General features: G+C 41.7%; 2 protein-coding genes across 4 annotated transcripts; one reads left to right on the forward strand and one right to left on the reverse strand.

The window, feature by feature from the left end:
- Positions 1–9622: 9622 nt before the first annotated feature.
- On the forward strand, positions 9623–54568 carry DZIP1 (DAZ interacting zinc finger protein 1). 2 transcript variants are annotated; one of them, XM_071549395.1, is made up of 20 exons: positions 9623–9965; positions 15114–15184; positions 15266–15760; positions 20072–20156; positions 21308–21435; positions 26043–26204; positions 26873–27010; positions 28638–28700; positions 29872–30009; positions 32412–32460; positions 33714–33773; positions 40760–40819; positions 43783–43928; positions 44252–44447; positions 47395–47524; positions 47711–47761; positions 48636–48838; positions 49181–49311; positions 52491–52662; positions 53440–54568. In XM_071549395.1, the coding sequence occupies exons 2-20, from the start codon at positions 15182–15184 to the stop codon at positions 53520–53522; spliced, it is 2493 nt and encodes an 830-aa protein (XP_071405496.1). In that variant the 5' UTR covers positions 9623–9965; positions 15114–15181; the 3' UTR covers positions 53523–54568. The 2 variants fall into 2 exon arrangements, with proteins under 2 accessions (XP_071405496.1, XP_071405505.1); XM_071549404.1 differs by lacking the exon at positions 40760–40819 and having other exon boundaries at positions 9624–9965.
- A 1214-nt stretch (positions 54569–55782) lies between these two features.
- CLDN10 (claudin 10) lies at positions 55783–115405 on the reverse strand. Of its 2 annotated transcripts, none has more exons than XM_071549426.1 (5): positions 115145–115405; positions 64147–64308; positions 63901–63982; positions 56817–56924; positions 55783–56145 (listed from the first exon to the last, which is right to left on the reverse strand). In XM_071549426.1, the coding sequence occupies exons 1-5, from the start codon at positions 115356–115358 to the stop codon at positions 56031–56033; spliced, it is 681 nt and encodes a 226-aa protein (XP_071405527.1). In that variant the 5' UTR covers positions 115359–115405; the 3' UTR covers positions 55783–56030. The 2 variants fall into 2 exon arrangements, with proteins under 2 accessions (XP_071405527.1, XP_071405518.1); XM_071549417.1 differs by lacking the exon at positions 115145–115405 and adding an exon at positions 71069–71356.
- Between the last annotated feature and the right edge of the window lie 3313 nt (positions 115406–118718).

Raw genomic sequence — 118718 nt, forward strand, 5'->3', positions numbered from 1 at the left:
ACACAAAAGATAAGAAAGATTGAGCATGCAGACTAATTAGCATGAGAACTGAGGGAATCATTTAACCAATAGAAGGTAGAAAATTAATAGGAGAACTAGGTAACTTGAGGCCAATGAACTGTAAATTTTCTGTGTGCTAAAATGTATATATAGTGTAAAATTTTGAAAATTGGTGTGCTTGATTTGTGGAAAACTTCCACCTTGCACCCTGCACAGAATAAACAATGTCTCCTTTCTGAACCAAGCCCTGTGTCTATGTTTAGACATTCCCTAAACTGGCAACACTACCTCAGCCAGGCTTCTCCAGCTGAGGAGTCCTTTGTTCCACATCCATCAGAGGGTGCTCTGCAGATGCTGGCAGGCCTGGAGGACATGGGCTACTTGCCCCTGGAGCAGGTTAGTGGAGTGAGTTTAACACTCTCAGTATCAATATCCATCTTTTGGGGTGTTATAATTGCTCTTACTCTTCATTCTTCAAAGACGGTATGTCTGGACTACTTGAATTATAGAAAAATTGGACAGTAAGCCACAAGTAAATGCCTCCTGGTTCTTCCTTGCTGTGACTGACGCAGCCATACTGCCATACAGCAGAGGAAGCCAAGCGTGACCTCAGTCTGGACTTGAATGCCCCTGGGATACAGTCCCATTTTCCACTGACAGCAAAGACAAGATAGTCAGCATGGCCTTAACTGTACACTGACCTCCAGGCATGCCAAAAAAGCATTAAGGAATTTACCAGACTCCAGAAAAATTGGTGTTCGGACTTAACAGAGCATGATATTTTCATGCTGAAAGTTTTTGTTGGAATTTGGGTTATTCAGGCTGGAAAAGAGGCAGCTTTGGGGTTCCTAATTGCAGCTTTCCACTACCTGAAGGGAGCCTACAAGAAAGATGGAGAGGGACAAGGGCATGCAAGTGAGAGAACAAGGGGGAGTGGCTCTAAACTGAAATGTAATAGGTTTAGATTAGATATTAAGAAGAAATACTTTACTGTGAGGGTGGTGAGACACTGGATCAGGTTTCCTAGAGAAGTTGTGGATGCCTCATCGCTGGAGCTGTTCAAGGTCAGTTGGCTGGGGCTTTGAGCAACCTGGTCTAATGGGAGATGTCCCTGCCCACAGCAGGGGAATTGGAACCAGGTGGTGCTTAAGGTCACTTCACAGATTTCACAGACTATTCTGAGTTGGAAGGAACCCACAAGGATCATGGAGTCCAACTCTTAACTCAGGGGCCCACACAGGGGATTGAACCCATGACCTTGGCATTATTACAACCAAGTTTTAACCAACTGAGCTAATCTCAGGGTCACTCCAACACTAATTTTTCTCTGACTCTGTGATTCTGTAAACTGAAAGCAAAGCCTATGTAAGACAGCATGCAATCTAATGCATATTTCTGGGGATCTCTCTTCTTTTTTTTTTATAAATAAGGAAAATACAGTATTCTTAGCTACCACAGAAAATCCAATCCTAAATGTTTATTATCCTAGCTTTTTATTGTTTATTGTTTGAAATTATATCAAATGGTTTCATTTTTTTGGATAAACAATTCATATTAGGGACATATTCTACATTATACCCCACAAATGTAAAAAAAACCCAAACCAACAAACATGTTCTTATGAAAAATCTGCCAAGAAAATAAAAAACTCGAGGCTTGAATTCTGATTTGGCAACCACAGAAATTTCTTCTTTTGTTCTATGGGTATGGTCACATTACCTTTCTCACCCTGGCTGATATAATTTACAAGCTTTCCTGAAAGATCAGACTAAAAGAAAAGTAGGTTATCCCTCTTGAGCATTTCATCAGGAACATAATTCTTCAAAGATATCACCAACAAATTTTACCTGCAGAAGACATTCAGAAATTGAAATAATATAAGAAATTATAGATGTGAGATTAATAATTAATGACGGTCTAGAGAGGTCATCATGAGGAAGACCATGACAGCTCTATAGCACTATGGATAAGACCAAATACAAAAGCCTAAAACTGAACTGAGCAGACAATCACTGTTACACTAAATTAATGCCTTTGATTTACCTGAAGAAAAAGGTATTAGACCAAAGACAGATAAAATAAGTATGAGAATTTACACCGTCAACCCCATAAAATAGCTGAAAATAATACCAAGGATGACAATAAACTTAACAGATCTTTAAAAACATGATTAGGATAAACAAGCTTAAGAAAACTCAGTATTTCATACTGAAATACCAAGCATGATGATTCAAGTATAAAATTTCATAATTAAGATGACAGTAGTATAATTAAAGCATCAAGTATCATTTTTATTAGATGCTTGACAAGCTCCTGGCCCTTGACCTTGGCCCTGAAATACTAAGCCAAGATCTGTATTTCAGGCTGACACAGGAATGTAAAGAACAGTGTTTAATGCCAATGCTACAAAATTATGTGCTCAAAGAGAAAGCATTTATCATTGTCACTCTCTCCTGGAACCAGGTGCACAGAGTAACACAGTAATTCTTAAAAGAGACCACAAACCATGAAAGATATTATTTAGATATTATGTAGAAACATGGGAGAAAAAGTTCTTTAATATATCATCCCTCATGCAATTTCAGAGACAGAAAAGGAGAAGGACTAGGAGGAACAAATACCAACATGCTGACAAGTGACAGGACCAGAGGGAATGGCATGTTGTGTCAGGGAGATTTAAACTGGATATTAGAAAAAGATTCCGCACCCAGGGGCTGGTTGGGCACTGGAACAGGCTCCCCAGGGAAGTGGTCACAGCACCAAACCTGACAGAGTTCAAAAATCATTTGGACAATGGTCTCAGGCACATGGTGTGACTCTTGGAGGGGTTGTCCTGTGCAGGGCCAGGAGCTGGACATCAATGATTCTTGTTAGTCCCTTCCAACTCAGGATATTTTGTGATTCTATGATTCTGTATTTTGGAATTCAAAAACTAGCAAAGCAATATGGCTGTAATGCAAAAAGTCTTTTAAAGGGTTTCATAAAAATGACATTGGTTTTAGAAAGAAGTTTCTTCATCAGTCTTGAGTTTTGGAGTGAAAGGGTAGATGACAAAGACTACACCAACGTTCAAAGTGCTCAAAAGACAAGAACCCAAGGAATTTCCTCTGAGTTGTTGCTGGTAATACATAACAACATCAGAGGGCAGTAATTAGCAAGGAATGACTCTTGAAGCTACTCATTGCTTCCAATGAGAGATGGCAAACTGAATAAGGTGACTTATGGTGGAGATGGTTATGTGTGTAGTTTCTATTTATTATCTGAGAAACATCCGATATAATACAATAAGGCATCTGGATTAGGTGTGACAACACACAGGGGCCCAGAAAGACCTTGGTATGCTTGGTAATACAATTTCATTAATAATCTCAATTCTAAAATCACCCAAACAAATGACAGTTTGCTGATACATGAAAAGAAGCAATGTAGCAGACCATTGTGTTGCATGTACAACCTCGCGTGAAAATAAAGGAGGAGACGAGAGAGGATGATGACACAGAGATACTATTTTCTGGACTTCTTGTAAGAGGTCGTTCGGCCCTTACACCTTGTTTTCATTCTTACTTATGGACATCCCTGTCAGAAACTTGGCTGCAATGGAGCTAAATGAAATAGTAGCATACATCTGGTTAACATGGGATTCTTGTTTTTGTAGCCACATCTTTTGTGAATTTCATTTTTGGATTGATGTCCACAGGAGAGGACTTAGGAGAAATTCCTTTTCCTGGGTTCCTTTGCAGTAAATGGAAGGAGAAAGGCTCGTACAACCCAGAGTTCAGCACAAGAACTTAATTCACATGCTCTAAACTTGCACTTGCAAAAGTTGATCTTTGTCCATGGACTTGAAAGGGAGTGTGCAGGTCCAGTCTTGCCTAAGGCAATGGAGCAAAATATTTAATTTATTATGAAAACATGTCCTTTTTAAAACATATGTTTTATTTTTTTTAAGGTATAGAACATTTTTCAATTAAAATGCTACTCTGAAAGTCAAAAAACTGCTTCAAATATTAGGTTACTGCTATTTTTTGGAAACAAAGCATTTTGTTTTGAAAAGATATGAAAAATGTTAACATTAATGAACTCTCCTCATTTCTTGATTGAGACAATTTCTGAAATTCAGCCTAGTTTCACAACTAGTTTTGATTTCCCTGAAACTGGTTTTGGCTTACCCATCATTAATTACATCTATTTTTCTCAATTCCACTCTGAGTTTGAAACCTACATGATAACTGCAAGCTGTTTATTTCTCTTGAACATCTCTTTGATTTTAAAAACTGAAAAACATCATTGTCAAAGTACTGTGCCATCACTGAAGGTGTTCACTCCTATTTCATGTCTGCCAAAACACCAACTCAGCAAAGCTCAGACGTGAGAATTTAGACTAGAATTCAGAGTGTGTGTGTGTGCAGCTGTACCTCTGCCTGCTCCAGCAGACACCTCTACACTTTTCCCTCCTATAAGTGGACGTTTCCTGCATCTCTCAAGCCACTATTCACACAAGCCACTGGCAACAGAACACCCCTCACGCACAGTTTCACAAGCATGTAAGCCATTGGCATGTGATGCCATCTCACATCCTCTTTTACACATTGAACACAGGATCACAAGACTTCACCTACCCTTGAACTGCTAACAGTTCAAAAGGCAACAGAGTTAACCTTGCTGGTGCAGCAATGATGGCCCAAGAAAATGAGGCATCTTGAATCTCTCTTATGACCAGATATCCAGAGACCAAGCAGAGATCATCTACATCTGTACATTGCCTCTGCTCAAACTCACAGGTTTGCTCGAGCTAATCCTTCTCACCACTCAGCACAGCAACCTGCAAACAAGTACAACCTAAAGAAAACAACAAAGAGCTTGTGTACATCCTGCAGAGTGGCTGCTATGTTGATTACCTCTTCATTTCCAGTTTTCAGAAATTAGAGTTCTGCTGAATCCAGGACTCTGAAAAGTCTTGAGGGGACACAAAGTTTCAAGGCACATGCTGAAATTTTGAGTATTGGAATTGACAACATTTGAGAGGGAAAAAAAAGAAAGAGAAAACACTGTTCTTGTATGCTTTGTGACTGAGGTTCTGAGAGGTAGTGTTTTGTTTTCCTTTCTCGTGTGGTTTATTTCTTGCCCACAAAAATTATAGCCAAGACAGTGAAAAAATGCAATGTAGTTGTTAGAAGAACAAATATCTAATGTATGCCATGAAAAATTAACATAGAAATAGTAAGTGTTAAAAGACAGTCCTTGGTTCTGTGACCTTTCTATTGCTCCAACTGTATCAATTATTTCAGTGTCTTTGCAGACATTTCTTCATAGTTCAGTTGAATTCCCTCCATGTTGGGAAGAAAAGAAGATAAATGAATGGCACGGCCATCTCAGTAAAATCCAGTTAGACTTGTTATGTGAAGACAAACCTTTAAAAGAAAATGTTTCCTTTGAAGAAAAGGAAATTTAATTGGAAAAGAGTCTAAGGTACCCAAACTTGAAAATAAAGTTTTTTAAACTGCATGAAGCAGCATCTCTTTAAACTGCTTAATCACAGCTGGTGGCATTCTTTGGAATGAAGGAGAAACAAAGGGGACAGGAGACTGGCTCATTCTACCTTTTGAATGTTTTGTTTTCCCATGATAAAAATACATAAATTATTTCCTCAGGTAAAATAAGTGATGAAAATATTGAACAAATGGAAGTCTTATAGGCATTTGTCCTGGTTTAACCCCAGCCAGTAACTAAGCCCCACACAGCTGCTCTCTAGAAAATTGAAAAATGTGCCTTGGCAGGAGCTGGCAGGAAGGAAAAGATTAAATAAACTAAGAATCTGGCTAGACATTATTATACCTGCAGCACTGACTAGTTGAAGTCAACTTTCCACCAGAGTTAATGATTACTTGTATGCATTACTCCCAGAGTGCTGTAGGAGAGAGATTATTGAAGAGTCTGTTTCTCAGTTCCCAAGACAGTTTTCCCACTCAAATTAAAAAACCTTGTAGAATATGTATGGCATCTTCTTCCATACCACAAAACACGCAGATAATTTTTTCACTTAACAGGTCGCATCAGTGCCCAAAGGGCACTGCCAGGCCTGGCTGCCCTGCCCAGCCTCCCCCTGCCTGCCCAGGGCCCAGGAACCACGTCAGCCCCCCAGGGCTGTCAGCCCCTGCCCCCACAACACTGCAGAAGGACCACTCTCCAGCTCCCCACTGCGCTGCCCTGCCCAGCCATGGGCCTCACCAAGCCTCAGCCCATCCCTGTCCACAGGGAGATGCCGAATGCCTGGAGGTGGGGCTTGCCCCAGTGCTCCCCCCACAGCTGCCCTGCTCCTGGCTGAATGGTGGGATGGGCCCTGGCTCCTTGGTCCTGCCCCAACTCTCCACTGTGCAGCCAGCCCACAGTGACACCCCTGTTGCCCGGGAGATTTCCCAAATAGCCGTGGCCAACATGTCATCACATTTCACTCCACAATCAGAATTCTCTCTTATTTTTGTGTTCTCCAGTTGCAAGTATCCTCTATAAGCTTTACAAATACCTTGCAAATGCTCTTGGTCCTCTCCTAGTAAATCCATGCATGTTTTAGGAGAGCACTATTGTCACCAAGCTATGTAAGGGAAGAACTCAGCACTAATGTGGGTTAAAGAATACCCACCCTTGCCAAATGAGGCTGTACCAGTTACAGCTAGTAATTAAAGATTAATCGAGCTCTGGAACAAAGTAAGAGTGAAAGAATGACAGGGTGATGGCCCTCTCCTTACACCATAGTAATGTTGGTTATAGCTCTCATTCCTACTTGTGTATTTATATTAAACATAGACTAAAGAAAGCAACTAAGATCCACATGTTTCTGCGCTTCATACACCCCGGTCCTCATCAGCTGAAGAGAAGCTCCAACACTTTCTCACCCAGTTAGCATTTACTTTGCTATAAAAACCACCTTCACAGCAAGAGATCCTGTCACGACGCCTGAACTCCACAGACACAGTTCTCAACTGAGCCTTTTTAAGGCTTTAAGAGGCTCCTACCTCTATTTTTAAATAAATCACTTGACTGCATCTAGTTTTATGGGGTTTTCTGGCAGTTTATTTCTCGGTCCTCATTGTCATGAGTTACATTAACTAGGTAGTCGTGGAAAGAAGGGAGGAAGAAGAACTTAATTATGTTTACATTAACAGTTTTTAACCATTCCTGTGCAAGAATATACAAGTTACAGAAGGGACTACATGTAGAACTAGTTTTTCACACAGTTACACTCAATCTTAAAACCTATACACACACCATGCAAGCTATCTAACATCACAGCTATAGCTAATTATTAAGTAATATATTTCACAAAAATTGCTGGGTCTAAGCAGTCTTTATGCAACTTATTTTAACTTTCTAAAAGAGTTCTTTTGATGTTATTTGGAGTTTCTGCAGACTTTGTTTCCAGCTCCTGTGTGGGCCCAAGGTCTCCAATAAGATTCCATTCTTATCTCAGAAACTGGCACCTGCAAATTCGTCCTTGGTTCGCTAGCTTGAAAAAGCATATGTTCCCCAACAGAATCCCAGAAGGTATGCTGGACAGACTATGATGTTGCCATCAGGGCATTTTAAGAAGGGCATGAGGTATAAAACTAACTGAGTGCAGAATGGACTGCACTTGTGCATCTTGCTCTCTAAGTGAGTGCTCCAGCTATTCACATAATGTGCTCATCAACTCATACTGCATATTTGCCTCTAGACCTGACCCATGGAGGCTGTGACTATCACACCAGTTTTCAAAGTCCTCTGGCAGTTAAGGGCTACCACACTAAAACTTTGATAAAGCATCTTCCTCTAGCAATGCCTTCTTTAGTAGCCCAACAGCAGCAGATCTGCAGAAGCGAAAGTCACTAGCAGTGAGGACCTGATGTCCACATTTCACACATATTGAGGTTTCCCTTCAGACTAGCTCTAGCCTGTTTTCTGGATTGAATGCCCATTGGTGACTGGAGTATGCTGAGGTACCCTTAGGACATAAAAAGCTGAAGCACCCAAGTGATTACTTCTTTTCTTAAAGCTGGTGTTCATAGCATACGTGCCCACATCAACGCTGTCACAATGGAATTTCATGGTTCAGGAAGGAAAGGTGATGTCTCAGTAAATCTGTCTACTTTGGACAACACAATGGTGTCTCCATGGCCAAAGGGATCTCCTCAAGGAAGATTAAGTGTTGTAAATCTGTAGTGCTTACCTCCTCTGCTGAATTTGCCAGCATAATTTATATTAAATACAAACTATTTGAAATTTTCCCTGTGGCCACAAAGGCTGCACACCATTTATCCTGGAAAAACACAATTCAAAACCTTTACAGGGAAGAGGAATAAAAGTAGGAGGATCTGATGTAATCTGTAGCTGTTGGAATGACTCTACCTGCATGATCCCCATTTTCAGTGCAAATGTGAACTTCACCTGACATTACTTTGGTTAAGATACCTGCAGGAAAGCATATTCCCAGGCTTACCCTTGCACTGGAACATGATGTCCTCCTGAATAGTCAGGAAAACACTCATGAAAGATCCACACCTTCTGCCGCTGGAGTTAGCACTATTCTCTCAATCCCTCAGGACCCTGTCAAGCTCAGAAGGCAGGAGGGATCCCACAGCCCCCCAAATCCCACTGAGTTTGGAGGGCAGGTGGGATCTCACAGCCCCCCCAAACCCCACTGAGCTCAGGGGGCTGGTGGGATGCCGCAGTCCCCCAGGTCCCAGTGAGCTCAGAGGGCAGGCGGGATGCTGCAGACCCCACTGAGCTTGGAGGGCAGGTGGGATGCCGCAGTCCCCCAGGCCCCAGTGAGCTCAGAGGGCAGGCGGGATGCTGCAGACCCCACTGAGCTTGGAGGGCAGGTGGGATGCCGCAGTCCCCCTGACCCCAGTGAGCTCGAAGGGCAGGTGGGATGCTGCCCCCCAAACCCCACTGAGCTCGGAGGGCAAGGGGGATCTCTCAGCCCCCCAAACCTCACTGAGCTCGGAGGGCAAGGGGGATCTCTCAGCCCCCCAAACCTCACTGAGCTTGGAGGGCAGGCGGGATGATGCAGGCCCCCAGGAGGGCAGGCTGGATGCTGCCCTACAAACCCCACTGATCTCGGAGGGCAGGCGGGATGCTGCAGAGCCCACTGAGCTCGGAGGGCAGGCGGGATGGTGCAGACACCACTGAGCTCGGAGGGCAGGCGGGATGCTGTCCTCCAGACCCCACTGAGCTTGGAGGGCAGGCGGGATGCTGCCCCCCCAAACCCCACCGAGCTCGGGAGGTCGGCGGGATGCCGCAGTCCCCCAAACCCCATGAGATCGGGGGGCAGGCGGGATGCTGCCCCTCAGATCTCACTGAGCTCGGAGGGTAGGCAGGATGCTGCAGACCCCACTGAGCTCGAAGGGCAGGTGGGATGCTGCAGTCCCCACTGAGCTCGGAGGGCAGGCAGGATGTTGCTCCCCCCAAACCCCACTGAGCTCAGAGGGCAGGCGAGATGCTGCAGACCCAACTGAGCTCAGAGGGCAGGCGGGATGCTGCAGACCCCACTGAGTTTGGAGGGCAGGCGAGATGCCCCCCGCCCCCTCGTTGTCCTGCCGCGCAGCGGCGGAGACTTATCCCGGTGAGGAGTTCGCTGCTCCACAGGTTTAAACGTGCCGTCCTCGGTGACTGCCTACCAAAACGTGCCTTTAATTTCCAAAGGCAGCCTTTCCAAAGCTTGTTGTAGCTTCCCTTAGATTTTACAAAAAGGGAGAGGAAAGGGTGCTTCTTGGTCGGAGAGGCTCGGGACGGGACCAAGACAAAGAACATCCCGCCTGGGCATCACCACGGGCCGGGCAGTTCCAAGGAGCGAGAGCCGGCGAGCAGCGGGGGCAGCGGGAGCGGCGCGGGCCGGGCCGGTCCAGCCGCGGCACCGCCGGTAACGGCCGGGGCGGAGCGGCCGCAGCCCCGGCGGCCTCCGAGCCCCCGCCGCGGAGCAGCAGCCCGAGGTGAGCGGAGGGCCCGCGGGCGCAGCAGGGTGGCTGGGGGGCAGTGCCCGGCCGGGCCTCTGCCGGGGCAGGCGGGAGGGAACGGGAGGCGGCCGAGCTCCGGAGCGGAGGCGGAGGGTTTAGCGGAGAGATGGAGCCCGACTCGGGGCCTCCCGCAGGCCCGGCCCTGCTCCGCCACCTCCCAAAGCGCGGGGCCCGGCGCTTTGGGAGGCGGCGGAGCAGGGCCGGACCCCCGGGGAAGCGCCGCTGCAGCCCAGTGCGCCCGGCCCGGCCCGGCTCGGGCAGCGGTGCCACCTCTAACCGAGGGGACCCACCGGTGGGGGATAGCCCTAACTTCGGCATGGACACAGCTCCAAAGGTGGAGCGAATCTGGCAGAAAGAAAGGGGGCAAAAAGAAAGGGGGCTGTATCAGTCTGTGGTGTAATGGAGAGCACTCTGGACTCTGAATCCCAAGGTCCTGAGTTCGAGTCTCAGTGGGGACCATCCCCTGGCAGTTCAATGCCTCCCTGCCATCCCATCCCGTCACATCTCGGATGCTCAGCAGGGTCAGCCGCGGTCAGTACCGGGTGCTGTGACAGTCCCGAGGACTTCACTGTCACTGTCCAAGCTCGCTCGGCCGTGGCAGATGGACTTTGGGACTTAAATGGTGGGGCCAGTTCTGTGCACGCTGTGCCTCACCTAAAAAATCCACTGCGCAGGCTGGAAGGGCCCAAATCTTCATTCGTGATCTCTGGCCATACAATACAGTACAATACTCTTTCTACCTCCATCAAGATATCTGGGTGGCATGTGCCTCTCCTCAGATGGGTGCTGCACCACTGCCAGGTCGCATTCAATTAAAGCAGGTTTAGTTGGAGAAGCATGGACCTCTGTGTGGATATTCCTTACTATAAATAACATTGGCTGAGGAAAGCAAGTGTATCCACATGCTTGGTTTACTTTGCTTTTTTAATGTTTTGAGTACTTTTTTTCATTAAACCCATGGATCTGTCAATTTGCATCTGCCCTTAATTGTACGTGTGCTTATTCAGGCTCCTTTTGCTTCACACACAAATTGATAGTTTGCAAAATTCACACTTCGTGTGTGAAGGAATTTCTCCCGTGTCAAATAGGTGAAGTGTGTATTAGGGTCAGATCTTTGGGAGTTAGATTTCACTATGTGCAACTTAACAGTTCCTTTGACTAGACAAAAATATTCAGATACATGTTTTCAAGGTGTTTTAAAGAATTTGAGGCATGAACATTTTGGACAGTAGCCAGTATTAGAGCATTTTAAAGAATGTAGCTTCTTAGAAACAGAAATGTGTTTTTGCACTAAACAGAAGTGGTATATTGGGAATAACTCTAAAGAAGATTAGCAGTATATTTTCTTACTGCTAAGAGCAGTGCTAAGTTCAGATTCTTATTTGATATATATCAAAAATGTTAAATAGATTTCTTTGAAGGTTAGAAATTTTCTGGAGATCCTGTACATGGAAGAGGAGATGGCAAAAATATCATCCTTGTAGCAGAAGACTTCAATGTTGCAAACACCATACATTATCTTTCTAAATTTAAAACAAAAATGATGAAAGAATCTGAATCTGAATGGAACTGAACCTTAGGTATTGCAGTAAAGTGTGGCCAGTAGGCATAAGGTTAAAGGTCCAAAGAACAGGTTAGTGCCTGGTAGTTTGAAACGTTGCCTTCCAGGGTGGCTTGAGCCACAAGCAGGAGGCTTGGTGTCCTGAGTTCATGTTATTAACTTCTCTGTTCATATTTCCAATACATTGAAATTAATTTTTGTAAATTAATAAAACCTTGTGCTGGGCCAAGATGTATTATTGGAAAGGTTGATTTCAAGCTTTCTATAAAACTAAGAAAAACAGGAGGGTATAACTGGTCAGTACCCAGACAAAGAAAGAGAGAAGTCCTTATGGTTCTCTGTGGATATGGAAAGAAAGGAATCACCTCCATATTTCCTTTCATATGGAAATGGATGTGGGTATGAAGAATGGGAGAGGCTGGAAAGAGTGGGACCTTGGGTTGCTGAAGTGAGTGTCTGACCCTCCTTAATCTGATCTGAGTCTTCTGGTACCGGCTGGGGCAGGGTGTTGGTAGCTGAGCACTGGAGGAAGTGCTTGGGTCAGTGGTGTGAATCAGAGGTGTGTCCTGTGGCTGTGGTTTTGGGGGTGCACACTGAGTGTGCTGACTGCAAGGAAGACACTTCTGTCGCATGTGCTCAATACCAGAGCCTCATTTCTCCCTATCAGAGGTCACTTTTTCTGAAGTGTGAGTCTGCTTATGTGCCAGTTTCCTTCAGGAGGAATAGGTATGCACAGCCTGCACACCTCCTGACACTGAGCCGGAATGTAGCCTGTGTGCATATGTAGAGAGAGCAGAGCTCACAGGAGCACCACAGTCCAAGGGGTTGCCCTGACCATGGGTTGGCTGTATGTACTGGTGTGCGTAAACCACAGCATAACCACCCAGTCAAAAGAGGTGATTGTCCTGGTATTTTTAGCATTGGTGCAGCCTCACCTGGAGTGCAGGGTGCAGTGCTGGGCCCCACCGTTTAAGAAGGATGCGAAGTCCTTGAATATGTCCAGAGCAGGGCAGCAAAGGCAGTTAAAGGGCTGGAAGCCAGTCCTGTGAGGAGTGGCTGAGGACTCTGGACTTGTCCAGTTTGGAGAAAAGGAGGCTGAAGGGTGACCTCATGGCTCTGTACAGCTTCCTTTGAAAGGGAAGTGTAGAGGGATGTGCTGATCAATTCTCCTTGGAATCCAGTGATAGGATGTGTGGGAATGGTTCCTAGTTGCACTGGGGGAGGTTCAGACTGGGCACTAGGAGGCCTTTTTTTACCAAGAGGGTGCTTAAACTCCGGAACAGGCTTCCTAGAGAGGTGGCCGATGCCCCAAGCCTGTCAGTGTGTAAGAGGCATTTGGATAATGCCCTTAATGATTTATCTTTTGTACTGTCCCGAAGTGTGAGGCAGTTGGACTAGGTGATCATCATAGGTCCTTTCCAACTGAAATAACTTTCCCTTTTTATTGTCCTAGTCCTTTCCTTGTGCTGTTGTTTGTCTGCTAAGATGGGGGAATTAAATGAGGCCCATGTATTTTGTTGAATCAATTCATATATGTGGGAAAAGCAAACAAGTTTTTTGGCACAAAAAACAACAGAAAAACCTACATAAAACTAAGAGCTTGTAATTTGTAAGGGTTCTTGTATTATTATTTATAACAGCATTGTTGATATTTGCATGGAAATAGATCTGTGCTGTGATTAATGGTAGACACATGCCTGTTTATATTGGAAAGGGCAACGTTAAAGGTGCAGATGAGAGGTGAGGTTCATTACAAGTTCCCAGGAGGTGCATGGAGGAAAATATTAAGGGGGAGTCTGAAGTATGTGGAGAAGACAGAGGAAGCTTAACAAGATGGTTGGGGTCTACAGCACATGATCTATGAGAAAACATTAAAGGTGAAGTTAAACGTTAGTGTGGTGAAGCGAAGGCAAAGGGGCACTCTAATAGTGGCCTATGGTTGCTTGAAGAATTGTTGCAAAAATATTCAAACCATTTTTTATCTTGGGAGTAGCATATACCCAGTGAGATATTAGGAAAAATGTTTTCATCAGGGGGAGAGTACAGCCATGCAACAGGTTGGCTGGAGAGGCTGGCTGTTCATCTTAAATGCCACAGGTGTTGTGAACTGGTGTCAGGCAGAAGTTTGGACTGGATGATGATCACCAGAGGTCCCTTGAGAACATCTCTGTGAGTCTATGATGCATAATGTACAGGAACCTATGGAATGATGGTGTGATCTGATACATATTGTGTGAGTGCTCTTGAAGAGGTCTGTATCCAGGAATGACCAGGAGGCTGAGAAACTGCAGTGTATGTGGAAGGGACTGAAAAGTCAGGGAACTATGAACGTGGAACATGGTGGTAAGGCAGAGGTAGCACGGGGGACTGAAATATTAACAAATGGTAACAGGAAGAGCAGGCTTTTGGAGAGGAGTGGTGGGAATGAGTGAGAGGATAGGGTAATTTTGTATAATGGAAAAGGATGCTCCCACTTGAGAACACTGTAGCAACTGAGCAGGAGCAATGGGAACCCTGAACTGGAGAGTACTGGGAATTCTGGTGGGGCAGGGATATAAGCAATGTTTCCTTGAAAAAATGTGTTTGGACATGAATGGCAAAGTAGGTGACGTATGCAAGCCATGACGTGCTTCATGGGGCTGAAGTGTTTGGGACTGGTAGTGAGGCAGGAATGGCAGGCAGATGTGGTGAGGTTGTAGGTTTATGTGGTTGCAAGGAGGTGGTCTGGTACGTGGTGACACCAGACAGAGAGGTGTGTTGCTGTCATGAGTGAAGAGAGCATGTGGAAATGGCATGCAAAGGGGCAAAGGGCGTTTGACTGTGTTAAGGTGAGGAAGGTGTTTGAAAGCACCTGGCAGGAGGTTGGTGTGTGGACATTGGGAGGGGTATGGGGTTGCACTGGAGAGATTGCATGGAGCTACCAGCTGAGGCATGTGAGGGTGCAGCAGCATGAAGCAGATGCACAGAAAAATGGCATACCTATGTGTGCTGAGGGGGATGGGTGTCATCACGTCTGGGAGACAGATGAGTGGGCAAGGCTGGAGAAGGGCACAGGACAGCGCAGAGATGGGGGACAGTAACGTCATTGTGGAGAGAGAAAGGTGTATGAGTCAGGAGCAGCACAGAGGAGGCACAGGGGGTTGGGTGGGGAGGCACTCTGATGCAGTGAAATACTTCTATAGGATGATGGGTACAGTCTGCCCAGAAGTGAAGGGAATGCGAGGGGAGAAAACATAGGCTGTGTAGCTGTGGTCAGGGTGCGTATGAGTAACAGCGTAGCCGAGGATGTTTGTTGATGCGAGTAATATGTGGAGATGTTAAAGGACGCGCTGGTTGCGAGCGTACGGTGCTGGGGCAGGAGGAGCACTGGGACACGCGGAAGGGGGCTGCCTAGAGTGGTGCTGCCGGGAGGTTATGGAGCCACCGGGGGACGAAGCTGCCGGGAGCGGAAAAGGACGGGATTTGTGTGGAGCGTGGAGCCGAAGGGCCGTGGGGCGGGGAGCGGCGGGCGGGCGGGCGGGAGGAGCACAGCCCGGGCGTCACTGCCGCCTCCCCTCGCGCAGGCCGGGGCTGCCATAGCGACGCGGAGGACGCCGGCGCCGAGCGGAGCCCGAGGAACGGAGCCCTGGCTATGGTGAGCGCCGGGGCGGGCGAGGGGCGGGAGGCGGCGTGCCGGGCTGATCCGTGCTGATCCATGCTGTCCCTGTCCCCGCAGCCCTTCTCCCAGCGCGCGTACCACCCGCGCCCCGCGGCGCCCGGCGCGGCGCCTGCGGCGTTTCCCGCGTTCCAGTTCCGTGCGCGCCACGAGGCCCCGGACTGGCGGCGGCTGAGCGCCGTGGACGTGGAGCGCGTGTCGCGGGAGGGGGACGTGGCGGCCCTGCAGATGCATCTGGAGCACGTCACCTTCTGCAGCGCCGAGCGGGAGCGCTGCCCGCACTGCCAGGGCCCCGCAGACCCGCTGCTGCTGAAGCTGCTGCGCCTGGCGCAGCTCTGCACCGAGTACCTGCTGCACTCCCAGGAATATCTGAGCGCCCAGATCGGCAGCCTGGAGGAGGCCCTGCGAGAGGCACAGGCCCAGCGCGACCAGCTGGGCAAGGAGGTGGCCCAGCGCTCGCAGGAGATCGAGGGGCTCAAGGAGGAATGCCGGCGGAGGAAGAAGATGATCAGCACCCAGCAGATGATGCTGGAGGCCCGAGCCAACTATCACCAGGTGAGAGGAGAGGGCTTGGTGGCCCAGTCCCCCACACCTTGGCAGCTCTGAGCCTGCAGAGACGAGTGACCTTACAAATGGAAGTGCACAGGTTGCACTTCTTTCCCATCAGTGTTTCACAGATGTCTGGCTGGTATCACAGAAATTCTGGAGCATGTTACATTATCTTTAACAAATCCTCTTTTTACTAGCAAGTGCTCTTTATTCATGGATTCCCATTTGATGCATTTCAAGCATCAGGTACACACACATACAAAACCTGTGATAAACATGTTAGTACTTTCAGGTGATGTTTTTCCTGCATGGTCAGTAAACACACAGGGCAAGTACATGAGAGCTGATGCTAATCAGTAACATAGTTTCTGTGAGTAGTCACTTTTCTGCACTGGTGCTCCAGGTACAAAGTTTCTGCTTGTGTGTGACTCACAGGTGACTCAAGCATGATGGTAAAGAGCCCCAGTGAGGTAGCTCGTCCCTGATTTCACAACAATCTGTTCCTTAAGTGCCTTAGTGCATTGCTGTTCTGTCAGTGCCAGGGCACTTTTTTTTTGAGAGAGTGGTTTTTGTCTTACGTGTGTCATAGTTCAATTTAAATATTTTTCAGCTTTGGCATTTTCCAGCAGGTTTCAAGAAAGCAAATTGCAGCTTCAGATGTAGTCTGAAGTCTAAAGAGTACACTGGACACAACTTGACATGATTTCATGCTAGCTCTTTGTGTTTATATGTTTAAAGTTACAGGCAAAGTTCAATTTTGTCTCAAATGTTTCTGGGGGAAAAGATACCTTATGCCCCAAGAGTAGAACTATACATATGGCAAGGTTCTTGGGAACCTTGTCTCCATGCATTTGAGTCGTAGCCTTCAGAAAAAGCTGCTGATGTATTATTTTAAAAAAATCTTTATGCAAATTACAGAGGTGTTTGACCTCTGTTGCAAAAGAAAACTCATTGCATTCATCATTTTAGATATAAACTTAAATAATTCTCATACTGTGATTGCCAAATGTCAAGTTTTCCTGAAATGCTTGTAGTATATCTCTGTGGAAGCTGAAAAACATGGTAGTGAACTTGTCTCACTACTAATCTTCTGTTCAGTGACATTTATGGTAAACCAGAGATGGAAACCTATTTCCCATTTATAATTTAATTTCATATTCAGTAAAATTCTTCCCTCTCCCCCCACTTTCTTTCCTCTCTGCCCTGCTCTTCTTGTCTCTAGAAGTTATTTATGTTCACTTAGGAAAAGTGAGTTCAGAGTGTGATGTTGAATACCTGAAGTTTTTTCAGTGTTTTCAGGATTCTGAGTGTGAATGCCAGAACTAAATTAAACTCTTCCTAGTGTTTGTAAATGCAGGGTAGCAGTGTGATTAGTAAACAATAGTTGTGTCATATTTATCTGTGCCATGATCTTGGCTGATCTACAGTGCCAGGTAATAGGGGGTTTACTGGTGTTCTTGAGAGGGTAGTTCAGATTCCACCTCCTCAAAGTCTGGGATGTTTTGCAAATAAGCCTGTAAATAGCTACTTGCCCTTTTTAGTGGACATGCACTTTATAGCTAATGTAACCATACTTTGGAATTCAGGTGTAATGCCTTTAATCCACCAGCAATATAAGTTTAACCTTGAAATGCTACTATAAAATGGTACTGATACCTGCAAGTCATTAATTTAAGACTCTTTGATCAATACCTCCATCAGTGTAATACAATTTTAATTTTAAGTAACATTTTTCACTTTCTTGATACTTTGTTAAGAAATCTTATATTCTCATGTACAATGTAGGCATAAAGTGTGGCTAACACTGTAAAAGTAGTGGCAAGGAAAGTGTTGCATAATTCAAAAACTAAATATTCCCTGGGTTAGTCCTGACTCCTGCAGTGAAAGTGTTCTTTCACTACCAGCAAGTCAAACTGACATGAAGTTTGTGCTTGAATGGATAACATTATTTCACAGCCAATTTCATTCCATAAATCATGTGCAATCTGTTACACTGTAAGCTCCCTCCTGGGTGGCAGTAATTCATGGCTGTCATACTGTGTCACTATATTTTGGTTTTACATTAGGACTTATTTGCATTTGTCCAACGAAGTTTGTCTTAATTATTCATGGCTTTAGTGTTTGCTGAAGGGTATTTTATAGGATACCTGACTACAAGTAGCAGCATTTTAATTGTTTTATGAAATCTGGAAATTTCACAGTATCATTTGATTTGTAAAAGACCTCTGAGATCAAGTCCAACCTTTGACTCATCAACACCTTGTCAACTAGACCATAGCACAAAGTGCAATGTCCATTCATTTCTTGAACACCTCCAGGGATAGTGACTCCATCACCTTGCTGGGCAGCTCATTCTAATATTTAATAACCCTTTTCATGAAGAAATTCCTCCTGATATCCATCCTGAACCTCCTCTGGCACAGCCTGAGTCTAAATCCTCTCTCTTGTCCTGTCGCTGGTTGCCTGGGAGAAGAGGCCAATTCCTATCTGGCTACAACCTCCTTTCAGGTAGTTGTAGAGAGTGATAAGGTCTCCTGAAGCCTCCTTTTCTCCAGGCTAAATAACAGCAGCTCCCTCAGCTGCTCCTCATAGGACTTACCCCTCAGACCCTTCATTGGCTCTGTTGCCCTTCTCTGGACATGCTCCAGCACTTCAATGTCTTTCTTGCATTGAGGGGCCCAAAACTGAACACAGGATTCAAGTGTTGCCTCACCAGTGCCAAGTACAGGGGATGAATCACTACCCTGGTCCTGCTGGCCATGCTATTTCTGATACAAGCCAGGGTGCCATTGGCTTCTTGGCCACCTGGGTGCACTGCTGGCTCATGTTCAGCAGCTGTCACCCAACACCCCCAGGTCCTTTTCTGCTGATCAGCTTTCCAGCCACTGTGCCCCCAGCCTCAGTGCTGCATGGGGTTGTTGTGACCCAAGTGCAGGACCCAGCACTTGGTATTGTTGAACCTCATGCAGTTGGTCTCAGCCCATTGATCCATCCTATCCAGATCCCTCTACAGGGATCCTACCCTCCATCAGATCAACATTCCCACCCAACTTGGTGTTGTCCATGAATTTACTGGGGCCGCACCCAATCCCCTCATCCAAATCAACAGTAAAGATAGTAAACAGGACTGACCTCAATACTGAGCCCTGGGGAACACCATTAGTGACTGGATGCCATCCTGGTCATAAAAGGAGATCAGATTGGTCTGCCTGATCTCTTGGTCATTTGTGGCGTGTGATCACATTCAAGATCATCTGTGCTATAACCTTGCCAGGCACTGAGGTCAGACTAACAGGCTTCTGGATCCTTCTTCCATAACTGATTATGGTGACAAGATCTTGAATCTGTTAAGTTGGTCTCTATAGTCATACCACACTGATAAGGAAAAGGACTCACCTGACTATTTCTTAAAATGTATTTATTTGAAAAAATATGTGAGGTAGAGCTAATGAACAACACTACCTAATGCAATGAGGGGCCTTTCTTCAATCTTACAAGTATGTTACAAAGTTTGTGCACATATCTTCTGTCCTTAAACTATCCATCTATTTTTAATATTCTGAACATTATTAGAGAGCCTTTTGAAGGTGAACATAAAAGATGTTTTAAGAAGGATAGGATCGAAATTTGACTTGAAATTTAAAGAAAAACCAGTAAGTAAATTATAGAAACAGCAAGTGAAACAGCTTTGTGCTTCAGAAGGATTCTCTGTAGCATACTAAGGTAGCTATGTACCTTTTCCTGCAAAATTATGAACTGCTGCCTTCCCTGGGTTGAAATGTCTGAGATTTTTACATATCTATGATCCTTTGAGTATTGTCATCCTACAAATCGTTTCTGTATACTTAAACCCTTCTTTACTGTTTTTTTTCCAGCTATGTGGTGGTCTACTTGGTTGTGTTACAGGAATCTTAAGAACATCTGAGTTGCTCCTTGGATGGTGTCTGTGTATTTTGCTGAATAGTGTTGTCTTACTTTTTCCCTAGAGTCCTCTGCCTACATATATGAATCCTGGTCTGTGGTTTGTATCTGAATTTGAACTTGCTTGGCCAGAGTAATTTTTGTTCAGTTTTTGCAGTGACTAGCACAATGACATTCTTGCTCATGACATCACTGTAAGCCTTTAGATAGCAGTAATATACTAATAACTTTACAGAAACTGAGCACCATGACAATTTTAGTCCTTATTCTTATGAGATGGAATTTACTGAAGTTACTTTCTTTTGACATATGGACAAAATGTAATAACCTATTAAAAACCTTAACAACTATAGTTTACCATGTTACTTATATGTTTTTAACTCTTTTTGTTTGTAGTGTCAGTTTTGTGAAAAGGCTTTTATGACCTATTCCTTTTTACAAAGTCACATTCAGAGGCGTCATCCAGGAGAGTCTGAGATTGGTATGTACTTTAATGTTGCCAAAAAAATCAAGAGAAGTAGTTCAGAAAAGTATAAATACAGTGAGGATTGAGTCGATGATTTTGTGTAACTTGGAAGAATAATTTCCACCTTTCATTTTTAGGTGGCAGATAGCAGTTTGTGTGAATGCAAGCGAGACTGACTGACAAATTGTACTGGGCAACACGTTTCAGTCTCCGGAAAATAATTTAATTGGAAAAACAATGCTCTCAAAGTTTCATTCATCTCTAAATTCTCTCCTTCCTGTTAGACTGCATGCTTCTGATTTATTGCTAAGGACTCACAATGGCAGTGATTAGAAATGAGCTAGAGGAAAGGGCATTTGGGAAGAGAAAATGTGTGAAGAACCTGGAGAAGTCTGATCTGTAGCTTGTCAGGCAAATAAAACAGCAGCAACAGTGAGAGGGGTCCGAGTAGGCGCCTGAGGAAGTGTGAATATTTTGGAAGAAGAAAGAAGCTCTTGTGCACCTTACACTTGATAAAAACAATAGTGGGAGATGCTGCAGAAACAGTTGAAGTAATTGTCATATAAAAGGATTAGCCTTGAAGTAGCTCTGTGGGGGAAATATCCGATGCAGGTATTTCTGAAATAATCTTCTGCACCGGGCTCAGGTTCTCAGATGATAAGCTAGTAAATCCTTGATAAGATGTTTCAAGATTGAAAGTTGTTGTGATTCTTGCATATTTTAACTTTTTTTTTGCTACAATAATATTCCCCCAACTCTTTCCACATAAATAATTAATATTTCAAGTGGGCTCCTTACAAAAGTTATTAAATCTAAATTAAACCTAGCAGAATTGGGTAATTGAGGTTCACTTTGTCCTTCATACATCCTTTTTATGACTCTGTGTTGCTTAGATTCCTTAGAAATTAGATTATAGAATACTTCTTCATGTAAATATTTCATAAACTATTTCACATATCAGTAGTTCAAATATTTGAGGATAAGTTAGCAGTCCAGAGAATGTAAGTATGAGCATCTTTGGAGAATCATGTTAGTGGGAGGGAAAATAGTCCAAGAAAGTTACACTTCATGAAGATGTTACTGAAACACTAGAGATATATTTGCAGTAAGTATCACAGTTCCAGAAATCGCAGAAAACTTTTAAAAAAATCTGTGTTTCTTTTAAGCAGAACAGAAGAGGAAAGCAAACACAGAAAAATTGCAGAATGAGATTGAAAAACTGAAGGAGCAGTTGCAGCTCACCAAGTCCCAGTTAGAATCTGAACAGCAAGCTAATATTGTCAGATTGTCTAAGGTATGTGAATGTCTCAAAAGAATTAGTACTTTGGACTGTGTTCACTCGTTTTGTAACTGGAACAGAACAAAAATGTATCTTGTCTGTCAAGCAGTGATGGTGTTTGGGCATTGAAACATAGCCCTCCCCTGCCTTCCATAATTTTGACCATCCACTTTCTCCTTACTCTTATTTTAGACACATTTTAAAGAAATACTTTAGACAGCACTTGCCAGTTCATAAGATGTGGCCTGTTATTGAAGCAGATAAAATTGCCTTGCTATGGTGAAATACAAGCTGGTTTTGATGTGATGATATTTTGTGATGATTAAGTGTTTCTTAGAAATTACTGTGATTTTACATGTGACTTTATAAACTGAGTAGGATTTAATCTTTGCTGTGAAGAACTTTACTGTCCAACAGAGATGTAAAACATCTCAAGGAAGAGACTCGGGAAAAACAAAGCAATCTAGAACTTGCATGTTGGTCTTCAAATCCTTAGGATTTGGCTGATCAGAGAGCAAAAGCAGAAAGTAGTCTTAGCTACTGCTGTGTGGATGAAACAGAATTATTTGAAAGCAGTAGTTATCCATTTGTTATCACATACAACACTTTATTTAGGATGATACTGAATCTTGTGAGTGTGCTTAGTGGCTCATAAAGAGAAAAGAATAAACAGGCAACTGAAGATTCTTTTAAATGCTCGATAATTTCAAATCATCTCATGGTTTTCGTTTCTGTTTAAGTAAATAAAATCAGATAATTTGCTGTAAAAATAGCAGTGGAATTTTTTTTAATGGGAAAGGGACTTTGTGCTCTAGTTTGAGAAGCAAATTCTTGGCATCAGAGACAAGATATATCTCATGATTGAATTAAATGCTCATCTTTGCATTGCAGCTTGCCCTGTATTGTGTTCAAAAGCAGTGTTTTATGCTTGTTAGCATAACTTGTGAGAACCTTGGAACTTCAGAATGGCTTTTCTAATGGAGTTTGATGATCTTCAAACAGAAAACCAACCATTACATTTTGAAAGAAACAGTCAAGAGGTCTGGAGCACCTCTTATATGAAAGGAGGCTGGGAGTTGGGGTTGTTCATCCTGAAAAGAGAACTGGAGACCTTAGAGCAGCCTCCCAGTACCTAAATGGGGCCTTCAGGAAAGCTGGGGAGGGATTTTCCTAAGGATCTGTAGTGATAGAACAAGGCACAATGTCTTTAAACTGAGAGTAGGTTTAGATTAGATATCAGGAAGAATTTTTTTACTATTAGAGTGGTGAGACTGAAACAGGCTGCCTAGAGAAGCTGTAGATGCCCCATCCCTGGAAATATTACACGGCCAGGTTGGATGGGACTTTGAGCAACCTGGGCTTGTGAAGGAGTCTCTGCCCAGTGGGAGTTGGAACTAGATGATCCTTAGGGTCCCTTTCAACCCAAACCATTTTATTATTCTATGATTTTGAATTAAAAGGGAATGAACAAAATGTGGCTATCATTACATTATGAAGCCTCTGTTCAGTTTTTGGTCCCCGCTATACAAAAAAAGATGTGGACAGACAGGTGCAGAGCATAGCTCCAAAGGTGATCAGAGTACTGGGAAGCCTGTTATGTGGGGAAAGACTGAAAGAACTGAATGTGTTTAGCCTTTAGAAAGGAAGGTTTAGGCGAAACCTTTTCACCACATTTCAGTATTTGGATGACGGCTACAAAGGAAGATGGAGACACCTGTTACAAGGAGTCACATGCAGTGATGAGTGGTAATGGGTACAAGTTTCTCCTGTGGACATTCTGACTGGACATAAGAAGACAATTTTTTCCCAGGGAGAACAATCAGCCGTTGGAATAATCTGCCCAGAGAAATGCTGGGTTTCCCTTTCAAAATTTGGCTGGACAGGGTGCTGGGCCATCTTGTCTAATCTGTGTTATTGCCAAAAAAGGCTGGATCAGATTATCCTTGAGGCCCCTTCCAACTTGGTATTCTATGACTGATGATTGTTTTCTTCCTTGTGTTCATAGGAAAATCTTCTGTAAAACATGTAGTGTTTCTTTCCTTGAACAGAGCTTGAGACTCTTCTTTCTTTAGTCTTCTTGTTCCCTCTTGGAACTGTTCAGCTTCCTGTTTTGAGGGGGTTTTGTGCCGTTTTTAAAAGTGCTGAATGACCAAATCAAAAGGATAATGGGCCTTGGCCCTATATGGACATGTGCAAGGTATTTTACTCATTCTTTCTGTGCCTAACTTTTGAGATGTACATCTATAACATATTTCTACTGCCCCTGAAGCATTGTTTTGTTTATGAGAGAGAGCTCACAGCATTCATAACAGTGCAATGTAGATTTTTTGGTGCCTTAGGGACCTGTTTTGAAGTCTCTTGTCTTAGCCAAGACTCCTAACTGCAAGAGGACTAGCTGAAATGTCCTGAAGCTACAGTCTGCAGTGTTACACAACCAGAAGCTTTCAAAACTTCTCTGTTTTTCTGGGATGTCAGGGAAGATAGAAATGTGAAGTGTGACTGGTTAGAGTTTGTCTGCCATGACTGACATCCACTGTCAATTCAGGTGTCATCATGTTACTGTCTTTTGATTGAAAGAACAGAAGATCTTTCTCATGTGTTTTTTTTTAGGACAACTAGTACGGGAGGGGAATTTCTATAAAAGCTGCCGTGCTTCCTATCCTTGATTCCTTGTACTCCTTTGAGGTGAAAGGGCACAGAAGATCCCATTCTTCCTAGGTGTACAGTGATTGTGTGTTATAGTTGGAGTACAAATTCAGAGTGAATCTTGTGATGAAGAGATGTAGGTGTTTCCAAAAAAATTATAGAGTCATAGAATTGACTTGGTTGGAAAAGACCTCCGAGATCATCAAGTCCAACCCTTGGTCCAACTCCAGTCCATTTACCAGATCATGGCACTCAGTGCCACATCCAATCTCAGTTTAAAAACCTCCAGGGATGGTGAATCCACCCCCTCTCTGGGCAGGCCATTCCAATGCCTGATTACTCTCTATGTAAAGAATTTTTTTCTGATATCCAACTTAAATTTCCTCTGGCAGAGTTAAGCCTGTGCCCCCTTGTCCTATTGCTGAGTGCCTGGGAGAAGACACCAGCCCCCACCTGGCTAGAACTTCCCTTCAGGTAGTTATAGACAGTGATGAGGTCACCTCTGAGCCTCCTCTTCTCCAGGCTAAACAACCCCAGCTCCCTCAGCCTCTCCCCATAGGGCTTGTGCTCCAGTCCCTTCACCAGCCTTGTTGCTCTTCTCTGGCCCCGCTCCAGCACCTCAATATCTTTCCTGAACTGAGGGGCCCAGAACTGAACACAGTACTCAAGGTGTGGCCTCACCAACGCAGAGTCCAGGGGAAGGATCACTGCCCTGGTCCTGCTGGCCATGCTATTTTTGATACAGGACAGGATCCCATTGGCCTTCTTAGCCACCTGGGCACACTGTTGGCTTATGTTGAGCTTCCTGTCAATTAGTACCCCCAGATCCCTTTCTGCCTGTCTGCTCTGCAGGGCAGTGAAATGCGAGACTTTAAACCAGTTGAGAACTATGTAAAAATGCATCATTAGACAATGGAATGTTGAAGCAATTTAATAGATAAAGTGGGGTAAGTGTGCATGGGAAAAAATAATTCCAAGTTCATCTACAAAATGATGGGATCTCAGCTGAATGCTATTACTGAGGGGCAAGATATTAAGGTTATGATACACAGTCCTACAGGAATGTTAGCCCAGTATAGGTAACAGCAGCCAGCAAAGAAAATTAAATATTACAAACTGTTCTGGAAATTCACTGTGCAAGCCACAGTCTAAATACAGTGTGTGACTCTGGTCCCTTCGTCTCAAAAAGGGATAGGATAGAACTGTAACATTACTGAGATGGGCTACAAAGATGATCGTTCAGTAATTGGAATGATGAGCATGCGGAGAGGTGTCAATCTGAAAAAGGGGCAGCAACTTGGTGAGGATGAGATACTGATATGTGTAAGTCATGAGTTACAGAGAGTGAATAATAGTCATTCACTCTGGTTTAGCAGGACCTGATCAAATGAACTTTAGCAGGAGCCAGATTCAAACAACAACAAAAGTACTTGGCTCTTCATGCAGCTTGTGGCGCTCACAAGCAAAAGATGTTACAGTTGGTAAAATCTGATGCAGCCACGAGGGAGAACTGCTAAAGTGTACGAAAAGCAATGTGTTCAAAGTTACTAAGTTATTGGAGTTTGCAAAACTGTATCAGGCTGAGTAAGTCCTCTGAGCTGGAAACAGTTGGCAGCGTGGAGACCATGAAGGAGGATGTGAATGTTTGCTTGCCCCAGTATTAGCCTTTTCCAGCTGTACACCTAAGGCCTCTGTAAGAAACAGGATGCTGAACTAGGTGGATCTTTGATATGATCACGTAAGGTCGTTTGTGTGTTAGTCAGTAGAAAATAACAAACTATCAAAACTTTCTTGAAGCATACTTGTTTTGCTAGCAAAATGCATAGTTTTCCAGGCTAGAATTCTTCAGAAACTTGTGGGTTTTTACATCACAATATTGCCCATCAAAAGTGACTACTTCTCACACATAGTTTGGGTGCTTGGATTCATGTTGCATGTGAGAAAAAGTAACAAATAATGTTTTAAAAAAATTTCAGGAATGTGAACAGCAAAAATCAAAAGAAGAAGAAATTCTACAATCATTTCATAAATGGAAAGAGGAGGAAAGAGGGAGATTGGCTGATGAAATAGAAAAAATGAAAGAGATGTTTATGAAAGAGCTTAAGGAGTTATATTCAAGAAATTCAACCTTAGAAAATGTAAGCAATTTAAATTTTCTAACCCTTTAAGGCATGAATCACTTACAGTAGATGGCAATGAACTTCACATATTTGAAATGTGATGTAGTCATTGTAAAGTTCTTCTACAAAATTCTCAAATAATGGTTGAATGATAGCCATTGTTCTATCTTTGTATACTGGTACTTTATTAACATAATTTCAGTTTTTTGGGTTTTTGTATTAGCTTTGTTTTGACAAATGAATGATGCCTTCAGCAACTATGTCAGTTTTAACTTACTCCTCAACCTTTGAATGCCTGTTTATAGATTGGTAGATAGTGTTATGACTGCTATCTGTTAGTAATCCTTCTGCTGATGTTCTTGTAACTGGCATAAACTCTGCATTATAGTCCTGAGAGTAGGATTCATGTATTTTCAATACATACTTTGGAAATGCTCACTAAAAAGAGTCATAAAAGTATGGGTGGATCAGAAAACAAATACTCACAGCACTACCAGAGCAGCTTGTATTTTGTAGCTGCTGGGTCCAGTGTACTTTTACAAGTTATATTTATTTTAGATGTAGTTATTAATAATTACATGAAATTTGATAGAAGCTGAACTCATGAAAAATGGGAGAAGTATCTGACGCACTGTCTGCATTATTGTGTTTGAAGAAAATTTTGTATTCTTCTTTCCTCGTTTTAGCAACTGTTAGAATTACAGAAGTCCAACATGCAACAAAAATCCAATTTAGGAACGCTGAAAGACAGCGATGACTTTACAGAGGAGAAGCCTCAGACTCCCCAGGATTATCACAATGTGCTTAAACTTCTGGACAAACAGGTAACTTAATGTATTGCTTTTGACAGACTATTTGTGTTCTTTTTTGTACATCTCTGAGTAGGATCTGAAATCTGTAAGTAAAATTTTCATACTTTCCAATGCCCAAAATAGCTGTTTTTAGAGATTTAATGCGGTAAGGTCAATCCAGCATTTATTTTCTTTGTCCTTTATAAATAAAGTATTTGTTATTTATTTATATTATCTTATTCTTTTATGACTGACTATATCTAGCTTTGTCAGGTATGGTTGCAGTTCAATTCCAGAAGGCTCTAATAAAGCATTTATGTCTGCTGATCTGTGAGGCCACTTACTGAAAAATAGGTGTTATAGGTTTAGCCAAGTAGGCCAAGAAGTTAAGCTTTAAAGTTCAGATTAAGCCTGAAAATTGTCAGATGACTTGAGCTAGGCTGAGCTAGCTAACAGCTGACTTCTTCCAGCCAATAATATTGTATTCCATACCATACTACATCATCTCAAAGAGTGTAAAATCCGGTGTGTGGGAGTGGCTTAGTTAGTTCTGCCATGGCTGAAGTACAAGCCAGATGTGACCCAGCTTTTGTCTTGAAGCAGGCCTTGCTCTGCCCCTGCTGCCTCTGCTTGCATTTTGTTTGCATTCAGGGAAGTAGAAACATTTTTGTTGTTCTGTTTCTTACTATGTGTCTCTTAGAGTACTTCCAGATCTAGTGTAATAGACTTTGCTTTGTATTAATTGGGGAGTGGGAAGTTATGCCTTGTTATATATATGTAACTTGTGTAAGTGTATGTTATATTGTAGTATCCTCTTAATTTTCTCTTCTCTGTATAAATACATGTAGTTAATTTCAGCATAAACCGAGTTTTGAAAGTTTTTCTTTCCTCTCCCTCTTCTTTTCCTCTTAGCTGGTTGGGGGGAGGAGGAACCCTTTTAACTCTGTCCCGGACAGCTGGCGTTTTGCCAGCTCAACCCAAGACAATAGGAATACTCCCATTTCCCAAAATGAAAAAAAAAGTTCAGAAACTTCCTTACAGGATTTGTTGACCTGTGGCTTTTTTTTTTTGGACACATGCATTATGTATTTTGTGGCTCTTGGGACGTGAAGGTCTTTGCATACTGAACATAAGTTCAATCACTTCTGCTCAAAGATACAGAAAACTTGGTTTCACTTTATGTTTCTTTTTTATTTCATCAAAGAAGATGTGCTTCACTCTAAAACCCATATGTTAATATTGGTTTTTTGTAAGTGTTATGCAAAATAGATTGTTAATGAGTACTTGGAAGGATATTATTTGGGGAGGAAAACCCCCTGCTCTTACAATGCTTATTGTTAATACACAGAGATGTATCAAAATACTTGTGTATTTCTCATTCACAGTGACTGTATATACAAATCAGTGAGAAAATGCATAGTTTCTAGAGTGAAAACCACTCTCAGATATATAAAATATGCTGATCGTTCTAGGCCTTAAAACTGGATTACTCAAATTTCTTATAATCGGTAATAATTTTGGTATTTATGCTTTATTTAGAAAAAAGTTGCATATATTGAACTAAATGATAATGTGTTATTAACAAGAAATAAAGCTGCATATATCAAACAACATGTAAATGTGTTATTAACAGGAATTAATATTGATTTCCTCTCTGCAGGAAAGAAAATGGACATTTAAAATGCAAGCCCTTCATCATGACCATGAGACAGAAAAGTCCCTGGTAAGTGGCACAGCAAACCATTTAGACTAAAAGGAGATGTTTTTCTTACTTTCTTACCCTTTCAGTAGTTCTTGATATATTATAGTACATCTGTTAGATATCAAAAGTTCATAAGAGTACATTTATAATCTCTATTTCTGTTATGGTGGGATCTTGGTGTTTCAGTTGGTGCAGAGTTGAAATGGAATTTATTGGTTCAGAATCTGACAGAAACCTGAAACTATCTCTCTTTTGAGGAGCTTACAGCTGAGCACTGTATTACACAGTATTTTCAGTGTTATATGAATAGGCTGGATAGTTGCCAACATGTAGCTTTCATCCACCCTGTGCCTGCTGCTACCATGGATCTATGGCATATATCTCAGTCTTTTTTTCTCTTTTCTGTCACTTCTCTACTGCTTTTTCTGTTGTAGCTCGCTAACTCAGACTCTGTTCAACTTTTCCAGGAAAAAACACCATGGCATTTTATTTTGCATTGTTTTATATATTTTACTATACAAAGCTTTACTCCTCGGATTTTTTTTATGTCTGCATTTCTTTTTAATCTCTTTCCTGCTTTCTCTTGCTTCTTCTCCTTTCATTTTCCTTTCATCTGTGTGACCATGTAAGAACTGAGCAGATCATAGTGGTCTGACCAATGCTTCTCCTCCTCTGGCAAGAAAACAATGAGGAGGAACCATGCAACATTCCCCAAAAAGGATGTAGTTAATGATACACCCACATACAATGCAAGAATAGAATAAGGGAGGAGTAATGTAAGTATTACTTTTGTGATGGTGCACCTAAATATTGTTTCCTTTCTTCCACATTCAGAGTTAACGTATTAGGTTTGTTTTCCAAATTCACCTCATCTCCTTAAACTATCACTGTTTGACACTATTTACAATTAAAACATTTTTATAAAATTGTATGCTTTTTCCTGCAATCTTATTTTGAGGTAATCTCAGCAATGAGTTTGTGTGTTCCTTTCTTTGTATTGTGATTTAGCCAGTCTCCATTTTGTAAATAAAAAGTGATCCAGACAAGTGTTCTGTAATATGTGCAAGTCACAGGAGACACGAAGTTGTTGCTGAAAAATAAAAGCATGACAGTTGCTTCTTTAAACTCTATAGCATTAAAATATTTTCTGTAATATTAAGGTGAAGTTGCTTTTCTTCTGATTGTTTTCTAGCTACTGACACAGATTGAGGCCCTTAAATCATCAGCAAAAGACCTGGATAAAAATAACACCTTTTACAAGAGGAGGATAGAAGAATTGGAGCAGAGGCTTCAGCAGCAGAATGATCTGGTTATTACTCAGAAGAAACAGGTCTGTTTTGTGAAGCACTCTATGCATCAGAGAGCACAGGACACAAAGAAACATTTTACTAGCATTTGATCTTTGATGTAATAGTATTGCTGTAGTGTTTTGGTTAAGCTTTGGAAATCATGTTGATAAATAAGACTAGATCTGGAAAAGAGACACAGGAATGTAAACCATGAATTAAAACACCTTTGAGAAAGAAAGGCATAGTAAACCAAATATTTTCAGTAAGTTTGACATGAAGTTAAGAGATTACTAGGTTGCAGTTACCAAAGACCTCTACAGACAAAAAATTTCTGATAGTGAACAGGATTTAATCTTCCACAAAACAAGCATAATGAGATCTAGTGTTTGAAATCTGAAAACACATCACATCTCACACAAAAAATAAGTATTATATTTATCACTGTAAGAATAATTATTTAAATTATTACTCTATGACATTTAACAAGAGCTAATGACAGATTCTTCACCTGAGACAGGGTAAGCCTGGTCATACGTACAAACCTGGGAGACAAGAGGCTGGAGAGAAGCCCTGCAGAAAGAGATCTGAGTATTTGGATTGACAGCAAGTTGTATATGAGTCAGCAGTGCCCTGGCAGCCAGGAGGGCCAGCCATGTCCTGGGGGGCATCAGGCACAGCATCGCCAAGAGAGGGGATTGTCTCGCTCTGCTCTGCAGTGGGGGGTGGCCTCACCTTGAGTCCTGTGTGCAGTTTTGAGCAGCACAATATAAAAAAGATATAAAGCTATTACAGAGGGTCCAGAGGAGAGCAAACAAGATGGGGAAAGATTTTGAGGGCAAGACTTAGGAGGAGCGGCTGATGTTGGCTTGTTCAGCTTGGAGAAGAGAAAGCTGAGGGGTGACCTCATCGCAGTACAGTTTCCTCAAGGAGGGCAGTGGAGAAAGGGGTGCTGATCTATCTGGTGACCAGTGATAGGATATGAGGAAATGGAATGACGCTGTGTCAGAGAAAGTTGAGACTGGACATTACAAAAACATTCTTCACCAATAGGGTCAGTGGTCACTGGAACAGGCTCCTGAGGGAAGTGATCACAGCACTAAGCCTATCAGAGTTCAAGGAGCATCTGGGCAATGCTACTAGTCATATGGTCTAAGTTTTAGGTAGTCCTGCAAGGAGCAGGGAATTGAACGTGACCCTTATGGGTCCCATCCAGCCTGAGATAGTAGTCTATGATTCTATGTTTTTAAATGAATTATTTTTTTTCTTAAAATAAGCTTCTGTTGAAACATAACTAGATTTTTTGAGGTGATTGGTGGGTGAAGATCTGGATGGTCTGGAGTTTAGACTTTGGCATGATTATGTGGCCCTAACAACCTGTTCCTCTATTAGATGCTGCATTTTTGACAAATCAACATCTGATTTTCCACTTTTTTCTTGAGATAAATGTTAAACCTATATTTAAGTGCTTAAAGGATGGAAAGACAAATAACGGCTTTTACATTTCCACTTTAACAAATTTGATAGCTGGAGCAGTGGAGGACTTAATCCTAGATGACTTTCTTGAAGACAAGTGACCTTTTAAAAGATAACAGTATGAATATGAATGTATAATAGGATCAGAGGGGTCCAAGTTCAGTGTTTGTGAAATACAGCTGTGAAGACCTACATTTTCAATTCCTGGAAACTGGAGGGGCTAGAGAAATTGCTAACACTTTTGTAGAATCCAAAGTAAATGGACGATGAATTGTGGCTCTACTGGCTGTAACTAAACTGATAAATAAAAGAGGACTGGAGTCCAATATCTTGTTCCAGCTCCAGCTGACATTGACTGTTTGTCTGTATGGTTTGGATTTTGCTTCTCTTTGGGGAATTGGAGTGCAGAACATTGTTTTAATGATACAGGATTCACAAGTTTCCTATTTTCTATAGATCAAATTACAGCCAGTGTGTTTCCCCTGCTCCCTCAGTTCAGTGCTTGTCTTAGGGTGTCAAATAGACAAAACTGGAACAGAAAGGAGAACTGTTCATGCATTTAAAATCAATGTGTAATTAAACACTGCACTGTTTCCCTGGAGTGGAGCTAGACTTGCAAAATGGAACATGACTTGCTGAAGAAGAAAGTATTGAAACTCTTCCGTGCTGAAGTGGCCCATAAGTCCACTCTTATGTCACTTTGTAACTTGTAATAACAGATGTACAAAGCAGGAGTTCACATTAAAACAACAAACAGAAAGAAATCTTCAAGCATTCATTAAGCACGAATGAAATACATATTGGGCAGTAGAACAGAGTTCCACAGAAGTAGTATTTTATTTTCTGAGTCATAAGCAATAATTTTTGTTATGGAATGGTACTGAAACTAGGTATTTTATGCTATGTGTTCATTCTAAATATTGATCCTTTACATTTGTAACTATTCAGATATCTCTGTTTTCTCATTTAGATAAAAGAATTGTCCACAAGGCCAGCTCCAAGTGTTAAAACATATGATGGTAAGTACAAACTGATTTCTGCAGCTTGGCTAAAACAAATGTCACAATTCATTAAAAAATGTAGACATCAACTGTGTTTTACAGGGTCCCTATCTGTTTCCATGCTATGATTTACAAAGGTCTTATTTTGTAGCTGTAAGGACTTCTAATGTGCTAAGTTGTTTGCTTGAGTAGTGGAAAGATGTAAAATAGAGCAACTTTGTTTTTTATTATATAAAAAACTTTTGGCTTTGCTTTATGAAGTGTAATTTTAGTTGGGGTTTTTTTATGCTTGACCGTCCTTAGGCTGCAGAACTCAGAAAAGGGAAAATAATGAAAGAATAGACTAAACTGATTAACTTGTCAGTTAAGACACAGATGTTCAAAGAATGATAAGAACTCTGATATTTTTGTCTGTGGAATGCTTTAACATCTGAAGTACATTATAAATCTAAATGTGATAATAGTGTTTTAGGATGTTGTCCTCCACCACAAACATCCATATAGTTGATACTGCAGTAGCAGTGACCTGAAGTAAGTTTATTGCAATAGGTGATGACAGCTGAATTAGTTCTAATCCCAGTTTGGAAACCATCTTGCCACATTAGCAAGGCATTGGCTTCAACTGGGCCAAACAGCAGGGAGTAGGTTTAATTTGAGAAGAGCATAGTAATGTATGGCCGTGTGGCTTTTCGTCTGGAGCTGGTCGTATTCAGCCACAATGAAGCACAGACAAGTATATATATATATCCATGGCACACAAGGGAATTTGCTCTTAGGCCCCAGGCTGATTTGAGGAATGTAGGATTGAAGTGATAATTCACTACAAGGCTACACTCCATGCATAATACAAGTAGGGTTTGCACTAATTGATGTGAAGTGTGAATGCTGCAGATCCTCTTTGGGGAATACAAGCATCAGTCAGGCTGGTCTTGACTAGGTAGCTTTGGGCCAAGACTTCTCTGTGGCACAAAGACAGCATATGGATGTGACCAAAGACATGATCACATTCTAGTTCAGTGATGATTAAATTACCAGTTTATTTTCCTGATTCTAGAAGTATTAAAAATGTTAAGCATATATACAGATGTACTTTTATATTGTGAAGAACCAGTTTTCACTTTGTAAATGATATGCTTATTTTTCCCCATTAAAACAAAAAATTATCTAATTTATAAATATGATTGAATATTGCTACATTTAAGAATCTGTCTTTGTCTGTTACTGTTTACTATAATACAAATCCATTATTTTTTACTGTTATGCTATTTTAGTGAACACAACCATAGAGCGCCCTGAAGAACCTAAACCAAGTCTACCAGTTACTGTGCAAGGTAAGTTTTTTGATAGGTCCTGATCCAGTACTTTCAAATCTAACACTCTTTCTTCTCAGATGTGTTGCTTGTCAAATCATACCTCTAAGAACAGTTATACTGAAAGAGCCTAATTTGAATTGCTTTGCAGTATATCAGCTTTGAGAATTCCTATGAAGTAATTATAAGGATGCACTATTGAATAAATGAAAAAGAAATGAAAATAATTTGAGAGTATTTCCTAGCACATGTATAGTATTAAGTGACATTAAGGTACATGAAACTTATTGAGGAAAATAAAATATGTTTTCTTTTGGAAAATATGCTTATCTGTTACATTCATATACTGGAATTTGTATAGGGAAATATATGGAGATGTTTGTTTAGAAGTCTTAAAATACTGTATTTTCCATGTGAATTCAATGGAAAGGAGTAAAATACTGAAGAAATAATCAAAACAGTCAGTTATCCTGTCCTAGTTCTTCCAGAGCATGTCTGTGGTTACATGTAGATCATTATTTAGGTATTTTGTCATACTTGTGGCATTGTTGTATCATTTAGAAGGGAGGGAAGGCATTTACATTTCCATTGTTTTGTACTTTGTGAGATAGTTTTCTTTTTTTAATCAGTGTGCACAGTAATGGAGAGTATTGTTACCATACTGATATTCCGTGATCACCTAACCCTTTATTTTCTTTTTAAGTAGAAAAGGAATTAAGAATTTTGAGCAAGTAAAATGTTGAAAAGCAGTTGATTAATATGAATTATAAGTAAATAATGGGTTTTTCTTAATATTTCTCTTAGTTTTAAAATCTCTCAAAGGGAGACTAAATTGAATTTATCTCTGAAAAATGTAGAGAATTCTTCTTTTTCAACAAGTAAAAAAAGTTCTGAAAAGGCATATTGGGAGAAGGGGCAGAATACATCAAGCTCTCAATAACTTGAGGAATGAAAAACTGATGTAATGTTGATTTCAAAATATTTTTTGTGACAATAATTACTAAATGAAGGAAAATAGATTATATTATTGCTAATTATTATATGGTAACATCATTTGGATAATACAGAAATTCCTTTCTAAGCTATGCAAGCTTAGTAGTTCATTGCTTGAAGCTTTTTAAGTTAAACTATATGGATGAAATATTGTATGGAGAAAAGTAATAATATATTAAGTATAGAGAATTAGTAATAGCATTTTAAGCAATCTAATTCTTTTTTGTTCAGACCAGCACCAACACAGTAGTGCTGGTTCTGGCTAAGAGATCTCACAGCAGGCAGCTTAGCTATTGCCCTGAATTTAAGAAACAAGTTTTATGAATCAGATGATTACTGCTAAGAACTTACCCACCAAGCTTATCAAGCATTGCTTGCTTAGTGCATTTACTTTCGTTTGTACTGAGGATGAAAAAAAGTCCTGTGAGCATTAATACTTTCTGTACTCTGACTATTTAAATCAGGTCATTCAGATCTTTCATGATTCCTTGCTGCTCCAAGTACAAAGTTTGTGACATCTTGTGAAACTTCTCAAGATAGAAAAGGCAGTTCCTGCCATTGACATGCAAAAGATTCACCATCAGTTTATTATGAAACCTCAATTAAGGTGTTCCTTTCAGATTCCTTTGCTGATTATTATTTTATTTATCTCTGCAGGTCTCTCTCTCTGTCCCTTTTCTCTCCTTCTGGATTTTTTAAAAACTTGCCTTACCTAATTTCTGGATATAAAGGTTAGCAGAAGTTACAGTGTCTTTCCCCAAGTTTTCAGGGCACCTCAAGGGATTGAGATTGACTTACAGACTGAATTAAGACATCATGGCTACATCTCATGCCATTATGAAAATAAAAGCATTTCCTGACTTCTATAGACAAATTTCTTTAGCAGAGATCATCTTGAAAATCACAAGAGCTATACTTTTCATACAGAATAATTGCCTGCATATGGAATATCTTCCTTCCTTTTTTTTCTGTTTGAAAGAAAATTAATTCTGGAAAAGCCTCGGTAATGTGAACTTCAGTACACTTTTCAAAGCTGCTCTAAAGCTTTTTGCATCCTAATATTTGTTCTGCACATCTTAAATCTGTGTCATGAAAAGATACCCAAACTACAAATGTGAGGTATCTTAGGTGTAAAGTAGAATAACTGTGCTAGCCTGGTGGTTTTGTGTTGACCTTCCTGATTTCTTATGAGAGCTAGTAGAGTGCCTTGAATGCCATCCTGGCAGACCATTCTTCTGTCCATTTCTGAGCTAGCTGTACATTTTGTGCAGATATAACTTAGGTCTTATTTTCAAAGATTACTCTCTCAAAAAGGCAAGAAATTAATTATGATTTTTTAATATTACTTTTAGATTAGGCTTTGGCTCTTACATGACTTTTGAAATGTTGATATGTGTTCAAAATTTCATCTTTGTTGGGTCAATAATATTAGGTGGAATTAAAGTTAAAAAGCAAAGCTACTAATTAGATTGTCCATTGAAAACTATGTCTCAGTCTTGAAACGTGGTGTGGACCGAGGCCCAGCTGTCACTAGGGACATAGCTGAAGCATCTGAGGAAAATCCAGTCAAAGTACTTACTCTTCCTAGACAGTAAACAGAGAAAAGGAGCACCTTCAGAGTTTGATTCAGCTGAACTAGTATCTGAATTGCTCTTTGAAGTTGCCTGTGTCTCTTCGATGTCTGTAGAAGGAGTCTGAAATGACTAGGCTCCTAACTTAGAGACCTGAGGTAAGTGTCAAAAATTTATCATATTTAAGAATATTGGTTTAAAATTAATATTTGTGCTGCTTTTGTGCAGCATATGGTTTCCCATTGATTAGGAGAAAAATACGTGAAGTGCCTTCCTTCAAAAGTGATGGTCCAAATTACAGGTATCTCAGATTAAGTCTGGCAGCTCTTTGGATGTGAAATTTGATTATAAATTAAAGGAATATGTAATGAGTATAGCCATGACTTACATTCCTTACATCTGTAAGAAGAGCAGTATTTTATAAGAAATAAATGTTACATTTTATCCTGAGTTTCCAGACTGCAAGTGCAAAGTGCTTACTGTAGGTGACACTACACCATAGATATTATCACACTTCTGTTCAGGCTAAAAGTTCTTTAGCATTTCACATTTCAGCATAAATAGATGGGATTTTTCCTTTAAATGTTGGCCAGAAGACTGATTTTTCAGAATAGTGGAGCTTGGGTTTTTTTAAACTAGTAGGTAAGAACAAATAACATGATATGCATGAAATCTACGCAGCCTGAATCCTTCATTGTTAAATGTATTTTTCTATTCCACATGCCTAGCAATTGTTTTCAAATGTTCTTTGAAACAGTTACCTAATTAATTGTCAAGGTATGTTGAGTACATAACTTTTCAGTAGTATAATTATCCACTGAAGAAATTAAGGCATCCAATTCTTCAGATACATCTCATCTGTCTCCACACATATTAGCTGGCAGTAGAGATAGTCTGGGAGATGTGTGTGGCGGTCTTCTTGGGGCTGCTGACCTTAATGATGGCTAGTGTTAATATGGCTGGATTCAGGCCATTGAGATGAGCATGGCCAGCTGGCACTAAGACTGGTGTTGGAAGCTGCCTTTTAGTTAGGTTCAAGCCTGCCGCTGACAGGAATTGTTCTTCTGAAGATAAAGGTTGGTTTGGGACAGTGGCTGATGACATACAGGGAGGATGCATTTAGTGTTTGCCACTGAGCTGGGTGTAGGGTTTAGCAATAACTGTGTTTGTTTAGGGTCAAGTGTGAGAGTATTGGAGAGGACCAAATAAATTAGGTTTAGGGTTAAGGTGGTTCATGCCAGCAGAATGTTTATTTATGGCAGGGTCTGCAAAGGGCTTTTATCAGCTGGAGATACCTGGTTATTACTGAACCAAGGTTTTGCCACAGAGCTTGGGCTAGGGCTAGCATTGGGCTTGGACAGACATGACCAAGTTAAGAAGGATCAATTAAGCCAGGCAGCAGTGGCAGTGCCTGACTGAATAGGTTTAAGTATGAAATTTGGTTTTATTTTATAGCCAAGAAAGGCCATAAAGTAAGAGATGAGAGACAGGGTTCAAATTGTGTCAATGAACAAAGTATAACTGAGTTGCATTTGAAGTGCAAGACTGATGTAATTTTCAGTTCTACCAGTACCCTTGTAGTCCAAAGCAGGTGACCTGCTGGAGCATAACATGCCTCCTGCCTTGGACAGTTTGGGTGTTCTGCTGAAGTGGAGAATTGAGAAGTGACTAGGAGCAAGTAGTTTATCTCTAGGTGGGAGTCCAAAAAGAAAGGTAAGCAGTCTGTCTGTGTCCAAAACTCAGGCTTGAATGAAAGCTAGGATTAGATCCTGGCCAGTGAGGTCTGATGTTAAAGTTGTTGATATAGAGTAAATGGTGGGGTCAGCTGAACTAGGTTTGGGCCTGATAATTGACAGGAAGGCAACTGGCTCTACTTAAATCAGAAGTTGTAGTGATTACTTGTTTAAGACTAACACTGAATTGGGGCTTGGTGAGATGAACTAGAGGAGGTTACAATAATTCAGCGTATTTAGGACTATAGTCTACATCAGCAGTATTTCAATTTGAAGTTTGCAAAAAGAGCTTTGACAGATTTGAGGTCTAGTTTGTAGTCAGATTTCAGTGATTCCTAACAATAAACTTGGTAATATTTAGATTCGAGGATGTGCACTAAGAACTGACAGGCCTGATCAGATGGCTGGAAGAAGCACATCTCTGGTAAAATAAGGAGAGGGCTCCTTAAGGGGGCGTCATCTCCATGCCTGTCTATAAACCAGAGCAATGGTGAACCAGGCTGCTTTTTCTTACATTTGATTCCAACACGGTGTTTAATAAATATCTCTTAGTGTCCATGTACAGCAAAGAGAAAGAAAGGGCCTGCTTAGATCAGAGACGTTGGTGTTTTCAGATGTTGCACTCCCTTGTGTCTTAACATTTGATCTCTTTTGTTAACACGCAATGAACAGCAGTATTACACATAACAGTAGTGCATTTAGGTTTGCTCTTGCAATTGTTCTTTTACTGATTTTTAATTTCTTTTGTTTCTGGTACACTGAGAAAGAGAAGCAGGTACCTTATGCTAGATCAGCAGACCCTTTTCAGATCTGAGTTCTAGGAACTGGCCTTTTCCTGTTACATTAAGTTACTTGGCAAGGGCTTGTGCAGAGATAAGTCAGCCCTTCAAGCAGATTGCATTTGAGTAAAGGTAAAACAAGTACAGATTAAAGCGAATTACACAGCAACTGCCTTACTGACTGGTAGGTAGGTCCAGCCAAGAAACCCAGAACATTGTGTGTGTGCTTCAGGTTCTGTCCTCCAACACAGGTGCACTTCAGGCTTTTGGGAATGGTCCCAAACTGTCTGAACATTGTTTTGGAGAATCTCGGTGCAGGGCAGCAGTGTGCCAGGAGCAGTAGTGTGGAGGATCATGTGCCAGTGCCCGGGAATGCTCTGGCCACTGCTAATTTTTACTGCCTTTGAGTCTGAAAGACCAGAAGCCCATTTGTCACTCAGAGTTGTGCTTTTAAGTATTTCCCTAAGATATATTGATATTTGTATCTTGTTAACATCTTGTGATGGTATAAGAAGCAGTTTTTAAAACTTCTTATTTAGTGCAAATTCCATGGGAGCAAATCTTAAGTCTGGTAACCAGCTTGGAAAAGCAGATGAGAGACTGAATATCACCACGGGTAGAGAAAGCATGGAGAGAGCAGCTACCATATCCAAGAATTTGTACCACCAGTTTTAGTCCCCTTTCCATGGTGAACATTGGAGCTGTGGCAATAAGTGTCACTTAGCTCCAAGTGCTCATTTTGTTGTGATTACCTATCACAGTGCATCCCTGTTTGTACCTGATTGTACAAGAAGTGCTAAAGAGCACCATCACTGTAGCATCACTTCCTCCCCTTCTACCCATACAGCATAACAACCATCTGTAGTGCAAGAGGTTTCTTGTGAAGGATGGGGCAAATGCATGTTGGCCCAAAATATTGACCAATAAACTGTTTTCTCCTATAATGTCTGTAGTTGAAAGTACAGTTTGCATATCTGTTTTTATTGTAAACCCTGGTAGACAGTCAAGTTCTAGTTTCCGTTGTTATAATCTGTAGAAAGTGAATATTAACATTTAAAAAGCCTGAATATTTCTTCATCTACATATAATAATTTCCAAGCATGTCTTATATCTGAACTTTACAAAGTTGTAAATAAATTGTAATAAATTTTTTTTGTAAAGCAAATTGTACCTGACAACCTACAGAATGATAATTTCAGTGTGTTTAGGACTGTTTTCATCAGAGGACCTTTCAAGATTTCTTTAAAAATGCATGATAATACTGAATTTTACTAAATTGGAGTGATTGAAGGTATTTGAAATTGGTTTTACTGGAAATTGTCACCTATAGAAAAAATATCTCTGTTTTGCGTGTATAGACTCAGTACTTTATAATTCTCTGGAATAATGAGTTAATTTATTTTTCCATATATTTCTGAGAATTTCTATGTCCATTTCACTTGTCTTTTTAAACTTTAATATCGAATTAAACATAATATTTTAAAATAATTTTTAATTGCTTCTTATGAGAAATGAACAACAATATTGATTTATGTAATCCTGTGTGACCTTATTATTGTAGATGTCTAAAAATACCCTCCCTGGCCTCTGGGAGCCATTCTAGACGAGTGTGGGGTTTTCTGTGGTTGTGTGACATACCAGTCGCTGCACTGATGACTTAAAGCTCTGATGCATCTGAGATGACACAATTCACCTGTGTTTGGACAACTGAATCGCTCCTGAAGTACTATTGTATTAGGGTCTCCTCTGCAAAAATGTGCCCCCGAGGCAGCAAAGAGTCATGTTGCATTGGGTTTGTGATTGTTAAGCAGGTTGTCAGCAATCAAGAAAGTTGACATCAGTGTGGGTTTTTTCTGCCTGACTTTCCCACTCTGGACCTTGACCTTCTTCTGTCCTTTTTGTTTGGTGTTCCTGTTCTTCCTCATTATTAGAGCAGGCACCCTTGTTGCATATGTTGGAGCCCATAGAGGAGCTTTCAGAAGAGGAAAAAGGTAATGATTGATTCCGCTTAAAATATACTGGCATGTGTTTCTTGAAAATAAAAAATACTATTTGATACCTGCAGTATTTTTCAATGTATTTCAGTATATTTGTATGATTTGGGTGGGAGCAATGTTTATAGCAGTCTCCTGTTTGCTGTTGGTGCTTGTCAATATTACAATCCTTACCAAGTTGAATGTTTTTATGAAAATCTAACTTCTTTAAAGTGGGCACATTCCATATGTCTAAAGGCACTTGAATTAAGCAGAGCAAAAATGTTTGATGGGGAATAGCCTCTCACCAGGAAATTTTTGGTGCTGACACTATTGCAACAGGTGCTCATTTGCTTTTTAAACTGCATAAGAGGATAAAGAGTTCAGGTAGAAGGAAGTTGGTGGAGGTTAAATCTGCCAGGTTTCATAAATGCACCACAGATACTTTTACAAGTAATTTAAGTTGCACCTACCCATAAGCAGTCACAGCTTCAGCCAGCGTTGTGCAATTTGGAATGAAATTACATAGCCCAGCACTGGCAGCTGTTCTTCCTCATCTGAGAAGAACTTGGAGAAAGCCACATTTACACTGACGGAACAGAAATCATTGGATCATCCTGCATGGTATTCTTCTGAAGGCAGCTAACAGTACTTTAGGGGAAACACCTAATAGCTGAATAGCATAAAAATCTGTTTTGTATGCAAAAAGCAAAATCAGTCTTGAACCTTACAGCCAGTGAGTTTAAATTTTGAAGGAACAATGCTGTTTTGAAAGCAGAATTGTTGTTTAAATAGATCTGTGTGTAGAGAGGTTTCCTCAGGGAGAATCTAGTGACTCTGAACAATCTGAAATAAAGACTGCTTACATTTTTGCCGTTCCTTCTGTTATTCTGATGCTTGCTGTCTTCTCTTTTGATGGATTGTCTTTGATTCTTCTGCTGTGCCTAAAGGCATGGCCTGCAGTGCAGAAGAGAGAAAGAAAGAATGCAGTCTGAAAAGGTAGACCAAGATGTTTTGGGTTTGATGACAGTAATTTGTAAGGGGGAGTGTGAAAACTCTTGACTCAGAACCTTATTTTCTAGGATTATGTAGGAGCTGAGACGTGGACCAGACTTACAGTCCCTTGTCTCCAAAGTTGTTAAATGTAGTATTTAGGGATTAAAAAGTTGGTAAAAACCCCAGTTCCTTAAATAATTTATCTGGCAAAGAAGATTTGGCTTGAGTTAATTAGGAAGAATTAATATTGTCATTAATTAGGATAGTGCTGGATAGTCTTGTTACCCTTATTTGTATGTAGTAATTAGGAATTATTTTAAATGTAGCTTTTTTTAATTAAGTATTAACATCTGAAAGGGACAGGATTTTCAGAAGGCTCCTGGGAGCCTTCCAGTTTAAAATGTCTCATGTATGGCTCTCTGGGTAGATTTAGTACTGCATAATGCATCTTGTTCTGACTGGGGATAGTCTGATAGCCCTGTGTTTCCTCGAGACCAGTGGTTTGTCTCTTCTAGGACAAATCAATCTTTCCAGACAAATCACTTTTAATCCCATCTCTGTCAGGGACCGAGTTGTCCACACAGTTCCCGAAACCAGATGAGATTTTGGCACAGATCCATTAGTATGGTTGCTGGACTCTCAGTTTTCATTACTTACAGTTCTTTCCAGGATCCAGTGGAAGCTGGTTCCTGAAAACTGCCTAAATATCATTTGTGTGTCTTGAGGCTTTTTTGTGTTCTCTTCAGGGTATTTGTCTTTCCTTTAAAGAAAACTGAAAAGTAAATGAAACTGCTTTTTAAGCTCTCATTGTTTAAAAATAAGAAAAGTGGCACATTTCTTTTGAAATAAAACATTTAAAAGTCACAATATGGAATAATTCCTTCATTTATATCCTTGTCTGTTGGCTGGCAGATGACTCCGCTGCCCTGTAAGGCATATTGGAAAGTGACAAGCAACTACCCAAGATTTACCCTTTATTTCAGGGGAGTTGGGAGCATGGTTTATGGCATGCTTTCCTGGGATGTTTTATACCCTTTGCCAGCTTTGCTGACCACTGCCAGACAGAAGCAGCCATTGTGGTTCCACAGATTATTGGTTCATTTAGTTTAAGTGGCGTTCAGTAAAATTTTGTTTTGCCAGACTCTTTATAGACAGGTTCTAAATGGGTGTGTTTTGCTTCTTTACTCCCCTGAATGACCCTACAGTATTTTGGCCTAACTTAAATGTCAGTCTTTCTTTTAGATTGAAGAATCTGTCTAGATGATTCATTTGTTGTATAAGAGCTCGTGTCATATTGACACTTAAAGCAAGCAAAAGAGATAGGAACTTTGTCTGCTTTTAAGTATGTATGATGTCATAGACCTGGATAGAAGAAAACATGACACTGAACTTTGTCCTTGAAAGATTTTTGAAGATAACTATTATCCATCATGTATTTTCTGTGAAACAGTCTGCCCCAGACAAAGGTCTTGTCTTTAACAAGACTTTTGAATCCTTACAAACACTTGATTTCAGTAGGTGATTTTTATCAGAGAACTTAATGTTGCATGAAGCTTTTCTTGAGAAAAAGTTTATTGCACTCCTGTTCTAATTCCTGCTAGAAATCTGCTTTTATTCGATATACCACTTTTAGAGAACTTAATTCAGAAGACAGTCTTTCTTTATCAGAAGTTTTCAAGTTCAATGTTTTTCAAGTAAAGATCTCTGTTGCTAAATATTCAGGCATAAATCTTTACAGTGATTCTGTAGCAACAATAGAAGATACTGGTGACGGTGAGTACAAGTTGCTGAGGTAGAGATTCCAGGTGAGCTGACTTTTGTAAGCTGGCCCAAGATACTGAAAATAATATAACTCCCTGTAGATAAAGTTGCACATACATGATGGTGGTTCTAAGGAGTGCATGCTTCAGTGCAGTTCTTAATTGTCTCATGTACTGTGGATTTTTCAACTGTGTCTTAAATGCATTTTTCCGTTCTTATTTCAGAAACTGAGAAAAGTGAATGTAAACCACCTAGAAGTAACTACTATTTAATAAGTGCTCTAAAGACTGATCCTTCTTTAACTAAAGAATTACGAGTTGTTTTGGAGCAAGCCCTGGAAGAGAAGCTGGAATCCTTGGGAATTAAAGCAGTAAGATTATTTTGAATTATTTGTCCCACTTTTTTTTTCTGTTCTGTTTGACTCTTGTACTACAGTCCTCAGCCTATAAAATCCAAAGCTAAATTTCCATGTTTTATATAAGTGTAATTCCTTAACCACTAACCTGAGAGGATGGCCATCACACTACAGTTGCAGAGGACATGGCTATGCTTGTGAGCATTGTTAACAACTTCTGTGATTTTTCTACAAGCTTTGTGATAGCTGAAGTTTAAAAGACAGTATATGATTGTAGGATATAAATCCCAGAAATAACAGCCCCTGCCCTGTGTTTACAATACAATTTGTTTCCTTAGGGTGTTCGTGGCATACCAAACGATCGCTTAAATAAAGTTTTGCGTGCTATTGAACATGCTAGAGAATGCAAACAGAAGCAACAGCCTATCATTCCCCGAATTCGAGAGCATCTTGAACGTCAAGTGAGCTTTAGGGTTGAAGAGAAATCATCAGCTTCTGGTAGACCTGTTTTCTGTCTTCAGTCTCCTTGGGAAGGTTACAATGTTTTCTGCTTTTTATTCATTATTCTACATTTTATAAGTGCTATTTAAACTTTTATTTAGCAACATTTCTGTATAGCTGCTTTCCTACTTTTTATATATTTTATATAAATATTCTATATATTTATGACCAACTAAACTGTTTTCTTTAAAGGGTTTTTGACATTGTGTTTAAATGCAAATATCTTAGTGCCTGTGTTGACACTGTTTAGGTGTCGTAGCAATTTGGCAGAAAATAAACCCCCTTGATTTCCAGCTGGACTTCAGAGATCAGAAGGAGTGGGTACAGCTGGGCTTAATTTCTGGTTATAGCCAATTCATTACTTCCAGTGTGGTTGCATTCCCAGATGCACCGATAGTGTGTGTTGCACTGTAAGCCTGGTCTCGTTATGTGATCACAAATTCACCATGACACTTTAGCATCCATCCCTCTGCCACCTGGCTCACTGCAGCGATAAGGGTCATCCAGCCTCTGCCTGATAACCTATCATCTCCTCAGCATGCCGTCATGTATCCCCTTAGCCAGACAAGTCATGGCATAACTCATGGAAGTCCCTTCATCATACATCTCATGGCTGTAAGGCTCATTCCTACATTATCCACCCACTGACTACAGTCACACCTTCAATTTGGTGCCCTATCACACCTGTATATAATTGATTTTTGGGGTGTCTCTGTAGGGCAGTTTCTTGTACCTCTCCCCCACACCTTTCGTTACACCACACCCAGACCTTAGGTGTTTCAAACAGATCATTATCCAGATTTTTACAAACCTGAATATTATCCAAGCAAAACATATTAGAGTCACTATTAACATAAAAAACCCAGGATAAAGTAGTCTGTCGAAAATTCTGGTAGCAGTGGGTGACCATCCAAAAAGGAGGTCTTCCCTCTGCTGCTATCCATCTTACTTCACACATTCCAAGACATGGTGTATTTGTTCTGCATTATAGTGGATAGAGATCAATCTTTTGGCCAATTTCTCAGGTTCATGTTAACAGTCATAAATCATGTTTTAACAGTTGTAACAATTGGTAAGATTACAGGAGATATATAATTAAAGTCACAATCTGTAAGTCTAACAAAATTACAAACACAAATATTTGAACAATTATGTGTATCTCCAGCATTATCTGCAAATATATGATCACAAAGCATTCTTATACAAACACATCCTCTTTCAATATATTCAAATATTGTCTTGGAAATATCATTGAGATGTATTTGAAAATGACAGAGATTCTGTTCTGTGTCAAGACAAATGTCTTCAGCTTTCATGGTGTTTACCTTCATAAGTAAGTCCTTGTTATTTGCATACAACACACACATTAACATTAGTATTTTACCATTTATTTCTGAACTGTTGGGCCCCTACTCTGTGTTCCAATGGACAGAGTACAGCACTGTTGTGATTTAATCCTAATGCAATGAGTTTGTATATGGTATATACTGAGGCATCACCTCAGACAAAAGCTGTGGCTGTATTCTTAATGGGATAAAATTGATTAGATGCCACCCTTTCAAATTCAGTGGCATTATTTCAGGTTACCTTTCTAATTCAGTGGGCAAAGTGCCCTCATCTCCTTCCCTTACATTAGCCAAGTAAATTTTACAAGTAAGAATGTGTAGTGCAGAATGTACTATAGTTACTGTACTGATTAGCATAGATAAAAAAGTGAGGGTCTCCATCCCGCAGGTCAAGCCTGCTGATGTGTAAACCAAATTTGGCTCATGCTGGTAATAATTGCTCCTAGAAGAAAGATAAGCAGTCTTCAGATGGTTAACTTGATGTTCAGTGGAGGTGTGCTGGCATCATTCCCAGTGTCATTCCTGGAAAGGGAAAACAGTACAAGTCTCATCACAGTTTGTCCGGACAAGTTATCCCTTAGTGGCTCAACTTGTTTAACTGCTCGAACTAATGACTGAAGTCCCATTTCAAAGTAGGAATATCTCTGTTCCGTCTCTTTAAATGCAGTCAAGCTGAGTCTCTTTGGTCTATCGGGGCCAATTTGAAACAGGTTGCAGTAAGTACCATGTTCTCTGTAACAGAGCCCCATTCTGCTGGAATAGGGTCACGGGGGTGTGTAGGACTGAGCTGTTGGAACAGCCTTATGCGTTGCTCAGTCCACTTCCATGATTTTTTCTTTTTCAGCAACTTGTAAAAGGGATGGGCAATAATAGAAAAAACAGGGATATGTTTGCACCAATATCCTAACATTCCCATTAACTGTTGAAATTCTTTTAGATTAGTCAGATTCTGCCCATAGTCTGTTCTTTCCAGAGTGTCAGAAGTGGTTTCTTTAATCCACCAGACTGAGGAACTTAACCTCCTGTCGGGCCCTTGACATTTGGATGTAGGAATGTCTAAGCCTAAGGCTATTAACCTATTCCTCACATTTTCTGTTGCATACATACCCTCTGCGGGATCTTCATCACCTATTACTGTATTGTCATGTTGCAAAACCATAACTATAGACCCCACACCCAGTGCAGGAACAGTCTGTTAACTATAGGTCTGGTTGCATTCGAAAGAGCCATTTAGGTTCATGAATAGCAGAGTTTATTAAAAGCAACATATGTGGTTCCTTTGGATTGCCAGTGAATACACACACATTAACTTCAGAGTAGCTATTTATAGCACGAATTGCAATTGCAATCACAAGCTTAATCACCTGGGTCAAAAGGCATAGCTGAGGATGTGATTTTTACCAAGAGGTGTCTGATCTCGGAGGACCAGCTGGAAAGCAAGAAGGTTTGTTTTCTGCCAAATTGCTACACTCTTTCATGCAACACGTGATAATTCAGGACTGCTTTGAAGAAAATAATTGCTTTTTTTACTTCTTTTTTTTGTAAAACTATAGTCTGTAGCAGAGACATCTTTTGTAGAAACGAAAGATACCAGGCATTGTTTCTAAGAATGAGATAGATAACTTTCCTCGTAGATAAACAGAAGTTGAGTCAATTGGGAATTTCCTCATCTGCCACACCACAAAAACCAGTAAAACGGTCTGCACCAGCTGTCCGCACACCTGGACAAAGAACAGTCGTCACTGAGTATACATCTACACCAAAGTAAGAGATGCCTTTCTAATAATACTCATACCTCAGGTAACAGTCCTATAGGTTTGGGAGTTTGTGGCTAATGTGCACATTTCCCCAGCTGCAAGAATGAGCAAAGAATTTGGATAACCTCTGTAAAAACTTTATGCTTGCTTAGTTAGCTGTCAGTCTCAAAATAACTTGTCTTGTAATTTTTAGATCCAGGAAGACCCTTGGAAGTGAAGTTCCCACAAAGACATCTAGCATCACGTATGTTTTGTTCCTTTGTTTTTTTGAAGAGGACATTTTTGATGACTGAATATTCACATTTGCCACAGAAAAGCTAATATTAAGCTAAAATCATAAACACTTTTGAGGCTGTATATTTCATATTTTGGTTTAAAGTATTACTCCATTTGAGTCTTTTATTATAATCCCTGAAAAATAGCATGTTTTTCTTTTCAGCATATTTATTCTTTGTTGTGATCCAGAAAGGAAGACACTCAATAAGATCAATAAAAACTTCCTTTAGTTTCTTTCTTAGATGCTTTTTCTGAGCCAGTTAAAAGCATTTAGAGATTATAGTGACCTAAACTTTCAGTTTGTTGATGTTTTACAACAAAACAACCAAAATTAAATACCATATTCCATATTTTTATAACCAAAATTAAACACAATATTCCATAATCTGTTCATATCAGATACCTTACTTTGCAATTTCCTGCACTGAAAAATTCCTGTATTATTTTCATCTAACTGATGTCAGAACAGACTTTCTGTGGCGCAGATTCCTTGACCCTGAAATTTGCTTTACCTGCTGATCCATGAAAACCTTTCTGTGTTTGCCTGGAAAGACTTGTTATATATTGGTCTCTTGTTTTGTGAAGATGGTTGCATGAAGGAAAGAGTCATGCGTGTATAAGAGATGGTTTTGTGATAACTTTCTGAACTTACTTAGCCAGTGTGATTTCTTGGTAGTTGGTTTTTCTTGATAGTTAGAATTTAGGGGAGATTCTGCTGGGGTTTTTTCATGTAAAAAAAATGCATGTTTCTGGAAGGGAAAATGCAGGGAAGGTAAATTTATATATAGTGATGCAGTCACTGAAACCCAGTAAGTCTTCATGTTCTATGTGTTTTTGCTTAGAACATCACCATTCAGTTCAGAGGAAGAAGCCGATGAAGATGACATTAAACAGTCTTACATATCACCAGAAATATTGCAAAAGCAGTCAAAACCATCAAGCAACAAAGTCCACGCTTTTCAGAAGCCTTCTGGCAAAAGTGATAGGAATGGGATGGAAAAAAAAGCAATTGAGGAAGCTGGAACACCTGCCAAAACTTGGAAAGGTTTTTCACTTCTTTTGCATATGGATGTTGTAATAGCTGTGCATGATTTTGCATTTCATGATAATATTTCTGTGTTAGGAAACATAATGATGGCAGACTATCTAATCTTGAATGTCTGTGTATATGTAGGTGTGCACTTTATGTTTTTGGTAATGTGCTTCTATTAATGGAGTACTTAGAGATGTGTATTATGCTCTTCTCTATAAATGTGGAAAAAGAGACAATGTCTCAGAGAAACTTCTTTTACTTATTTTTACTTTGTGGAAGATTTCTAGAGTATTTACAGTGAAGTCCCTTCCTTGTGAATGAAAACGGTCAATATAATTTTTTTCTGAACTTTAGAAACAGTTATTCAAAAACTGACCAAGCAGGTTGGAGAGAGTCTTTCTAACCATGAAAATAAGAACAAACCAGCTGGAGGAATTAATGTTGCACAGGCATTTATTAAGAAAGAAGAGGTGAAAGAACCAAAGGTATTACTTTTAATATTATTATTACATTAAGTAATTGAACTACATGTTACTCTTTTCATGCTAAAGTCATCTTGATGCAGCAAAGAACTTAATTCTCAAAGACAGTATTGGAATTACAGCTAAGTAGTCTTTTTGGGTACATCTGCACTGGCATATAGAAAAGTGCCAGCAAGGAACCTGTGGCAAGCAACTTCATCCACACTGCTTATTTAGCTTATTCCATGATCAGTTTGGATCACTTAAGGCATCCTGACTGCCAGTTAAATCTGAAATTTATTGCTCCTCCCAGAAACAGTGACACTTCTATTTCAGTTTCCAGAAAGGGGTGATTGTCTTAATCAACTTTAACTGTGATGGCAGGGTAATCACAATTAGCTTGTGTGATTTTAATTGCTATTGGTGACACACAAGTTTTTCATTGACTGTGTGGAAGCTGCAAATCACATTAGACTCAAAATTATCAATTCAGACATGACTATTACAGTGTAGCTTTCTGTCCGTTCTCTGTAATGTCAGGTGATATAAGACTGTAGAATGTTCACAGTTAAATTGAGTTGGATACTACATTTTTTAAAGGTCTGTTGACAGTGGACCACTGTATTAAGGAATTTGGGCTTCAAGAGCAAAGATCTCCAGCAAAATAAGCCTTAAAAATCTATGTTTTACAAATGCCATAGTACTGCTTGATAGCCTCTCTTCCCACATCTCTCAGTCCCCTGAACTCAGGGAATGAAGTCGCTCCCATTGTGCTAGAAGAGACCACCAAAGGAGCCTAAACTTACATAAATCCCATGGGACCCGATGAAATGCTTCCCCAGGGTCCTAAAAGTGGCTGACGGAGTCACCAGGCCTGATGTAGTCTCCGTGATAATTGAAAAGTCATGCAGTTGGGTGAATCCCTGACAGAAAAAAAGGAAAATGTCAGACCCATTTTTAAAAGGAGTTCAAAAGGAGGACCCTGGGACCTACTGACCAGACTAATTTCTGTGCCCAGAAAGATCATGGACCAAATCCTCTTGGGGAGAAAATTACACTGTAATGAAAAAAGTGCAAGTCCAGATTAGATATTAGGAAGAAATTGTTTACTGTGAGGGTGGTGAGACACTGGAACAGGCTGCCAAGAGAAGCTGTGGATGCTTCATGTCTGGAAATGTTCAAGGCATGTTGAATGGGGCTTCGAGCAACCTGGTCTAGTGGAAGGTGTCCCTGCCCATCATTCAACTTGATATCTTTGAGGTCTCTTCCAATCCAAATCATTCCATGATTTTATGGAAAACTTTTTGCTCTAATACATTGCAATACATTGTGTCCCTTATGTATTAACACAGTGGTGTGTTTTCCTGTATGGACACCATAAGTTCAAAATGAGTTTATTGGCCAAGAACAAGCATTGCTACTTTGTTTCTGTAATTTTTACAGAAGAAGACACCATCTTGTATTCTTTGGTAATTATATGTGAACGGGCATATATTCATGTCCATATTTATGTGTTTAAATGCAGACATATAGTTTAAGTCAATTCTTTAAATCTTAGCTGGGATTTTCAAAGATGTTGAAAGATGTAAGCACAAAAAGCCATTGGAATGATGTCTCTCTGAAAATCCAGGATGTTTTATTAGCTTCAATACCAGTAGCTTAAACGCTTACAGCTGCTAATGGTCGTTCTCAAAACCCACAATACAATAAAACCTTTATAAGGCATCCCATTGTCTTATATTTTAGAAAGGCCATGTTTCACGGAAGTTACTTCAGAAATGTTTAAGAGAAACTTAATTTTGTGCTTAGAGGAAGCTGTGTTACTTGAGTTTACCTGAGTTCACCTGTACCAGACAGCACATGGATTAACTCTTTGAGTTAATGAAACTGCTTAGCAGTTTTGATTGGTGCTGTGTATTTACACTCAATCAAAACTGAATTCTGTTTGAAGTTGACATTTTTCTCTGTATTTTGTATTTTGTGAATATTTGAGGAAATTCTTCATCCAGCATGTTTCAATATATGTAACTCTGACTTTGCCATTACCACACCCTCCAAATGCAGATTGTTTGAAACAGCACAATGTTGAATCCTGGTATGTTAATAATACATCACACTGAGCAGATCTGTCAGTTTTTGAAGAACAGTTTGCCATGTTAAAGTGGAATTATGTTGCAAGATAAAGCATTACTGCAGTCTCTTCCCTTCTTTCGAGACATACGACACGTTCATATTTGTTGATTTTTCTCTGGTGTGTACATACCTTACATTGTTTTCTAATAGCATCTGAACCTTCCTTCTGTGCAGTAGAAGCACCTTCTAGATCCCTTCTGTAGTACTGGGAGATTCCAGTGAACTAAACTTTTAGTTTTGTGGGAAACCATTGTTCGCTTTCCACAGTTAAGCTCTCTAATAATGGCTCAGATCCATTGAACCACATCTGTTTGACAAATAGGGAAATGCTGTAGCTCTTCTTTCTAAAGCTGAATGAAGATACTTAGTTCTCAGGCATATAAGGTGAGAAGGACCATGGACTCACTCCTTTCATCTGTTTGACTGACTTTCATTTTGTGAACTCATTATGCAAATCCACCACTTAATTAAAATACGCTTGTACTGCTGACAGTGAGTCTTGAGAGGAGTATATATTTTACATTTGAGCATTGTGTGTTTTTTAATTTTCATTATTTAATTTTCTCTTTAAATAAATTAGTTTTCAAGTGAAACAGCCTTTATTGCAGTATTATTTCCTAGTGTGACTATAGAATGCTTATAAACTGCAACATTGCATGGTAACATGTCATATCTTTATTTTCATGTAAGGAATATACATTCTAATGCTTAAAGGACTTGCATCTCATTGGACTAGCTAATATCTCAGAGAAGATAGTAATTTTTTAAGTTAGGCATGTAATACCTGAAAACAGAGGCTTCTGCCTGCTATAGAACCAGCAGAAGTTTTAATGTTGCAGTTCCTGACTTTAAAAAAACTGAACCACTTTTAACTTTGGAACTGTAACAGTGAATCAGTATCATTTAGGTAAATGAATTAATGTGGATTTTAAAACTGTTGTGATAATGTCATAAAGGTCACGTGCCAGTGCATTTTTCTTCAGCAGTTTCACATTGTTGAATTTATGGAACATCTCAGGACACCTTGAAGAGACAGAGGAAAAATGCATGTTTTTTCTTGTCCCTATTAGTTTACAGAGGCTGATGAAGATGATTGGGATATATCATCAATAGAGGAAGACATTTTAGTGATGAAAGATGACAGAGGTCAGAAGGCATTGAAAGTTCAGAAAAATGAGACCAATGCTGCATCAGTGGTACATGCATGGGGTCTTCCAAAGAAAAGTGTACCAAAGGAGGAAGGTAACTTATTCATACTTCTACATGCTAAGCCTCAAGTGACTGACGCACCCAGAGGAGAATTAAGTGCAGTGTATTACATGTTGTAATTCAGCAGATGGTATTTTGTAAGAAAAACTGTGTGCTTGGTTTTATGACATATAAATATCATATATTTATGATACTTACTCATACATAAACCGCACACATATATGAATATGCAGAGATACCAAGAAACTTAAATTGGAGATTTTAAAACATAGAGTACTATCAGACTTCAACTTTATGTTAAAAATTAATCATCCAGGATTTTTTTTTTTTTTCACAAATTGAAGGGAGGAGGGAAACTTCCTTATTTTGTCTTGAGAATAATAATAAAAACAAAATTTCAGGTTTGTTCAAGGCATCTGAGTGACCTACCAGGCTGAGATAAGTATATGAACTACTGCTAAAGTAAGAGCCTCAGTCTTATATAGAACTTACACAGTAGTTTCTAACCCTAAAATTTCAGTGTATGTAAAGGTTAAAGCTGTGCCAGTTACATAAAGATACTTCTGGTTATTTTTAATGGGAAAGTAGTGTTAACACTTGACTGCTTGTATTGTGCATTGTATTGTGACAGAAACACCTTCATTTTATCAACACTTGTCATTTTCACACTGGTTGAAATTTGGACTTCCTGAAGTCCACAGATGTTTGCTCACATAGCATGTCATTTTATCTCACAGATAAATACAAAGTAAAAATACCCCCAAAAGAGTATTAATAATTGTTAATTTTTTTGTCTGTTTGTTTTAACAGGCCTTCATGAAGCTGATAATACAAGCACATTAAAAAGCAGCTTAGTCACTGTAACAGATTGGAGTGATTCTTCAGATATATAATTGTTCCATTCCTGATGGGAGGCCCTGCAAGAATTTCCTATCAATTTTTCTCACTAGTCATGCAATAACAAGGAATACTGTTTACAAAGCTCTTGTGTCTCTCAGTTTGAATCTGAAAAAGAATACTGAAGTATACTGGCCATGTCTGTTTAGAAATTGAGAGTAATTCTTCTTTCTCATTGTGGTGGTTCAACCTCAGCCAGCAGCCAAGCCCCAGCAGACGCTCGCTCCCTCTCCCATCAGTGGGATCAGGGAGAGCTTTGGAAGAATAGTAGTGAGTAAACTTGTGGGTTAAGATAAAGGCAGTTTATTAGGAACAGCAAAAGCTCTGCACACAAGCAAAGCAAAACAAGGAATTAATTCACTACTAGCCACAGGCAGGCAGGTGTTCAGCCATCTCCATGAGAGCAGGGCCCCATCACATGTAGCGGTGACTTGGGAACACAAACACCATCACTCCCAATGTCCCCGCTCTTCCTTCTCCTTCCCCCCACTTTATATACTGAGCATGGTGTTATATGGTATGGAATATCCCTTTGGTCAGTTTGGGTCACCTGTCCCAGTCATGTTTCTTCCCAACCTCCCATGCACACCCAATTCCTTGCCAATGTGGCAGTATGAGAAACAGAAAAGGCCTTGGCTCTGTGCAAGCCCTGCTCAGCAATAACAAAAACATCTCTATATGATCAAGACTGTGTCCAGTACATATCCAAGACACAGCTCCATACTAGCCACTGTGAAAAAAAGGAACTCTACCCTAGCCAAAACCAGCACATTCATGAATTCAGTGGTGGAAGTCTCTTTCATTTCACTGAGGTGAAGATTTTGCCTCTAATGTTTACATTAAAGATTGAAACTGTTCTTGCAAGAAAGCGTGTTAGCCAATGAACAGAACATACTGCAGAGTATTACTTTATACAATTTTTAATGCATATTTTCATGTATTTTATCATAAACTTTATATAAATTATCAACATTTAAAAGAAAATATGTCCATGTATTAAATGTTTTAAATTTCTACCATGGTTTACAATAAACACCAAATGAAAAAAGCCTCAGCTATAAGGGTAATTATTATTAAATGCCTCCTATTTGGGGAATTTGTTTTCTTTTTTTTTATGGGAGTAGAATCTTTATTAACATAAAAGCACAGAAATTGGAAAAAAAATTAAAATGTCAAGCCACAGTGAGGAAAGCACTGACCTGCCATTGCAGAAGTACTTTGATATTTCTGTTTTGTCCATACTGGCTGCCTTCTTGAAAAAACACAATAGTGTTTTGAGTTAAATGAAGTACAAAGATAGAGTGGTTCTGATGTAATTTAGATGGTGTCAGATACAAACCCTTTTCTTTCATAGTGTCATTATTAAATAGGACTATTCATTATTTATATTTACACTGTTGTCCCAAAACAACCAATTTTTATTTAAACTCCAGAGGTCCATCTGTTCAAACTTCATGCCAAACCTGAGTTTGTGTCTGATTTTAGGGACTCAGTCTAGAAAGTATTTTGTGATTAACCTCTCTTTTAATTTACTGACTTGTACAAATACTCCTTCAGAAGTCATCACTATGGACAGACAAAAAAAAAAGCTGAATTTTTGAACTGTTGTAACTTGGTAGGGATTATCTGAAATCATGTTGGGCCAAAGGTGTCCAGCAGGATGGAAGGAAAACAAAACCCTGGAAGTGCTTTGTCACTAGCAGGGCTGAGTGCTGAAGCAGGGCAGAAGTCAAATGCAGAGTGTGGGAGCATCTGTGAGCCTTGCCATGCCTCCAGCACCCCCACGGGCCACAGCCTCGCCCAGCCTTTGCTCTCCCTGCCATGCACATGGAAGGCTGATGGTCACACGTGGGCTGCTGCTTGTGCTGAATGAGTTCTGCACAGGCCAGGCCCTCCCCAGCAACAGGTTTGGTAATTACTGGCCCTGACTACTGTCAGTACCTGCTCACCCTAATCCCACGCTTGTTTTCATCCAGTCTCTTCTTATTCCTTATCCCAGACTGACCAAGTTGCATGCTCTTCCACCCTGGGATAAGGAGACAAGCCTGCCCATTCCCACCATCACCTGGCACTGCAGGTACGACGTGCTCTGCAATTCCAAAGTCACCACTAAACAGTGGTGAAATATTCTGCCCATTAACCAGCACAGATTAGGGCTGTTTCATCCAGCACTGAACCCAAGTCAGAAATTACTGCAATATGTCAATATGATGTGTGTGATGCCATTCCCATAAGCAACTGACATGACAAACGGAATTAGTAAACACCTCATTTATTTTTTTTCAAGAATGCAACATCAGCTCATGATTTCCAGGTATAAACTTTACAATACCAACATCAATCTTAAAATATGACATAATAAAATTTACATCAGTATGTAAAAAGCTGCAAGTTAATATTTTTAAAAGTCATTGTCTTAGTGGTAAGTACCTTGGGGTTGGGGAGGAATCACTTGAAACATACAAAATCATTTTTAAAACGCTTTGAGTCTTCCAACAGTGCAACTAAACATAAGCGTTCTTGTCAAAGTGCTTTGGTGGGGTTTTGTCTGGGACACTGTTGTGGACCTTTGTACGAGAAGACATCACAGATGTGGCTCCATTATATGCATATCCCCTCCTGAAAAGAAAAACAACCAACTCTTTACAGCTTATCCCACGGACAGGTAACATCTCTGGATCCAGGCATTATAGTAACAAAGCTAGAAGAAATGTACAGGAACATACCTACAAATTTCTGGGGAAGGGGCCCATTCCTTCTCTGCGTAGTTTGACATTGCAACACCTGCACTTGCAATTTGCTTTTCTATGAACCCGTATCCCTTGCTCACAGCTATGTAAATTAGGGCCAAATCATGAAATACTTAGACTGTGGCAGATCCTACGTGAACAGTTACTCCCTCCAGCTGTGCCTCTTGGTTATTACCCTTCTGCTGCTGGAGGTCCCACTGCCACCACTGCTGTCCTTCACCTCTCTCACTTTTGATCTGATGACCGGGATTAAAGAAACTTCTGTCTTCACACCTGTAAAGTGACCTAACCACTTTTCCTTCATCACTGAATGCATTGTTTTCCAGCAGTAGTACAACTATGCAGTACATATAACACGGGTATTTGCCCTGAGTCAATAGCTTTCCTTTATTACATTGTCCTTAAATCCCCTTATCTTCTTTTACCCACACAATCTTTTTCTCACTACAAAGTGTTTTAGAACAGTAATCAACTGCATCCATACAGGGGGTACAAATGCAAAGTATTGATTTCTTTCAGTGAGTACAACTTGTGTTTTACCTTGGAGAATTACTGTTTTCAGCTATTGAGAAACAGAATATACTGCCACCAATTATGCAGAGTGAAGCTCCGGCCCATCCAATGAACAAAGCTGCTCCTAATTCATACCTACAGGAAGTCAATAAATGTGTTTAACAAAAAAGAGCATAGATTTTTCAGAATAAAACAAATCCATTGACACATACATTATTCATCACAAAATCAGCAGCTCTGCCATTCCCCCATGTTCTTTTCATTATTTTCCCTCTGGCTCAGGAGGCAAACTCTTTCCCTGCAGTACACTTGGGCAATGCTTATCTCCCTATACAGCCAGCTGGGGTCCCTGGCCTTTCTGCATCTCCTCCTGGATTGGTTTGCTGTGAGGTTTCATCATTCTTTAGCCTGTTTACAGCACACAGCTCCTGTCCCCTTGGACCATTTTGTTTCTGTTGGTCTTAAACTGAACTGGGACTTCCGCTGATTCAGAAACTAGAACTTCTGCCTATAACTCTCTTAACTCCCCCTCTGTCTCTCAGGATCTGCCTGTCTTTCTCCCTCCCTATCCACATATCAGCCTGCTTAAAACCTGAGGGGTTTGTATATATATATCATATGCATATGCAATATACATGTACATGTGTGCAATATTTGCACACACGGATGTAAGCATACAGTAACATAAGCATATGCATATATTACAGCAACTTTCTGCTTCTCTAGTCCCACTGGCTGAGTTCTGTCTGGAAGATGCTGCTCCCTCAAAAACCCATGGGCAGAGGTTCAGGTCACCAACAATGGTCCCCTGTGCTGCCCAGGGACAGCCACAAACTGTTTGCAGCCAGAAACCGCTTAGTTTGACTCCTAGAAGAGATGGTGGCGCTTCAGGAGTCCATGTTTCTAAAACAACAGCAGTAAATGAAGGAAAAGAAGGGCATGGGGGTAAGATTCTTTTCTTCCCCCTCAGCTCTGGAGCTTCAAGACAAGCAGCAAGCCATGGCTGCCACTTGTCTGCTCCATTCCCCAGCTCTCTGCCTGAGGTACCACTGTTTAAAACACTTTTAGGATGACCTGCACTAGGCCACAGGCCCAACAGTCTCCAAAGTCTCCTATTTCTCACTATTAGAACAGACTGCCTGTCTCTTGCTCCTTTTCTGCTTCAGTTGCCCCTTGGGAAGACCTTTATCTCCTCTTGATTCCAGGGATCCTGCACTAAAAACACAGGCCCCTGGCCCCACTCCAGCCCGTTATCAGCCAGGTGCCTGTGCTGTCCTTTGTTACTAACTTGTTTTATTTCTCGAGCTGTGATGAGGCAACTGAATGAAAGCCTCTGCTTGACAGCCTGACTGTACATCTCACAGAATGTCTAGTGGCACTTTTCAGCTAGTTCTGAACATTTCCAAGTGCACAGACTCTAATTTCAAGTATACTGCAATATCTAACTGAAAATACCTGCCTGCTGCTCTACAAAACTTGTATCTTTACAAAGATGGCACTGCAGAAACACTCAAAAATTGCCTGTGAGCCCAAACAACCAGAAAAAGACAAAGCAACTTCTCCAACTAGTCTCAAGGGGGTGAACACTGGCTGAGAAACAAAAAAAAGCCCCAAAAATTTTCATGTTTTTTTAGAGTCTATAAGCACAGACTTTTTTAACAAAAAATAAAAAAGTCACACAAGGACAAAAAGCTACTCTTAGGATACCTGTGCTAGGTGCCCTGGACACCCAGGTTGGAGAAATTTTGGATTCTGGGGCTTAGTGCCAAAAAGCAATGGAGACCCTGAAGCTCAGAGGTAGAACACTTCATGAGGGCTTGTACCTGACTCTTCAGTAGTGCTCTTTTAGGCTACTCTTTCATTTTCTGTTTACATCACCAAAGTAGAGTTTTTATTTATTATCCTTTGCTAAAAAAAGGATCAGATTCCTCCAAATTTTCTCCATACCCAGCTGTTGGGGATTATATTAATTTTAATTATAAAATATTAAAGTATCTTATATTAATAGTATTGTTTTATATTAATTGTATTATTTATATTAAAATATTAAATATTAATTGTGTAGGTTTAAGTTTTATTGTAATTTGCTTACAGTTGCTCAAAACTTAGTGTGGGTGAACTTTAAATGAACTCTTTTTGTTAGCAGGAAAAGCCAAGCACAGGAGTAAACAGGGAAAGCCTTGTTATCTTCAGATAAGGGTTAAGACCCTGGAGGGGCCAAGGCTGGAAGTTAAGAACAACTAATGGCCTGGCCACATGGACATGGAGAGAGAATCCAGTGAGGCATTGGAAGACCTCAGACCATAAATTGCCATTGCACCATGCAGTGCATGTGGGGCATGTGAACTGTGCGTGAAGATCAGGTGCACAGACTGTCAGGGTTTAGATAAAGGCCCAGGGAATTCTTTGTTCAGGGTCCCTCTCTGGAGACATCCAGCTCAAAGTGAAAGAAACCAACTCTGCCTCAGAATCCGTGGTCCAAACCCTTCCTTCACACCAGTGTGGGGCTTAGGCACCCAACCCCCAAATTAAGCTGCTGGAAACCATAGCACAGCTGCCTTTCACCCTGGAAAACTGATATGAGGGAGTTAAGGCAACAAATTGACTTCTCCTCTTCTGAAGCATTTCAGTCACACAGAAAAGTAATCAAGATTGTATTTCATTTAATTGGGTAGAAAAGGGTTACCTGACTGTTGCCTACTAGTTGGTAAAGAAGACATGGAGTTTGGCCTTGGCTCTTGGGATTTTTTGTACTTTTTAAGCAACATTTATGACTATACCACATATAAACAGGTTGTGTATATGGCCCCTCCTCAGGTGACTGCCACATCACTGGGTTCATGAGTTGTAGAGTGGAACTAATAGGTCTTTCCTCCTCATCTTTAAACAGATAGAGCAATCTTTCTGATTTATACTGGTACTTATGAGGGAAACTTCAAATTTTCAATTGCTTATCAACCTCTGCGTGGCTCCCTGGATTTTATCCAATCTGTCTTTTAGCTCCTGTTCAAGCTGACAACATGTCACAAGTGCAGCCCCTCAGGGATGAATATTGGGCTCAACGTTGTTCAATACCTTTGTAAGTGATCTGGATGTTGGGATCGAGTGTACCTGGATGGAGTTTGCCAGTGACACCACACTGAGTGGGGAAGTGGAGGCTTCAGAAGGAAGAGCCACTCTGCAGGAAGGCCTGGATGGGCTGGAAGAGCGAGTGAACAAGAACCTTACAAAATTCAACAAGGACAAGAGTAAGGTCTTGCACCTGAGAAAACATAATCCAGGAATGGAGCACAAGCTGGGATCTGCATGCCTGGAAAGCAGCCCTGTGGAAAGGGACATGGAGGCCCTGCTGGATAGTAAGCTCAATATGAGAGAACAGTGTGCTGCTGCTGCAGGAAAGGAAGCCAGCAGGATGCTGGCTTGTATGAACAAGGACATCATCACCAGATATTTAGAAGCCATTATTCCACTCTATTCTGTGCTTGCCAGGTCACACCTGGAACACTGTGCTCAGTTTGGGTCCCTGTTATGCAAGAAAAGATGTGGACAGGCTGAAGAGGGTCCAGAGAGGGGCCACAAAGACGATCAGTGGAGTAGGAAGCTTGTCACATGGGGAAAGGCTGCGAGAATGGCATTTGTTCAGCCTTATTAGACCTTGAGCAAGAAACCTTAGAGAAGACCTTATCACCATGTTCCAGTGTTTGAACAGTGTCTACAAAGTAGATGGAGACTCCCTTTTCATAAGCAGTCACAAGGAAAAGAAGCATGGTAAGTGGGTACAAATTACCCCATGAAATTTCAACTGGACACGTAAGGACAATTTTTCACAGTGAGAACAATTAGCCATTGGAATAATCTCCCTAGTGGAGTGGTGGATTCCCCAACACCAGACATTTTTAAGACTTGCCTGTACAAGGTGCTGGGCCATCTTGTCTAGATCATGCTGTTGTCAAGAAAGACCAGATGTTCCTTGAGGTCTCTTCCAACCTGACATTCTATAATTCTATGGTCTTTGCAGCACTTAAGAAGCCAACCCTAACCTCCCATCAAAATCCAGTACGTAAAAAAATCTTACCATAAGAAAAACTCTTACAAACAATGGTACTGCCAGACAAAATAAAAAAGGAGACGGACTGTTTTAGAATAAATTTCTGCACTTGCTGTTTCCCCTCTCATTCTTTATTATTAAAATCTTTGTAGGAACACACTCCTCTATTTTTAAAATACTAGGTTGCCAGAACCAAAGCAGTCACTCTCTGAAGTCTGTGGCTGTGTATCCACAAATCACAGATCACATATCAGTGAAGTCAACCTGATTAGAGATCAGTGGCACCTCAGCGGGAGGGTGTGAAATTGATGGAGGGGTTTAGAGGTGGTGACTGCTGAGGCCCATGAGAATTCACCTGCAGAGAACTGAATGCCACCTTCAACTACACTGACCAAACTGGCTAAAAGAAGTTTTTTGCCATATTCCAGGAGGCCAAATTCCATGAGAGAACTAAAGTACTGCATCAGTACAGTAGGAAAATAGTCTAGTTGTTACATACATTAAGACTACAAAGTAAACTTCCAAGGAAACCAGTGGAAGCCTCATTAGCTGCCAGGAAGTTGGCATATGTAAGGGGCATACGTACCTACCGAATCAGTACAATTACCCAAGGGAAATACACACTTTGAATGTCTAATTCTTATGATTCTTGGAAAATTATTCCAATCTATCAAAAGGAAGACTATGTGAACTATGTACAATCCATTCAGAGACAAGAAAGCTGAAGGGAAACAATTCTCTATATGAGAGAATGGAAAGTCAGTCACATAATCTGGCAAGGGACAAAAAGGATAAAGACTATAAGAGTAAGGGTTTTTTTAATTTAAAGTATTGAAGTGACAACATAGTTTCCTAAGAGAATCTGTGTGAGCAACGCCAGCAAGACAGCAAAACAAAAGCACAGATTCTCCCCAATTAGAGGTATCTGAAGAAAAATTAAATCCATCTTGGGTGCCAGGACCAAGGCATCCAAGATGGATCCCAAGACACTCAGCATGTTATCATGAAGAATCAACCAACTCTTTTGGAACCATTTAAATTGGCAATGAAAACTATTGTCTCGGGATATAAAGTTCAGCCTAAGATTTCTTTCTAAGTAAGGCGGGGTTTCAAGCATCCTTGTGATGCCTGTCATACCTCAGTTAGGTACATAATTCAAACAAAAAATCTCGTGGGGAACAGTCTTAGGCAAGCCTTTGATCCCTGCTGCACCCAAACATAGTCAGGGTGCCTATTGGCAAATGCAGAAGGCTGGAGGGAAACTCTGACAGCTGACCTGATGCTACACATCTTGTGTCATTTGGTTCCCACTAACAGTATCTCAAGCCTGTCCTTGACAGCACAAGAATAACTTCATGAGAGAAATGTGCAGTAAAAGGCAAAAGGCTGAAACCCTCTCCCAGTAAAGAGCTAATGCCAAAGTTCCACAATATACCAGCAGGAAATATTAAATGCTTCTGCAATGCTTATCAAAGTAAGAGTTCACAGTCAGCAGCAAAATGCATTACTCTAACCTATTTTACATTGGTTAAGAGAGAAAGGAGCTGAATGCCACCATTAGCTTCATCTGACACAAGGTTGCTTCACGAGCTAGATGTCCTGTTAGCAAACTCAAATTACAACTTCTGGCCTTCCTTTCTGCCTTTATCTTTGCAGTTGTGATCACGTGTGCCCACAGCTGAGGTATGCTGTTGTTCAGGAAAAATGTAATTTCTGCAGGGGATGTCTTACTACCTTTACTTCAGTACTTAAACTGGATTTCTCATTCCTTCACAGCAGAATGCTGTCATGAAGTCTGCCTGTTCTTTTGCACCAGATGAACATAGGAATACATGTAGGAAAGGCACTTCTGGCAACAACCATGGTATTGTTCACTAGGAACAGTAAGCCTGATGAATAATTAACTTCTGTCTATATGGCCAGCCTCCATTTTCTTCACAGAACCTCACATCCTTCTTTCTTTTGGAGGCCTTTTGATCCCGTCTTTACTGAACCAAACAAGCAAAAACTATAGTGGAGTTATGAGAAAACTAATACAAACTTGTTTTCAAGACAGAAGCAGTGCCAACCCTACTGCAAACGAGGACCCACTTAGTGTTATTTATTCAGACTGTTTCTGTCAAAGAGAAACATAAAGGCTCAGGGTTCATTACTGAGCCCTTACTTGGGTCTTGAGGAAATATATACCCAATATTTGACATATCCTGGAATCACCACCAGGAAAACCTTGAAATCCTTGCCTTTAAAGAAATGTTTACATCATGTATGAAGTAAAACCAGGAAAGTCTGTGATGCTGTAATTTACAATCAACGTTTTCAGGTTTGGTAGTTAAGTTGTCAAGCCAAAATCCAAGCACTGTTTTGTGAATTGCTGCATTTGCAGGTCCTAAGAACTTCTACAGTTTTAAAGGGAATCTTTAGAGATGCTCATTATTTCTGGTATGGATCCTGTAATTCTATAAACACTCCCTCAATTTAATTACAAGTCACAGCATTTATGTTAGTGCTTATAAGATTGTGAGTTCTGATAAGGTTTATGATCCAAATTTCAGTCACCTGGAATTGAAAATATGCCTGCAAAGAGTCCACAGAGCGTGCAGTAACCTCTCAAGAGGAATCAGGATTGCACAGTTCTTGACACCTTTATGGAAACCACTTTCTATCAAAAGCTCAAAGAAATAATTTTTTTCTTTCCCTCTCAAATGATGCACCTTATGAGCACCTCTATCTTGTGCAATGCTTTTGCTGCATCTCTGGCATAAAGGCAGGCTTCACTCCCAATTACCCCATCTGCTTTGGGAAGGAGGGCAGAACCCTGCCAGGCCACAATAAGCCTGGGCACACAGATTACAGGGCAATCACTGTACAGGAAAGTGTTTGTTCATTTGATTTCAGCACATGGTTCCTCCAGCCAGGAATTATAATTAAACAAAACTGCAGCCCACCCTCTTCCTCTGCCCAAGAGGAGAAGCACCTGCTCTCTATCTAAATAGCCTCTGGTGTGCCGAAGGAAATTTAAGGTCTACTTGTTTGAAAGATTTATGGGTATACGAAAGTACTTACTTTTGTGCAACAAAAGAAGGATCAAAGAACTCAGACGTAATTCTGTTTGCATACAGGGAACAACTAGTCATAGAGCACAACCCTGAAAAGCATAAGACAAACTATTCAGTGGAGCCAGCAGAGGAGCTTTGAGCCTGACCCTGAAGTTAACGAAGTCCTGGAGAATTGTATGGCGGGTTCTGCAGAAAAGAAGCAGCTCTGGTATGACTTCAAATATGAAAACTGAGACAAATAAAGTATATTTACCAGAGAGTATGAAAATCAGTCCAGCTAAACAAGCTATTTTTGCTTTAGTCTGATCGGAGCCTCCGACTTTAGTGCACTTCATCCCAACCAGTCCAAAAATAGCACCAAAAAAGCCGAGGCAAACAGCGGAGATCATCAGTCCTCTGCAGGCTTGGATGTAACCTGCAGAGAGAAAGAGTAAGGCAAATGTGAGAACCATGACCATGATGGGTTTTACTACAGATCCACTCCCTCTGCGCAGTATTAGGCATTCACTACCACAAATGGAATCAGACTTTGGCTACAGTAATGTCACCTTCCCACTGAGCGTATTCTTCTAGGTGATGTATGCCCTTCACAGGGCATCATCACCTAAGCCCAGTTCATAAGAAACACACTGTGGCACTCAAGGGTCCAAAAAACAATCCCATGGCACTGTGTACAGTATCTTCGTAAGGCTGTGCCCATGAGGCTTTGAAGAGCAACTCCACGGGGCTGCTCAGTGGCTGTCACAGTTGCAGAGCCACTACGTGCACAACAAGCAAGTCTCATATGCCACTTGCTGTGCCAGAGTGCCACAGACACAATTCACCCGCAGTGAGTGGGCAGCAGGGACCCTGGTTGGGGTCCTGCCCTGCCTGGACATGCCACTGATTTTACTTGGATTCACCAAGAAGGCTCTCATTCTCCAAGTCAAACACACTCAGGTCTATGGACAGCAGTAGTCCTTTGGGATAAAGCAAGTTCCTGCCTTATATAAACCCAGCCAAATGGCTTGTAGTTGGCTTCACCCACAAACATTTTTGCCTTGCTGCCTGAGGCTGGTCCGAGTGGGACCTTCCAGGGCAGGGCCCTTCAGCAGGACAATGGGCTGCTTGGCCTCTTCTCCCTTCTGAGAATATCTTGTAATTGAAAGGCTGTGATAATTTCATATCACTGCTTACAGGGTGGAACGCTGCAATCTTACACACTTGAATAACCACCACAAGATGTTTTTCTTCATAACCTGTTGTTACATCTCATTTAAAATGAATATGAACTCCCACTATTAGGGTATTCATTCCTTTTGCTTTGATCTCCAGTGGGTGGAAATGTTGAGAGCTAAACCACATTGTCATTGCCTATTACACCAAATTTTACATAATAACAAACAAAAAACCCCCACAAAAATAACCACCAAAAAAAACCCCATTCAAGTCCTCCATAAAAGTCTTTAACATGCAAGAAAATAATATATTAAAAAAGGAACTAAAGGACATCTAATGAAAACAGAAGCCAGCAGATTCAAAACAAAAAGTGTACTTGTTTGTATAACAAAGCTGTGGAACTCCTTTCTACAGGATATGTGGATGCCAAAGATTTATAGACATTGAAAAAGAGACTGAGTACGTTCATTACAGAGAAATCTGTGTCTAGCTGGCAGGTTCTTAAGATGCAGAGGGCTACCACAGACATGTGGCTGCCTTCTGCTGTCCTTACTGCTGCCCCCCTTAGTCACTGCTGGAGGCGTATCAGCTCCAGGATGACTGCTCTGTGCTTGAACGTTTAAAACTCCACACTGATTCACAGCTTTGTGCAACAAAGCAATTTGTAGCACACAACAACCTGTTTTATCAGGCCTACCAAACATGGGAGCTGTGCTCCCATCTGTGAACATCACCTACTGGCATTTACCTACATCTGCTGGCACACAGATGGACTTCTTCCATTTGCAACATGTTTCTGTACCCCATCAGCTAAAGAAATACAACAGTCAACCAAGTAAGTGTGACTGTCATATGGCTCACACGTTGGAATGTAAGAGAGAGAGAGAGAGTCATTTGTGCAAGACCTGAGTTTGAAGGGAGCAGTCTTGCCTTGTTAATTTTTGCTATCGGCATGGAAAAGTTGACTTTTACTACTTTAGATGGTGTTTAATGTACTTCTTGTAGCAGACAGGTAAAGCATGAGATGAAGACTGCCAAGGAAGCTATTATTTTTGACAGGTCCAATTTATTGACACTGTTAGTAGCTAATTGACACATTAAAGTGCTGAACCATGAACATATTTACCCGGAGGTCCTCTAAACCTTTATTTATGTCTGAACCTCCTAGGAAAACCAGTAAATATTCACCCCAACCAAAATATCCAGCATTTGCTAGTAACCACAGGGCTGAAATTCAGTTTTTCCTGAAGGTCAATACACAGTTTTAGAATAGGTAGAGGGTAGTGAGACACCAAGAAATAATTAACTCACTCACTCAGAAATCATTTTCAATTATAAACAGCATGAGCTGAAGGACTGCTCAGTTCTGCTGAATGAATAACCTTCCTCACTAAATAATTCACCCAACTGGGCAAGCCAGCCACAGCAGGGCTTGTTTCAGTTCACCACAGCAATCAGCCAACTGGCACACATTTTAAAAACAAAATATATCAACAAAAAAAATATCACAATTTACACCAGAAATGTGGAAAAGCAGAAGGCTCTGTTACTACCACTAGGTTGCCAGAGCCTTAGGAAGCATGAAAGGCAGAAATTAACATTTTCACCAAATCCAGCTCCTATTGCTTAGATCCTAGGTTCAAGCTATGTATAGCATTTGGCTGTATGAGGAACTAAACCTCTTTTTTTGCTTCTGAGAAAGCAAGAAGATTATATTGCTTACTAAGATTTATAAAGCTTTTTCAGGCTGGAGAAGAGAAGGATCCAGGGAGATCTTATAACAGCCCTGCAGAACCAAAGAAGGGGACCTACAGGAAAGCTGGAGAGGGGTTTTTTACAAGAGCATGTAGTGATAGGACAAGTGGAAATGGCTTTAGATTGAAAGAGGGCAGGTTTAGATTAGATATCAGGAAGAAATTATTTACTGTAAGCATGGTCTGGCACTGGCTTAGGTTGCCCAGAGAAACTGTGGATGCCCCATCTCTAGAGGTGCTGAAGGCTGGATGAGGTTCTGAGCAACCTGTTCAGGAGGTGTCCCTTCCTGTGGCAGGGGTTTGGAACTAGATGACCTCTAAGTTCCCTTTCAACCCAAACCATTCTGTGATTCTATGATAATGCAGCGAAAGGGAGCTGCCCATTTCTTCACACTCCTCTACTCAAGATCAAAACCTTTTCAATGTTTATTTTATTTGCACCAGCTCCTGTAGGAAACTTGTCATATACATACTAACCACCCCAAAGGAAGCTCCAAGCAATAAAAATCCATGCATTTTAAACAGACAAGCAAACATGCATTACTCATAAAGTCATGTTTAGCAGCATTCCAAGAGAAACCTATTTCAAGGTGGGTTTTGTTGGGTTTTTGTGTTGTTTTTTTTTTGTCTTAAACAAATGTGTTTTGTCTTGCATTCAAATTAATCTTGTTAGAGCTTCATCTTTCTTGCCTCATTGCTCTCACACTTGCCTCTCATGCTTACAAAGAGTTAGGAGGCATTCACATAATCATATCATATGACACTATGGAAAAAAATACATGCAAAGTTCTGGGGACTGTCACTTTCACAATAAATGCCTCCAGTGGCATTTTGCAGTCTGCATCACGTGAAGTGTAAGAGGTTGCCTTACAGATACAGCACAGATTCCTTCCAAAAGAACACACCCAATGTTTTGTCTGTCACTCTAAGCTTTAATACCCTCTTTTAGCTCATAAGTAAATTTTTGTTCAGCTCCGTTTTGCAAAAGGTCATCAGATCTACTGTTGGAAACATGGAAACTGATATGTTCTCCTTTGGGGAGATGGTTTCATCAGTAAATTTCCACCTATGACCAGTGGCACAAAAAAGTAAACCCAAAATGACTGTAAGTCCCACAGGGAAAAAATATACTTTTGCTTGCATACAGAACATGGGGCGAGCACTTAATGAGGGCTAGCCAAATTGATCTCTTGTACAGGAATGCATAAAGGTGGAAGGGGACCATATACAAATTTCCCTAGAAGCCATCTGTGTGGAGTGAGGGCCTGAAAGCCATCAGGGCAGCTCCGCTGCTGTGCCATCCTTCAGCAATCTAGGGAGCACGGTCCAAGCCCACTCCATGATGCAAAATAAAGGGGAACCATCACCTGAGCACTGCCAACCTGAAATATGACACTGCTTCTGAAAAAGAAAGGACTTCTCCTGCATTCCACATGAGAACTCCAGCAACTGGCATAGAATCACAGAATGGTTTGGGTTGGAAGGGACCTTAAGATCACCTAGTTCCTACCTCTCTGCCACAGGCAGGCACATCTCCCACTAGACCAGGTTGCTCAAAACATGGTGATGTCACATATTTTTTCCTTCCTCGTTTTACCTCTGATCCCCTGGCAGACCTGAGCAGTCTCTCTGGACAAAATGTCCAGTAACACGCAGAGGTTTCCAATTTGACCAAAAAATGCATTTCAGTAGAAGAGGAACTTGAATTTATCTGTGAGGCAAATCCTCTCCATTTGCATGAGGAAGGAGCGGAGCTGAGCCACATTTCCCTGGGACAATGAAAATATTTCTAGTAAGTTCTAGTGATGCCCTATCATTTTGATGAAAGCAACATGTTGTCACTACATGTATCTTATAGGATTATTGTTTTCTGGTCACAAACACTTCACTGACTACAGGAAACCAGATCTGCCCTTTCTTGTGTCTTCTGAGTCCCCACCTGAGGATGGAGTCAGGAAGTTCCCATATTACCAATCACAGAGAATGGGATCCAGCTTAGACATGTAAGTCTGTGCAAAGAGGAAGAGGAGGGAAGGGAGAGGCTACTCAAGGGCTGAGGCAGATTCAGCTTTATGCTGACACACAAATTCTTTAAGCGATGAGTGACGCACTGCAAGCCTGAAGTACGTTCAAGTATGTTCCTCCACAGGGGAAGGGTTAGGGTGAAGAGGGGACCTACAGACCCAGAGCCTGTAACCACAAAGAGAGAAGTGTGGGCTAGGCTACCTACAGAAAGCACCTTTGCCTGCAGGTGGCTGCCCCTCTGACCCAACACAGCTTGCCTGGTCTGCGCTAGGGGGGTACGTTACTCACTCTCCAGCCTGCCTTTCCACGTGCATGTTGCCTGGGTACCAGGACCTGGCCCCACAGCATTTAGAGATCCTACTGAGAAACACTGAAAGCCAAGAACTCTCCACTACTGATAAACAGTCTGGCCAGCAGGATGGGAGAGGGCCCTTCCAGATGTGCATTTTGGATTAACTTCTGTTCAAAATGAGCTGATGGCTCTTTCACTGTGCAGAAGGCATCTCAGAAACTCATTCCTTGGCCAAGTGGAACACGCTACCCAACACACAAGGTTTCACTGCACAAGCATTTGGAGGAAAGGGAAGATAAGGACTTTCCTGTCAAGTGTCTTCTTCTTTTTGAAATTTAAATGTTCCCAGTTCTGCATACTTTGTAACTATGCTTTTCTTACTCTGAAAAAAAGATTAACCTAAAAGAACAGCTAAACAATAGATTTGGTGGATCCAAAGGGTTACACACCAGTGATCACTCCGTGCCCACCTGCATGCAGAACACAGCTCTTTGCCCAAGCCTGGAAACCACATTATTAGCTGCTACACTTGGCCATAAAGTGACTGATGTCAGTGGAGGCCAGCCAGTAATCCCACCCCTTTGGAGGAACTGGCAAATCTCTCTGCCTACCAGGGCTGGGTCAAAAGAAGGTTCAGGGAATAGTACTTCTCCATTCAAGGGAAGCATCCTGCAACAGTAATGTTTAAGTGTTGCCTCTGTTTTTCAGTATCTTGACCTGTTTTAGGCCTTTCTACAATACAGAGGTTAAAGGTTTTCTGACACTGGTATTAACTTCATGATCATATTAATTGCTGTTAGGATAATATTAATCTCTGTTAGTGATTAGACAAACAGACCTTTTCCTTTTAAACAAAGCTTTCACACCAAAATCCACCCTCAGATTCCAGTGCAAAGGGAGTGTCTGGCCAGCCTGTGAACACTACGTCTGGTCTTTCGTGAGCATCAAAGCCACTGTGACACTGTATATTGTATTCGTTTATAAATATAAAGGCTTCAAAAAGGTGCCATGATTTTAGAAACCTTTCCTCTCTCTCTTTATAGTCACTTCTGAGGCTATAAACCAATGCCATCCCTCTTTTGACCAGCCATAATCAGTGTGGATTTATCAACTCAAAGTTTAGTTCTAAAGATTTCCCACAGGCAACTAAACTCCCAGTACAGCTTCTTTAAAGGCCAAAGATGTTTCCCCGTAACCAGAGAAGAAATGCAGCACCAACTCAGTCTTTGTTTTCAAGCCCCATAGCAAAACTCTCAGGCTTGCTTCAAAATAACACAGCCCTAAAACCGAGCCGAGCTATGCATCCCTTCTGCATACCTTTGCATCCCTGACTGCCCCGAGCTTTTACACTGTCATTTATCAATGAAGCAATTACATCCGAGTTAATAACCGCTCAGCAAAACCAGCAAAGGAACATTAATTAAAACAAAACGACGCCAAGGCTTGTTCTTCTCCATTGACCGTTGCATGGCTGGCAAAACCATAAAAAAGGAATGTCGCGACAGTCGGAAAATAAATCGGCAAGAAAATTTGCCTGCATTCTTCTTTTGTCAAAACCACAAGCACACTCTTCTGGTGGAACGACGGGAAAAAAAAGCAGGTAGTGACAGTGAAAGAGGCCAAAGCGGCCGCTTAGGCACCAAATACACTTTAGATCAACGAGTTTGGGGGAAAAAACACACTTCCACAGGTGTGCACAAACAGCACGCTGCCACCTGCCAGGGGACGAGAGGGCCCTTGCCCACGAGCCCGCGTGGAACCGCCTCCGCCGGAGTCCCCGCCGCGCCCCCGGCCCCGCTCGGTTCGCCCCGAGCGCCGCTGCCCGCCCGCCCCGCCGAGGCACATCGCCCGCCCCGCCGGCTCCGGACCGGTCCGAGGGGAGCCCGGGGGCCCCTGCACAGGGGAAGGTGGGGAGGCGTCGGGATAGGGGTCAGCGGGAGCCTGACCGTCCAGCGCCAGCATGGATGGGAAGTCCTTGCAGTTGGAGACGCCGGTGGAGTCAGTCACGCAGGTCTTCCAAAGGTTGGCCCAAAAGGTGGCCGTGGTGATGACCGTGCCATCGATAGTAGACACCTTCCAGTAGTCGGTGGGCAGCGTGGAGGAGACCAGCACCCAACCCGAGATGGTCAGCAGGAACGCGATGATCTCCGCCGACGTGCTCGCCATGGGCCCGGCGGAGGCGGCGGGCAGCGGGCGGCGCGGAGCCGCGGCGGCAGCGGCGGAGTCCCGGCGGCGGCGGGCGGAGCGGAGCGGAGCGGAGCCGGGCGGGGCGGGGGCGGCCGCCCCGGGTCGCGCAGCCCAATCAGCAGTGGGAGCTCCCGGCGCCTCCGGGGCCGCCCCCGCCCCACTCGGCCCCCGGCATCGCCCCGGGGGTCCCTCTGGCCGCGCCCGGAGTTCTGCACCTCGGGCGGACCGCAGCGCGCTGCCCGATATAAACCAGACCCGAAAACAAACAGCAGCGCGATTTGTAATTGAGGTTTAGCTCCCTCTTCGCCTGCAGGTGCGAGCGCAGGGGACAGGAGGAGGTGGTAGCAGCAGCGGGACAGGTGGGGCGTTAGTGCCTCCTCAGTAGCCTCAGGTTTGCATCTCTTTCCGCAAGCAGACGCCCCCCTGCCCCCTAGAATAACAGCCCTGCCGGGGGGGTGGTTTTGAGGAAGTCTTGTATGGTACAGGTGTGCTGACTGTATCAGGCGTTCCGTATTCCACAAGGAGGTAAGCGTTTGAGGCGTGCAGCAAGGTATTTTAATCCTTCAAATTTCAGCTGGCCCCATGTTATTATCCAGCCACAGACAATATCGTATTTAATACCTGTTTTTGCAATTTGAGATGATGAACTTGGGATTTTCTGCCTCTGTTTTAATTCACTGGCATTTGAGCCTCCAGCTCACAGGTGTAGAGTTATCCACAGTGGTTTCACCTCTTGTTTGAAGCTGTTTACTTTCCACATCAGTAGTATATTTGCCATTGATGTGGAAAGTACACTGCCGGTCTTTACTTTCCTCCTATTTATTTCAAAACTATTGTTACATTTTCTAAACCTTTTTGCCAGATAGGCAATCATTGGAGGATAAGAAGCCACATTTGAATCATTATTCTTCTGATGAATGCTCTTTGGTTTTGCCATGTGGACACAAACCCGGATGTAATCACTTACAAATATGTATTAAATAAAAATAAAAAAAAAAAAGAAAAAGGAAAAAAACCCCAGAGTTAGGTGTACCCTTGGATGTGTGTCAGATCTCAATGGGAACAGGGTATTTGCTGTTCTGTTAATGCCCCAGCAGGATAAAAGGGGGTCCACAGACGCATTTAATGACGCAGTGACTCTCTGCCTCCTTGGTACCCTCCAACTTTCAGGTGACGCACAGAAGCATTGGCAGGGAAGAGGGAGAGGGGAAAGCAGGCACTAGGCTTGTTTGCACAGCAGCATTGGACATGGAGTATATTATAGCCTAGTATGGAGTATACTATAGTTCAACCTCTGTGCCAATATGCCTTCTTCATTCATCAGGAGGGAAAACACAGAGAAAGGGTCATGAGGTGGGTAAGCCACCCTTTTTTGTGGTGTCAGACTGTAGCCAGAGCTCTCTTCAGGACACAGGGAAGTGCTTTTGAGCCCACTGAACAGGGACATGACCATAGATCCAAGTCATATCTCCATGATGTTATGATCTACTTATCATAGGGCATGGCAGCAAAAAGGAAAAAGAAAAGGAAGGAATTTTTTAAAAAATATTTTCTCCCATCATGGCACATTGAGATCTTGCAGACTAGAATTCTGTTGGTGCTGGTAAGCTTGGTCAATCTAAGCTATCAGCTGGGATCTATTCAAGTCTGAGGTAGGAGACTTCAGTCCAAGACTGGGTCGTTGTGCTTTCTTGGCATGGGAGTTCACCTATTCTTTTGTTGATAACACTGCTTTGGTTGGTGAATACTGGGAGTAGCATCTTTGGTCAGGCAAATTTTGGTCAGGTCCCATCAGAAGTTTTTGATGTGCTGCCACACTCTGACTCCAGAATGCTGGAGTGAGTGTTGAAGGACAGGAATACAGCCAGGACACTTCTAGGCCTGAGTCAGAGCCCCAGGGAGGAAGAGCAGGAGGAGGGAGGCAAAGGCACCCCTTCCCAGAGCAGCTGTGGAAGGGGCAGGTTGGTGGGTAGCCCTGCTGAAGCTGCTGTGGGCTCTGGCTGTGATGTCCAACAACCAGTTCTGCTGTCCCAGACCACACTGCTTTCAATAGAGCTGGACTTCAGCTGCAATAAATGCAGTATGGATGCATATCTCTCTTGACGGACAGCTGTCTGCTGCCAGGGACTTCAGGGGGAGCTCATGCAGGTGCCTTAGGACAGATGAAGTTAATTCCACCTCAAACCCACTCTCTGCCTGTCAACAAGGACTCTTCAAGCAGAGCTAATTTATACGTTCATTCCTTTTTAAACCCTGTTTTCTCCAGAATGCTCTAAAGTGGCCTCAGTGTACATGAGAATCAGACTTGCTTCAGGGAAAGGCTCCTCCTTTCTACTCCTGACACTGCTGCTTTTGAGAATGTTTTATGTTACTAGTCCAGTTGTTGCCATCTTTCTCATCTAAAATCAAATCAAGATGTTGAGCTTCTGATCTTATTTGTGGTGATGTAAGCGCAAAATGACATAGTGCATGACTGAGCATTCTCTCCAGGTTGAAGAGTAAGAGAAAGTGCAAGAGATACTTTTCCCCTGTGGCATTTTCTTCCTGCTGGCTGGGATCTGCAGGGATTAGACATTGGAAAATATTCGTCTGTGAGGCTATGTTTCTCCCATTATCGTGCTTTCAGCTTCTTATGCAACTGCAAGTCCCTCTGTCATGAGTTTAACTCATATGTCTTCCAGTTTTCCAAGAAACAATGGTCTCTTCACTCCCTGTTGTTGTGCTAGGAACTTAACATACATATGAAGACATGCCTATATCTCCCTTCGGCCTCTGTCTTCCTGCCAGCGTAGCCCTGGCTTTGGATTTCCTTACTTGGCTTTCTTAGCTATTTATAGTTTATGTAGTAGGGTGAAAGACTTGGCCTTTGCTTTTGTTTATTGTTTTTGGTTTTTTGTTTGGTTGTTGTTGTTGTTCCTGTATTTTTGGACAAGTTATGACTTGGGAATGTGAGACTGATTTCTGTTCTTTTCTGTACATAAGCTGATGAGGTCATTGCAATAGCACAGGTTTGTGCTGGGTCATTTGACTGAACATGGGTTTTATTGCCTAAGATTGGGAAAGAAAGGTGCTCATCTTTTTGTAAGAGAAACAACCCTTGTGGTTAATTTTTTTGTGGCAAGTTTCATTGACTCTTGGGCATAAAAATGGCATTTGGGGAAATAATAGTAAGTGTTTAGAATAACTACTTCAGTTGAAAGGGACCTATGTTTGGATCATCCAGTACAACTGCCTGAGCACTTCAGAGCTGACCTAAAGTTAAAGCATGTTATTAAGGATATGTCCAAATGCCTCTTAAACAGTGACAGGCTTGGAACACCAACCACCTCTCTAGGAAGCTTGTTGCAGGGTTTGACCGTTCTCTCAGTAAAGAAGTGTTTCCTACTGCCCAGTCTGAACCTCCTCCAGTGCAACTCTGAACCATTCCCACACATCCTATCACTGGATCCCTGGGAGAATTGATCAGCACATCCCTCTACACTTCCCTTCCAAAGGAAGCTGTACAGAGCCATGAGGTCACTCTTCAGCCTCCTTTTCTCCAAACTGGACAAGCCCAGAGTCCTCAGCCACTCCTCACAGGACTGGCTTCCAGCACTTTAACTGCCTTTGTTGCCCTGTTCTGGACACATTGAAGGACTTCACATCCTTCTTAAATGGTGGGGCCCAGCACTGCACCCTGCACTCCAGGTGAGGCTGCACCAATGCTAAAAATACCAGGACAATCACCTCTTTTGACTGGGTGGTTATGCTGTGGTTTATGCACACCAGAATACAGAGCCAACCCCTTGGAACGTGGTGCTCTCATGAGTTCTGCTCTCTCTATATGCACACTGGCTACATTTCTACACTACCTGGTGCAGCTTTGAACCGTTCCCATGCATCCTATCTCTGGATCCCAGGGAGAATTGATGAGCACATCCCTCTACATTTACCCTCCAAAGGAAGCTGCAAAAAGCAATGAGGTCACCACTCAGCCTCTTTTTCTCCAAACTGGACAAACCTAGAGTCTTCAGCCACTCCTCATAGGACATTTCTTCCAGCCCTTTCACCAGCTATTGCCTTCCTCTGGACACATTCATGCACCTCAATATCCTTCTGAAATTGTGGGGCCCAGCACTGCCCACAGTACTCTGGATGAAGTCACACCAACAGTAAAGCAGTGAGATAATCACCTCTTTTAGCTGACTGGTGATGCTGTGTTTGATGCACCCCACGATAGGACTTGCCCTCCTGAATGCCAGGACACACAGCTGACTCACAGTGATCCTGCTGTCAACCAGCACCCCCAGATTCCTTCCTGCAGCGCTGCTCACCAGCTACTGCTCTCCTAATTTATACTTGTTCCTATCATTATTCTGTCCCAGTGCAGAATCCAACATATGGACTTGTGAAATTTCATCCCATTAATCATAGCCCAGTGTTCCAATGTATCCAGATCCCTCTGCAAGACCTTTTGTCCCTCAGGAGTGTCAACAGCACCTCCCAGTTTGTATCATCAGCAAACTTGCTAATGGTGTGTTCAAGTCTTGCATCCAGGCTGCTGATAAATGCATTGAACAGATCTGGGGCCCAGGTCTGAGCCCTGAGGAGCAGTGCTGGTGACCAGCCAGGTGTAGCCTCATTCACTGCAACCCTTTGGACTCTGCCTTTCAGCCAGTTCTTCACCCAGAGCACCATCCACCCTCTCATCCCACAGCTGGACAAGTTGTGAGGGACAGTATGAAAAGCCTGACTGAAATCCAGGAAAACTACATCCACCATCTTCCCTTCATCCAATAGGTAAGTGACCTTATCATAGAAGGACATGAAATTAGTTAAACAGGGCTTTTCCTTTGTGAGCTCGTGGTCACTGTGCCTGATTATTGCATTGCTCTTTAAATGTCTTTCAGCAATACCAAGATAGATCTCTGTAACTTTTCCAGGAACTTAAGTTAGACTAACAGGTCTGTAGTTCCCTGGGTCTTCCCTCACTGCCTTCTTGTAGACTGGAGTAACACTAGTTAGCTTCCAGTCAGCAGGGACCTCCCCAGATTTTTGAACTACATACATTTTACAAATCAGAATGAATTATTAATAAATAGTTGATTTTTTATAATGTACAAAAGTTTATTGTATTGCCATGTACAGAAAAGCCCTTCAGAAAAGGTTTTGCTCTCAAGTCTGAAATACAGGATATTATTTTAGCTCTTGCAGGATCAAAATCACAAGCAATTGTTATTGCCTCATAAGTTAAACACCGGATGACAACAGTGTTTGTTCTACAGCCAGGATAAGCAGGCTAGGGTCGTCATGCCTTTGTCCTGGAGTAATTTTTCTTGTAATTTTACCATGCATAGGTTGGGCAACTTTAGACTCTTTCCTGGCTCTGCCATGTTATGATTTCCAGGGTGCCTAGAGGACTTGTGCAAAAGCAAAAAAGCCCAACTTTATTTTACTAAGTCTGAAGGACAACTTCCTTGTTTGCTATGGTTTCCCTGAGAATCTGAATATTGAAAAGGTAAGGCAGACCTGCAGGGAACATAGACAGGCTTGTAAGTGTGTCATCACCTGGGCAAGGTCAGGTCTGCTGTCAGCAATAGATGTGGGGAATGCACCTCAAATTGGTGTGCACGTTAGAGGAGATTAACACAGCTGCAAATGAGGAGCTTGCACTGTGCTCTGCATTGGGCAGAAAAAAGTGCTGCCTAAAAAATGAGCAAGCAGATCTTCCCCAAAGGAGAGTAAACAAAGGAATGTTTCTGTGTCACCTAAAAAAAAAAAGTCCATCAGAGTGGGAACATCAGTTAATAATCACCAGTCCTTGCTGGGGTTGCCACCTTTGTTTTTCTTAAGCCATGAGAAATGGAATTAATTAAATTACTGCACGTCTTTTGTAAACTGCTAGGACAAGAATGATTTTAAGCTATGTGGTTCACATATTACATAACAAAAAGTAAAAAATTAATAGGAACTGACAATCTAGAGCATTTTAAAGGAGTGAAAAATTGCATTCCACAAGCCAATAAACTTTCCTCAACTCTCATTCTGTTCAGTGCTTTCAGACATTGCAGACTTTGTTTCTTGACACTGATCAATGCATTGTTTTTTCTTTTTTTTTCAGCTTGCCTTAATTTTGTTAAGAAAAGCCTGTGTTGTTCCCTGAAAGTTTGTAATACAATGCTTTTAAAAATAGATATAACCTGTTTAACAAACTCAGCAGGAAATGTGAAGAAGTGCATCTCCTACTTTACTGGAGGTGCATTCCACCTGGCCAAGAGCCCAGGTGCAGCTCTTGTCCTTCAGAAGTGGCCTCCACATCAAATTAAGTTTTGCTAAACACAGGCAGGTCGCAGTTGAAAGGAAGAAAACCTCCAGATGGATTTTTAGGATATGTAGCCCTATGTAATGCAATTTAGAAAGTGTTTGGAAAATAAAAGTATACTATATCTAATGAAATTTAAAAGGATTTAATTGCAGTGGAAGGCAGATAAGCAAATGTCTTTTTAAAGCAGAAAGGCAAGAAGTGATCCTTGCCAGTGAGCCATAAAGGCAAAGAAGTTGAGTCCTGAGCAGTCACAGGAGTTGAGTCTGAGGAGCAGGACAGTGTTCAGATCTTGGTGTTCCTGGAGTGGGAACACCTTCCCACTGAGTGTGTCCAGTGTGTCCACTGTCTTTGTGTGCCACAGCCAGTCTCTGCTGTTTCCTAAGAACCTGGTAGATCTGGGCAAAAGGAGTCTCTAATCTTTTATGGGCACCAGGATAGCTCCCAGTTGGAGGACTCACAGAAGCGGAAGCCAACCCTCTGTGGGGAACACAGCAGGGGCAAGGGGCACAAGTTGGAAGGTGGGAAATTCCCACCAGATATTAGAAAAATTTTATTTACTGGAAGGGTGATCAAGCTCTGGAGGGGGCTACTCAGAGAGGCTGTGGGATCTTTCTCCTTGGAGATGCTCAAGACTTAATTGGACATGGCCCTGAACAAGCCCATCTGATCAGATGTGTTTTGGACTAGATGACCTCTGGAGGTCTCTCCTAACCTGACTTATTCTATTTACCCTGTGGTTTTGTTACCTCACTGAAGCAAATCGAGTAGCACTGGGATGCATTTGGCTTATTATAGCTCTAAGTGGCACCCCTGTGCACTAATGATTACAGATTATATGTTATGCTCAGAACATGATTCCATGTGGCTCCTTCTACCCTGTTATTTAGCCCACATGCTGAAATATTCATTTTCCAGAAATGTACATTTCAGTTCATAACAGCAGTACATTTAACTACTTTTTCAGCTGATTACACATAGAAAAAATTTTTCCATGACCATCCTATTTTTATTTTTTTAGGATGCCTCTGGATACACTAAAGACGACCCAAAGCAGGGGGCGTCAAACATAGGCCTTTAGCTCTGCCAGTGTAATATCCTTCCCAAGAAAGTGGAGCAGGGATGAGAAGAAGAGACAAGCTTCTGAAAAAGATGGACTCATTTCCTGAGTGGATGCAGGAGCATAGCTGGTAAGTGTGTGCTTCAGCTAATAGGGAATGGCAGCAACAGGAGACAGGGGTTGAGGAGAAAACTGGCAAAGGCCCTGGAGGAGACAGAAATCAGCTGCAGAAGAGCATGAGTGAAGGGTGATAATGCTCTTTGTACCTAGCTGTCCTTAGGTGCAGCCTAGCCCTGAAGATGAATTTATCCCAGTTTCCAGTTTGGAGGAAGGGAAGACAGGTGAAGCTGAGCATGTGCTTATACCTTCCCACCAGTGTCTCTGTCTGCAAGGAAGCTCTTCCACATGCCCTCCTCTAGTTCCTCTCCCAGTTACCACAGCAGCTCCTTATTTACTCAGGGAAGGGTAGTGCCATGAAAAGGGTGTTGTGGTTTACTGTCCCAGGCCCCACTGTTTATCAGGCACCAGTTGTCCCAGCTGGTGGCATAGAAAGATTTAATTTAACTGAGAGGATGAAAACCACAACCTGGAGCAAAACAGCTTCTGTAGTGTGACTTAATTTGAGAGCAAATGGACTGGGATCAAAAAAGGTCGTGGTGACAAAGTGGAGTTAAAAGCTGACTTAGATCAATATGCTCAAGCAATTTGGAAACAAAGGGAATAAGGAAATAATATGTGACGGTTTCAAAAATCAATAAACAGGTTTTGGTTAATGTGCATTTCATCCATCATCAATATTGCTTCTTTTGATCCTACTGGTTTGATTTGCTTTCTGAAGCGGTGTGTGTATTTGAAAGAGAAGTGATAGCCAAACCCAAACGGGTTTGACTGAAGTGGATAAAATCCCTCTCGCAAAAAGGGTGTTTACCTGCAGGTATAGAGGCTCTTGGACAAAATCATATTTAAACTTGCTAAGCTTAAGGAATCTAAAAAAAAAAAAGTGGCAGTAAGGAGATCTGAGGAGAGAAAAAGACACCTTGAAAACACAGATGTCAATGTCAGCATGTTTTGTGCTGGGGGATATAATCGAGTTCTCCTTGTCCTCCCACCCACTGAGAACACTTCCTTGTGAAAAATCAAATGGATCAAATGTACTTGGAAGTTTTTTAGTGTACCAAGCAGCACTTCAGCTCATTTTTGTGTGCAGCACAGGATTTTCCTTTTCCTTCAGTGCAATGTCGTGCCTCCACATTGAATGTTGAGAAAACAGTCCACCAGTACCTACTGTGTGTAGTACATTAAGCAGTATATTACGTAGGAGAAAATTCATTTGGACTGCTTAGTTTTGCTGGATCACAGTCCAGAGTAGCCAACAAGAAATTCGCCAAGGGCAGGACATAATGTGCTTTGCCTGTTATGTTAATGCTTTCATGATCCCATACAGAAAGTATTTTTCTTTCATTACATTGCAGTAGCTCTACCTTGCCATTGCCCTTGCAAAGAAATAAAGCCTTTTCCACTAATTATAAAGATCCAGGTATACACTGTGTTTTTTTCTATTTTCCTCATTGTTTAAGTGTCTTTCTCATCTATTTATTTCAGGGGCTCATTTAGATGTTCGTTTCAGCTCTTTAATTCTGTTGAACTGCAAGCCAGGTGAAGAAGGGCAGAATCACTTGTGAGAATTTAGTGTCAAAACTATGTAAAGTGTCTTGTTTCATATCAGAAATGCATTTCAACTTTCAGAAAAGGAGAAAACCAATTTTGACTTAAGTCCAGTTTGTAAGGAGTTTGCAGCATTGGATAGTGCCTCATTCTCATGGTCAATATTTCTGATTTTGGTGGTAAGGCTTAATGTGGATTTAAATATTGCACTGCACTTTATTTATTCCCCCTCCAAAAACTGTATAGTGGGAGAAGGTGGGATAATGCAGCAATCTCTTTACTTGGTGCTAGCTCTGGGAAAATTTAGTTTCCTTTTCTTTCCCAGTGTCTTGTTTAGTTATTTTACATAGGCAGGAATCAGAAAATCTTCCAATAGCAAATTCATGTATTTCAAAAGTCTCCAGGTGACAAAGTAGTGGATTTTGATTGTGAATTGCTTGACAGATACCAGGAAAATAAAAATGCCAGTGGATGCCAACCAGTGAGATTGGAGAGATCAGTGTGTTTGTTTTTTTTAGTGACTGCTCTTTGTTTTTCTACAGGATAGTGCACTATTGACAAAAATTTCTCTCAGTGATGTCTGGGGATTAAGGGTTTATTTGGAAAGATGGCCCAGAGCATTTTGTTCACGTGGTATTCTGGGAAGTGTTAACTTTTTACGTGCATACGGGAAAAACCTGATTTGGTAAGAGAGTTAGGACATGGCATGCAAAGCTATGGGCTTGCTGTATCCAGTAAAGAACCTGACACAAATGTTAAAATTTAGCTGGAAGAAGTGTTTGTGTTATTGCTGGTTATGCTATTAGTGTGAAGTTCTGTGCTTTAGTATGAACTGCAAAACATAATAATGCATGAAATTCCATTGCCATTCATAAATCCCACCCTACCCCCTCCAGTCCCATTAAATTACAGGGCATCTCTGGGAAGTGTGCAGATTTATGGGAGGAATTTTCCTGCCTGTAGAGGAAACCTTGAGCTATTGGCTCTAGGCATAGGCATTAACTTACAGATGCCTGTGCATCGGCTGGTCAGTGGTGGAGCGCACTAGAGCCATGTGGAGCTGTGGTCCTGTGCCAGCCATTGTCCTTACCAGGCACCTTCCAGGGACACGTCACATGCCCTGAGCTGTGAAAATATTGATTTTGGGATCACATGCCTGAACAAGTTTCAATTTTCCTCCCATCCCAAACAGGATCTAAGCTCAAGCTGGGATACTCGTTCAGCAGGTGTATGCCCTGGAGGTTGCTCCAAGCCCTTTGGCTGCCTGTACTTTGCAGGGTGTTTTACCCACCTCTGCCACAACTGTTCTTCAGCTCTTGCAGGACATCCCCGGTGCCAGACACTTCTGCAGGCTGAGCTTTGCTTATGCGTGACCAAGGCACAAATCCCTCTTGGATGTCTGCAGGCTCTCTCTGTTTAAAGCCACTGGTTCTGGAGGGATGCTGGCTGAAGGTTTCCAACCCCAGGCAGGTGTTACTCCCCAGTTGTACACAGGGTGACCAGAGAAATGAAAGACATGATCAGTTTTGAGGTCTGAGTTTAAAGTATTCAAATGAAAAGCCTCAGTTAAAGTGTAATCCTCCCCTCTGTTCAACACAAGTTAATTTTCTTGTTTTTCTAGCAAACCTCATACCTGGAGCATTAACTGAGCAGCCTCTGCTCACCCACTACACCAGCCCAGTATCATCCTGGGCTCTTCTAGGTTTCCCACCTAACTGTATACACTAGTTGCCTGCTCTTATCCCAGTGAGTCATGGTATGAGTGGCTCAGCAGGCAGGCATACTCAAGTTTTGAGCCCTTATTCCTCTGCCCCTCTCATGTCTCCAGCAGTGGCTTCCACAGAAAATGTCTTGTGCAAGCAGAAACTGCCTGGGTTGCCCTGTGAACCTCACAGGTGGTGATGGGTTTCTTGGCTTTTGGCAGGGAGCAGCGGCATCCTTGGGTGCGTGCCTGGCAGCTGACAGGCTCTTTGCCCAGATGCATTTCAGTGATTAACTTGCTGCCTCCATCTGTCAGCTTAGGGGTTTCTGTACCACATCAGAAAAGATAGAAAAGTTAAAGATTTGCTTGAACTCCCTGGGACTGATATGATGCCCTGAAGGTGGGCATCCATCTGGCTATTCAGCTAGATATCTACCATGTGGCTGGAGCAATGCAGAGAGCTGTAAATAAAGCCCATAACAGCTTGTGTTGTAGATCTGCTTTCCCAACAAGGCTTGGAGAAGCTAAGGGGCTGTTTTCCAAGACAGGTGCCTCTCCTGTTTATGCTACCCCTGAACTCAACTCCTCTTCTGCAAGACATTTCTCAGCATGCTGGTGGTCTGTTGGCTGTGAGCATGGCCCCTGCCAAATTCTTCAGGCGTGGAGTAGGTCGCCTCCTTCTCCTTTGTAAAGCGTTGTGGTTAATTTCTAATGAGAAGTGCCTTTGAACTTCTGAACTTTAAACTTGATGGAGGAAGCCCTCCCTTGAGTACATCAAAGCCTGCAGCTGTACTTAGGGGAAAAATTCATGCCACATACTCATCATGCTGAGAAATTATTCCAAGTCTTTTATCTGGCACACGCATCTTTGAATATATTAATGTGCACAAGTAAATAAAATAAAACCATTAGACTAGAATCGCCAAATCACAGAATATGCTGAGTTGGAAGGGACCCACAAGGATCATCAAGTCCAACCTGTAGCCCTGCACAGGACCATCCCCAAGAGTCACACCATGTGCCTGAGAGTATCATCCAAACACTTCTTGAACTCTGTCAGGCTTCATGCTGTGACTGCTTCCCTGGGGAGCCTCTTCTAGCACCCAACCGCTCTCTGGGTCAAGAACTTTCTTCTAATATCTGACCTAAACCTCCCCATGTGCAATTTCAGGCTATTTCCTTGGGCTCTGTCACTGTCCTGTCACCTCAGAAAAGAGATCAGTGCCTGCCCCTCTCCTTCCCCTTTGAGGAAGTTGTAGACTGATGCACATCCCTGAGAGCAGAATTTGCTCTGCAGGTTTTCAGACTGAATACCAACCACTGATCTTTCATTATGAAAATCTTTCGTGTCTTAAAATAAAACAAGTACAGTCATATATATATATATTAAAAATATATAACAAATGTTGCAAATACTTTTATATATCCCTGCCTTATATTATGTCTCAGAAGAGATCAAGCTCTTATCAAAACTGCAATTGCCTTGATAAAGGAGAAAAATTATTAGGGAAAACCCCAACCACCCGCAGTTTCATGTTTCCTCATTGATATTAAGCACATATGCATCTCAATGAGTAAGTGTTACCATTATAAACTGATGAAGCCAATTCATAAAATAGCAAGAGAGAAATAAAGGTTTAGTCTAAGTAGAGGAGACTAAAGTAACCCAGCATGCACACCCCCCCCGCCCCCACCTTAGTAGATAAAAATGTTCTTTTTCCTGTCCTTACAGAAATCTACAACAGCAACTACAAATAGTGTCTGATCATAGGGTTTCTCTTTATCCACAGAATTTCTTCTGCATTAGATATTCCTACATACTATTGCCCACCACCTGTATATCCCTCAAGTATTTAATTACTAGAAGTGAGAAGAGTGCGTAATAATTACAGCAATTCATTAGCCTTACTGGGAATTATCTAGATTTGCTTGCAAAACAGAGAGGTACCTCTTTGATAGCTTTGCTTTGCTGGCCTAAAGATGCTGATCAGGACAATTGTTTTATTAGGATTTTGCTTTTCATCTCTCTTTTTTTTCTTTTCCTTCTACACTATTTGTGTTTAGAACTAACTGTAGTGTGTAATCCACTATAGAAAATTTCCCCTATCTTTCATCAGCTCCACTCAAAGAGCCATTTACAACAAAGTATGACATTCTGGCTCTGTTTGTGCAACAGCTCAAATTTTTGCAATGGGGAAGTAAGGTACTTGAGTCATGTCCACTTGTTTTCGACAGGGCTGCAGTAGCCTAGAACAGTCAGGTGTTTCTGAGGTTCTTTCCCTGATGATTTCCAGCATTTGATGCTGATTTCATTGTTTTTCTTTTATGGCAGCAGTCACACCTGGCTATAAGCCACCTCAAGCCCTTCCTAATAGGCATAGTGTTTAGCATGTCCATGGACATGTTCTACTGTTGCAAGACAGTGTTTTTCACTTTAGTGTTCCATCACTTTCAGTGACTTAGCTCTACTGTCCCAATATATTTGCAATCTCAAGAGTACTCTGAGCTTTTATGGTGGCCCTGTATAATTACTCTCTTGTGCATGTAATTTTGGAGTAATTTGTACTTATTGGTAGAGCTTGCCATGTTTATTAAAAGGATGGAGTTTCCAGCTCATGGAAATGTGCTGTAGTCTTGCTCTGCCTAGTGTCTCCCTTCAGAACAGCCAGATGCTGGCTTGCACAATTATTTCTGCACTTGTAGTCTTATTTAAATGATGTCTGCTCAGGACCAACTCCCTAAATAGTTCGCATCCAAAACTAACTGTCAGTCGTTCTTTCTTCATTATGAGCCCAATCCTGATGGATTTTACTTTTGTTCTGGAAACAGTGAAGGATCAACACCAGAAGAGGCAAGTCAGTAAGAGATTTGTTAATATTGGAATATTTTTGTGAAGGTGTGAAGCAGCTGTGAATGCTGTTTCTCTAGCTCCCAAACAGTTTTCTGATGCTGCTATCAGGAAGAACCTTGAAATAGTGATGGTAAGGGTTGACCTTGCCTTATGTATGAGCATGTTCATGAACTTTTTTTAGACTCACTTTTGTTGCTTCTTAAATTAAGACAATGCTACTACACAATTATTAGCTATCCCTGCCTGCTGGGAGCAAGGGTGAAGCTAAAATGCCTTTGCCCCTGGGAAGCAACTTTACATCAGAGTCCCCAGAGAAATGCAAATTTTTTCCCCACCTTTGTAGGCTGAGACAACAAGAAGGCACATCGTGTGACATCCCCATTTGGCTGAACCATGGCTAGACATGTGACACTGGCTATGCACCTGAGTATGCTGTAACAGAAGTGTTTTGTGTGATGACTGCTGCATATATGCTTAAGGGGCAGGGTTACGTCTTTGAGCTGAAAGCAACTCTTGGTGAGTACATAAATCCCAGAATGACTGTTTGAAGATTGTATGACATCCAGTGGAGTTGATACAATTTCCACAGCATATACATCTCTGAAATGAGTTGTTATTTTGAATAATGATCTGTGCTTGTTCGATTTCATGTGAGAGTTATAGGAAAGATTAGCAGGAAGGGTTTACTTCAAGCTTTCAAACCCCTCCTCAAGATCCACCAGTCCGTGAAGTTTAAAGAGCACTAAGGCCATGTGAAACGGTAACAGGAGTTGATGACACTTCAATAAACAGAGACGACAATCTATGTGACAACTGGCATAAGTAACAATGTGGTCTAACCACAGTGACACCTTTCTTCCTCTCCCTTCCCTTGCCAGCCATGTCTTCTTTAACACCTCTGCAAGGAACCCTTCATCCTGCTCTCTATTCCAACGTTGATGGCAGCCTCACAAACAAAGTAATCAGAACTTCCCATAAACTGATTTAAGTTTGCAGTGCATGTGGTGTAATATGAAAAGTGGTGTTTGGCAATAAACACAGTATGGGTGGCCCTGTCCCACACTGCCGCTGTAGAGTACTTCCTGGCAAATGCAAGAGGTGGGATTCTGTCTGACTTGGATGTCCAAAGTGCAGATGTCCAGTCATCAGAGCTCCAGGCACTATAGTCAAAGGAATCTGGAGGGATACTCAGCTGACAAATATAGGGTGAAATGGGAAGAACTATGTTCCTGTGTGCCTGTTTCACTTTACTGACTGCAAAAGGAAGCAATGGGCAGATTCTTTGTAGTCATGTATACCATAAGTGTATGGGATAAGATTTTTTACTGTGTTTAATGTTGAATCCCATATTTACAAATGGAGATAGAAACAGTCCAGAAAGGTTTTGGCATTCACAAATACAGGCTGGCACAAACATAGTGCTTTTGTATTACTGGAGATAAATTTTGCACCCTCTTCTGGAAAAAAATGTTTGGTACACATAAAATATGAAAAAAAGTTTGTACAGTGAAGTCCTCTCCTCATTGTCCTAGAGCAGGGGTTTTATATGCTGCCTAATCTGTTATTTCTGATCACTTACAAGTACCAGTACATATGTGTCCTAGTTCAGCAGGAGGGACCAGCTAACCCTGTGTGGGGGTGATCAAAGCTGTGTATTCTACCCCCTCTATTCATTCCCCAAGGTCAATGGGCCATTAGCAGCAGCTGCCCAGGGAGCCATTATCACTTCACACCCAGCCTAAGGGGGCGGAGCTGCTAATGGGCCATCAACAGCTCAACACCCCCTGGCTCCCAGAGTTAATCACCCATTGTGTGAGTCCCCGCCCAGGGGGAGGGACTGAGAGCTCCCTGAGGGTACATAAGGGGTGGGTAAGAAGGCCTCAGGAACCTCTCGTCGGATCCAGAACAGCAGCAGGACCTCGACAGCAGGAGATCACTGCTCTCGCCCAGACCACAGCCCTCGCCTGCACCAACAGGTTTTTCTTTTCCTTTTGCTCTGGACTTGGGGGAACCACAGGGGTCTCAGCACAAGGGCAAACAAACCCCCTTGGGTTTGTGCCCCAGGACACTGGGTTATACTGCTGGGGTTTTGTGAGTTGAAAGCAATTTCCCTTGTGTGTCAGTGTTGTTATTGTAATATTATTATTAAATTTTAGGTCTGACTTATAATCTCTCTCGTGGTGAGTTCATTTCCCCTGCTGGTTCACCTTTAAACCAGCACAATATGGCTCCTCAATTTGAATTTATCTGCTGCAAAAGTTCATACCAGACTGTGGCCTGTTGTGAAATATGATTTCCAAGAGAATGTGCTGAAGCTAAAGGAAAACAAAGATTTTTTTTTTTTTTGTTAAAGATTTCTATTCATGTCTGTTCACCTGGAAAATCCAGAGCAGGAAACAACCTGGAAAGTCTGAATATAAAATATAAACTCAACTATGGCAGTTTTATAGTTTTATAGTGACATCGGCTTGATTAGCCTCTACACTGTTAAGATTTATGCAGCTCTTAGTTCATGATCAGATCCTATATCCAGTCACAGGAAAGCAAACAACAATTACTGTTGCACTTGTAAGAAGAAAAAGGACTTTTCAGGGCTACATCACAAGCCTTATCTCCCTGAACAAGCAAATGTGGCAGACGGATAATGCAAGGTAAAGAAACGGTTGGACCTTGGGAGTTTGACCTTGGAAGAATGGCAATTTTGGCTATCAAAAAAGAGAGCGTTGCCAGTTTGCCCACTTATGTGAAAGGTTCGTTGTCTGAAACTTGAAATGTGTGAAAAGGAGCATGAAAAGAGTATGGACAGCTTTCCAGGTGGGATCTGCACATTCCTGTCTCTGAGTGGTTTCATCCAATTCAGCTAAATGACACCTCATCCAAACTTCCAATTTAAGCAGGACAAACTGAAATGAAGAAGGCAGTTACCAGAGACTGGTATAAAGAGTCTGTATGCTCTCAGCAGAAGTGTTTGCAGGGTATCTGCTTTCTGCTGGTACTACATGGTCACGTGTTGGAGATGTGTGATCACTCAGAAGCTCACTGGATGCTGGCTAGGTATCAGCAAGTGAATAAAAATAAACACATCATCAGGTGGACTTACTGTGTCAAAATTGCAAAGATCACAAACTACTCTTTTCACTGTTGACAGACTAATAATGGATATTAGCCCTGGTCATAACATTTTTGGCAGAGTCTTAGCCAATGATGTGAAAAGGATCACTGAAATAATCAGTTCCCTCCAGGCATTTTGAACTTCAGAAAGACATGATGCTTTGCCAGGAATAAAAAATGAGATCTGTTTTATGAAATTAGGCCTGTTCTCTTCTCCAGCTTGGATAAGGCAGGATCAAGTCAGGCATTGTACTGCCTCTTAACCTTTCTTTGCTGAGTTGTTAGGTGTTAGCTTGAAAAGGGGGGATCAATAGGACAGCACACAGATATGGAAAGATGTGAACCCACCACTTTTTCTGGGGGAAAGGACTTTAACACTGAAATATATATAAACATTTTGTGTCCAATCCTTTTGCCATTCCACAAGGAGCAGGCTGGGTCTGAAGCTGCTCTTATCCACAACTGCACAAAAATGGCTATAGATATGCCCCTGTTTGGCATCGGGGGTCCTACCATGCAGTTTCTGCTCAGTCCTGGGTGTTGCAGCAACCATCAGCATTCCCTGTGTGATGGGCTGAGTCAGGCAGAGCCCCAGTGGACCCCGCTACCCCCAGAAGCATAATATGATCTCCTGAAACGGACACCTTGCAGGTCTGGCCACACTGTATGCCCAGGGAGCATTGACTACTCCCCATTCCCAGCCATGCCTATGCAAATTGGCAGTGGCTCCCATTTCCTGCCAACTTGAATGGTAGGGTGTCTTCCTGCACTCCAGATGATCTTGGAACTGAACATATTTTGCTACCTCACATCAACAGGATATCTGGGTTTCGTAACAATGGGGAAAATCTGTTCTTTGGGAACTCGATTTCCTATGAGTTCCCAAACTCTCCACAGTGACAGAGAAATAGGTCTGTTGACACTTAAGATGCATTCTATGCAAGCAACACGAAAGCATGAAGATTCATAAGCTGCAACGGAGTGGAAGGTGAAAAAAACTGAGAAAGCAGAAGAGAGAAACAAACCTGTCTCAGACAAATCTGAAAGAAAGAAACCTGTCTCCTGTGGACCCAGGAGATATGGAAATGTCAGAACATGCTGGCTGTGGTCAGGTAAAACACATGTATGAAAAGTAGTAGCAAGCCCTGAAGAAGAACCTCTCAGCACTTAGGAGTGTTTTGGCATGAAGGTAGGAAGGTATGAAAAAATACAGTCATTTTATAAGGAAGATTTCTTCTCCATTAACAGGGCTATGGATACAGAGGAGTCCATGAGGAATCTGTAATACAAATACAGGCCTCACCTATGAGGCATGTGCTCATTTTGGAAGGATCTGTCTGTCTTAACTTAGCTGTCTAAAGTTTAGGTTTTAGCCTAAGCCAGTGACTGGATGTGCATTGCCAGAGTCTAGCCTGTTGACCTGACATGCATTGCCTCTGGGGATGCCTGTCTTTTTTCACTTACTGCAGAAGGAGTTTATGATGATTAACTTAGACATCCTCTTTAGACTGCTAAAGTTATTTAGGTGAGCCCCACCTCCTAAACACAGCTCAGCTTAAGGGGTAGTGCTGTTGAATTGAGTAACTGTGCACCTTTGGAAAAGCAACTTTCTGGACCAGTGATGAACTGCACATAGTCCCCACAATGTGGCAACTGTCTGCATCATCTGTCTGTGGACAGCCCCAGCGGTCACAATTTGGGAAGGATTTCTCTCCTCTTATATGATGCTTATTTTACCTCTGGTTGATTGAACCTGGCTGTTGACTAATAGGTAGAGACACAACCAAAACAATCTGCTTTTAGCATAACAAGTGACTTGGCTTTTCATATGTGTGGTAGAGTATGGCCTTAAATTATGGTGAAATCAAGTTATCATGCTGTGGACAGCTAGAACACAGTGAAAAGGTCACATCAGGAAAGGGGGACTCATACACCTTTGTTCGTTGTCTTCCCAGACATTTATGCACTGTGTGTGCCCTGGCAGCTAGAGTGGATGGCTTTTGAAGCATCTTTCTTTCCCCAGGCAGGCAGCAGGTGGGATCAGTGGATAGCGTGGTCATCCTCGCAGCAAGAATCCCTCTGATCTGCCTTTCAGGGCTAAGGAGCAGAGATGATACACTTCTTCCATGTCTGCTCTTTAGGGAAAAGGTTGTGTCTGACCAGTACCTTGGGAAATACAACATTCACATTTACTGGGTTATTTATGATAGGGTGAAATTTCACACTATGTTGCAAGTCATCTGGAATGTGTTTGCCTTGGCATGTCCTCTTACTGCCCTCAGCTGAATTACGGTCATCTCTTCAGATACCTATTCAGGCAGATCTTGTTCGTTGAATCATTTACTATCCCTGGGAGGACGACCCAGATGGATGCTGCCTGTCCAGTCTGTGGTACTTGGTTCTTCTCATACTCGGTGAGTGGTGAGGGAGGGAGCTGAGCGAGGACTTTACCACTTAGCACTTGCAGAACTGGGAGCTGATTAGCATACACCTCTAAGGTGCCCTCTGGGAGTAGCTCTGAACCTGTTCTTGTTATGAGACTGATCCATTTTTTTGTATGGAATGGGAGGAGTTGATGGGCATTTATTTGAGACAAATGTATTCTGTCCAAAGTGATCTGTGTGGAAATGTCTGTTCTCTTCTGTTCTTTGGCATTGTGAGGTAGTAGGGAAGCTCAAATGTGAATGGTTTTGTCCTAAAAATAATGCTTTCCCCAGGTAAGGTCTGCTGCAAATTTGCCGTGTGAGGAGGCCTGACTGTTGGTCAAACCATCATGACACTCTTCAGCTAAGTTAGATGATTTGTTTTTACATGTATTTGTTTGCACTTCATGGCACCTTGTGTGGGAGGGAGTGGCTTTTTACCTACTTTATTTCCTGAACTCCTTTGCTACATTTTACTCTTCTGTCATCACTTTTGTTTTCTTGTGTAATAATTTTTACTTTTCACAGTCTGAAGTCAAAAGTATGGATCACTTCTTCCCTCTGCACTGACTCATTCAACTTTACCCTGCCTAGTTATTCTTTATTTTTTCCCTTTTAGATGTCTCAGCTATCTCTGTGTTGTGTTGAAGAGTTTCACATGTTACAGAGCAAATTATATGTTCCCTCTAATAGTGCACCTTATGTTTCAAAGAACTGTTTCAAAGAACAGTATTTTCTTGAGGATTCCTGTGTCTCAACAGCACCACAATTGTAAATGACTGCAAGAGATTTTTGATTGTGGGGATTCATTCTCATTTTGATGAGAGAGAGGAACACAGGAACAAACGTGTTTGTAACAACATAAAGTGGCCATCTGCCTCCCTCTCGCAAGGTCCCATAAAGCTGTCCCTCACCCACACTTCTAGGGCAAGTTCCACTCACAGTGAAAGTAGTGTATTCTTTCCTGGGCAGAGGGTATACTTTCACTCTTGTAGGTGAGAGACCTGTGTATGTGGGAGATGTTCTGCCACTTTCCCCCTCCCATTATAGACAAAATGAGCTGACATGGTATTGATTTGCTACACTTGTTAGTTTTTCAACTATATATTTGCTCAATCTCCTATATGGTAGGGTGTAAACTCTACTTGTATTTTTTGAAACTGTTGAATGAGTTTACTTGACTTTCCAAGCCTCCAGGTATTAAAGTTCAGCCTTTCAGGAATTTAAATGTAAATCACAGTAAGTGACCTGTAAGTGTTTTCTCCATATTTCAGGTTTTCTAAGGACTTTTAAGATGGTCTGTGTTTCAACACTTCAATTGTTCCCTTCTTTCTAAGTTATATGAACCTTCCCTGATTCATCCAATTTAATTCAGGAGTGTAACTTCCTGTGTTCGCTCTGCAGAGAGGACTGGTGAGATATACTCCATTTACCTAAAATTTGATCCCTTCCCTTCCAGAGATGCCTATACAGTGCTGATGCTGTGCATAAATGCTGATTGACAATGATTATTACTCAGATTACCAGTATACTTGGAGAGTATCCTATTTCTCACGGTCTGCCCAAATAACAAACAGGTATACTTTAAATGCCTTCTCTCCCCCCCCCCCCCCCCCCCAAACAAGCAGGCAAAATGACCATTTTTTTAGTATGCTACTCCAGTTTGGGATTCTGTTTATCCACTGAACTCACTGGAAATCCAACACCTCAATTAAAGGTCTCAATTTTATGGCATATCTGAGCCTCTCAGCTGAAGGAGGAATTTACCTTTTGAGAAAGACACAGTCTGCACTAGCTCTACTACACCAGAAAGTGTATGGTGTACAGCATATGGTTGGGAGCAAAGATGTCCAGATCCCAATTTCTGCCTGGGACAAACCAGTTCACTTTTGTGGTTCACTTTTCTGTGGAATGAGGTACTACAAAATCATGTATGTTTGCGACTCAATTTTAGATAAATTTTATCATGAAAACCTCTGCTTGCTGATATAAATCTCTGCATTTACTTAAACATTATTTCTTTTCATCTGTCTTACAACAAGAAGCAACCCTTTAAGTATTTATTCCTCCCCTTCATAGAGCTCAAACACCTCTCCAGATAAGGAATACACCTGAGAATTGATTTCACATTGAATTGATTGACATTCAGGGTAATACTGAATTCACTGAATGGCCTTTAGAGGGAAGCAGATCCAAAGAATCCATGGAGAGATCAAGAGGCAAGCTTTTTGCAAGAACAAGCTGCCAGATCTTGTTAAACAAACCCAAAGCTGAGACATTTGGCTTACTCTCTATGTCCCTGTGTAGTACTGGATGAGATTTGAACACCCCCCCATTATTGCAGTCTAAAAGCTCTCACCAAGTGAAGGACACCAGGGCTATGTTATCTTAATCTGCTCACATCAGGAGACCTTGCTGCTTTGTTGTCTGGGGAGCCTTCCTTTAGCCTTCAAAAGCTCCCTTGAGAGTAGGATTTGGGGATGATAAAGAACCATGGGAGCATCCAGGGCACTATGTGAGTGGTACTCATCCTGTTTGGAAAGAGGTACCTTCCTGTCTGACATTATAAGGTATGATTTGAAGTAAATACGTGATCTGAAGCTTCCTGACTTCGGTTTGCTCTCCTGTGAGGGATCAGGCAAAAATGTTTTCTGGAAAATACCTACATACAGACATAGAGCCAAAATCTTAAAGGGTGATTTCAAAGTACTACATATTTGAAGGGCTGTGATACATGTGCCCTTGTAATTCTACCTGTTTGAAGCATTCTTTTTATACTAAAAAGTGTTTTAAAGACAGAAAATTATTTTAAAAGTCTTTAAAGATCAGAACTGGCAGTAAAATCTCTATGGCTAAAGTCTCTGTCTTGCTACCTGCTCCTTATGTCTTGGGAGCGTGTTGATGGGGCAGGAATTATGCAGTGGGCAACCTGCCAAGGCAGCTTGCCTGTGTGCTGCACTTCTGGAAAACCAGAGCTGTTGTTTGATGAGGAGAAGGCAGATGTCCTATATATAGCCTGGAATGAGATAATGAGTTTGAAGCAGCTTTAAAGAAGTTAATGCAATTTCCAGTACGTGCATAGTTCTCTATGAAGAAGGTCCAAGCACTGGGTCTTGATTGCTAGGTGTAAATGTTTATGTCTCCCCAAGACATACCTACTCTGGACCATGCCCTGAACAATCCTGATCACCAGTCTGCCCTGTTCTCTTCTGTGCCACAGATGGAACCTTCACAGGCTCATGGAGGATTTTTAAATGGCACAAGCATAGAAAAGGACAAATAGGGCCAAACTTAAAAACAAATAAACAAAAAAACAACCCAAAACATCACCAAAAAAAACCCCACAGTGGTAACTCCTGGCATTAGAAATTCATACACCAAACTTTGATTATTGGATGGGGTTTTTAACAGGGTTTTTTAATTATTTGCAAGTACCTGTAAAGCAATGAAGAGATGTGTACCAGCCAGTACAGATGAGCCATGTCAAATCAATCTAATTACTTTCCTAAAAGAGTAGAAGGCCCTCTGAGTAGGAAGGTGCACTTAAATGTATAGCCTGAGTTTTCACACTTAATAAAAACAGCATGAGGTTTGCTGAAATCACCCTATGGCAGAACACCAAACACTCACTGAATGATCAGTAGCTTCCCAGCCATGATGCCCTCAGAAAGGGTCTGCAGAGATCTGTGCTGAACCTGCTGCTTTTTGGTGCCTTGTTAGCATAGCTAGCAAATAGGAAACCTGATACTGCTGGCAGAACTATAGCCCAAGCTTTTGAAACCATGTGCATGTAAATTGACGTATTCCCAATTCTATCACGTTATTTGTAATACCATTTTTAGACTTGGACCTAGCTCCCTGGCAGTCCCTGTCTGCCCTCTCTGAGAGCAGATGCTGCCCCAGGTGACATGGATCACAGTGATCTCAGCTAAGGCTCCTCTGGAGTTCCCAGGCTTATGACAGAAGATGAAGCCTCCTTTTAAATGAGATGTCATGCCCAGACTTACCTAAACCCAGGTTAATTACATCAGATTTGCTGTATACCTTTTCACTGATATTGCTGAGGGAAGCTGTAAGCAGATTAACAAGTGCTAGGTGTAAGTTTAAAGTTCAATCACATATGCTAATATCCAAGGGTTATGCAAGACAGCATTTCAAATGAAACATGTAAAGAACATTTGATAATGTTTTTCATGTTGTGGAAACCTTACCGGGTTTGTATACTCTTACATGTCTTAGTCATAATTGGAGTGAACATCCCAAAAAAGTGATTTTAGGTTTTTACCAATGAACTTTTGAATCTCTAGAAATGGGAATTAAATCCATAGAAAAAACCAACAGATAAACAACAAGGTTCACATTCTCAGGCATTTCAAGGACGAAAAGGATTATCCGCTGTAAAACCTCTCCTCTTTCTAAGTAAGTCCAGCTGTTCATGCCAGCGTAAACAGTGAGAGGAATGGGAGAAAGAAGAAATACCTGTGCCTAGGTGAAGTGACACTTCCCTTTCCTTTTTGTCTGTAGGTGAGAAAGATTTGGTTTTTGTGTGGATAGTAATTTGTGAAACCCCAAATCAAATTTCTAGACATTGTTATCCCAGAGGATCACATTAACATTTTTAATCTTGCCAGCAAGCCAGTTGCATTTTATGCATTTACATAAAATTCTTCCCCTAATAGTTGTTTCTTGGACCCTAATTTTATGGGTAACTGCCTACATAAGAGCTTCTGTCATATACGTGTTAATGAATGATAATAAAGGTCAAAGGTCAGACCCAGTGATACTGAAGTTGTTTTCCAACCCCAATTAATTCTATGATTCTATAAATGAATTTTTAGGAGAAAAGCAAGATACAAACTTAAAGAAATTATCTATTTCTTCTTGAGAATAACACAGAAGCTTGGATAAGTGGCCCACTCATTCCTGCTCAGATGATCAGGACCAGACTGGTGTCTACATTGAAACCTACTTCCCATGCTTGCAGTCCATCATGTAAAAATAGTAGAGAAGAGTGTGAGATACATGAACTGTGCCAAAGGGAAAATTCAAATTGTTTTGTGGTATAAAGGTTTCAGATCATGCAATTATGACCACATTATCAAGGAGGACTATGATCTTTATCACTTTCTCAGTCATATCAACTGACAACCTCCTCAATGATTTTGGAAGGGACAGCGTGGGGAATCTTCACCACTGAGACTTTTTGCCTCCATGGTGTTTACTGAGAATCTATAGGATCAAGATATCATTCTTCATCCAATTACGTAAATGTTCCCTACAAATATTCTTCTCAGATTCATATTTTTTATTTGAATAAAGTAAAATTTAGACATCTTTCTTCCAGAAAATCTCAATTGTCTTATGTCTTCTCCTCAAGAAACTCATAGTAAATAATTTCATCTTTAGATCTAGTCTAAACCTGGCCTCCTTCAGCTTAAGGCTTGTCCTGTCACTGCATGCTCTTGTGAAAAGTCCATCTCCAGCTTTCCTGTAGGCCCCCTTTAGATACTGGAAGGCTGCTGTAAGGTCACCCTGATGCCTTCTCTTCTCCAGGCTGAAAACCCCCAGCTCTTTCAGTCTGTCTTCATAGGACAGCTGTTCCAGCCCTCTGGTTAATTTAGTGGCCCTCCTCTGGAGCATACAGATCCACAAGTCCTGTGGGCACTGGAGAGCAGATTTCCTGTCCTGTCCTGTTAGGCTGTGACAAGGGGTTCTGGCTTCCATTTCATTTCTGGGTGCAACCTGACTGGGTATTTTCATCCTTTTCTTCAAGATGCCAAAAAACTATAAGCTATAAAACATTTCAAGAGGAGAGCCAGCATTGTGCCTTCTTGATTTTGACAGAAATTATTCCTAGCCAAGAAATGCACCAGTGACTGGTGGAAGGGATGCTGAGCAAGTTTGCAGATGACACAAAACTGGGAGAAGCTGTTGACTCCCTGAAAGGCAGGGAGATCCTGCAGAGAGACCTCGACAAATTAAAGAACTGGGCAGTCACCAACCATATGAAGTTCAACAAGGGAAAATACTGGATTCTGCACCAGGAATGGGACAACCTTGCTTGTACATACAGACTGGGGAATGAGATGCTGGAAAGCAGTGCCATGGAAAGGGACCTGGGGGGGTCCTGGTTGATGGCAAGTTGAATATGAGTCAGCAGTGCCCTGGCAGCCGTGAGGGCCAACCGTGTCCTGGGGGGCATCAGGCACAGCATCACCAGCTGGTCGAGGGGGGGATTGCCCTGCTCTGCTCTGCACTGGTGTGACTTCACCTTGAATATTGTGTGCAGTTTTGGGCACCACAATAGAGGAAAGATATTTAGCTCTTAGAGAGTGTCCTAAGAAGGGCAATGAAGATGGTAAAAGACCTTGAGGGGAAGCCATATGAGGAGTGGCTGAGGTCACTTGGTCTGTTCAGCCTGGAGAAGAGGAGACTGAGGGAAGACCTCATGGCAGTCTGCAACTTCCTCATAAGGGGAAGGGGAGGGGCAGGCACTGATCTCTTCTCTGTGGTTACCAGGGACAGGACACGAGGGAATGGCCTGAAGTTGTGTCAGGGGAGGTTTAAGTTGGATATTAGAAAAAGGTTTTTCCCTCTGAGGGTGATTGGGCACTGGAACAGACTCCCCAAGGAAGTGGTCACAGCACCAAGCCTGACAGAGTGCAAGAAGCATTTGAACTACACTCTCAGGCACACGGTGTGATTCTTGGGGATGCTCCTGTGCAGGGCCAGGAGTTGGACTTGATGATCCTTGTGGACCCCTTCCAGCTCAGCATATTCTGTGATTCTGTGGCAACTCCCAGTGCCCTGGAGGAACAGCCTTACAGAAAGCCTACAAACCCCATCAATCCAAAAGACTTTTGATTTTTGTGAAGCAGTGTAATCAAACAAGCTTGATTTTCTTCTTCCACCTCCTTCTTCCTTGTCTTTTATGGCATAAACCTACCCACTGCTTTTGAAGTTTGCTCCCTAAATTATAAATACTCTGGGACAGAGCTGCTTTGTGTTCTGTGTTTGCGCAGTGCCAATTACAAGACGCACTTCTAGAAGCCAATAATAGGCAATAAGCTTTTGTTCGTGTTTCAGTGGTTCATGATAAGTGCAAACAGAGCACAATGCCTGTGTTTGGTTCCTTTGTGGAGCATTGCATGAGAGAGATGTGGATATATCTGACCATCACCAGAGCAGTGAAAATAGGAAGCAAAATCAGGTTTACAAATGTCTTAATCATCCTATGGAGCTATATTTTCTTTGCAGTCCTTGTCCATTCTAAAATATGTATGGTTTATGGTAATAATGAAAGTAGCACAGACAATTCTATCCTTCAAGAGGAAGAATGCAACATTATTGCTGGAATTATAACATAGATATAGAATTCAATAATACACAAATAACTGTAAAAGAGAAGTAAGTCAAACTTGAAAACTACTATTGTTCACATTGTCAAATCTCAACACGGCTCCTGCATTTCCATGAGGAAATGTGAAATTTCTCTGCTTTGATGATATTCTACCAAAGACTATATCTCTGAAGGTTGTTCTCTAGTCTCTTTTCAGTGGAATTTGGTGAGTTTGCACAGGAGTTAAGGCCTGTCCTTTCTCGTTTACACATCAGAGAATACTTGTGACAAAGGCTGTTAATTTTAGGATATATCTAAGGGATTTGGTAAGTGAAGAGTGTTTTTAGCTTTTGGGAGTGGTGTATCATGGAAACAAATGCTCAGTAATGGAAAGGAGTAGAAATTCTACCTGTGAGAGGACCATTCTGTACTGCTTTTGTTAAGTATTCCATCATCAACTTCAGCTGAAATGGATTAATTGCTTTAATTACCCAATCCATTTGGGTACAGGTCATGCCTAGTCAAGCCATCCCATTCTTTGTAGGTCTCCTTCCTGAAGGGCGTGATCATCCAGCTGCACTTGGCCTAGGAAGGATTGGAACAAATGGCCACAGCTGTGCAGGAGGCAAGTGCCAGCACTGGCACAGGGAAGCATGGGATGGAAGGACGGACAGTGGGAGACTCATGTCAAAGCTGCACAGCTCAGTGTATCTACTTCCCCTGAGCCTTTTCAGACTTGATTTCAGAGGCTCAGACAACTGAAGCCCATGAGAACTGCACCCTCTATGCACAAGACTGGTTAATCTGCTTACTTATCTGACAGTACGCACACAAGTATAGTATTTTGGCTGAGATAGCACCTATTAGGAAACAAACACTAACTAGATAAGAAAAGCTTCCTCACAACATTTTTAACTTCCTCAGTCCTAAAAGCAGTGCTTCTTCCCTCCTACAAGCTGCTGCCTGGTTGCACTGCTTGTTTTTCACATGCCCTGCTTCTTCCCTTACAGGATTTGGGTCCTTTGCCAGACTAGCAGGCATGTCAAGGAATGGTGTAAGGACAATGGCAGAAGCAGTAGCTTTTAAAAAGTATTTCATATGACAAAAGTGATTAATGTACGAGCTAAACATAAGGATAGCTGGACTAATTGTAAGGATATCACTGTTATTATTTTATCTGTATTTTAGGACAAGAAAAACTTAAAATACACTGATTGTGTGTTTTAGACATAGTAAGGTAGATTAGTTAAAGCAACATGTTTGGGATAAGGCAACTGATATTGCCATATGTTCCACGTGCCCCAAATTTTATTGTAGCTGTAGAATGTGATTTCTATAAACTTTTTCTCACACTTTCTTTTCAAAATGCTTAACAATCCATTTTAAAAAGGAGTAAGTTCTATTGGCCAGATGCAATCTGAGTCTGATGTAACTCCACTAAAATCTGTGGAGTTTCCCTGGCATTGTAATTGCAGTAATTTAGGAATTACTCAGGCTTTGAATTTCTTGGATTTTGTTAGTAGGAACTTGGAACTAGCCACTCAAAAATTACTTTTAATTGCATCCGGAGATCCCCATTTACTTTCAAAGATACAATCTTCGCAGTCACACACTCTGGATCAGCACACTTGCATTCATGTTTAGAAGTTTAATTATGCATCAATTACACGGGGGAATTTTGAAAAAGATTTGCTGTTCCTTTTGTTTCATGGATTTGACTAAAATATTCTGCTTATTTTGGTATCATTCTCATAGCTGGCATGACTGATTTATCCGATGACTAATTTATTTGACTCCAGCAAGAGATATACTGCCAACATCTCAACAAAGGACTCCTTTGGAAAGGGTTTATATAGTCTCAGTGAACTCTAACTATTAAATACTTTATGAAAATATCTATTGATTCCTAAAAGCTGCCTGGTAAGGACAAGCCTTAAACAACTGAGCTTAAACAGCCCTTACTCTTGATTAGCCTTTTTGTCCACTGTAACTACTTCTCCACCAGTCTGGGATTAGTGGAGCATCTTTCACAAAGAAAAAGAGGTACAGCTTGACTTTGTGTGCACACATGTGCACACAGAGTATTTTTTATGTAAAAGCTTGATTAAACGAATACATAGCAGGCCTGTTTTGAAATAGCTGGCATTACCTCTTGCATGAGTGAGATCCCAGCTCTCAGCAAATGCCTATCAGAGACTTGTTTTCTGTACTCATGCCCATCATCACACTGTGGCTGAAGAAGAACATTAGGGCACCCAGGCTGTCTGGAGAGGGGGACAAGGCTTTGCACATCAGGTAACAGTCTGAGTCTTGCTCTGATATTGATCTATTCAGTGAAGACCGAATTATTTGGGGTGGAGAGGGGCTCCTTGATGTGAGGTGATATTTTAAAGGCTGCAGTGCTTTGGCCCTGCAGCAGCTTTTGGTGAAAGTGTTGCTCCCTTTGGGCACATATTGGCAGAGAGGACAGGTGTGATATATGGGAAAATTAGTTGCAGAAGAAGAAAAGGAAATTGCTTTCCATGTGCACTCTCATTTGCATTGAAAGTCCTAGGTATGAATTACATCCAACTGATCTGAGATAGGGTAGGATTCATCTGCAGGTAGCTGTTGAGTCAGAGTAGGATTCAGTTGAATCCTGCCCAGTATGTCCATACCTTCACTAATTATCCATCTACTTTAATGTCAGTTGGCATGTCTAGACTGCTCCTCTGACCTAGTGTAGGTGGTTCCCAGGGATAAGATGGAACCCGTCTTAGAAGGGGACAGGATTCCCTGTTCCTGTTGACTACAAGGTGATCACAGGGTGATTAGCTCACACACAGCTTTTTACACCACTGATGTCTAAAGCGGTCTGGGATAAATGCTAAACCTCTGCTTAAGATCCAATGCAGCAATTTCAGCACCTTGTCTGTATCCAGCTCCAGGTGCCTAATGAATCAGGACAACATCCTCTAGATAGGAAGAAAGAACTATGGGACCCACACTATCCAAGATTTTAATATGGGATAGAAGGAAAATAATTTGCAGGTTGAATACTTCAAGGATTTTGGCCTATGTGGTCATGTGCCCCGCCTCCTGCTTCCATTTTTGGCTGATTCCCATATGCTAGAAGAATATTATTTGGCAGTAAAAACAGCACAGAGGAGTTAAATATGTTGAATTTGAGCGTGCTGCCTTTGCTTAGGGCTGTAGATCTCTCAGCAATATCTAGGCCAAATCACAGGCATCACATGTGCTCTGCAATCACTGATCAAAATGCCCACTCCAAATTCAGACAAAAAGTAGGAATGTATATTAAAAAGAGCAAGAGGATTTAATATCAACTGACCTTTGCAGACCAGACGTCCACTAAAAGACCTTTGTAGACCAAAGGCTGCTAAAAAGTGGACTTTACACATTTTATAAATTATATTTTCTGAATTATAGCTTTCCACCTAAAGACTGCAAGGGCAAGTCCCAGAGAGAGAAGAGATGAGGATGTCGGGGGCACATTTCAATTTTGGCAGCTAGAACTGACCATGGGATGTAAGGCTGAGCTGGGTCAGGTAACCATAGAGTAACACAACCTCAGAGTAACAAAAGCAAGCTAAAGGTTAGAGGTAAGTGGCCCATAGACAGGGAGAAAAGAGCAGTTGCTTTTAGGGTAGAATGCTAAAACATCTAATAGTCTTTGTGGTAACCTAGGCTCACCATTTCCTGTGGTATTGCTACTGGACATAGGGAACTGATTATGTTCTTCCTGTTTGCAGCCACTTATTATGTACTTGAAGGCTATTTTTGTCCTTACAGTTAGTCTACTTTTCTTTAGACTAAACAGTCTTGATTCTTCCAGTCTTTCTTCATAGGTCATGTTTCATAAACTTGAGGAGTTCTGGTTGCTTTTATCTGTGTGCTCTTTCCAAGTGTTGTCTTGCTACAGGTGTAGTACCCAAACTGGACACACTACTGCAGCAGAGGTTTTTCTTGGCCAAGCAGAAGCTGCCTCACATATTACAAACGGTTTTTTACAAACGTGTTTTTTCTCTTTTGCAACAAAGTACAATTTATTTGTCATGCATTGTCTAATTCCAGCTGAGAGGATCCTGGATATTGGATTGATCCCTGCTGGTCCATCTACACAGGCCCCCATAGCTGACCAGAAGCTTGAAGGAACCTTTTTTTCTGTTGAGTTTCCAGTAAGTTATTTAGAAAGAAGGTAGATATTTTGAGGCAAAGGACAGGATAGCTTATAAAAACTTAACATTACCAGAGCAGCTACTGGGACAGACATAGCACTGTCCTAATTTATGATCTGTCTCTGCTAGTGGCATGAAGGAGACAGTAGGGCTCCAAAAATATTGAGAGAAAAGGAAAATAAAAAGAAATAAATCCATTTAGAAAATATTTCTGTTGGTAGAATTGAGTGAAAGCAGATGTAACCCAGTGAACTTCAGACCCTGAAGTAATGTTATTTCTTGTACTTACTGAGAAAAGTGAGCAACGCCAATGAAAAAATCTCTGGCTCTAAAAATCACTTTTTATGACTCATGCATAATAGAAATAAGTCTTGTTTGGGAACAGACTTTTCCTCAGCATTCCTTCTTCTTTTAAAGAGCTACTCAGGAGCTTTGCACATCTAAAATACATTTCTTTGCTTCCTAGTTCCTGTCTCTTGTTCAGCAGTGCTTTCCGTTCCTTTCCGTTCAGTGTTAAGAACTGTAACTACCTGCTGTGAGGCTGTGTGAGCGAGCAGGCACAACATGGAGCTCTGTTGCTAGACACAGATTTTTATTTGAGATTATCCAAGGTGGTAAAATTGTAAAGAACAGGTGAAAGCACTCAGAGTCCTTAAATAAGAATTCCCACTCATTCTTTTGATTAAAAAGCTAGAAGTTTTTGGAAATTATCTAATTTCTCTCAGTTGAGCAGTTAGCCTTTGCTGACGTTGCTGAGAACTTGGGTCCAGTCCCTCTTGTACAGAAACTGGTGGCCAAATTGTCATGATCAGGTCAAGGCAGAACCTTGCACCTCACAAGCTCATCTTCTGCTTTCCTAGTGATCTGATATATTTTGGATGGCTGCAGTCTCTTTGTTTTTTCAGGAGTTCTCTTCCTGCCCCATGACCCAACTGTTGTACACCAGACTCATTTTCCTTATCTGCAGGTGTTTTATCTCTTTGCAAACTATTCCCAGAAAAGGGGAGTGCAGAAGAAAGCCATTCCTGTCTCTCTGACTTCCCTTTCACTGGGTTATGTCTGAGTCTCACACACATGGATCTTGCTGATCAAGTGCAAATCTTATCTGTCGTGTCCTGGTGTGCCCTGGGCTTGCCCTTAGGTCTCTGCAGTAACTGGAGCAATCACCACTGCAGCATAACTAGTGAGTGACCTTAGAAAGCACTCAAATATTTGCATATTGTTGCATACATAAAAGTAATAATAAAAATCGGTGGGATGTAGGGTGGTATGGAGTACCTCTTATCAACAGGCTCCACAAAAGCTCCTTCATTTGTTTATAAGGACTTGGAGACCAGAGATGCCTGGATTTGCAGACAGGAAGGGTGAGGAGGGAAAACACCTCTACTTGTTTTCTCCTTTGAGCTACAACATTTCTCTTAACCTTAACCAAAGAAGGTAGTGAAGCCACTTGGCAAAAAGATTTGTGTTAAGTACCTTGGGTGGAAATGTTTATGCTTGTTCCTGTTAACACAGAGTGTTCTGCTCCATGCATGCCAGGGAGAGAGGGGAAGAACTCACCACTTCATGCAGCCATCCCCCTCACAGCTCACTGCATTCCTAAGACACCTGTCTGGGCAGGAGTTTGCCCACAGACAGTAACTGCTGCCTGCAGGGAAGGATGCTGGCTTCGGCTGCCTGCCTGTCCTTCTGCCTCTCTGCCTAGTCTGCCAAGCACAGCCACTCGAGAAGGATGACCACCACCAGCCAGGGCAGAGCAACTTCACTGCTCAGAAGGAAGTTAGCTGACCCATGGGCTGGGAGTGCCTGCACCCTCAGTGAAGCCCCCACCAAAGTACAGCTATGGCAGTACAGGATGTCCTAGACATGGAGACCCAACAGAAATCCTGAGAGTGAGCCCTGGACCACAGGCTGGAAAATGGCCAAGACACACAGAGCTGAGGAAGCATGAGCTTTTTGTTCTCACTGAAGAAGCACAACCTCTGTGTTTTCTGCTGTAACCCTGCACTGAACCTCTCCATCTCCCACCATATGGCGTCTCATTTGCTTTAGGGGAAAGTAGCTTTACTTTATGGGGCCTCCTGTTCCCTCAGGGACACACATTTCCAACTGTAGATTATTTCTTTGCTTTTGAATATCCCCCCTTCTACCCCAGCTCAGCTCCCTGTGCCTCCTTGAAGCATGTACCCATCTCAGACAGCTACACAGAGGCAGCAGTAATGTGATGGTTCCTCTGCAGCCTGTGGTGTCAGACTCCAGTGTCAGCCAGAAACACAACCAGAGCCCTGTGGTGGTCTCAGCTGGAGATGCCCTTGGCAGAAAAAGGCTGATGGACAAAAGCAAAAAAGATGAAGGCCATGGGGTTGGCAGGGGATGTGTAGGATCGCCATGCCGTGTTCACAGTGCCACAGCCAGTGACCTCCCTATCAGAGCTCTGTAAGCAGTGTCAGACTGTGGTGCTTGATCAGCCTCTGTGACTGTGGGGTGAGAAGCCAAGACAGGCAAAATGGATCTGCTCGAAGGCAGCCTGAGCTTTGAGGCACAAGAGTCACTGACACTTGAAAATTCTGAAGTTCTGTGAAGAACAGTTTCTAGGAACAATATTAAGTACACATGATAATGGAAGTTTTGTAATAGCCACTGAATAAAGCAAAACTACATGTGGCATGAACATGTTGAAAGGTGGCGTAAATGAAAGTAAAATTGTGTATTGCATTCGTTTTGCTTGAATATAATTGTATCATCTGTTTCGTAAGGTGGAATGTTTCCATTCAAATACGCTATGGAAAAGCCAGATGCCATTAATGAGAGTTACTTAAAGTACCTCTTTTTCCACTTTGTGAGATAACTTTTTCTGTTATTAACAAAAGATGGCTGACTCGCCCAGTATGTGGTGTGATGTTTGCTGGGATGGGATGCCAGCCTGGGGCAGCAGCTTGGGTCATGGTAAGCTTGCAGTGGAGAAGCTTTTTATACCTGCAGAGAGTCCTGTTCTCCTGGTCACCCAATAAACACCGTATATGAGATACGGTTAGTGAGTCACTTTCACTGTTTCTTATTGGCTGGGATTTGGTTTCTGCTTTTGTGGCTTACAGGATGAAATATCAGTAGAAAGGCTTTTATGTGACGTAAAAGTTTCTGTGTTATTGTTTAGTAATTCATTTGTGAAGAAGGAAAAGGCAGTCTCCAAATAACAGAAAGTTTTGGCAGATTTCCATCGTCAGTGGAAATTTAGAACTTCTGAGCTCTTGTTTCCTTTGGAAATATGAATCAGTGTGCATTCCCCTGAATATGAGCCCTAGAAACATCCTTGTGTCTGACTGGTATCTGCAGAAGAGTAGCCTCACATCTTAGCTGGATACAAAAATAACTGCAACTATAAAAATTGGTAGAGTGAACCTGGTAGAAAATGAGTATGTATTATTATGAAAGCAAATTCATGAGAATCTTCAAGTAGTCAGTTTTGCTTCTCATTTTGGCTATCAGGTTATGCAATCATACTCTTTCAAATACCAGTAGAGTCTGCGTAACTAACTTTTGGAGGGCTCGAAGTAAAATTTTAGAGTTTAACCTAAAATAATGAGATAGCCAGTTGATGGTGAACAGTTCTACAGTCTGTCACATGGAAGTCTTAATTTACAGAAAATTGTTCAATAGTACAACATAAATCTGAGCTCGGGATGTGGAGTTTAAAAATTTTATCTTTTAGTGGGTTAATCTTCAGGAAGTGTTTTGCTAGAGCCTGGTTAAGTACCTCCAGACTAACTAACACACATTTTCATCATAAAAGTTAACAGTAAAAGAGACTGTTAAATGAGACATCAATAGAGTGTTGGGCATGGTCTTTAGAAGTCTTCAGTGCCTCTGGTTTTTTAGCTATTTCAGGTCCTCTTTTAGAAATGTAAATGGCATATGTCTGGGTGACAAGGACGAGGTATTTAAGGGGGAGATGAACGAAATGTTCTTTGGGGACTTTGCATATACCTGAATTTCAGTATGTGCTTTGCCAAATCGAAATGTGCTCTCTCTTGTTTGTCATATGCTGGGCACAGCCAGAGGTCCCTCACAGTTCTGGCACCAGGACTGAGTCAAATAATAAGTACCCTGAAAAAGTCAGGATCTGAAGTCCTGAGTTACATGGGTATCGTTTCTGCTCCAGGCATTTGATTTGGGTCAATGAAACACCGAAGAGAGTATGTTGACCAGCCTCTAAACCACCAGAGTTCCATGGCCCCCACTCCTGGGAAGGCTTATAAGGATAACCAGAAACTGTAGGACATATAGGATATGGAGAGCCATGTGCGTAGCTCTAATAAAATGGCAGCGCTCATCTGGCATCTTGCTTTACATTACAGGACAATGTATAAGTACTATGAGAGACAGAACAACACACATGCATTGAGGGATTTAATATCCCTGTTGACTGTGTAGTGATTTGTTTTCTCTGCCAGTGGGCATGTGACTCATACTTGCCCAGCCAGTTCCATGTGGTATCCACAGGAGAGATTTTTATGTACATTTATTTTTTCTCTATGTTCCCCTATACTTATTCCCAAGGTATTTGCTGCTCAGCTGCTCTTCTCTCCCTTGCACCACTCCATGACAGAAAAGTAAAGATTTAAAATCTTTAATCTTAGCAGTGCGAGTTTCAAAATCCTGAGCTTTAATGATTTATAAATTCAGTACTTCAACCTTCTCTTACCCATCCACCTATCACTGCTGGTGTTGCCAGGTCTCCTTTACCCTCCTTCTGCAGGGACTTGTTAAAATGAAATGGATTGTATCTTCAAATGAAGCTCTGGTTGTAGCATGACTGCTAAAGAGATTAGAAGAGGTACATTGGCCTTCAGCTCCTCAACATATGCCAGAGGAAAGCTCCCTGCACCCACCTCAGTGCTCACAAGGCAGACCAGGGTACAAAACCTGTTTGAACAGAGGTATTTTAAGACATTGGCTGCGTACCAATTACTGCAGAGTCCTATTCATTTTGCAGTACACTCTCTGCTGCTATGTAGAAAAGCTAAAAGCATAGCAGAGATAACAATCTATCCTGGCGTGAGTATTAGAAGATGAAAGAGCTTTGTTATGCATGCCCTAATAACAAGCTTTGCATTCCTGACCTTGCACCAGCTGCATGGGCACCACACTAGCAAATTGCAGCACTTTCTACCTTTCAGGTTTCTTCAGGGATTTTCTTCAAATGAAGACAACTCGGAGTGGAGGAAATCTGTAAGGATGACTGAAGAGAAGCACAAGCAACATTACTGTTGTCCAGGTCTAGACAAAAGTGAAAAAAATCTCAGCACTGCAACCTCTGTCCTTGTGCGCTGAGAAGACAGAAGACTCATAGCACAGAAAGAGGATTGTAGAAATGCCATCAAATTGCTAGGTGTCAACAAGCTAAAAAAGGAGGACTGGCCTTCAAGATCTTGTGGTTTCCTGTAACCCTGAAGATTTTAATGCAGCATCAGAGCCTGTCCTTTGTAACTTGCCATCAGTTTCTCCAGAATTGGCAGTGATCTATGAAAGTCTCCACCCTCAGTGCTTTCCATCTGGCCCCATGCAGTCTGGTCCTGCAGTTCTTGGACTCCCGTTGTGTATCTTTCTGGCTGTGGATCACCCAGTAGGCACACATCTTTCCAACTTGCCCACAGCTCTGGACTGTTCTGGTTCAAGCAATTGGCCAGAGCCAGACAGTCTTCATAGTAAACAGCAGTAAAGAGTGATTCATTTAGATTCATGGATTTTCAGAGCATATTGATTAAAATCTTGGAATCAAAGAGCTCAGAGAGCAAAGAAAATTTGGCAGCAGAAATCTTTGAGAACCACTTAAAAATCTTTAAAATCTTTAAAAGATTTAAATATTTTAAAGATCTCTGTCAGCACTGATATCCAAAAATCCAAGTTTCATGGAGTTGTCCTGCCTCTTGAGAAGTTCCTGGGCTCTGGATGCTTCCTCTGGAACTTACCACCCAATGGAAGCCATGGATTTTGCTCTGTGTATAGTACAAAGCTGCTGCTGGAGCTCCCTGGGGGGAAAATGTCTGGGATATATGGGAATTAGCCTCCTCTTTCAGTTCATATCTGTTCTGCCAGGGGCTGCTAAGTCAAACATGGCTCTCTGCTTTGTGAATTGCTCTGCTGCATATGAATCAATTCCTTTTCTTACTTGAAACCAGCCTAATGATGTTATGTCTCAGACTAACTACCACCTACGCTGAACTCTTCAATTTATATTATTTATTCATTTTGGGGGATGGAGGGAGAGGAGAGAGTGGGCAATGTTATGCAGTATAACAGATTCCAAAGACATTTGCTGTATATAATAATGACATTTCATGACCTTTAGTGCATTACCAGCTTCCTCTAGGAACCAAACATATTTCAGGCTACGTTGTTTGAGCAGAATGCAGACTCAGGTATCTAATGTCAGAACAGAGGCCATGACTTTGGAAAGAACTTTGCTACAATGAAGAGGGAAACTATGAGAGTGAAGAGCCTTTACAAAAGACCCCTTGCTGAAATCAGCATTTCAGTCAGCCTAAACGGTGACTTTTCTGCCTGCTGAAAAATGGAGAGTACTTTTGAATTGAGTCATAAAAAAGTCCCAGAGGAATTCTGTCTGTTTCATGTTTACCTTTCCCAAATTTGAGCTATTGATCCTAGTGTATATTTTCTTTTGCCAGTACTGTGTTGACTTTGTTTTTCTAAATCACCAAATATATGCTGTATTCATTGGGCAGAAAAGCTTAATGGAAGGATAGCTCAGCCTAATGAACACAAATCAATCATACCTCTCTTCAGTTAGCACTTTTCCTAGAAGGATTTGCTTGCTAGGAGGAAAGTTCACAGTTATTCTCTAACCCTAATATTGCACGAAAGTTCACAGTTATTCTCTAACCCTAATATTGCATTCCTCCTGTCCTGATTTTGGCTGGAATAGTTATTGTCTTCCTAGGAACTGCTACAGTGTTGGATTCAGTATGAGAATTTATAATATACTGATGTTTTACTTGTGGCTAATTAGCACTTACCCTAAATCAAGGGCTGCCAGTCAGGAGGTGTACAAGAACTCTGAGGAAGCACAGCTGATCCGAAATAGCCAAAGGGATATTCCATACCATAGACCATTATATTCAGCATATAAACTGGAGGGCGTTGGCTAGGAGGGACTGATTGCTGCTCAGGGATGTGCTGAACCTTGGTCAGTGTGTGGTGAGCAATTGTACTGTGCATCACTTGTTTTGCTTGAGTTTTATTTATCTCTCTATTATCGTTATTGTTACTGCTATTATTATACTTCAATTATTAAATTGTTTTACCTTTTCCTGATTCTGCTCCCCATCCCAATGAGGAGGGGTGGGGAGTGAGTGAGCAGCAGCGTGGTTGCCAGTTATGAGACCCCATGACTCTGTCCTTGTGACTCTCCGGAGCATCCCTCGGCAGAGGCTCTGTGGCTGGCCATCAGCCAGAAGAAAGCCTCCCCAGTGGATTTCTCCCACCCTGGTGACAGCCGCAGCCACCCACCCCTTTTTGACGGCCCGGTCCTTTCCCCTTGCGATCTCCCAAGAGCTCACACAGCTGCTGCCGTGCCCTGGCTCTGGGCGCGGTTAAACCCCTCCTCTCCCGTGCCTGCTCACCGGGGTAAGCCGGGGCAGAGGCGCGCCGCCTTTCCCGGGAGATAGGGAAGGAAGCTGGTTGTCCCCAGCCGGGCGGGGCGGCACCACCCGCGGGCACAGGCGGCGCTTCCCCGGTGCCGCTCATGCAGCACCATGGAGAGAGGAGCGCCCGCCTCCCGCCGGCCCAGGGGGAGGGCAGGGAGCGGGCAGGGGACAGCGGGCCGGGCGTGGGGGTCCGTCAAGCACCGAGGAGCAGCAGCACAGGGTCTGTCCCCAGCCCTCACGCAGCCTCACTTAGGATGTGTATATAGGCGTGATGCTGGTCGCTGGGGGTCTTGCACCAAATGCTCTCCTCTTAGGCTCGGGAGAAGCCTGGCCTTGGCTGCTATCGCCGACTGGCAGCAATCAAATGGGTAGTGTGTTTTCCCTGGCAATAAGTTTCTGTCTTAGTTAGGGACATTCTCATGTCAGTTCTTATGTGCTCTAGGTTATCTGGGAAAGTTCATCATCACTAGGTTTCAGAAATGAAGATTTGGGAAGGGCACTACCCACGCTTGCTGCAAGCGTGCTGGTGGCTAAAAAGGCCGATATGGGATAGGCACGTCTGGTCACAAAAGGCACAGCAGAATTGGTGAGGAACGGTTCTTTCTGCACTGTCTTTTCTCCTCGAGACTGACTCTGCCTGTGTTCTCGAAAGAAGCAGCAGCATCATGAATGGTGTGTCTCCATGAAACCCGATTGGAGGCCAGAGTGGACCATTGGTGGCAGTCAATATGGGCAAGGCTGAGGTGTTGTTTCAGGGAGTCCTTGTATCTCTTCTTCGGGGCTCCTCCCTTGCGGCAGCCGGTGGTGAGTTCACCATAGAGCACAATCTTTGGAAGGCGGTGATTCTCCATCCTGGAGACGTGCCCTGCCCAGCGCAGCTGTGTTCTCATCAGCATGACCTCGATACTGCTGACCCCTGCCTGTTCAAGAACAGACACATTGGTCACATTATCAGTCCAGTCGATGTTTAGGTTTGTACAGAGGCAGCGCTGATGGAAGCGTTCGAGAAGCCGCAGGTGGTGGCAGTAGATGACCCAGGATTCAGACCCATATAGAAGAGTAGACAGTACAATGGCTCTGTAGACACTGATCTTTGTACTTTTCTTCAGGTGTTTATTGAACCAGACTCTTTTATGGAGTTTTCTCAAGGCTCTGTATGCCTTTGCTAGCCTGTTCTCTATGTCCTTCTCAGTCTTACCGTCCGAGGACATGATGCTTCCAAGACAGGTGAACTGCTGGACTGACTTAAGCTCTGATTCACCTATGGTGATGTGGGGATGATGGAAGACTTCCTGAGGTGCAGGTTGGTATAGAACTTCTGTCTTCTTCAAGCTAACTTCCAGCCCAAAAAGCTCAGCAGCCTCTGCAAAGCAGGATGAGCTCCTTCTGTGTGAGCAGCTCACGGACAAGGTGATTCAGGGTCTTGGTGTGGGCCTTCAGTCGCCTTAGGTTGAATAGGCTTCCATCGGTATGATAATGGATGGAGATGCCATTTTCTTCATTGAGGTCCGCTGTGGCTCTTTGGAGCATCATGCTGAAGAAGATTGTGAATAGAGTTGGTGCAAGAACACAACCTTGTTTGACACTGTTGGTTACTGGAAAGGGCTCAGAGAGTGCATCGCTGTGTCTGACTTGTCCACGCTGATCCTCATGATGAACTCAAATGGTGTTTGACTACTCCAGGCTGTTATAGGTGCAGGTGCTGCAATAGCAGTTTCCTTGTTTCAGCTTCCTTCCACTGTTTAGCTGCATTGTGGCATCTGTGTCATGAAAATGCAGCTCTGAATCTGTCTGCCAACATGACCCAGAACATCTGGGTCAACATGACCAACATGCCCAGAAAGGGCATTGCCCTTTCCACATTGGCTACCATCAGGTTAGCACTGCTTGCCCCATGAAGTTCCATCAAAAGAGGCACTGACAAGACATCAGCAGAAGATCTGAGGCTCAAAAAGCAAAAATTCAAGGAAGCACATTTCTTCTGCATTCTGGTATACCTCCTTAAAGTAATGAAATGGAAAGCCAGAACATGCAGAGAAGTCGTGAAACAGCGCTGTAGGCAAGGCATATGAAATGCCAAACTAATTGTTTGAAGAAGCCTAGTAGCTGCCCTGACAGACTAAGGAAGTGCCATAGGAAAGGGATGTGGACACAACTCAGTTTGCTAGTTACACTTCTGTATTTTATGTGAATTAAACAATTCTCTGTAGCATCACCAAAATAAAAGTAACTCAAGTGTCTAAGCAATGCTAAAAGATAGTTCTTGTCAAATCTTTTTAATTCCATGATTGTAAGAGTTTGGGATGATACACATTGAGAGGAATGAGAAGAGAGGTTTACTGCCTGTGGAGCACTGAGGTATTAGCAGGAGGCAGGGCGGGTGAAAACTCTGCCATAAAAAGTCAGTAGTTTTTTGGAGTTCACAAATCCAGAGCTTTAGTTCCCAGACTCACTCTCAGAAGGGTCTTTGTGGACTTTTACTGATAAGGACTGAGTGGTGAATCAAAGGTTATTAGTTTTGTTAAACAATATTGTCTCATTGCTAGTTTTAATTTCTGGTGTTTATTGACTGTGTGAGTTTATGCCTGTGAGGAATGCTCCCTTGGTTTTGATCATATAATTTCCATGAGTATATCTGATGCACTGATAATCCCCAAGCTAACTGATGAGACAATGTTCCCAGATAATATTTAGCTTGAAGCTTGTTGTATTTGTGTCAGATCTGATGAATGACTTTCTTGCATACTTCTCCCAAAGCAGCTGATTTAATAAAAGATATTGCTTCTTACCACAAATTTTGTCTTAAATGATTGTAGCTATAATGCTATGGCTATTCAGGATCTCTCTCCTGCAATGTTTCAGTCACTGCAGTGGAGCTGTACACTGTGGCTCTACATGTGAATGTACATGTACCTTTGGCAGCAGCCCAGGTAGCTTTGGATACTGCTCGCAGTGCGGCTGTGCTAACACAGACTTCCAGAAACACGAACCCCTCAAGACCTGTATGTGGGTTGGGTTGCAGAAGCTGAGTTTTTATTGCCTTGGCTGTGCTCCCATCAGCACAACTAGTCCTTCAGCTGAAAGTCAGTTCTGGTAAATACCTGCATATTGTCTATGACTATGCAGTAATCCTGCTCAGAGAAAGACCTCTGGAGGTTGTTTTTTTGCTTGCTGCGAAAAACAGGAGAAAAAAAAATCTTAAAACTTCACAGAGCTTATGCAGAAACCTCTGCGGCAAAATCCTCACAAAATTGCAATCAAACCTTTAATGATTGAATGAACATGCTTTGGAGAAGTGACTTATGATATAATGTATCATAATATAACATATGTATAATAATAATAATAATGTTACTGTTATTGCTAATATTTTCTGTAGGGTAACCTGAAGATGGATAGATAGGAATGGAATGAGGAGCTTGTGTAACTCATCTTTGGCTGTAGGAAAATTTGCAAATAGATTCCATAAAAAGATGAACGTGCAGAAGAAAAAGTTATACTGTCAGCCCTTCCTGGTGTCAGTACGTCAATTATGATGATACATTGAAGCTCTGAGGACAGAGATGAGAGTTCATTACTTCTTTAATCTGAGCATTTTATTGTTTTACAATGTAGGACAGAGTGAGAGTGCAAAGCTCTTTCCCTGTGAAACTCTGTTTTCCTTGGATTATCAGGAGTTTATGTTTAGCAGGTTTTCCAAACTAAATGCCTTACTCTTTCCTAGTAGTGTTTATGCTACATGTAACATTACCCTTTGCTGGTGTGTGCACTGGCAAGTTAAAATTAGACTTTCTCAATGTCATTACAGCAGCTTGTTACTGTCTTACTTTAACAAGTGTATGCTGCATTAATTTGCTGTGAATTTCTTATCTGTGTTCCTCTGAACAACAAATAAGCAAAATCTTACTCAGATGCTTAAGTATATTTTTAAAGGATGCATGCATAACATGTATTTTGCTTATTCAAGTTTCAATCAACCAGTGATCAAAATAATAGCAACAATACAAAGTGGCAAATAGATTCCAGCTGATTATTCTGGAAGCAGATTTTGTACTACTAATAATAGCAATAATAGGAGAAGGTATACTAATAATAGCAATAATGAGAAGAAGAGCTGTATTTTTTTCTTTAAATCTTGGCAGAAATAATTCATGAATGGTTATTTGCAAAGATACAATATTCACTTTTAAGAGATATGTGTGAGTTTTTATGCTTTTTTCAGTAACCTTTGATGAACAGAATTCTTAAAAAAGATTAAAACTCTTATCCATTCACATTCCTCATGTGTGATTTGGAATGGTTGAAGCAGGGCATCATAAAATGCATACAAAAATGAGGCCAAGTTTTATCTCAAAATCCTCTGTACGTGTAAGTGTGGATCTGTATGCCAGTGCATAGTCTGATGCGTCAGAGGCATGAGAGGCAAAAAAAAGTAAGGATCTGTAACATCCCCAAGTTTCCATGTTTCCATACATATGCAAGTATATGACCCTGTCTATGTAATAGGGTAACAACCACGCAACAGTACATTTTATATCTAGTTCAGCCAACAGCTGGTAATACCTTAGAATTATGCTTCTTTCTGGTCTCATAAAAGCTTTGGAAGACTGGTTCTGCCTAGCCTGGATTTCTTTTCTGGCTCCCTAAGATACCAGTGTCTTAATGCCTTTTTCCCTACTCTAGTCTGACTCCATCTTGCTCATGTGCTGCCCACATCCAGGAAAGAGGAGTCTCTCTGCCCATGCCCTCATGAGCGCTTACACACAGCTTCACTGAAAACACCATCTCGCCTGCTGTCTCTAGGCTTAAGAGCAAATAGAGAAGAAACCTCTTCTTTTACTGCTTTACACACAGAGCACATTGCATGGTACACTTTTAGTTAGTCCCTGTCTCTGAGAAAAGCTCATTGTGACATAAAGCAGGAAGTCCCCATTTGTTTTTATGCTCTAATAGATGGTTTACAAATCCAGCACTTGCCATTCAGATGGACATTCTGAAACAGCACACATTTTATCTTTATAGTTAAATTACTAGCCTTTTACAGAGCAAGTATATGCATGCACACTTAATTCCCAGCATATGGATATTTGCATAGTATTCATGGCTGAGGTTATTTGCTATCTAATTTATTCAGATACTAACAAGTGCACTGATATCTGTCACAGACCTTGCTATCTTTTCTCCTCATGCCATCCAGCAAGCAGGATGCTTATTTTTGCATGGAAACTAGAGCTGCAAGACAGTTTAGTCCATTTCCCTGCTAACAGTGATTTGATACTGATAGTGTATTCCTGAAACTATGTCCAGTATACTTATCACATATTACCAACCACAGAGTAGAGCTTACTGTCTTTCTTGGAATACATATCATTCCTACAAAGTTGCTTCTGATTTTCTGCCTACAAGTTCCTTCACTTATATTCATCACAATGCTTTAAACGTAATCTCTTGCACAAACCAAAATAATATTTTTCTCCTCAGGCTCACATCTTGCAGTACACATGGCTTTCCATATGTTCCAGTTAAATTATGCTTACTTACCTTCTACTTTGAAGATAGTAAGGTGAGGTCTGCAGTGAAAAGCACCCAGTGCGTTGCCAGCACAGTTCATCCAAAGACCCTGGAAAACCCAGGTTGCAGTGATAACCGATGATGCTCGACTAGTGACTTTCCACTCATTCGACGCAGTAGCAGCAATAGCAGCTCCCAGTCCACAGAAACAAAATATGAAAGCTATAATCTGTATTCCTAGCATGTTTCTTGGTAACTCAGGGACTTGGTAATGCCACTGTGTGGAGAGAAAAGTACTTTAGTCATGTGAGTAAGCAAAAAGGCATAACATAAGCAAATTATACTTGAACAAGTTCAGTACCACTTGCTACAGAAAGTTAATGTGGCTGAAAGAAATTGTCATGCTTGAGTGATTTAAGAAAGGCCCTAGGCATTACAAATGTTTAGAGAGTGAGTCAAGGTACAGCTTTATCAGAGCTAATTACTGGTACTTACTGACTAATTTCTAATTGTAAAAATTAATTGTTTTCATATTTTTTCAATTAAGGTATTCTGGTTAATGCTTAATTTTTAGTTAATTGGAAACTTACAACCATTGCATCTAGAAAAATAGGTTCAGAGTCCAAACTGTAGAGTGCTATTTAACGGATTACCACAACATTTTAGAAGGATCACACAACACTTGAAAAATAACTCATTGAAAGGCTGTGAAATTAATTCAGGCATAACTAGCCACCATGCAAGCAGCTTTAAAACAGTAGCCTCTTGGAGATACTGTCTGTGGGCATATTTTTAGAATAGCAAATCAAGAGTAAAACCAGAAAGAGCAAGTGGGAGTGGTGATGCAGCTGCAGCAGTCAGCAGAATAAATCTCATGCAGCCCCCTGCATCAAGTCTTTTTCTTTGATCAGTGTAGAAAATTTGCTACTTCTTTTGCTCTGCATGAAGTATTTAGCGCAGAAACATCTGTCCCACCAGTGAATGAAACTCCTGCAACCTCATGCCATGAAGAATCTTCAAGGAATGTAACTGATTTATTAAAATGTCATCTTTAAAGTTGTAGGCACTGACAGCATCACACCGAAACAGCTATTCAAATTCCAGTTCCTGTGCATACTATCCATTACTGGAGTGGGAACTACACACAGTTTTGCAGACATGTGTGGCCCTCTTTTAAGATGCCAGCTTCAAGCTGTATTTAAGCCTCTCCTCATTCTCTGGTCCTTTTGTCCTCCTCTCTGAAGAAGGGGACTATGTCTTTTCTCTTTGGTGCTACTATGGGCCATTTGGTGACTTCTATCACTCTGAACATTGAGCATACCCCATCACTTGTGACAGTAACAGTGGTCTGTTTGTTTTTTTCATTTGGGTATTTCTAGTGTTGATTGACCCTGTTATAGCTGTGATAAACACCATACTGAACTTTGACACTGAAGTTTTTCTGTAGACTCTTCATAGCTTAAGAAAAGGTTAATCAAGGATGCTAAAACATCGTTGATATCCCATGTAAAGGGCAAGAGGAGTTTCACTGAGACTATCCTGTTGAACTGTCACCTGCTACTTCCACTCTAGACAGCCTTTGGCTCAACATTGGGAAGGACTCAAAAGGGTGATTGCACAGACCAGAAAATTACACTACAAGTAGGAATTTCTTTTCAGAATAATTACTATGCTCACATTCCAAGCATCTAGAGAGAATAGAAAATTTTTACTAACCCAGCCAGATTGGAAGACATGTGAAATGATTTTGCTACAGAGCAGCATTATAATATAGTAAGTTGTTTTAATGTTGAGGACAGTGGAAGCAATTGTGCATTACTGTCAAATAATGCAATAACTTATTTTTGTTATGCTAAAGGGCAAACTTCATGTAGTCTTTCATATATCTTTTTATGAAATTGGAAAGGGTATAATGGAGAATATGGAAATGGGTCCTGCTTTGGAGCAGATTTCTGAGAGCTTTTTTGTTCTACATCTGCCATACAAAATGGTGTGGGTTTTGGGTAGGTTGGTTGGTTGTCAAAGACTGTTAGTACACAGAGAAGACTGAGAAGACATGTCATCAGGAACCTTTTTACTTTTTTAAACGAGCACAATGACAGTGATGTTGGCTCAGTGCTCAGAGTAGCTCTAACACATGTTTTACAGTTGATGGTAAACTCAGGACTCGTTATGGACTTTCCCTGAGTGTTCTCACTTGTAAAAAACCAAAACCAACCAAACAATCCCACCAAAACCAATCCAAACCAAACTAAATGAAAAATGCCACCAAAACTGAGAAGCTGCTCATTTGGATGGGAAAAACAAGGGTGACTGGATGCAAACACTATCCCATCCCTCCCTACTCTTCTCTTTTACTATATGGAGTAGTGTGCCTTATCAGTGTAGCCTGTGAGGAGCTACTCAGGCTCAGCAGGACTGGGCTATTTGTCTGCTTCTTAGTGACCTGGGCCTTAGGCAGAGATGCCTCCTCAGTAAGATCTTGCTCTTTTAAAGCATTATCATGCTCGAAAGAGTTTTCACATTTCTATTTCCAGATAAACTGCATTATAACTTCCTAAGTAATTTCCCCTTCTCGCCCTTAGATGATCTCCCAAGGTCCCATCTAGTACACACTCAGTCATGAGTATCATGCTGGTGGGACAGTGAAAACCACTTCCTTTAGTGGAAAGAGCCTGTGGACACCACTTCAACCACAGACTACATTTTCATGGTTTAAGGACTTAGTGGTTTCTTGGCCTTTATCCTGATTCTTTTCTAGTGCATGACTCTGTGGAATTCATGGTCACAAGCACTTCACCCAGCCGTTGTTTCTAGGCAGTTAGTGTGTGAGTGATGAATAAATTAAACAGATACTTAAGTGATAAGAAAGAAGTAAGCAGTCCTGTTTACAACCCTCATTTCTTCTATAAACTGTCAGGAAGTAAGTTAATCAGTCATTTCAGAAGTTCAAGGCAAAGTTGAAAGTTAACCTGTTACTGGCGTTTTCCATTATATCAAAACTTCTCTGTTACTGAGCAGACAAAAGTTGGAAAACAGCCAGGAGTTTAAGAACTGTTTAAATACAAAATTGGAAAAGGGAAAACATTTTGCTGCAGGCCTTTGTTGAACCATTTTCCCCCAAACACCCCAAGTACACTAGTTGATCTTATATATTGTTCTCTGTGTTTAATTAAACACTGTCAGTAACATATATCTTTTACTACTAACAATCTTTTTTTAATCTTTGCAGCAGGGCAAGAATGTTTGCAGAGGTAAGCTGTAGTTTACAGTTTGTGAATTCCACTTCAGCCTATGATAGTTGTAACCTGCTAGCTGGATGAGTTCCCAAGGGTGATACACATCTGACTGCTGACAATATGTTTCCCTCATGAAGACAAACACACTTAGCGAAACTGAATTATTTGTGGGGAAAGTTAGGGTAAAATTAAAAAAACAAAAGAACTAAGTGCAAATTGTTCCTGATGTTATCTGGATAAGAGAAAGGAGAGCACTGCAAAGGAGGTACAGAAAGCAACACAGAGGCAACAATGTGTGAGATAAATCTGGTTATGCCAAAGAAATTCCTCTGCAGAGTGAGTGGACCATGCAAATTGATTCTGAG

Source organism: Pithys albifrons, chromosome 1 (genome assembly GCF_047495875.1).
Source record: "Pithys albifrons albifrons isolate INPA30051 chromosome 1, PitAlb_v1, whole genome shotgun sequence".
Taxonomy (NCBI): Eukaryota; Metazoa; Chordata; class Aves; order Passeriformes; family Thamnophilidae; genus Pithys; species Pithys albifrons.

What these genes read in the sequence shown, in the direction of transcription:
- DZIP1 (XM_071549395.1), top strand. An exon ending in CCCGAGCCAACTATCACCAG is followed by an intron (nt 15,761 to 20,071) that starts GTGAGAGGAGAG and finishes TTTTGTTTGTAG; the next exon opens with TGTCAGTTTTGTGAAAAGGC. An exon ending in TCCAGGAGAGTCTGAGATTG is followed by an intron (nt 20,157 to 21,307) that starts GTATGTACTTTA and finishes GTTTCTTTTAAG; the next exon opens with CAGAACAGAAGAGGAAAGCA.
- CLDN10 (XM_071549417.1), bottom strand. Translation starts at nt 71,288, where the DNA reads ATGGCGAGCACGTCGGCGGAGATCATCGCGTTCCTGCTGACCATCTCG. An exon ending in ATCCATGCTGGCGCTGGACG is followed by an intron (nt 64,309 to 71,068) that starts GTCAGGCTCCCG and finishes TTCTCTCTGCAG; the next exon opens with GTTACATCCAAGCCTGCAGA. An exon ending in ACTGATTTTCATACTCTCTG is followed by an intron (nt 63,983 to 64,146) that starts GTAAATATACTT and finishes TATGCTTTTCAG; the next exon opens with GGTTGTGCTCTATGACTAGT.